We start from the raw sequence: 121,896 nt of genomic DNA, 5'->3' as shown, positions 1-121,896 counted from the left end.
TTGATTAAAATAATATGAAGCTCCAATAAAATGCAATTTTCATATTTTTTTCTTTTAACTGCCTTTATTTTGCCTTTTTGTTTCGTTCGTCATTATGATAGATCCGGGATATTTCGAATGGGCGCTCGTCTTAAGCTTTACATGGGGAATTTTGATTTCTGAATCAATCCTGAGGTGCTCGATGACAGAGCCGTAGCTCGGGGCAAACAGCATTTTGCCGCCCCCGTGCCTCAAAGTACTGGAAGTGCTCGAGCGTCCTCCGCCATTGTGTATTTATGGTTTTGCTGCCTGTAGGCGGTACAAATTTCGCCATCCTTCTTCCGTTCCACTCTCATATTCTTGAATACATGTTACTGAAATATATGCCGCCCATCCGAACCTTCCGCTATGTAGATGTAGTATTGAGAAAAAAAATATTAAAAATTTAGAACTTATTTTACGAGCCGCGATAAGTCAGCTCTCTGGCCTATAGTATTTAAGAAAATAATCGCTTGGGTTGATTTTTTCCTCTTCATTTTGTACTTATTACTTTGCTTTTAAAGTGGTATGTGTACGAAAATTTGACAAAAAACAGTTTCGAATTGAATTTGAAATCTAAAATTGTCTGTGTTCGAGTTTTTGTTCAACATGGACTGGAAATATTTCTACACTATTTTAATATAAACAGCTGAAAGGCATTATATATGCTAATGTTTTGCATATATAATGTTTTTCGCAAAAAAACAGTCATATTTTTTCAAATATTGCTTGTTCAAGTGTCTTTAAACATTGTCCCTCTCTCAGCAATGAAGTGTTACATGCTTTTGTAGAATTTTTCAAAAACTAAAATGCCGAGAAGAAATTTTGTGGCACAAGATATGGGTAAATTTGGTTATTTCTGCAAAAGGTTCCATGTTGTTGAAATTAATATTCGAAAACAAATAACAACTAAAATTGTAAAAGCTCTCGTTCAATTGTATAAATATATCCACAGAATTTGAGAAAAAAATCGAGTTCTTAAAGTGAAAAGAAAATTTTTAAATGATATTCAAAAACGAGGATGTTTTTCATTGGGAAGCATGGAAAGCCATGGTTTGTTTGGGCTTACTCGGTCCCTTTAATAGAGCGATCACTGACTTCATCTAGCAACCCAGATTTCCCATGCTTTCTCAACGGACTCGCTTGTAGCGTCACCTCCTGTTATTCTTTGCTCCATGGATTTTAATCGTTGATTTGAAGTATAAAATGTCAAATTGTCTTCGTAGAAAAAACGGGATCCGTCTAAAATAAATACGGGACGTATGGTCATCATTAAAGGGTCATAAGAAGTAAACTGAAGTACTAAACTACAAAGAGAAATCGTTTGTGGTCAGAGGCTGAGAGCTAAATCAAAACAAACATCATGTACGGCGCACGGCGTGCAATTTCTCGAAGCGTTAGTCCTTTCTCGCGGACTGCTTTGCCGACGCTGTTCAGGACCAGCAAGGCTTCGTATCACGAAAACGTGAGACATTTTTTTTTTCTAGCCAAATTACTTTCACGGGGGTCTCCGCCGCTTCTCAAATCAATTACGCAATCACCTCCACAATTTGCGTTCATTTCGACATTTGTCACTTGATAGCTCTTACTTCATTTTAAGCTTCCAGGGTAAAAAAGAAAATCGGTCATTGATATAAACTTCAATATTAATCTTTGTTCGATATCAATTTGTTGAGAAATGTGCTGAACTCCCGATAGCATGTTTTCCTAGAAGCAGGTTTTCTGCGCCGCGAGCAACGTGAATTGCCCTGCGCGACACTCCTTCCATTCACCAATAAGAAAAGCAGTATGACTGTTTTCCTACAGAGCGCGATACGTCGGGCGTGATTGCTCGACTGCTTCTGGAGTCATATGCGCCGTGCGTTTCGCCGACCTTCTCTTCCGTTCAAACCGGAGCATGCAGACGACAGAATAGTTGATGCCAGGGTTATCTACTATATAACAGCCCTGAGCTGATGCACCACACTAGGATAAAACAAACGCGTGGCGTGATTATGTAATATATTTCTGCCAATGCAAAATGATCCAGTTCTGTTCACGCGGCGCAAAAAAATTACTCTGAGTTAAACCTGACTTTAGGTGCACAAAAGCAAGCCGATTTGCCTGTCCCGCAAAACAATTTGTAGAACAGGAGCAGCTGTAGGATCCCTTTTTTGGCAATGCATTGGCGATTTTTTTCTTTGGCTAGAAAAATGTCCAAAAGCATGATGAGAAGTCGCCAAGAATAAAACAATAGTGCTTTCTTGCCAAAGAAAACAATTTGCCAGTAAATCACTGAAAAATTATACTGTGGCTGTTAACCAGTCATCTGGCCAATTAGCTGTCCCTTTTTGATGCTTCCAGTTCAAAATCAATGTAGGAAAAAAATTTTTTAATATTGATTCTTTTGACTCCCTCTACTGGTGAGATAATAAAGTAGAAGGATGCCTGTGCAGATAGCAGTTGTTTGGTAAATTATCCCATCATATCCATAGACTGAAAATTAGCATGGCATCCCATTCTTTCATAGGCACCACTATAATGTATGGCCGCAACGTCCAATTCCAGCATAGCCAGATAGCAGGTTAAAACGACAAACAAAGCATTTGTGGACTAAATAAGGGATTGAAATTAAAAATATAACATCTGTAAACCAGATACGAATTGAAAATAATAAATACTAGGACTATTTTAAATTACACAACTGTCCGTTCTGATATATGGGTCATTCCCAAAAAAAGTGTACAGACTTTTTCCAAGACTTTGTAATTTTTTACAACATTTCAGAGCACTCTGGTGGTAATTTTAATATTTTTCTAGTTTATTTAATTCTCTGTCATGCAGTGTTTCTTAATTTGTTTCAGATGGTGTCTAATTTTTTTTTAATCTTTAATCTAAGCGAAACGTCAAAATCTGGTTGTACCAGCTTCAAAAAAATTTTAAACAAAGAGACTTGGTGCCAGGGCCGTCATTTCAACTTTTTCCAGGGGTGGGGGAAAAGAGCATGTACTCAATGTACACATATATATATATTTAAAAAAAAAAAATTTCTTATGAAAAATTTTTTTGTTCATGTCCCAAAATTTTTCCCATTTTAAAATGTCCACTCTGTTACGGTCATTTGGGAAATATATTTTTACACCAGAGTAAATCTGATAACACTTTTGAGCTTATTGAAAAGTTTACTTTTAATGCTTAATCAACAATTTTTGATTTGACTTTTGCAAAATGACTTAATATTTATTCTATGTCTTTACTACTAGATTTTTCTTGGTCAGATGTCCACTCTGTTACGTCATTATCATAAATTAAGATTTTTTTTCCATCTATATCAGCATCTAGTGAAAGCACGTGGAGATATGCTTCAAAATATAATAAAAGTTTTCACAAATCATTTAAATTTATAATGAAAAAATAATAATTTAGGCTAATTTGTCCATTCTGTTATGTCTTCCAAAAACTCAACCAACGACACTGAATTGAAACCATGATTTAAAGTTTTCTTAGTTAAGAGGTTTTGAAGTTTTAAGTTAAATTTAATAAGTTATCTATTCAATTTAAACCCTTCACCACATTCTCCCCATCATGTTATTTTTTCAGTTAAATATGAAAGTTAAATAGTACAGATCGTCAAAATCACTGCCAGTGTTTGGATTAATTTCAGTTTATATCGTGCAATAAATTTATATTTCAAATTACTGTTCTGCCAACATATGCATAATTCTTTGCCCCACCATAGTCTCTATGGCAATATAATGTTAAAAAATATGGCAATATAATAAATATACACTGAAGAGCCAAAAAAACTGGTACACCTGCCTAATATCGTGTAGGGCTCCCCGCGAGCACGCAGAAGTGCCGCAACACAACGTGGCATGGACTCGACTAATGTCTGAAGTAGTGCTGGAGGTAATTGACACCATGAATCCTGCAGGGCTGTCCATAAATCCGTAGGAGTAAGAGGGAGTGGAGATCTCTTCTGAACAGCACGTTGCAAGGCATCCCAGATATGTTCAATAATGTTCATGTCTGGGGATTTAGGTGGTCAGCGGAAGTGTCTAAAGTCAGAAGAGTGTTCTTGGAGCCACTTTGTAGCAATTCTGGACGTGTGGGGTGTCATTGTCAGTGAGGTGCCTGCTGAAATTGTCCAAGTCCGTCGGAATGCACAATGGACATGAATGGGTGCAGGTGGTCAGACAGGATGCTTACGTACCTGTCAGAGTCATATCTAGACGTATCAGGGGTCTCATATCACGCCAACTGCACACTCCCCATACCATCACAGAGCCTCCACCAGCTTGAACAGTCCCCTGTTGACATGTAGGGTCCATGGATTCATGAGGTTGTCTCCATACCCGTACACGTCCATCAGCTCGAAGCAATTGGAACCGAGACTCGTCAGACCAGGCAACGTGTTTCCAGTCCTCAACAGTCCAATGTCGGTGTTGTCGGGCCCAGGCGAGGCGTAAAGCTTTGTGTCATGCAGTCATCAAGGGTACACGAGTGGGCCTTCGGCTCCGAAAGCCCATATTGATGATGTTTTGTTGAATGGTTCACACGCTGATACTTGTTAATAGCCCAGCATTGAAATCTGCAGCAATTAGCGGAAGGGTTGCACGTCTGTCACATTTAATGATTCTCGTCAGTCGTCGTTGGTCCCGTTCTTGCATGATCTTTTTCCTGCCGCAGCAATGTCGTAGATTTAATTTCTTACCGGATTCCCGATATTCACGGTACACTCGTGAAATGGTCGTACGTGAAAATCCAAATTTCACCACTACCTCAGAGATGCTATGTCCCATCTCTCGTGCACCGACTATAACACCACGTTCAAACTCACTTAAATCTCGATAACCTGCCATTGTAGCAGCAGTAACTGATCGAACAACTATGCCAGACACTTGTTGTGTTATATAGGCGTTGCCGACCGCAGCGCCGTACTCTGATTGGTTTCATATCTCTTTATTTGCATACGCATGCCTGCACCAGTTTTTTCGGCTATTTAGTTTATATACATAAACCTTGTAAATTGAATATCACTTATTGTGAAAGAATTTGTTAACCTGAAAAAATATGCTTTGTGGAAAAATTCTGAGAAGGTAAGGGCTGGGTGAATGTTGTTAATGAAATGTTTGATGTTGGCAATCAGGGGATCATTCAATATTTGAAGATGCACTACCGAAGAGGAATCATGCAGAAAAGGACTGTTCTGACAGAAAAACAAGCTTTTCAGTGATTTGTATTTTGATCGCTTGATATATTTCAATGTTATGCGCAATAAGAGTATCGTTTTAAGTATTAGTGGTTGTCTAGATAATTTAATAACAGAAATCAACATTACATACATGATGTAATAAACTTTTCAAACACTTATCTGTTGTAAAAAGAGGACAGCAGATGGTTTATATCAATGCAAGCATATATAAGCAGTTGAAGAAATTTTGGAAGGTCAAGAATCATCTTGAATCAAAGAATGTCAAATCGTTCCACTGTTTTCCCTTCAATGTTCATGTTACGCTTTATTCAAATTTTATAAGAAAAAAAAAAGATATACAGTTAGCCCCCCATATTCGCGAGGGTTTTAACAGTAAAACGTTCTGGGAGTGACCGCAAATGCGGAAATCTGCAAATAACAGAAACCATAAGGTTTTTCATTGTATATCTCGTTTATTGAACATCATGAGAAAAAGCAGGGTGACGCAGAGGTAGAAGGGAAAGTAAAACGGATCAGCGATTGTTGGCGATGATTTCTGAAAGAATGTTGTGATTTTTATGTTTTCCGTGTCTTCTTCATATTATCAAGTATGTTGGAGTATGCTGACAAGGCTTCCTCTCTACTAATTTTTCTACATGTAAAGAATGCAAAATAGAGGGATCTATGTTATGAAAATAGTCATGTTGATTTGAGCTTGCAATTCCCTTCCGCTATGTTACTTGTGATGAACTTCTACTTCTTTATCTCGATCTTCTTCATCTGGTGCTGCTTCAGTTTCAGGACCAGTCAACTGCATTAACTCCTCGGTCAACCCAATATCAAAAGAACTTTGAGAATAGCATGTATTCACTCTCACGGTACCTCCTGACTTCCGAAACGAAAAAATGTTTAAATCAATCCAGGAAAAGTGTTTTTATAGCCCAAGCCTTTTTATTGTTCGTCCAAAATACTGGGAGCTTTGGCTTATCCTTCCCTTCAACGCTCGCAGATTTGAAAATGATGGTGGGCTTTATCATGTACCCATTCGTATTTGCCCAAAACAACATAGTAAGTCTATCTCTACTTGCCTTAAAACCAGGAGTTCGCTTTTTTTCTCTTGCTTAACTTCTTTGTGGCATTTTCTTCCAAAATAGTGTAGTTTCATCAGCGTTAAACACCTGCTGAGGTGCATAACCCTTCTCTTCAATAATTTTCTACAAAGTCTTTGGAAATTTTCCAGCTGCCTCCTGATCAGCAGAGGCTTGATCACCAGTACTTTTTACATTGCGCAATCCGAATCGTTTCTTAAACCTATGAAACAACCTTTACTTGCATAAAATTCTGATGAAATAGACGTTTCACCAGCCCTTTCCTTATGGAAGAATAAAATTTTTCCCCCTTTTCTGTTACAATATTACAATCAATTGGAATACATTTTGTGTCAGTCTTGTACCTAAAAAAAAAAACATTTTCTGTACGTGAAACACATGGATCCCATAGGCACTGCAAACTTTTGACTGCCACGGGTGCAGCTACGGCTGAACGAATTTCAGATTCCTTTTTCCTGATATATCTCACTGTAGATTCGTTTATTCCGTAATGGTGGACCACAGCAGGTATTGAACCGCAGTTTAAACTGCGATTTAAACCGTCAAAAACTGCCATGTGTCAAAAGCCTGCCAACCCTGTTGTTAAAGCGCTGACATTGCTTAGAAGTGCACAGAATTTTGTCACTTCTGTGACAGTCAAGAGCTGCCTTCAACATGATGGATTCACCAATATGAAAGTAAATGCTAAACAAAACGTTCGCACAAGAACCACCTCTGATGGAAGAAGCTGAACATCTCGTGGAATTCTGACGGCAGATCAAGTTGAAGAATGCATCCAAGTCTATGAAAACATACTAACTGTTAATATTCAGACAGACGATGACATTATCGCCGTATGTAACCAAGATCTGAGTGAGTCAGAAGTCGACTTTTGACCCAATGTTTTGGGAAATTGATCTTCAGAAGCTGTGAAAACACTTAGGAACTTCTAATGGGCCAAAAATGAAATCTATAATTTCCCAGAATCAAATCACTGAATTTCTATTTCCCAACAAACATATATTCAACAAGAGTCAAAAAACGCTGAATTTCAATTCCCCCAAAAACAAAGTTCGTTTACAAGAAAATTAAATATTATCTAGACCCCCCCCCCCAAAAAAAACAAGAATGGCACTCCGTAACAATTGCTCACCCTTTTCCGGCTAACATATATGATGAATCTATCGCAAGAGATGTCGGCCACCAAGAAACAGCTTCGCCGAGTATTCATCCACCGCCGTCCCTCATTAGATCTTGACACTTCTTTACCAAAAGCTTGTACAATTGCCCACAGCCGCTTGGTTTTCCTGATCACTGCCATCCTAATTTCAATGTTAACAACCTCGGGCAGTGATCTTTTGACAACTTGCACGTTTCTAACTGAGAAGCTCGGCTCACCTGCCGAAAACTTCCCGACGAAGGATCCAGAATTTATCAACCATCAATTACCATGAAAAAAACTCATTTATTTTTAGAGAAAAAAATCATGACCTGCCTTATCGACAGCTAGAAAGAACATGATGCAGCTTCATGAAATTAACAGTTCAGCTACAAACCAGCAGGAAATCCCTATGACCCAGCGGTTAAAGAACACTGATCTTGAAAGTGCTTTATGTTAATTATTTCCAGATGTGCTTACGAATCTGAGTCAGAGTTTGTTAGCTATTGCTTCTACGCAGATTAAACTTCTTATTCAATGACAATTTATTGTTTCATGCAAATTTTTCTTCATAAGGTAATACAAATATAACATCTTATGATTATATAAATTTAAAAAAAAAGATTTCTCTGGTAACTTTATTATAAGAAAATATTTATTTTCATGTAGAGAATTGTATAAACGTTTGAATTTGAGTTCTTAGTTCATTGATGTTTAATCACAAAGATTTGTGTATATCAAAGGTCCTAGATCATTATGAAAATCCCAGGAATATTGGATCTCTGGATAAGAACAATAAGAATGTTGGAACTGGCTTGGTTGGAGCACCAGCCTGTGGTGATGTCATGAAGTTGCAGGTATTTCGTTTTTAATAAAAGTTTTTATTTATTTATTTTTTTTTCAAATTGAAAAACATGCAAATCTCTATACAAGAAATTTTCCAGGGGAATCGGTCAAAGCCGACCACAGGATCAAGGTCATCAAGGATACATAGTTTGTTTTCGAACGCGCTGATGAATGGCCACGCTTGTTGTTGAGAGAGAAAATTTTTTTACATTCGTTTACTATGTGTAGTCCTGCCGTATACATTTTAAATAAAATATATTTTTATAAAAGTATTGTTTTTTTCTCACAAATCTCACTATGGATCAGGAACCGAGTAATGTCAATCGAGTAGCTGTCAAACCTCCACAGTTCTGGCGTTCAAATGCATCTGTGTGGTTCCTGCAACTCGCGTTGCAACTCACTCTCGCTGGAGTGACAGCAGAGATCACAAAATTCCATCATGTCGTGGCGGCATTGGAACCAGAAGAATTGGCCGTGGTTGGCGACATGCTTGCTAGTCCTCCATGAACTGCGAGTGAGTGCAATGAAATGCAATGCGAAGTGACGATCGTGACTCCAGATATTTATACCTGAAAGGGAAGTGCAGTACAATCCAACTCCAGGACCGACCATCTCAAAAAATATACATCTAAGTACGACCAATAGGAAAATATAACATCAAATTTGCAATATATTGTTACATAAACTTTCACAAAACAAAATTGGCAATTACAACTATATAAACATGTTTCAAAATAAGAGATAGAGGCAGGTTTGGCAAATTCCCCAAGGGTTCCCAACTATTGTTACACAATGGAGATTGGAGACCATGCTGTGACTACAGGAGACTGAATGCTGCAACTATTCCTGACATATCCCATTCCGCACATCCAGGACTGTCTTCAGGTGCTACAGGGGAAACAAATATTTTCCACCCTAGATCTCGCAAAAGCTTTTCATCAAATCCCTGTGAGACAAGGATATTCCGAAAACAGCCGTAACAACATTATTCGGGCTGTTCAAATTTCTCTTCATGCCTTTCGGACGGTTGAATGCAGCTGCAACATTCCAGAGGTTCATATATATGGTGTCGCAGGGTTTTACTTTTTGTGTGCCGTATTTTGACGATGTTCTCGTGGCATCTACAAACACTGAAGAGTGCAAGGAACATTTGCGCCAAGTATTCAAACGCTTTTCCGAATTTGGAGTTCACCTCAATGCTGCCAAATGTGTTCTAGGGCAACCATCAGTTCAATTTTTGGGTCATTTGATCTCTGCAACTGGGGGTGCACGTCTTCCAGAGAAGGTGTCAGTCACTTCAAAATACCCAAAGCCAGACACAATGAAAGAGCTCTGACGATTTTTGGCCCTCCTCAATTTTTATCGTTGCTTCATTCCAAAAGCAGCAGAGACACTGGCACTCCTGCATAAATTTCTCGAGGGTGCCAAGAGAAACGATAAAAAGGGGATCGCTTGGACAAAAGAAGCCGATGAAGCATTCCTGAAGTCTAAGGGGGATCTGGCAGATGCAACAGTTTTGGCATTTCCAGTGGTAGGAGCATCTTTGGCTATTGTAGTAGATACTTCCGATGTTGCCATGAGCACAACTTTGCAACAACATGTGTCAGGATCTTGGCAGCCACTTGGGTTCTACTCCAACAAGTTATCTCCTGCACAAAGGAATTACAATGCCTATGATAGAGAGCTGTTGACAGCTTACTCTGCTATCAAATATTTCAGGCACATGGTTGAAGGCCATCCATTCATCTGTACACGGATCAGAAGCCTCTCACATATGCCTTCAGCCAGACTGCTGACAAGTGCTCACCTCGTCAGCTTCGACACCTTGATTTCAGTGGTCAGTTTACCACTGACATCCGACAGGGGTGCAGAAAATGTTGTGGCAGATGCATTGTCTCGGATATCCATATAGATATCCTACCATGGAGACACCATCTTCCACCGACTTCAAACGAATGGCATAGGAACAACTCAAAGATGAGGATATTCAGCAACTACTCGCCAATCCTTGCGTCTACTTCCTTGAAGATCCACTCTCTTCTAGTTGATGAATCAAAGCTTCAGCTCTACTGTGGCGCCTCTACAGATCCCATTCGACCTCTGGTTCCATCCTCGATGCGTAGGGACATCTTTTCTGCCTTGCATCGACTGTCACATCCTGGAGTGAAGGCCTCTGTGAAACTAGTTCAAGAGCAGTTAACTAGTTCTAGTTCAAGAGTTTCCTGTGGCCCGCACTGAAGGCTGACGTGACCACTTGGGCACGTACATGCATTAACTGTCAGTCTAAAGTGAGTCGGCATACAAAGAGCCCACATGGGGAATTTTCACCACCTGATGCCAGGTTTGAACATGTCCACATTGATATTGTAGGCCCTTTGCCTCCATCAGAAGGCTACAAATATTGCCTAACCTGTGTGGATCACTTCTCTAAATGGCCTGAAGGCTTCCCTATGCCGGATAGCTCTGGTGACACTGTGGCCAAGGTTTTCTATGCTGGATGGGTTGCTCGGTTCAGTTCACCTAACAGAATCACCTCAGATCAAGGTGTCCAGTTTGAGTCCTTTTTATTCACGGCGCTAACCAAGTTCTTGGGAACCAACCGCAAGAGGACCACATCATACCATCCAGAAGCAAATGGTCAAGTAGAACGCTTCCATCCTTAAGTCTGCTATTAAGGCTCATACAACTACCCGCTGGGTAACAGTACTTCCTACAATTTTATTGGGTTTTCGAGCAGCCTGGAAGGAGGACTTGCAAGCTACAACTGCAGAAATGGTGTATGGTGCACCTATACGACTTCCAGGAGAGTTTTTCATACCTAGTCGTCATCACCCAGATCCATCAAGCTTCGTTGATCAGTTAAAGACCATTATGGAAAATTCAATCCCAAGACAGACTGTTTGCCATGGAAAACTTGTCCTGCTGTCCTGCTCATGTTTTCCTCCACACAGACAGAGTGAAGAAAGGCTTAGAACCTCCATATGAGGGACCTTACCAGGTGCTGTCAAGATCGAAAAAGGTCTTCCGAATACTAATAAAAGGTCTACCAGTATCTGTAAGCATAGACAGAGTCAAACCGGCTTGCATCTGCTGTGATGACCTGGCCTTCAATGCCCACAAGCCTTCCAACGATCAGCAGGCAACAACACCAACAACTTCAAAGCATCAGGAAGCAACAACTTCAAAAGATCAACGGCCTGCCAGTGACAATAACCAACCTTTCATGACCACCCGCTCGGGTAGATGGATCAGGTTCAGGTTGCCCTGCAAGTAGTTCTCTCGCTATCGCTGGCGGGGGACTACCTGTGGGAATCGGTCAAAGCTGACCACAGGATCAAGGTCGTCAAGGATACATAGTTAGTTTGTTTTCAAACACGCCGCTGATGAATGGCCGCGCTTGTTGTTGAGAGAGGAAAGTTTTTATATTCATGTACTATATATAGTCCTGCCATATACATTTTAAAATAAAATATATTTTTATAAAAAGGTGTCTCGCTCCTGCCATCCACCACCTATAAAGCTATTGCTATAACAGATTAGCATTTATAACAGATTTATTGTTGTGAATGTGGAATCTAGTTCAAGTATCGCTATGGAAAGTTTCTTGGGCAAAATAGCAATATCCCTACACAGGATTATTTATCATGCACACAATCCTAGACAGCATGAATGCACTTACACTGATCATGGCAAAAACACTCACAAAGCATGTATTTCTCTCCAAGCACAAAATAAGACTTTTTTTACTCTGTCAAGTTGGGAGATTCTATTATTTTCTTTTATGTAAAGTGATTGTATATCAAGAATCTCTCATCAGCAACTCAGCTTTCACACGTTCTGCTTCACCTTCTAGAAAAAAAGTAAGGGTCATCGAACTTGACGTAGCCAAGTCTCATCTCGTACGTGGAGGACTATACCAATTCGTGTAAAGAGAAACAGCTACACATACAGTTTTATCATACAAAAAAATATATTGAAATGAGGAGGAAATATATATATAATGCTAAATTGAATAAGAATTTCAAAATGCTAGATAATTAAAAATGCTGAAAATGAAAAAAACAAAAAAATAGTTCAAAGTATTTAAATACATTGTAAATAATTATAAAAATAATTCAAATTTTCAAGTGTTACAAGGAAAGCACTTCATGTGCGGAGCCAAGTCAAAATCTTCTATCGCAGAATCAAAACCTGTGTATGTGGTATATACAGAGTGCATAGGCAAGTCCTGGAATAGAAGCATACTTCCAGTTGGAAAAAGTATCCAAGTAATGTCTGGACCTCAGATATACACCATTCATATTGCAAGGGGTTGTATACTTATTAAAATAAAACTAACTTTTTATTTGGTCGCCCTGTCATAACCCATTAACGATTACTTTGATTTTTTTTTTTTTTAACAAAAAATGAGTGGAACCAAAAAAAACTTAAAATTTAGAATGGCAAATTTTCTTACAAACTGGCATTCATGGGTTAAAAAACCTTAATTAGGGAAAGTTGTTGCCTGGTCGCTCCTGAGACAGACCAGAAAGTTCTATGTTTTTAAGTAATAATATTTACTGTTGTTTTTGAATTAAAATATCTCGGCAATATTGCACTAAAAGCATGGATTTTTTTGTCTGCCTCAGGAGAGGCAGGGCAGCAACTTTATAATTTGGTCTTTTAAAACGGCAACCAAAAAAAAGTTTTTATTTGGTTTTAATTTTAATAAACAAACCCATTAAATATGAATGATGCATCTAAGATCTACACATTGCTTGGATACTTTTTCCAATTGGAATTATGCTTCTATGATCAACAGTTCACAAGTTATTCCAGGATAAAGGGACTTTCCTATGCCTCCTGTATAGGGCTTAGTGGTAGGGTTTCATGCTCTTGCAGCACAACATCATTAGCTGTGAAAAGAAAACAAATCTGTACCTATTGGCATTCTTATTTGGAAGTGTGCCTATGTAGGGTGACTCATCTTCCTGCTACCCGTATTGTTGCTTAGTTGTCGTTATCACTGGAGGTGTTATTGTTGTATGACAGTTACACAGTAGCTCACGTGAAAACTGGCTTTTATTTTTTTATATGGAGTATCTCATAAAATTATTAACTCTGGTCTAAAATGCATTATATTTCTTTATGTACCATTCAAAAGATAAACTGTTATGCTCAGAAAGCGGAAACAAACCATGTATAGAGTTTTTAACTAATCGAGCTCATATATTACTGAAGGGAGTATGACGTCAGCGGTCTCTGCTGCAGTGTTGAGAAGGGTGTCACCAACATCATTCACCGGAAGATCATGTGACTTGGTGAAAACACACACAATCCCTTGTTATTTTCTAATGGCATGAATAGGAGTTTAAAACAATAAACGAGAAAGAAATAATTTCAGCATCGATGAGATAATTACAAAATCAATGAAAGAGAATTTCAGTATTAATGAAATATATTTCATTATATATTTCATTTCATTATATAAATATTATATTATGAAGATAATTTCATAATTAATGAAAGATAATTTCATAATTAATGAAAGCGATAATTCCAGCATCAATGAAAGAAATAATTTCCACAATAACGAAAGAAACAAATCCAGAATTAAAAGAAATTATTCCAGAAGTAATGAAAGAGAGAAATAATAACAGGAAATTTTCAGCATTAACAAAAGAAGTTATTCCAGCATTAAGGAAAGAAATTATTCCAACATTAATGAATGATTCTAGTATTAATGAAATAAATAATTAAATCTTTTTTTAATCATTAGATGAGTTCTCTATCCTTTTTTAATCTTTAAAACACAATATTTAGAGACTGAACTGTACATTTCAAATGGGATGGGTTCTCAGAGGAACTGTGTTTTCTCTGAGTCACATGATTTCCTTGCAATCGATATCGCTGCGGGTGGATGCTTTCTCCAGTAGTATAAGCTCGATGTTTTGACTATTAAAGTCAATATGTTTTTGTTTTTTTTTAAGTTTTTGGAATAAAAAAATAATAGAATAAAGGAATTGCTGTAGTACAATCTCCTTATTGACATTGGTGAGTTTTAAGAAAATATGATATTCTTAAATGAATAAAATGAAATATTCCAATTAAGTATTGTTTTATTTTTCTTCAAAAATATTTTGTTATTGTTATACAGATAGAAGTTGATGATGAAGGTAAAATTATTGATGCAAGATTCAAAACCTTTGGATGTTGTTCAGCTATTGCATCAAGTTCTCTGGCCACTGAATGGGTGAAAGGAAAATCTGTAGGTGGACTTTTGTTTTAACAGTTTTGTCTCTCATTTTTTGTGCACACTCTAATAGAAAAAATATATTAAATATCAAACTTTTGTCTCCTAGATATCCCTGGGAAAGAGGGATTCCATTTCAAATGGGAAACCAGTTCCCATTCGCAGCTCAAAGTTTGAAAACCTCAGAAGATTTTTGTTACCTGCATTAACACTTAAAATTAATTTTTTCTCCTGTCATTTTAAATTCTGTTTTGTATTTAACCCCTTCGCATACAAGCTTTTGACAACAAATTTGGATGATCTCTATTTGATGAATCAGCAATAAATCTAGTAACTTTGTCGTGACCTAACTGTATATTAGAAAAATGAAGAAGGGGAAGAAGAAAAAGAAGAAAAATAAACAGGAAAGGAAAAAACAGTATAATAGATAAGTAGACAGAATATAAAGTAGATTTCTCTTATCACCCTCACCCTACATGTTCTTTTTTTCTTTTACATGCATATAGTAGAAAGATGCATTACATATGGAGCAAATCGCTAATATGAGTATAGAAAAATGGAAAGGAAAAAAAAACAACTCTGATTCATAGGGTTTCAATGAAGCATCACGATAGTGAAGAGAGGAAAAAATCCAGAGAACTGGATTAAATTAATTCCACTGGTGTTTGGACAAAATATTTACTTTGTGACCATAAAGGAGTTAAATACTGGATCCCGTGACACAAACTACCAATTCAAGACATCTCACTCACAACTAAGCAATTTTGATGGTTGTGCATTTGCTGGCATCAGTCCCAGTATATGCGCCTACCATTCTCGTGGCACATTGTGAATGAACCTGTAGTGCGTTCTTATCTGTATAGATGGCGCGCCCTCCTCACGCTCCTGGTGATTGTAAAAAAAAAGAAAAATGCCAGTTGGAATTATACCACCGATTTGTATACACGTGTCATCCTCCTCGTTATGTTTCTTTCGTATATTAAATCGTTAAGTTTTCATTACGTTTTATGTCGTCACTACAAGCATCGGATCACTGGTGACCTATAGGACGCATCTGATTTTGGACATTGAAGTTAATTTCTCCATCGTTTAAATTTCGTTTTCGCGCCTTGTGCTTTCCGTTCGTACGCTCTTCAAAGATGAAACTTGTCTAATCTCCTAGTCTTTTGGATATACTATATATATATTTTTTTTTTTTCAAGCCAAGTCTACTCGTTTCTACCCAATATAGAGACGTTCCTGGAAATTCAAGGTGAGGAATAAACTTTCTACTCTTGATTTGCCGGTCTCCATACTTGCATTTGTCATGGCTCAACCTATTGCATCAGCTGAAGTTTCACGTGTTGCCTTTCGAGCCCCTCCGTTCTGGGAAGCAAATCCAGAGATTTGGTTTCTTCAAATTGAGTCACAATTCAAAACGGCAGGCATAACCGCCGATGAAACTAAATTTCACGCCGTTGTAGGAGCTCTTGATTGCAAAGTTTTGAACTATGTTTCTAATATCGTTCGCAATCCTCCCCAACAGCACATGTACGAGACTCTCAAAACTCGCGTGCTGGAGCAGTTTCAACAATCAGAATCTTCCAAATTGCGAATGTTACTCCAGGAGCTTCAACTAGGCGACAAACGCCCGTCCCAGCTTTTGCACGAAATGCAAACGTTAGCTGAGGGTAAAATGGAAAGTGACATTTTGAGAAATCTCTGGATGCAGAGATTACCTTTGCACTCCCAACAAATATTACAAGCTTCTAGTGAACCGTTAATTGGGTTAGCGAAAATAGCCGACAAAATATGTGAGGTTTCTAATGTGTCATCTAATACTTCAGCTGTGTCTCACACTTCAGAGTTTGATGATTTGAAAAACGAAATTGCTTCGCTACGGCAATCATTTGAAAGGCTTTCGCGATCTCCTAGACCATCTCGCGGTTATCGCAAACGATCTCAATCTCGTAGCCGAAATAAATTCGGCGATGCTTTGAAAAACGGAAGGCTTTGCTGGTACCATGAGCAGTTTGGAGAAAAAGCTCATAAATGTATTCCTCCATGTCAGTTTCAGGAAAACTAGTGGGCTCGTCTGTTTCGGCGACAGCTGACGAAAGCCTTCTCCATAGTCGCCTATTTGTCATCGACGTTAATACGGGTTTCCGATTTCTAATTGACACTGGCGCATCAATCAGTTGTTTTCCGAAACGCCTGACTAACTTGACAAAACCTCACAAACTCTCACTGTATGCTGCAAATGGATCCGAAATCCAAACGTTTGGCAACAAAAATCTAGTTCTGAATCTTGGACTAAGGAGGGACTTTCCTTTCGTTTTCACTGTGGCAGATGTTTCACATCCCATTATTGGAGCCGACTTTTTGGAAAGATTTGGTTTGCTTATAGATGTTAAAAATTCTCGTTTGATCGATAATGAAACATCGCTATCAGTGAATGGTTTAGAATCCCAAAACGGCTCTTTTGGTTTAACGCCGATCTCTGGTGATTCTCCATACCACCGCATATTAGCCAAATTTCCTCAGCTTACCAGCTCAGTTCTAAATGCAGTTCCAAAGAAACACTCTGTCATGCACTTCATCGAGACTACGGGACCACCGGTTTTCGCAAAAGCTAGAAGATTGTCTTCTGAAAAACTTGCAGCTGTTAAAAAACAATTCAATGAACTGTTGCAACAAGGTATAATTCGGCCCTCAAAAAGCCCTTGGTCGAGTCCCATCCATCTTGTACCCAAAAAAAGCAACGAATGGAGAATTTGTGGGGACTTCCGCGGACTCAATGCAATAACCATCCCAGATAGATACCCGCTTCCAAATATACAGGATTTTTCCATCAACTTGAGTGGTAAAAAGATTTTTTCAAAAATCGATTTAATAAAAGCATATCACCAAATACCAATCAATCCTAAAGACATTCCCAAAACCGCCATAATTACGCCCATTGGGCTATACGAATATGTTTATATGTGCTTCGGCCTGAAAAATGCAGCTCAAACGTTTCAGCGTTTTATTGACGAAGCATTTCGTGACTTAGATTGTTGTTACGCATATCTCGATGATTTGTTAATCGCTTCCATTGACGAAAAATCTCATGAAGCTGACTTAAAACGTGTTTTTCAAAGACTAAATGACTATGGTATCGTGATCAATCCATCTAAATGTGTATTCGGTCAACGTCAAATTAATTTTCTGGGTTTTCTTGTTTCTCCCGATGGGATTGCACCTTTACCAGATCGAGTACAAACATTGCTCGATTATCCATTGCCATCAACAGTGACTGAATTGAAGCGTTTTTTGGCAATTGTAAATTTCTATCACAGATTCCTTAAAGATGCCGCCAGGGTGCAAGCTCCTTTGCATGAATTAGCAAAAAGCAAGATAAAAAAAGATAAAACTGAAATAGTTTGGTCTGAGGAGGCCAAGTCTGCTTTTTTGTCATGCAAGCAATCAATTGCCAACGCTGCACTTCTCGCCCATCCTGTTCCGAATGCAAAATTGTTTTTGACTGCTGATGCTTCCGACACTTCATTGGGTGCAGTCCTTCAACAGCAAATAGGAAACAAAACCCAACCATTGTCATTTTTTTCACGCAAGCTCAGTTCGACTGAAAAAAAGTACAGTACATATGACAGAGAGCTCTTAGCAATATATTCGGCTGTTAAGCATTTCAAGCACATTTTGGAGGGACGCAACTTCATAATTTTCAGTGATCATCGTCCTCTCACGTATGCCTTCAAACAACGTAACGATAAATGTTCTCCCCGGCAACTTAGACATCTTGAATATATTAGTCAGTTTTCGACAGATTTACGATATTTGCCTGGGGATAGTAACGTCATAGCTGATGCTTTCTCAAGAATTTGTGAAATCCACACTCCTTGTACAATCGATTATGCAGAATTGGCACGGGCGCAGGCAGATGATGATGAATTGCATACCTTGCTTCAAAGTGAAACTGGGCTTCAGCTAAAATGCTTCGATATCTCCGGTGTTAATATCTGCTGCGATGTGTCTACTGACGATATACGCCCGTATGTACCCGTTTCAATGCGACGTCTAGCGTTCGACTCTGTGCATAATCTGTCCCATCCTGGGATAAAAGCCACTCTAGGTATGGTACGCAAACGATTTATTTGGAAATCGATTGCGAGAGACTGCAAAGATTGGTGTCGTACTTGCATCGCTTGCCAGAAGTCGAAGGTTATCAAACATACCAAGTCTCCTTTAGGCTCTTTCCAGGTTCCTGATTCTCGTTTTGCACACGTTCATCTGGACATTGTCGGACCCTTGCCTCCCTCTAAAGGATACACGTATCTCTTGACGTGCGTTGATCGGTACACACGGTGGCCCGAAGCGGTACCAATGTCTAACCAAACCGCTGAAACTACAGCTGAGACATTCTTTTCTACCTGGGTGTGTCGGTTTGGCGTTCCTGAAAAGTTGACCACAGATCAAGGTCGTCAGTTTGAGAGTGATCTATTTCGCTCTCTTGCACGGCTGTGCGGCATCGAAAAATCCCGCACCACTGCCTACAATCCAAAGTGTAACGGCCAGGTTGAGAGATTCCACCGCGATCTCAAAGCCTCTCTGATGTGTGTCCTCAAAGGTAACGAGCACTGGACAGAGGTTCTACCTACAGTCCTGTTGGGGTTACGTTCCAGCATCAAAGAAGACCTCCAAGTATCAACCGCTGAGTTGGTATACGGCACAGCCCTACGCCTTCCCGGTGAACTCTTTCGGCACTCGAATGAGCGAGACGTCCTACCTCGATATGACTTCTTGCAGAGACTGAGAGACCATTTCTCCCGTGTGAGACCAGTACCAACCTCTCATCACAATTCGTCTAAGCCCTTCGTCTCGACAGACTTGCTAACTTCTCCATCAGTATTCGTTCGACAAGACTGTGTACGCAAACCTCTACAACAACCATACACCGGACCATTTGAAGTTATTTCAAGAACTGATAAGTATTTTATGTTGAACATTAATGGCAATCATAAAAATGTATCCATAGATCGCCTTAAGCCATGTTTTATGTTAAATAATAATTTATGTGACACGTTCAAAAATCAGTACATTTCCAGGTCTGGCCGAAGAGTGCGATTTCGTATTGACCCTTCGAAATTAGCTATATGATTCGTAATTATGTATGGTGTATATATATATATATTGCAATTTTTTCTATTATTTGTATGATTATTATTCAAATTGTCTTCTCTTAAATGTTTCGTCTTCGACTGGAGGGGGAGTGCTGTAGTGCGTTCTTATCTGTATAGATGGCGCGCCCTCCTCACGCTCCTGGTGATTGTAAAAAAAAAGAAAAATGCCAGTTGGAATTATACCACCGATTTGTATACACGTGTCATCCTCCTCGTTATGTTTCTTTCGTATATTAAATCGTTAAGTTTTCATTACGTTTTATGTCGTCACTACAAGCATCGGATCAAACCTGATCCATGGAAACATAAGAGATTCTGACAAATTTTTACTCTGAATAAAATGTTAAGATGCTCTTCCATACTATCTTTTAATTAATCAGCTCTTCACACTCCAATTCAGTTTCAATAGATAAGAAAACCCTCTCATTACCAATTTCTAAGTAGGTGTGTTTCCTGACACGAAAGCGACAAAGACAACTCAATATCCTTCTGAAGGGATAAAACACTTGCACCTGTCCAAAAGTTCTTTGTGTTTTAACAAGTTTCCCCTTCAAAAAACATAATAAATATAGCCCTCATTTTGACATGAAGCAGTGATCTGAAAATGTTTCCTATAACTGAAAAAGTACTTACCGTGGACTAAACTATTTGTCTATTCTGTTCAGAAGAGGTTTCTGTTTCATAAACAGTCAATTTTGAATAGGTTTTGCTGTATTTCTCTTGTATGTACATTCATATAATATAGTTATAATCTTTTATGTAGGTGAATGAAGCTTTGAAGATAAAGAACACTGATATTGCAAAAGAATTACATCTGCCGCCTGTGAAACTGCACTGTTCAAGTAATTCTAAGTTTTACAAATTCAGTTTTGCTGTTTGTTTATTTTGGCATTGTTTCATGTGTATAGCAATACAAAAGACTCATTATTATCTAAGAGTAACAAGTTGAGTTATGTTATATAGTCAAAACGGGTTTAGGTCAATTTGTCACTTGACAATTCGTTGCGTTCAATTTGTCACAGCGTCAATTCCTCATGCTACAAACTCGTTGCAGTATAAATTTGTCATGGTACAATCGCAGGCTCATTTCGTCGTAACAAATTTGAATTGCTTTAAAATTTAAATGTTTGTTGTGATCTTATAAATATAGTAGTTGCTTTAGGTGTAAAAAATGGAACTAATTTTTTTTTCTCATTTATTGGAAATGTTCCCCCTTCCCATCTCTATTTTAATTTTTAACAAATGAAGTAAAGTATTCATGAAGTCATCAAGGGGCATAGAATGTGCACCAAGATAATAAATTGTGATTCAATAAATTTAATTTTAATTTTCACCATTTATAGGCCACATTTCTGTCTGGATTTCCATTTCTCGCAATGAGGGCCATTGGAGCACACCAAGATAATAAATTGGGATCAAATAAATTTCGAAAATTTAGTTTCCACCGCGTTTCCCGCTTTCTGTCGTGATTTCCATTTCTTGCCGTGAGGGGCATTGGGGGCGCACATTGAGGTAATAAATTTTGACCCCTCCCAGCACAATTTCTGTAATTCACTACTGAATATATCCATGCAGAGCATATATCTTTGAGGAATTTTTTATCGACAATGTATCTAAGTTTTATGTATAACAGCTGTGAAAAGTCTTTTTTTTTTTTTTTAATTATTTTTTTGCAACGCAATGTAAATTTCAAATCACTTTGTATTATTATACCAAAATAATATTCCAACGCTCCGACCATAGGTACCAGAACCTGGGGGCTGATGCCATTTGAGCTGCCCACTCCAATAACGCATGAATATACAATGCGATGTATCATTCCGCCTCCTTAGTACGGGTTTGAGTCCCTTATATGCGGAATGAATGGCAATTTTCAGCCCCCCCCCCCCCTCAATGTTTCCTTCATGTTGGTGCCTTTGACTGGCCAAGGGTGCCGGAAGTGTTTGGAACTTGTGGGTTCTTATCTTGATCTTTTAAGTAGGAAATTTTGATTTCTGAATCATTTCTCTGGGTGCTCATACCCATTCCATAAAGTACTGTGGGCACCCACAGCATCCCTGTCTCTGACACCACTGCAAATGTCAGTCGATTTTTGATGGGGGGTTTTTTTTTCAACTCTAAAGTAACAACTCTCAAGTAAAAAGAATGAAATCAGACTTTTAATTAGCCCATTGTATGTAACTTCATGTACATGACACTCATACAGCTGCCATCAACGATTAGTAAAAATTTCTTCTTACAACACAAGTGAATTAACATTAAAAGACAATATAGGATTGTACTCAGGAATATTTCCCGTGTGGGGAGGAGGTATGAGAGCTTTATCCGAAGATGACAAGTACAAGTGAAAGGGCGTGACCAAAATTGAGTAATTGGTGCTCAAGAACATGAATTAGAAAGGGAGAAGGGAGGTAAGGTTTGAATAGCCTACAGGTGGGAAAGCTATAAATCCGCCTCTGATTATAGCCTACATTTATCAGGATAATTTTAAATTCATATTGTACATATAAGCACTCCATAATATCTAAACCTTTATTTTCAGTGCCTTTGAGTAACATTTTATTTAAACACCTATCTAACATGAGTACCACAATAAAAAGTCTGATGATTAATAGAATAATAAGGGATGCTATTTTAAACTATCATAATTGTTTTTTAACGATATATAGAAGATTTAAATTTATTGCAAATTTAAATTGAATTCAAACAATTTAATTTAAAAAGTACATTATTTTTTGTCATCCATATAATCTGTATCTCTATTTTATGATACAACAATAAACTCAAATAAAGAATATTAATTATAGGCTAATTCATTCAATTGCATTAAAAGTTTTTCTAATTTCGGAACATGAATTATAGGGGGAAAACTTTTAAACACACACACACAAACCAACATATCATTTCCATGTTCGGTTTTTCAATATTCCATGTTTTTGCCAACAGAAAAATGTAGATAAAGTACACCAACCTTGTACCAAAAACTTAGATGCTAATGAAAACTATGTGAAAATATTCAAACAAGCTGGCCAAATATATGCGACTGACCATAGACATAAGATTAATGGTTGTATTATATCTATGCGACTGACCCATAGTCATCTTTCTTATTGGCGATTATATGGCCTTTGTTGGTGCTCATCCTGTGTAGAGATGTGAGGTGAGAATATTCTCTGGAAAATATTCTCAGACAACGAGAATATTCTCTTGGATGTAAAAATTGGTGAATAATCGAGAATATTAATTTTTCTTGTAAATAATTTAAATTTTTTTACTAATTTTGTTTATATTGTGAAACATTAATCAGTTTTCATTGCCTGAAACATTTACAACAAAACAATTTTTGGTATAATCACTACCCAATGACAAGTTTTAGTTTGAAAATATTCTCAGAATATTCTCCAGGGCATGATGAGAGGTTTTAAAAGTTTGGTTATAAAAGATTTTAGAAACCATTAAATTAAAACAAAAAAAAAATTTAAATTAGATGAATTTTCAGAAATAAGTTTACAACAAAAAAAATATTAAATCAAATTTGATTGATAAAGAAAGCAATTATTATATAATCTTCATTCGAAGAAGATACAGAACTGTTGTTTTCTTCAATGCAAATACACTTAAATTCTGTATCACTCACATTTCTTTAAAAGTTGTGCAAATCAGCCTTGTTGGTTTAATTAATTTTCTTGCTTTCAAACTTTAATATTGTGGTCTAAAAACTTCAATATACCCATCTTCTTGATGGGAAGAGAGACAAGGACATTCTTCGGAGAATATTCTCAAGAACTATTATTATAAATTACTAGAGAATATTCTTATCAAAAATAATTATTATTATACAAAAATAATATTCTTAATTCGGAATATTCTTATAGAAAATAATAAGAATTATTCTGAAGTTATTAATAATAGTCCATCCAGAGAATATTCTCCTCAATGAGAATATTCTTCAGTTACCGAAATCTTTCCAGAGAGTATTATCAAGAATATATGTTATTACATATATTCTTGATAATACTCTCTGGAAAGATTTCAGTACTCTGGAAGGACTATTATTAATAACTTCAGAATAATTCTTATTATTTTCTATAAGAATATTCCCCAGTAATTTATGAAAGTAGTCCTTCCAGAGAATATTCTCAAGGATATTATATGTAACTATATTATAAATAAGAGAATATTCTCATCAAGAACTTATAAGAATATTCTGAAGTTATTTATAATAGTAGTCTTAGCAGGGAATATTCTCAAATATTCGCCTCGATGAGAATGTTCTCCGAAAAATTATTCTCGAGAATTTTATATCTCTAATCTTGTGGGCATTATGAAAGCTTCATCGAATCGTCATTCATAAGCACTGTACATTTCTACCCTTGATCTGAGCCCAACTCCCTTCGCTGCAAGAAATATAAATCCCAACTGAAAGTGGAAGTGTGGCTTATATGGTGAAAATTACAATTTCAAAATTTACTTAATCCCAATTTATCATCTTGGTGTGCTCCCCAACATCTTTCGCTGCGAGAAATGGAAATCCTGACAGGGAGCGGGAAGTGCGGCTTATATGGTGAAAATTCAATATCACTTTAATTGAATTATTAATTAATTAAATATTTCAGGTTCTTATGGGGATACTTTTTTATTTTTTTTTTCAAACCGAGCACAACTCAGGTCTATTGCCATAGGTAATTTACTACCTAGTGAGTTGTGCTGGAAGTGTAAGTGCGTGTACCTAACAGTCTGAGTGCGTATCTAGTGTTGTGTATGATTTTTCAGTGCTGCCATCTATATCTCAGAAGTGAAGTGAGTGATGTGTGGTGACTGAATATTTGTAATGTTTGTAGGACTATTGCTCTCTGTGGTGATACTTATGGAGATACTGTAGTGGTAAATGTTGGTGACTCTTGAAAGTGGGAGGAGAAACTCTCGAGCCCATGGGGCAGATAGGAATTTACAGTTAAAGAGGCTCCACTGTAATTTGGGGAATATCATACAAACCAAAATTTTTCCACATTTTATTAAAGTTTTATCTCACCAAAAATCAATTATTTAACATTTCAAATTTTAAATAACTGAATTTTCAAATATAATTTTTATATGCAGTTAAATTTTTAAATATAATTTATATGTTAATTACAATAATAATATATTAATATCAATTGAAATTTTAACTTCGATGACCTTTCCCCGCAATGACAAAAAATAATTATTTTTATTAAACTGTGTGTACACTTTTGTTCATGTTTCTTATTTCACGTATGAGACAAAATACCTGCATACAAGCTCGCTCCCATTTGGGACATGGACAGTGAAGAATCAACAGTTCGAAGAATTGATTCTGCTATAAATTGACGTCACGACTAATTGACAGGGCGACAAACTTGTACAGCAACAGAATGGAGCTGCGACGAACTTGTACCGCGGCGAAGTGACACTGTGACAAACTTGTACAACTAAACCAGACATGCACCCTGTCCACATTCTTCTAACGTCCAACGAATTGTCACATGCCGGAATGTGCATGTACGTGTAGTGAAACCTGGCGTGAAGTTTTGTCTCAGTGCAATGCTTGTTATGTGTAGTGCTACCATTCGCCACCAGCCCTTCTAACTATGAGTGAAGTGTAATGATTGAATGATTTATCATTGTAAGCCTGTTGCTCTCTGTGGCGAGACTTTTTAATGGGGAGATCGGCTCGCATTCTCAAAAAATGTGAAAACATTTGTAAAAAGGTATGCCAATCACAGGTAATTATTGTATTTACAAACTGCTGATAATCAAACTTTGGGTACATGATAAATTGTGACAAAATCTTTTCAAATCTTCAGTTTGAATGGTTTCCTTCATGGTCTATGCTGCCCCAATGGAAAGTTACATAGCTGGTCAACCTTGGTCTGGCCCAGGCCACATGCCCTGATTGGTGGAGGCTCTATTTTTACAGTTTTCACTGTTTCTTTTTGTTGACTACCTTTCAGACCTTTTAGATATACCAGATTGTTAGGGAAAGCTAAGCAATGTGTTAGATGAATTGAGAATCTACTGTAATATCAGTATTATTCTCATGAATTCTTTTACTTATGCCTGAACAAAGGATTTGTTCCTTTGCGCTACAGGCCATATAACCAGTAATTGGCATAATTTTTTTTTTCTGGAAATGCTGTTCTTTTTTTTTTCTGTACAGAATTGTAATTTATTTCTTGCTAAAAATTATAACAATAATAATGTAAATTAATATTGCCCATGAGAGGCATGGAAGCATGGCTTCAAACATTAAATCTGTGCTTGCTTGATGTAAATTTGAAACACTACAAGCGCATTATGACTTTCACGTGTTCAGCATCTATGAAGCCAAGTGGTGCATCAACCTCTGCTTCAATGTGTTTCAGTACCCATGACAGGCATGGAAGCATAGCATTTTGCAAAAAATTTAAATTTACTTCAAACATTAGATCCTTGCCTGATAAGCTCTATGGCATTGATGATGAAAGTTGATCTAAACCAATGTTTCCTACAGTGGGCAATATTACCCTGGGGGGCAATGGAATGGTCCAAGGGGGCAGTAGAAGCTATGTGTTTAGTATAGAATCCTATTTGTTGGCTTGAGTTTGAGACGATGAGAACAAAAAAATGTTGAAGGGAACAATGGAACAAAAATGCCGAGAAACTGGTCTAAACCAGTGTTTCCCAAAGTGGGCAATATGGGTCCCCCTAGCGGGTGATGTCAGGGGGTTGATAGAAGCTGAGTATAATATAAGATCCTATGGGTGTTCACTTGAATCGGAGGGGGGGGCATGAGACAAAATTCTGAAGAAGGGGGCGATGGGATGGAATAAAAAGTTTGGGAAACTATGGTCTAAACTAAAATGATCTAATGACCATTTCTTAAATTTTGCCAAAATTTAATATAAAAAGTCCAATCCATCGTTAAAAAACCAATATGTTTAAGCTGACCATATTTCATTGTGGATAACCATGATTTATTGACCACATAAGAAATTTAAATTATAAATACGTGAAAATATTGGGTATCAGTAATTCTTGCCAAAAATAAATAACTGCCAATTATGAATGAACCTGAAGAACCAGATGCATTTAGGTTTCCATCACTTTTGCAATTTTGAACCTTTCCAAATGATGGATACATGTCCACAGTCTCAGAATCCTTCACGTAAAGCATCAACACCATCCTGCAGCAAAAGATAACATAAAATATGTAAAGAAATATTGATTCCTCATCTAGTCTTGCAATTGTGATAAGGCGCTGAGAAAGCATCTGTTGTATGTTGCTTCTTTGATGTACTGCTCGCAGTTTTAAAGTCACTGCCATAGATGATCGTGATAATTGGGGGGGGGGGAAATAACTATCATGCTGTTGTTTTCTTCTTGATCGTGTTGTAGAGCGTAAGTAGTCAGTGGTTCTCAACTCTGGGGCCCCTGGGATATTCCAGGGGGGGCCACAGAGGAAAATCTTGCTAAAGGGGAGCCACGGCTACTGATACAGGGGTCACAAAGAAATTTGTGACAAATTGTTAAATTTTTTTTAGTCACTCTGACTAAAAAAATTTAATTTCAAACAAAATACATAGAATTTATTTTTCGTAATTTTTTCCCATTCAAGTAACATTAACATGAGGAAGGAAATAAAAAAAAATGGTTCATGTAATCTCGGTGGTTTTACAACTTGGGGGTGATAGTAGGCCCTGACACAAACTATAGAAGAGGTTTAAGCAAAATGGAATAACTGTAAAGACAGAAAATTGTGTGTGTTCAGACTTTTCATTCAAAGAGAGCTGCCATAAAGGAAACAGACAAAGATTTGTTGACCATTCATTGACATTCTTTTGAGTGCTGGTAGCAAATGTAATCCAAGAAGTAGATGGGTGAAAAATGAAAGCTTGTAGCTTGAAAGCCCATCATTTTCATGCAATTACAGACGGATAGCCATCTAGTTTAGCACAAAGCTATCTTCAGCCAGCACTGAGTGGTCTGATGGGGAATATATTTATAAAAATCGAATAGAGCGAATGATTGCTCTGGTGTATTTTTTATGAATTTTGAAAGGGAGTGCCAATCCATTGCCTCTGCTGAAAAGAAATAAAGTCAAGTTCAGTTATAACGAACTCCAAGAGACCAAATCATACATGCGGAAAAATACCCGTGAAATTTAATTTTTTAAAACTACATTGCTGTGATAATGTATTGGGACAGGGGCGGCTTAAGCGATTGTGCAAGGGGTGCGGCACGTTGTAAGGGGCGGCAGCGTAGACTTTACTTAAGACAACAAAATTTAGCACAGTAAAAATTCACGACATCACGCTTTTGAGTCATACTATACCTCGACAACGGAAACGTTGAGAAATAGACAAGGCCTCTGATCGTAATACCAGAAACAAAATTGTAAGCTATCTGGGCGGCCCGAGACAAAATCTGTACCCATGTGGACTTATTTTTTGCGCCTCCTACCTATTGCTCCCTCCATTGTCCCTACCTCCTGCGTCAGGGAATCTTTTATGGGGCCCATGCCCAATTTTCCACGGGGCCCCCTTCTACAGTTAATTTATAGAGTGAAAAAAGAAAAGTTACAAGGATTTAGTCCCGGGTCTCAAGCTGGAGCCCTGTCAGCCCTACCCTTAGAAGGTCATGCCCCTCCCTCACAATTTATCCAAACAATTCCTAACAAAACATTTTTTTCGGCCCTTCATTTCGGATTTTGCGCCCCTCCAGAGCCGAAAGTTTGGTTTTTTTCGGCCAATGGAATTTTTTTTTACTCATTCACCCCGGATTTAGCATCCTCTTAAGCGGTGCCCCATGGGGGGCGCAATGGGTCGCATGGCCAAGTGCCACCCCTGTACTCTATTACCAGGGCCATGTGTAGATAGAGCCCGGGATAATTCTCATTTTTTGGCTTTTTCACGCTATAAATTAACTATAGAAGGGGCCATGAGAAATCTGACTGGGAGGGGGCCTGCAAAAGATCTCAGCCCAGGAGACCATACCCTCACTCATAATTTGATCCATAATAGTCAAATGAAGGCAAAGGAAAAATTCGGTTTTTCACTTGTCCGGCCCCTGGAATACCAGAAACAACTTTGAAAAAATTTTCTTAATAAAAATTACCCGTTAAATATCATCTTTACAGGATAAGTGATGATGGCTCACAAAAATAAGTGCTCTTTCAAGGATTAAGTTATCTGGCATTTATTAAGAATGGTAAAATAATTCTAGAACAAAAACAAAGAAAATTTTCTACTTCAAAAGCGGGACGTATGGTCACACACATTTTGCACAGTAAACAATGATGTGCTGCTTTCTTCTGAAAAAAAACCAGGTTTATCTCCAGGTGCCCTTCACCGAAGCCCTATCAGCCTCCTGGCAGGGTCGCCAGTAGGGGCAGCACATGAGGCTTCGCATCCAGGTAGCAGGTAAGCTTGAGTCGCCCCTGTATTGGGACTTCCTCTAAGATTGACACCACATTTTTAAAGTTTTTTTAATCAATACTGTAATATTTCCTTTTAACTTTCCTACTACTGGCCTGCAGCATCCTAAATAATTTCGATGCAATTTTCCTATCCAACAAGAACAATGTTGTGGACATTAGAAAAAAAATTCTAAAAAGGCGTATGACTACATTTAAAGCAATTTAAATCCGTTTATTAGAGACTCACTGCATCTGCTGATTTCTAAAAAAAGTGCAATAAATTCTCACCTAAGTCTTCACTTTGAAATGTCCATAACCCGCTCAATTCGTCTCTTTGTATTTGTCAACCTAAAATTTATGTTTTTTAATGTTGATAATACGCATGCAAAACCAATTTAGCGATGCGTTTTCACAATCTGCTTGGATTTCATAGTTTTTTGGGTTTTTTTTAAATAATGTGATCTTCACGTATTCCCAAGGGATCAGCATGATCCGTCCAGGGAATTTGTTAGTGTTGGTTAGTAAACATCCCTGCCCGAATTCAGACCTCACAGTGAGAAGCTAGTTCCCTAACCACTCGACTACCAGCTGGCGCAATGGAAATGATATCTAAATGCCAAAGATTTGGAGTTCGAATCAAAATTAAAACGTCAAATAATTGAAATTGTGCTTAGTATAAATGAAATTTTAATATTGAAAGCTATATATATGTATAGATTAATCGTAGTCAAACGTCTCATAAATGTGAAATTTTGTCATAAAACTAAGAGTGAGGCACGAATCCCCTTGCGCACAAGTGGAATTTCGAGGCATTTACGCACAACCTAGCCCGTCTTGGCCATTTTTTTTCTCCCCACCCTTTCTTCCTCTTGTTTCCTTCCTAAATTTATAAAAGTAAAAAGGACATAATCATTATAAAAAGGACTGTTTTCAGATCAAATTGCCAAAGTTCAATTACTTTACTGCAAAAATGTCCGATTTTTTTACAGTCAAACCCAAAGCGTATTAAAGACCCTTTATTAATACGCTTTCGTCAAACCCCATTAGACCGGAACTCCAAGAGACCTGAGAAATCACTTCGTAATAACGGAATTTCGTTACAAAGGAATTCTAGATTTTTATATTGTTCCTGTGTAAACCTATTTGAGGGATTAGAAAAGTTTTCGTTAAAACAATATTTTTCCCCGTTATAATGGTATTTGTTAAAATGAGAGTTGACTGTATTTCGTCTCAAACTATTTTTTTACGTGTATTTGGAGGCTGCATGGGTAACAGGGCGTATGGCACTTTACTGGTGAGCCATTAGTCTTAGAGACATACCCAACTAGAAAAAGTATCCAAATCACGTATCCAACTCAGATATGTCATTCATGTTGTAAGGAGTTGTATAGCTATAAAGTAAAAACAACTTTTTATACCGTCCCCGTGTGCCAAAGAACCAAATTAAGAAGGTGTTGCTCAGTCTTTCCTGATGACAACTAAAATAATTTCATGTTTCTAAGTGCAATATTCACCGAGACATGCAAATTCGAAAAATTGAGAAAATTTGGGAAAAAACAGCATTCAATACGGGTAAAATGGTTTCCCCTCATTTAATGCTGTTTTTTTCCAACTTTCTTCGAATATCTCAGTGAAAATTTGAACTTACACACATTGAATTTTTTTGTTGGAGACCAGGAAACAAAACTTTCCAATTGGGTTTTGGAGCACAGGGTGTCTGTATAAAAAGTTAACATTTTTATTTTAATAACTATGCACAATCCCTGGCAACATGAATCAAATATCTGAGTGCTACATAATTATTCGGGTACTTTTTCCAACTGGAAGTATGCCTCTAGGACCAATGGTTCACCAGTAAAATGCCATATGCTCCGTTACCTATGCGCCCTGTATATTAAATATAGTACGGGCTGTTATGAGAAATATTGTGTTGTGTTTAAGCCAACACGCACGTTGCTTCGTTCGCCTGCAAGAGAGCGGTCACATTATGAACCAAAAAGCCACTTGAAGGTAGCTTGTCATCCAATGAAATATCAGATTTTCACCGTATCGAAATTGAAGTCAACAAATTGATAATTTTCTTATTTGAAAATCTGATTACCGTATATACTCGTGTATAAGCCGAGTTTTTTTGTGGAAAAATTCATTCCTGAAGTGGGGGGGGGGGGTCGGCTTATACTCGGATCAGTTTTTGATGAGAAAATTTCGACCCCACAATCGGTGGTCATTTTTGTAGCAGTGTTCGAGAAACCGGCATTATTGGTATGGGATATGTTCAAACCCCACGGAACCGATAATGTCAAAGCCGAGGCAAAGAAACCGAAAACATCATTGGCTTTGATACCAGGTGGGCTAATGTCGATTGGAAAGCCTTATGTGAGCATCAACAAGTCTTTCAAAGATTATTTAAGGAATTTGTGGTTCGAATAGATGAGTTCCGATGATAAAGAAACTACAAAAAAAGTGGTGGTCTTGAAAAAACCTGACATTGGCTTAGTGTGCCAATGGGTACACGAGGCGTGGAATTCTGTTTCCACCGAAATTATCATCCGATCCTTCAAAACGTGTTGCATCAGCAATGCAATGGACGTAACTGAAGATGATATCCTCTTTAAAAGTGACAATGGCGATGACAGCCCAGATGAAGATGAAAACAAAGATGCCGCACCCCCTATGATGATCTGATGGATTACTGAGCTTGAAGAAACGGATTAAAAGGTTTTAATCGTTTTCTATTGTAAATTTCCGTATACTATTAATTTTTCATGAAAATATGAGAATTTTTTTTCTCTGAAATGTACGGATTTTTTGTGGTCGGCTTATACACAGGTTTTAAATTTATTGAGATTTTGGTGGTCCTGAAGTGGGGGGTCGGCTTATACATGAGTATATACGGTATTTATATTTGGGCTTGAAATCCTGATAATGAATCATTATGTTCACACGAACAGCTTTGTCACTGCGTATATGGTTTCTCTGGAATGAATGGTTCAAACAAATATTCAAAAAAATTTCACACGCATTTTATTTTTTTTTTAATTCATAGTAGGGCTACAACATGAACCTATATCCTTGATACGTGTATTATTGTTGAAAACGATGTGGAAGGTTGAACTTTTCAATTGTGATTCATTCGTATGTGTATGTACTCCGTCATTACTACTTTTATCCGCATGAAGAGAATAAAATTAATAAAACTGCTTGCTACCACTTTTTGCGATTTTTATCATTATAAGAATGCGTATTTTGGAAGCTACAACTGACATTTCTCAATGAAACCATAATCTTTTACACAAAAAAACTAATTTGGAAATAATAAAAATTTCATCCAGTGCAGTAACTTGATGACATTGTGCCGTCTTCAAGCGCAGAGTTTACATTAATTGAAATTTTTTTTTTTTTTTAATTGGACTGTGACACAACACATAAAACATACAAATCAAACTGAGAAAAACACAAAACAATAAACTTCACAAAAAGTAACCTTACGATGATACAGACACTTTGTGACCCCAAGGGATTTATTCTATTTTTACTGTATTCTATTATGTTTATTTTGCTTTTTCATTATTTTCATAAATTAAAAATTAATCAAATTAAATTCAAAAATATTTATACTTCAGACAATTTTTGAATAATTATCTTCTAATGGGAAAACGGGGGGGGGGGGGAGAAAGGAAGGGGGAGTAGAAAATTATTCATGTTCGCAAGGGGGCCACAGGAATGAGAAATGGTTGAAAGGGGACCATGAACAAAAGAAGGTTGAGAACCACTGGTCTAGATCACCTTGTGATGCTGCCATTGAAGAACCCGAATCATTAGGCATTTGATCCCTTTTGTCATGAAGTTGATGAAAATTTCTTTTCTAGGAATCTAAGTGGCACAAAAGGAACTGATTAATTAACTAAACAAATTAACTGACTCTGATGTGATATTTGAATTTGTAAATTTTGACTAAAATTGTGGATAAAGTTATTTTTTATTGGGTATAAATTACATTATATATGATCTATTTGCCTGGCATGTTTGTTATGTTCAATTTTTTTTCTTTTTTTGGTTTTTCTGTTTTAAATGTTAACTCAATTATTTTTACTCACTAAAATTTGCAGTATTTTTTTATTTTTCACCAATTGGCAGTTTTTTTTAAATTAATTTCTGCCATAATTGTATTTCACAAGAAAAGAACATTGAACACGACAAATATGTCAAATAAATAAATCGCAATGTAATTTATATCCAATCAAAACTAACTTTATCCACATTTTTTTATAATTTATCAGCCTAAGTTAACAAATTCAAATAAGCTTTGTCGAATTATGACAGTAATATAAAAATGTCTGCATGGCCAAAATTATAGTAAAATTACAGGTCATTTGGTCACACTGTATATTCTACAAGGTTCCAATAGTCTTAAGCTTTCAATAACTAGTTTCCAATAACTAGATTTTTAATTTTTTAATTGCCAGTGCTAAACACCACTTGCATGACAAGTGAGGAGCTTGTTTTCAAAAGGAAACATTTTCACTTTTGCTAAATTTACAGTAAACATTTCTTAACAAAAGTAAAAAATAGCCCAACAGATAGCATATAGGATTTTATATGTTCCCCTTAAACTTATAGTCCATATAAAGTATGTGGGAACACCCATGCAAAAGCACTTCTTTCAAACTTTGGTATTGTATCTTTACTTCAGTATCCTTCACTCGATTTATGAAATTATCATTAAAATTGTTAGCTGTTTTGATCCACAATTGGGTAATTTCACAATTTTTTTTGTTGTTTACAAATGGTTTATAAATTTTCACGGTTTTATTTTATTGTATCCCAAATTGATAAACTTTTTCCTAAAATAATCATTCTGTTTTTTGATTACTTTTCTTAAATTAATATAATATTGTTCATATTTGATTTCATAATCATGTCTGAGAATGGGTTTTTAGGATGCTTCATATATAGTTTTTCCTTAATATTTATCATTTTAATTAAGTCATCTGTATGCCATTCATTGAGCTTTGCTCTATTTCTATGTTTAACAATTTTTTTTATAAATAAGTTTTAATTCAATTTAAGGATGTCAATAAAACGTATATAGGCCTGATTTGTATCGATTTCATCGATAACCCGTGGGAAATCAACACCTCTAATAAATTGTTCAAATAATTCATAATTTATCCAACTTTTTTTCTATATAATTTGAATTGTTGTTATTATGTGGTGAACATTTTTTATGTAACCAATTAGTAGATGATGATCAATAATTCCACCATCATATGCGCCCATTTTACACTGAAAATTATTTTTTAGCGAACAGTAAAAAACATGGTGAACATCAGTTGAATCAGTAATTCCGATTCTTTTAACAAATTTTTTAAATGAAGAAAAACCATTTAAACACAATAAATTCAAATATTCATTAACATGTATGTCGTTATCATTGAATAGGTTCACATTTATGTCACCCATAATTACCATATCTGAGTTTTTAAATTTGTTCAAATCAGGGTTCGCGCTGCCGATCGCCATTGCGCCAAATCGCGACAAAATATTTCATTTGGCGAATAAGTCAAAGATCGAGTTCGCCAAATCGCGAGTGTCCATTCGGCCTCTTGATGGTCAAATCGGCCATTTGACGCATGTGCAAAAGTTCGGAAGTGAAATTTTTGTTGGCCAATTGCGAACAATGTTCAGCTACTTTCGGTACGGTTTCAGAGCAGGGTTGGGGGGGCTGACAGGGACGATGAACCTCATCTAGAAGCGTCAATAGTTGAGCGCACCCCCAAGAGACTATATGCAAAAAACAACTTGTTGTTTGAACCCTTTACTCGATAATCTTTCCCTCAGCAGAGATGCCGCCGACGCACTATTGCGCGTCAAATACCCGGAATTTCGGGAAAAGATGCATAAAAATTTTGTTCACGCTTCCCGTGGGACGCGTACTTCCCGAGTTTTAAGGAAAAAAAACACGGAGGGGTGAAAAAACCCGTGTACCAATTTATTTTATTTTTCCTCACCGTCTATCATGATCGCGATGACCTTAAAAACGAATGAGGCTGACGAAATATCAAGTTGCGTCCCGGAATGAGAGCGGCTATTATACCGAATTTTTCCATTTCTGAGGGTTTTCCTCCTGTTGGTTATATATCGGAAATTACGGCACGTTCGCGGATACCCACCCACGTCAGTGACAGCGTATTTACCGCGTAAATTTGCTTCGTTTTCACGAGATTCGAGAGAAAGAAAATCATTCCAGCTAGAAATTGCTCAAAAAGGATTTACATGAATCAAAAGATCATCGAATCATTTACTTTAAATTTATTATTGGAGCTAAGGTTTTCTGAAATGAAAACTCAGAGAAATTATAGACTGATTTATTAGTAAATACCGTATATAATTTGCTTAACTTAATTACATTTGTTTTAAATTAATTACACATGTTAATTCCTCAGTGTTGATGGGTTTCTTTGCAGATCTTTTCTGTACCAATAGAATATTTAGCAATGAATGTAAAAAAAAACAACCTAGTTTTATACTGTTTAATTAAACTTTTTTGTTAGTAAGGGAAAGTGCCCAAATACCGCCCCTCCAAGCAAAATTGTTGATTCTGAAAATTTAGAGTTAAAAATAATTTGAGAACTGATTTAAGTAACTCAACTCCGAACCTAATCATGCTTCAAGTGTGATTGTACGGAATGAATTTTTCCTAACCAAAAAAAATAAAAACAATGCAAATTTTGGGTTTTCATCAAAGGTATCCTAATTCCTTTCCCCCCCCCCCCAGTTATTATGTACCTATTTATTTTAGTTGCTTATATTTATTAGCTATATTATGTATAATAATTAGTTAATATATACATTATATATATAAATTAGTTGTACTTATATTGCTTATATTTTTTACTTTATTATACTTATATAATTAGCTTTTCTTCATGAATAAGACATAGTAATGTTGACAAGTGATATACATCAATCAAAATGAATTTAAATCAGGAAAAAAAAAAAAGTTCCCTCTGAAACATGAGTTTCCCTCTGATACTCAGAGGGGACGAATTCAGCTATAGCAAAAATTGTGACTGTTCCTGACTAAATGACTACAGCTACACGACTGTATTCGTACGCAATATTCAATTAGCGATCTATAAATATCAATCACTAATTTATGAAAAAAAACTTTCCGTAAGACATAAAAATATAACTGTTCAAATTTGATTTCGCACTGTAACAACTTATAACAAAAACCATTTTTGAAAAATTAAAGCATGAATGAAGAGAGCAAAGCAACTGCATCACTGCAAGTAGTCAACTGAATGGGATTGAAGAGCTTTCTAGCATTTCACAAGATAGCAGCTCTGTACATGCAAATTAGATGGGGACGAATCTGCAGCAGGGAATGGATTTCGGGCACTTTCCTCTAAATCTTTGGATTGAACTTGTTTTTAGAAATCAATTATTTGTTTGAATCACAGGGGTGCCCTGTAAATGATGGGGGTGGGGGGGGCAACTTTATTTTTTTTCTATAGGAACCCAGATTTTGCCAATAACCTGTGTCATGGGACTCAGGCGAATTAGAGTGGAGTGGCATCTCTGCCTTAGTATCATGAATCTTATTAAAACACAGTTGCCGAACAGCATAAATGTAAAAAAATATAAATAACAGTATTTCTGTTCCTGTTAATGGTCCCAGCAGGCAACAGTTGAATTTCGAAAATGCTTTTGAATTGTGGACAGCAAAAAATATCTCTGAAATTCTGGAAAACTAAAATATTTTTTTGTACTGTAAAAATTTTCATTTTATATCAAACAATTTTTATTTATACATGATTTGCATTTTGATTTATATTTTCATCTTGAACTTGATATGAGTTGTTTTTTAATCTGCATTTTATGACGCGTCAATTTGGCTAAGGTTCTCTCTCATTTGGCTACAACTTTTTTCATCTGATTAGCCAAATTGCTACAATTGATAAAAAGTCAGGGCGAACCCTGGTTCAAATATATTATAAGTTCATCATTAAATTGTTCAATGGTGTAATTATGAGATTTATAAAATAACGAAAAAATAATATTGAAATTACAAATTTTTAGTGTTAAAATTTCTGCTTTCTGAAATTGACTAGAAATTGAATTAGCTTTTATACCTTCTCTAATGTATATGTAAACCCCTCCTGATATGTTATATTCATGACAATTATAAACACCATAATAACCGGGGATTGTATACATAATCATTTCACATTCCTTAATCCAGATTTCAGTTAGACATATCACATCAAAATCTTCATTAGTATGTTTTAAAAATACCATAAAATTATCAAAGTTTTTCCTCATACTTCTCACATTACAAACAATATATTTCAGTGTCATATTACAAGCTGTTTCATCTGTATGTAGAAACTCTTTTATAGAATTAGGCGAATCCAAGACAGCCACTGTATTGTTGTTCATTTCTATATAGTTTTCAGTTACTAAGTCAAACATTGTTTACAAGTATTTTTTCCAATTCATTGGTGTTTCTTATCCTTAATACTGTGAATGTCTCCATCTGCCTTAAAAACACCTTCCCATTTTTGGTCCAGGCAAACTGGTAGTTTCGTTCATACTTGAATTTCCTCACAGCATGAAACAGTAGCTTGATGTGTGGAGTCAAATGTTCATTGATGTAAATTCTCTGAGTGAAATTCTTATTAATGATATCAGTATTTAAGGCTGGGTGCTTTTTAACAGCATCAATCTAAGTTGTCTGATGATTCCTCCTTGAATCTAACTTAATTATTTTAGGTATATCAATGTATTATGTACAGGGTGGTTATAATTAACCTAACATTATACTCAGACCTATGTATCACCTGTTCTAGTGGATATATTTCATTGAAACTTTGTATGTACTCTAAATGGACCTAGGGAAAGAGCAAACTGCAATAAAAAAGAATAGTTCAGTTTTCCACCACCAGGTGTAAAAGTGGAACTTGAAGAAACGCAAATTTGAAACTTAAAACCTTGTTTAACTACCAAATTTGTTCAATGTGCAATCCATTGTGTCAATCACATGCTCAAAATGCGTTATAGCATGTTCAACAGTAACATGAAACATTCCTTAAAGAATCCAACAACATGGCTTTTTAGTTTGCTTTCCATTCAGGCAGAGTTTATATGCTTCCTCCATAGACATGATCTTTCGGAAAGTCACGGATTGTAATCCAGAGAGTGTGTAGGCTAGGCTGTAGGAAAAAACTTCTCAAAATTACCCGAACATCTCCAAAGTGAGCACCAAGCAGTTCCTTCAATATTGACTTATTTGGGGGTGTTCACCATCTTGCATGAAGACGGTAGTCACCAAACATTCTCATTCTTGTAAGGCAGGAATGACACTTGTTGCTGTAAAAATTCACAGTAATGGGCACTCATGATCGAACACCTTTTATGCCCTTGAAAAGAGCACTCCTCGAGAGCGAGAGCATGTGATAGGTGCAAATGGAATGCATATTGAGCACATGCTATGACTAAATGAAGTTTTATGTTTCCATGGTTTTTATACACTTTCCCATCTGGTCATTGAAATTTCAACTATAATTTTTATTGCAGTTTTTCCCATGGTCCATATAACACACACACACACATATATATATATATACCAAGTTTCAATGCGGCCACTACATGGGTAGTGTGAGTTTAATTATAACTACACTGTATATTGTGGTGTGTATTATCAATTATGAAGCTAGAAAGTTATTAAATTTCCAAAAAGTTATTTTTCTTATTTATTTGATGGTTTAAATAAAGCTCTGTTTATTTCTTTCTAGTGCTGGCAGAAGATGCAATCAAAGCGGCTCTTAAGGATTATAAGACAAAGCAAGAAAAAGAAAACTGATTTTATATTGTAACTTGCTTATTATAGGTCTCGCATGTGTATTTCATTTTTTGAGTGAGCTTTTTAGTGTATATTTGATATTCTTTTCCCGTACATTAAATTAAGAAAAAAATCAGATAAACAAATAAATTTAAAACAAGCTAGTTAAAAAAAATGCTGTTTTCTACTTGTGTAACTTTCTGAGTTTTTCTTTTATACTTTCTGTAGGATAAAAAATGTGTTCAAGAGATTGTTGTTTCAGATAGCTTCTTGTCCATATCATATTTTTGGAGAAGTTTCTTTAGAGAATTCATTATGGTCATATTAGCATATTCTTTTAGTGCTCATTGCTATATTTTCCACAGCATAAATTCTGAGAAAGAAAAAATTCCAGTCGCAAGAAAAACTGTATCTGTGAAAACTCTGTGGCATTCCCTTGTTGCATGTACAGTGTATGTTTGTGAAAACACTATTGATCTCAAAGTGATCTAATTTGAAGAAAAAATATATTAGCATTTTGTGACAATCACCGTTTTGCCTTATTCAAAATGCCCAAGCTTTCATCCATTAAATTCCTTTTTTTTTTTAACCCTTTAAGTGACACAGCAGAAATCAATAAACTCGTTCAAAATGTCATGTCTTTTTCAGGTGGAATTACATAAAAGTTTGATAAAAGATATTTTACAAAACTTTAAAACAACCAATAAGCCTATTGGTTACATTCACTCAAATGTATCCGATACTCTTATTGCCTGCATTTTTGAAGTTTTATGAAACTTGTAATTTTAAACTAGTGTAATCTCTGCCTTAATGAAGTAGACTTTCTTCTGATTTTCAGCAGGTGGAAACTAAGAAGTATAGGGAAAATAGTTTCATTGAGAAATCAACTTTACAATATATCTGAACTTGTCAATGTTAAAATAAGTAGCTTTTAAGGAGGCGAGATGTTGCACCAATGCTGCTTAAAGGGTTCGCGGCTGTGGTGGTCGAGTGGTTATAGTGACGGACTCGCGATGCAAGGATCCGGGTTCGAACCCCACAGTGGTGGTCAGCTGAAGTTGGTTTTCTGTGATTCCCAACTTCAAGGCGCGAATGCGAGCCGATCTCCCCGTTAAAAAGTCTCGCCACAGAGAGCAACAGGCCTACAACGTTACAAATATCCAATCATTACAGTTCACTCACAATTTGAAGTATAGATGGCAGCACTGAAATATCATACACAACACTAGCTACACAGACTGTTAGGTGCACACACACACACTTTGTTCCAGACTCTGCCACGAAGCTGAGCTGGAAGAGATCTCGGCAACAGGATAAGTCCGGTGGTAGAGACCCTGGCATTCATTCATTCATTGCTTAAAGGGTTAAATAATACATTTCAAGCATTTACTTGCATGGCAAGAGATATTTTTGGAAATATTTTTCTAATTTTATTTTCCCTGTTATGAAACTTGGATTGCTCACAAATTGAGATGATTATAACTTGATGTAATGTGAGTACGTAGATAATTGGAATACTAGACTCTATAATACTTAGCAGACCTCTGGTTGCAGTACTAGGTAACATGCAATTGCCCACCATCTAATAATAGTCAAATCCCATTATGGTGAATCATCCGTGGACCCAATAAAAAGCTCGCTATAACGCAAGGTTCATTCATGAGCTGAAAAAGTTCATTATAGCTAGATTCAGCTGTATTAATCAGAAAATTAATAAAGTCATTCAAAATATAATTGTCATCTTTATTACTAAAACTTAAACTATGGAAAGAAAAGGAACACAAAGGAAATTTCTGTTTGCATGAATGCATTAGAACTGTTCCAGGGAGTCTTACCTTACATATTCCCAGGTTCCTATAATCTAGAAAGTCAGGGGAAAAAATTGTGGTCAGGGATCAGACAAGAAAGTCAAGGTAATTTCTAAACACACGAATATTTCTTCAAAGGGATTATAAAAAACTAATTGTGAAAAGAAATAGGATGGTTTTCTTTTTTAAATTCAATACCCACTCCCCCATATTTACAGTATTGTGTCTGTTTCTACTTAGTGATATCCCTCATTTTCTTTTTCTCTCTCTATTCATACTGTTATATTTTTATAGCTGTTTTTTTCATCTCCACGCTTGTTTACTTTCATAAAATTCGGACAAGATTTTTAAATATTGGATCCTGGTTGCGGAAAAATAGAGGTTTATTAGATTCAAGTCACCCACTTCAATCAATTCTTAGAGTTAAGATATATAATTGCTCTGAATCTAACTTATTTCCCAGCATGGTGGCTAATGCGGTAATCAAACAATTTTCACCTCAAAATTAAACAGTTTAATGTTTAAGAGAACTATCATTTGTTGTTTTGGATGAAAGAGATAATATTTGCTGTCCTAATCAAATGAAAATGTTTTTTTTTAGTTATTATTGTATAACATGCAACTTTTGAGAGGGATGATACTGTATCAATTTGATGTGTGAGAAAATATTATTTGGTCAGAAATAGGCATTCGATAGTCAAGGAAATCTATTCTGTTCAATAATGTATATGCGCCTTTAATTATTGAGGAAATTATCATGCCTCAAATTATTTAAACATTTTGATACACCTGACGCAACCAACATTTAGGGACCTGTCCCAATGTCTTCAGATATCATGTTTTATTGTTTATTCACACTACTGGGTCAAAATGAATGAATGCCAGAACTCTACCACCAGATTTATCATGATGCCAAATCTCTTCCAGCTCAGCTTCAGAAGACTTCTGCAGAGTCTGGAAAATGTGTGTACCTAACCATCTGAGTGGGTATATAGTGTTGTGTCTGATTTTTCAGTGCTGCCATTTATATTTCATAAGTGAAGTATGATGATTTTACTGGATCAGAGACATGCAGTGGTGGGGAAGGAGCTATATACGAAGCCTGTCCCTGCACATATTTGCTATTAGACCTGCAAATGTAAGACAATGAACATGAAAAATAACTGAAATGATTACATGAACTCTAGTAAAATTTTAAATAGATGTCTTTGATCAAACTATGCAAAAACTATGATGACATTGATATTAGCATTGCTAACGGAAATTACATAGAAATTTTTATCCAAAAAAAACATTTAGTTTAAATGAAAAAATGTTCTTGGTTTGATAAAATCACGACAAAAAAATTTGACAAATTTTTCTATTATGAAATCAGTCAGTCACAAATCTTCACTTCCTATGTTCAGTGATGATCTTATTTAACTTTTCTGTGAGTTTGATATGCTGTGCATAAATCATACAAAACACAAAAGGCCAATTAGAATTAAATTTAAAAGTTTTTGGGTTGTTTTGCCGACGTGAAGTACAGTTTGTCTTTCAGAAACTGTACTTCACGTCGGCAAAACAACTTACAGCAGACGAGGTACTAGGCTTCTTGAGTGGGCTCACAGTAGATGAGGTACTGGGCCTTGATGAGTCTCTTGAGATGTGAAGAAATTGCATTGTTGGAATCTACAGTGAATGCTGCGCTGTCGTCACTAGAAAGTGCAGCGTTGGGTTGAGGGGGTCTGCAATCTGTCTGAACAGAAGGAGTTTTCTCTTGACTTGGGCCTGTAACACCTGATGATCTTCAGCTGGTAGGCAGGTGACAGAGGGATCATAGATATCTGTGGTCGCAGCTGCAGTGAAATCCACTTCAGTAAATAAATCTCTATTGATTGGGACTATAGCACATCTTTGAAATTTTTTACGGCAATGGTCAGAGTAGCTGCATTCAAAAAAAGTCTCCCCAAGAAATCGTGACAACTAATATTGAGTTACAAGCCTACCAGGGTTATTTTGCAAGAATCTCTCAATTGCTTGAACATAATAAGTGTTGAATGGCCCCATGAAAGATACATCCAGGGGCTGCAGCTTGTGACCGCAATGAGGTGAAAGACAAACTACAGTGGCATGATTATTCCTAGCTTTTTCAATGAAGGGGAGGTTCCTCGTGTGCATAGTGTGTCCATCAAGTATTAGCAATACTGGGTCTTCTTTTGATGGTTTGGCATATTTCAAGAAGTGATCAAACCATTGGGGGAATATCTCAATTTGCATTCACCCTGAAGACGAACGATTCGACAAACGAAATCTGTCTCAGGTGGAGCACCATCTTCAAGTTCTTTCATCTGCTGCCTAGGAAATATGACGAAAGGAGGGATAAAAAATTCTCTCAGCTGACATACAAACTGCAAAAGTAAAGAGAACACCTCTTTCGACGGATGTGAGGGAACCAACTTTACATCTACCTTTAAGTGCAAAAACTATTTTTATTAATTATTAAATTTCTATGATTAAAATAATTTGATTAAATCTTCTACGATTAAAATAAATTCCAATAACTGGGAATCTTTTTGTTTCTGTTATCAAGTCTAGATTCTAGTTATCGAGATTTCTCTGTATATAAAGGCCTATATATATATATATTTATTTATTTACCGCTGTAAATGTATAAATATTTTTATTTAAATTTTGTATAAAAATGTAATGATAATATATTTATTTATTTTGTACAAGATTGTGTGTCGGTCAAAATGACCATGGTTAAAGGCAAAATGGCCACTGATGACCACTGCCGTGGCCATTTTGTCCTCTTCGGCGGTGTTATATAAATACGACTCCACAGCATAAACGACTAACTCTTACTTCGACATATATATTTATAGCTTAAATCGTCTAGTTTCAAGGGGTGAATGCTAATCGCATGTATTAGGAACTTGTATTTAGTTAAAAACATTAATGAAACATGCTTATCTTACATCAGCACAGTGAAAAACAAAAAAATGTTGAATGATTTTCAAACAAATGGTCTGAACAGCTTCCAACTTCCATATAACAATGATGGTGGACTAGCAGAGCAGTTAAAGCGTTTGGAGCTTTGTGGCAGCACCTTACAGGGAGGAAATAGCCAGTGGCAATTTTGCCTGCCATGGCCACCCTTCCCCTACTGGTCACAATGACTTGAAAATTTGCATGGATACTCCTGAAGCAATGGAAATTTCTTTCGCAGAAGGAAAAATGTGCAAGTAGATGATACTGTACTTGGCCCGCAGTATAATCTATTTTGTGCAACCACATCATTTCACCACTTCCACAGTATCAGTGTGTGGATAGAACAACTTCTATCCAGATGCACATTGCAATCCCAGCAAAGCAGCTGCTGAAGACCCATTTTGACAATAACAGGATGGCACGACACCTGGCTGGCCGTCAGTTCACTTGACCTTAACCCTTGCAACTTCTGGCTGTGGGGGTACCTCAAAATGTTATGAACAGTGATCGGATTGCGAACTTTGGTGAATTGCAATCTCCAACGCATCCCCTATATGTTAGAAGTTCCTCAGGAATATTAACGTGGGGACACGTTTGGTTTAATAAAGGTGAATTGCAAGCGTATCCATATCATGACCATGGCATACTCTGTTGTTGAACAAGAATTTTTGTGCTTTCACCTCATAGCCAGAACACAGTGGACGAGATATTTAACACTTCTTGAGTAAGTTATAGTTATTTGTTTGATTACTTTACACTTTTTTTGTGATGTTTTCGTGAATCGTGTAATGCTATAATCAAGTTGTCACTTTGCCATGACTGGCTATTGTTCCCATTCTGCGAGCAAATTTCCCATGTGTTAGATGATGTCATTAATTTTACATTTTAAAGTCTTTTTTCCCCCTTTACTTAATAAAATTATATTTCTTCAGGAATATTCACGTCAATTTTCAAGTCATTCTGACAATTGTTCTTTTTTTTACAGTTTTTTGAAATCAGAACCTTAGTTATAATCACCCTGTATATTGTTAATCATCACTAATTAATCTGCATTATTTATGCTTCATTAAATACATTATATTCACCTAATTTTTATTATAGTCTTTGCAAAATAGCTTCCTAATTAAGCATACTGAAAGGAACTGGAGAAAACATCTCTATATATATAATTAATAATAACAAAAGAATTTTCAAACACAAAGTAATCCATTGAGTTGAGCAAAAAATAATTAAATTGCAAAAGTTGGTTTTCGTTAAAATATAAGAAATATTTATTGATTAATTAATGTGGGAATAGTGTTAATTACATTAATAAACATTTTATTTTAGTTAGTTATTAGAAGTTTGAATGATTTTTCAGAAATTTCATTGTTTTTAATGTTACTTATTTAAAACAAAAAACCTGGTTTAAACCAAAAAAAAAAGTTTTTTTACCAACCCTGTCCACCCCTACTTTAGCAAAAATTGTTTCCATACTTGATGCTGTGATTTTTAATAACCATATGCAGTGAAGCAGTTGCTTCCTGAAATTGTTACAAAATCTTTCGGAAAGCAGGATTTTCCATGGAAGAAATCAGTGCAAAGGTTAAATTTCCAAATAATATATGCAAGATTTGAAAAATTGTATGCAAGCTGCTTTCCGTGATTGCAGTGCTAAAAATTACATAAACATAGAAGATATACAAGCTGACATGACAAATATATAGACTCTCATTCAAAATTGTAGAGAAAGTAAAAAAAAGAGGAAGATGAGACGAATGTCATCATTTTTTCAGAAGAAAAAAAACAGTGTGGGGTGAAGTTTTACACAGAGCTTGTCAACTTTCAAAGAACTGCAGAAATTTTGATTCCTAGCATAATTCTGGCATTTTTTGTATGATTTCTGAAACAACTGTTTACTGAAAGTCGGGCAGCAAATGGTGCGAACTGTATACAGAAAACTGTTATTGATCACTGGAAAAAAAATTTACAGAACCATTTTTCATTTTTTTACTCCCTATTTTTACTTTAATTTTCAATTAATTCATTTTAATTTTTTCGAGATCGTTACACATTATGTCAATTGAACCTTTATTAAGCAGAAACCTGTGTTCAACAGAAAAAAATCTCGGTCCCTTGCGATTCTGTTGAAGACAAGTTTTACTGTAATTTTAAAATTGAAAAAAAAAAATTAGGGATTTTTTATTATGCTATGGCTGTTGTCTAGGGGCGTGTCCTCCCCATCCTACTTTTTCTCATTTTTGGAGTGGGAGCTCCGAGAGGATCTTGGGGAAGGGCTGCATCAGTCCCATATAACCTCCCCAACGTGTTTTTCTATCCCTTCAAACTGGTTCAGAAATTTAAATGTCAAGGCCCTATTCATGCGGCATTTAAATTTTAAATAAAACTTTGTACAGCTCTGCTGAAAATAATTTCCATCTTAATTCAAAAAAACGGTTATAGTAAAATGTCTAATCTAGGCAATAAAACATTTACTGTGATTATTTCTTTTCTAAAAATCATACGGTAAATCATTTCACTGCCTGTGACGTACTGAAATCCAAATATACAGGATTATATTTGGATTTCTTGCAAAGCTTGAAAGATTTTGCATCCAAACACGGCTGCAAATTTTAAAGTGTTTCCTCATGTGAATGTGCCGGTAACTGGCATATTTCAGGAACAAATGACCTTAAACCATGTATGCTTCTGAAAAATGCCGAACGAATGTTCTGTAAAGGCATCTACACCTTCAAAATTTGAGAAAGTCTAGTCCTTTTTCCATGGAATCCTAAAACTGCTGTGTGAATTTGAAAAATTGCAATTGCTGATTTTTAAAAATGGTAGAAGAGTAAATGTGGAGATATGGCCATATTTTAATGCCACTTTGTTTTTATTTACTCTAGCGTTAACTTCAGAAATGATCTCAAGGTTTCTTTTTATTGAGGTGTTTCCTTTTGAGGCCACTCATTTTAAAACAAAAGCAATACGAGTGAAACTTCCTACCGCATAGCACTTGCTTATCACAGGTTTTATTTCTTTTTCATCCACCCTATTGGCTAAAATTTCTTCCCACAAGCTATAGAAGAACAACCCTTCTTCCCAACGGTTCAGCAAGTTAATTCTCTGAAACCGATTTTACAGGATCATTTTTGAAATGTTCTGTATTCTTTTGTTGATTTTCAGAAACTTGTTTTTAAATCCGTTTTAAAACCGATTTTTCATTTCGTATTGGAATCCGCAACATGTATTAGTCAAGTTTTTATTACAGCTAGATTTTTGCTGTGACGGTATTTCATTGAATTTTTTTTTAAATTTTCATTGGATAATAGTTTTTTTGATGAAAAAATGCAATGACAGTGATGAAATATAAAATTAACAGATCCACCCAGATTTTATATTCATTACAGCAGCATTTTCAATGAAGTTGTGACAATTATCATTTAATTGCATCATTCATTATTGCCATAAAGCAGCGTAACAGCCATGCATATCAACTGTTAATGGACCACCCCCAGCAAAAAAACGGGTTCCCGATTGGTCGTAACAATGTGTGTATATAGCAGTATGGGTTATTCCTTGGAGAAAAATCCATGGTATGCGTGCGAAAATACCGTGTCCCATTTGACCGGGAACATGCGTAACATTATATTCACGCTCCAAATACCTTCCAACCTTCAGGTCGAAAAAGTTTATTTGCCCCATACCAGTTCCGATGGTCAACAAATCATCTCTGAAAGTCATTGATCTAACGCTGCTTCCTCTACACTTTGTTTTGATATTTTTCACCATTCCGTAAGTCCTACTATCGATGAAAGTCACGTGGGCAGAAGATCCGACAGCAAATATATTTCTGTTCCTGTTGTATTCCAAGCACACATTCTCGCTGTTGTAGGGAAGTTTATGCGAGGACACCTGCTGGAAAGTAGTCATATCCCACTTGTGAAGAAAAGAATTGGAGCTTAAAGCCGTGAGATACCTGGACGGCCTGAATGATAAAGCCCTGACTTTGTTTGCATGTTGGCACTGTCGAACCACCAAGGGTTTCATGTAATAGTAATCACGTGGATGCACGTATTCAGGTTCGTCTACGTTCACGCACCACAACGCCACGGTGCCATCCCTGGCCCCAGAAATGAAGAAATTATCATCTAACCACTTGATGTCGAATATCCAGTCTTTGTGAGCTCGTTCGCCGACGCACACGGGCTGCGAGTCGTGCAAAGAATACACGGCCACGTCGTTGGAATGCGGCCCGCCGGTGACGAGCAACTTCCGCGACGGGTTGATGGCGAGAGCGTGTATCCCACTCTCGTACAGCGGCGGTATACTGCTGGGGCTGCTCTTGGGCTGCCTCAAGCGAGTGAAGAGTCCCCTCTTGATGTCGTAGATGAAAACGCCGTTGCATTTGGTGCCGCAGACGATCTGGTTGTCGGAAAGCCACTCCGAACAGAAAACCTTATTAGCGTTCAGCTGTAACAAGCGCTCCTTGAAAAGACTCTGTTCGACCATGCGCCTGCTGCCGAGCTCCCTCAGCTGCCTGCAGTAGGATAGTCTTCCGATTTCGGAGGACCTACGCAAATGAACTATGTTTTTCGTTTCGCCACCTCCGTGCAGCACATCCGTGACGGGTAAACTGCTGTCCTCTTCCGCGCCATCGGCACGGTCGTAGAAAATGTGTGAAGCGCTGCGCTGCCTTCTTGTGCGGATAATACGAGCTCGACGTTCTCCCACATTCATGTTTCGTCCTTAATATCAGTCTCATAGTTCCATCGCTCACTGGTGCTGTTTACAACAACAAAACTCATCACTCTTTTTTATTTTCTCATGTAGATGGTATGTGCTTTCCTTTTCTAGGTCCATGCACCCTTCTCGCGGAAGATCTGCATGACCATATAACTCGTATTTCCCGGGACTGTTTTCCAATGAGGTAGAACTCCTTAATGCATGCTTATATGAAGTCGTCTTAGCCAACACGCAAGGTATTCTGCTTTAGAAGGTATTGTCTTAGCTCAGTGTAAGGCGACTAGATATGTTCACATTTACACTATAATTCATTAATTTTTAGTTTCATTTTGAAAAAAAAAATTAACCCGATTGACAAGAAATATTTTGCATCTGATTTTTTTCATGATTGAATTAAATATTTTTTAAAGTCATGTTTGAAAATTCGACTTCAGGAATCATGACACCCCTTAAATGAATAAATCATCGCCAACAATTTTAAGATGGGATTTCTTTTCCAGTTCCAATTCAGAAGCTCTGGAAGATTTACATGTTGCATCACAGCTTTTGATTGAAATTCTGCAACACAATTAAAACTGAGTAACACAACAAACATGAATGAAATCGATCAAAGTTACAAATACTGTCACGATTACAGTTCAACAATTACAGTTTAAAATTTTTACGGCATCTCATTTATGTTATGAATGTGCGTTTGAAACAGTAGGCTCTACTTAACACCATATTTGGAGCAATAGACAGTAAAGACATGGCGATAAAAAATTCTCAAATTTCGAGAATTGAGAACCAGGAGAGAGGGTAATCGTGATTTTTCGGAAAAAATTAAGAAACGAAATACACATATAAGGCAGCGATTCTCAACCTGTGGGGCGCGATAGTACTGAAAGGGGGGCGCTAGCATATCGAAAGAAATATGTATTATTTAAAAAAATGATTATTTCATTCTGAAAGGAAAGCAAAACAAAATGCATTATAAGATAATAAAAAATAAAATTCGCATTTACACTGATATAATACACTTCAAATAGGACTTTTTCAGTACTGCACAATGTATTTAATAATTAGAATACATCCCATATTGTTCAGTATTTTCGTGACTTTCTCAGAGGAAAGATTGTTTTATTTTCATTTAAAATAAGTTGATAAAAGTAATTTTCAGCAAATTATTTGAATGTAATATTACATATGAAAGTTCCAAAAATTTCATGAAGGGGGGGGGGGGCGCGATGAAAATTATGATTGAAAATTGGGTCGCAAATACTGAAAGATTGAGAAACGCTGCATATAAGGGCAACGGAGATGCAAAATCCTGCAGTCTGCAGTCCGTCTCTGTTAAGAGGGGTCCCTGGGCAATTGTCTCCTTTCCTGACATGACAAGCACAATTATTTTCAATTGGTCATTTGTTTTGGCGCAGTTTGACCTAATTGGTCCTTGCGCTACAGAAATCGAAGTCCAATCGAATAAATGCGCCCTTGAATAAACCTTCATTTTAAAATGTAGGCTGGAATAAAAATTTCAAAGTGGTCCAAATCTTTCTTGTGAAAAGATAAAGTAAAAATTTATTAATATTTCATCGTGATAAAAATCAATTGCAATAATAATAAATAGAAAATATCCGAGAAACCACTAATTATTTTGAATATGACAATTCATAAAATGACTAGTTTGATTGAAAGTTTCTGATCGAAGCGTTGTTATTATTTCAGTGTTTTCACAAGTCACCTTCGTCAAGCTACCATTTTTGCAATCTTCTTTGAAGTTTATTACACATGACTGTTTCGATGAGATTTTAAAATAACTCAAAAAAATATTGTCCTGTTTCATTGATCAATATGTAATCTGATTAAAACGGCTGCGTATAAAAACGATCGCGTAGTAAACAGAACGCACTGTATGCACCTTCCCAAAAAATGTTGACTTGATAGCGAAAGAGAACAAATTACCACATTTTGGCAAAAAGTATTGATTTGGTTAAAAAAAATTTCAAGTAGATCTCATTTGGCTAAAACTTTAAAAATGTGGTGATAAATTTGCCAATTTAGTGGATGAAACTATTACATAATTACACGTAACAACAAGGTTATACTATCACACTGCATTGAGAGTAAAAGCGCCAATCGTGAAGGAAGAAGGCCGAACTTTGCTTCTAATGGGATAGAATATTTCAGTTCATTTTTAACAAGTGACAACCCGTTGCTGGCGGAGAAATGCACTTTGGTTTGGTGTTTGGCATATAACTGACCGTTAGAAAAATGGCACGCCACAAAATTTTAAAAGTTTATAAATCACTAAATATTCATCCGATCGAAAACACTTTTCTATATTAATTTTTCACAAGGAATCACGTGTGTAATTATTGGGCGGCCGATAGTTACCACCCTGTATATATTCTGGATTTCAATTTGGGTCCAAATTCGCATGACGAAAATATGAAGGAATGCTAGAGGCAGTTTCTTCAACAAAAGTTGGCGGTGATAATTCGTTGCCAATACGCCAATTTCCTCGTGTGAGGGCTTCTATAGCATTACACGTGTCGGTCTTCTGGAAACGGTTTCTCTTATCAGTTGCCGAACTTTAGTTTCTCCGTGTGAGGAAGGCCCTCCTCACACGGGGAAACTAAGTCTTTTTTGAAATAATCTAAATTTCTCTCCATGTCGAACTACGCCGACAAATGTATGCCATTTCTACATCGAACGGTATCGAAATCTCTACGTCGTTCTATATCGGCTTGCTACTGGGTAGGAATGCATGATCGGAAACCCCAACTTGATGTGCTGGAGGATAAATGAAGATGCAGAAATGACAAGCTAATAATGAGTGGAAAAACTATTTATTTAGCGACCTTTGACTCTGACACCAACCTCGTCGCAGCTTCAAACGTCCACGAAATGCCAACACCATTTATAGCAGAAAGTCTCCGCGCGAAGCTCGTGACATCACTGAAGTCACATATTTCACCTATAGTCATTGGATATAATGCAAAAAAAAAAGATTTCGCTTACGTCTCTGCCTGCTATATCAGCGCCTCCTAGAGATAGTCCATTTTCCCTCAGAATATTCAGGAAAAAAAATTCCCTGCTCGTGCTAGTATCATCGTTGTGCGGAAAAGAAATGACCAGCCTAAGAACTGGTGATTTCTATGCCCCACATCCAATCATTATATACGGTATTTGTGAGCCAATCAGAAAGATTCTATTCTAAAATAAGAAGAAACGAAATAGGATGCTGTGTTTCAAAATGTGGCAAACTTGCTAGGTAGTCTGAATGACGTTTATGGCAACCCGTGCGCAGGCGACCTATCTCTAGGAGGCGCTAGCTATATCCAATGGCTACAGGTATTATTTTATAGAAGGTATTGGAAATGCGGGTATTTTTGAAAGGATTCGACAATCAATGCGTCACCGTTGTGAAGCGTACATAACTGGATGGTAAAAACTTTGAGCACTTGTGAAACTTGTTGTGGAACGTGTACACGTACTGTGTAGCACATAGTCGCACAGGTTGGGGTTTCCAGTCATACACTCCTATGCATTGGCGTACACAAAGGGGGTTGGGGTTATAACCCTTCTCTCCCCCCCCCCCGTTGAGTCAAGATTACAGTGTTACTTTGCAGGAAAAACGTAAACTCCCCCCCCCCCCTCAGAAAGAAAAAAGAAATCTGAAAAAAACCCTCGAGAAAATCAGCGTGCTCCTATGTGATTCTGTTCCGTGGTTTTTGTGCTTTCTAATTCCCTTAAAAGTTTGTACGTTGAGTTTTGAATCGCCTTGCGTATACACCTTTGTCTCACGGGGATAAACGGGCCACAGTCCCCCTAAAATTGGCTGCATTATAAGCACGAGCCCAAAGCCGCCCATCCCACTTCCTGTCTCAAAAAGGGAGACGGGGGAGTCCCCTCAAAATTCATATTTGATCAGAGCCCGAACCAAAGTCGCCCTTAGGATGTGTAACAGGTGCGGTCGCACCTGGTCCCGCACTCACTAATACAATTGAAAAAAATATACGTATCTACTCTATAATATGAAATCACAAACTCGAAAAGGGCCCGTTTCTAGGTAACGGAAGTCGGTTACGATTTTGGGACAAGTTTTCATTTAACTCTTGCATATCGGGACCCATTTGATCCCTCGGGACTAAGTTATGTGTATGTACCGAGAGGCTCTCACATCTTATAGCAGGGCCCCTAGGATGAGAGAGATGGGGGGGGGGCCCTCTGTGACTAATTTACAGTGCGAAAAATCAAAAAGTGTTAAGAATCGTTCCGGCCGCTGTCAGCCATGCCCTTGTGGTCATGCCGAGAAGTATGTATAAGTATAATAATATACATACATCTGAATAATATACATATATCACCAGTGCTGTCAACACACAGGGTCGGGGTACCTGGGGGAGCATTGCACATATACTTTCACGGGGAAGTTAAAAGGTTTCGTTTCCAGGGGCCCTTGATGGACCTCATTGTTCACTTGCTGCTTTAAAATTGAAAAATTGCCGATAGCGGAAGCCCAAAATTTATCCAGTCTGGGGCCCACATAAAAATCTGCGAATTCGGTCCCGAGTAATTACGTGGGGGTGCTACATTTTATTCGTTGGTAAAATGAATACTAATGAATATTTGCCGGGGCCCTCACGGCTGGGGATGCCCGATAAGCTTACGAGTCACGGACCCAGTTTCATTATGGGAGGCCTGGATGAATCTTATATATTTTTTATTGTTTAAAATTTGCAACATCGATAGCCCGAGATAAAGCCAGTCTGGGGCCCCACTAAAAGTATGCGAATTGGGTCCCGGGTAGTTGGTTGGGGCCCTGAATTTTATTCATTGTAAAATTAATAAAAATGAAACATTTTCGTGGCCCTCACAGGGAGGATGTCCGACAAGCCTCATTTCGGGTTCCCCTGGTTGAATCTCATTGATTTTTGTTGTTCAGCATTGTAAAATTTGCAACATCGGTAGCCCGAGATTAATCCAGTCTATGGTCCCACTAAAATTCAGCGAATTGATCCTACCAATATGCGTTAGGATTCAGAGGGGCAGAGCTGATGACGAAATTTTGTTGACAAGGGAGGTGAGAGTTTTGCTAACAAGGGGGGGGGGGTCAAAAATGGCTAAAAATTTGCTCACGTAATACTTGAACGGCCCCAAAGCGTAAAATTCGCTTCTTCAGTAAGCTGGTACTTTCACGTCCCCACTCTGATGAAGTGGGACAAAATAAACAAGATATGTTGTGAAGAGAAAAAAGGTGGGAGTGGCCGTATTAGGAGACCCCTAGTACGTTATATAAAATTAATTTTTTTTTCCAGGAGTGTAAAATAAGGTGTCTGTATGAGCTTCAAGTAAGAAAATTACAAATTTATATTACGGGAAACTTTTTTGGCTGTGGAAGGGGACTCCGCCGTCACGACCTGGGTAAATAAATGCATTTTTGTTTCTGGTTGTGGGCCAAAGCAACCCAATAATTATTTCATATTTATTAATTTAATTATATCATCAATTCTAGAATTATTTCTTTCATTGATTCTGGAAGAATTTTTTCCTTAAATTCTGAATTTTCATAAGTTCCGATATATATTTTTTTTGAATTATTTTTATTATTTTCAATTCTTCAATCCTAAATTTTCATTACCTTTCGGAATTATTTCTTTCATTTTAAAATTTTCTTTCAATCTGAATTTCCTTCAAACTAAAAATATCTATAAAAACTTTTGTGTTAATTTTCATTCCTTTCTGTCCTCAATTATTTTCGCAAAAAGCCCCGTGACTGGTAAGGGCAGCCCTGGGGCTCGAACTCATGTCATACTGTGCCTAAAATACAAAAGGCAACCAAATTTAGGGCCGTGAAGATTTTTGGTCCTTTACGAGAAACACGCTCTGGCATTGATCAGAGGCGTCGACATGAAGAAAACATATTGAGGGGGCTGAAAGTTGCAGGCGTCCTGTGTAGGAGTGGTGCGTTGCATCGTACATGCATGAGTTATTGGGGGGGGGGAAAGCTAAGCCCCCCGCTACAAAACTTATTGATGGGGGTGCACAAACAGCCCCAGGTTTTAGCGCCTATGGCCATGATCGAAACTAAAATAACGTTTTTTTCGAAACTCCAACCGAATGTTTCGCCAAAAAAAAAAGCCAGCGGAGGCAGAGAAGGAGGGAATAGAAAAAAACCGAGAGAATGAAAATTGCAACCGGGAAAGACCAATACATTTTCGCGGGCATTTATGGTTTGTTTATTTTAGGGAAGTGTGATATTTAACTGAGGAGGAATCAGAAAGAAAGCCGCCATCTGAGCGCGTCATCACCAACAATAACAGCGAATAATTTAAAGGGTTGCCGCTAGCTTTTTGTTTTCATCGTGCGTTTGTTTGTTCCTTCGCTTGTTGTGAACCACTGTTATGATCTTGTGAAAAAGAAATTCACGCAACAACAAACAGTAAGTGGTGACGATTTCTCATTCTATTAATTGGACGAGATTCCATGTTTTAAGCGCGATCCGCTCTCGTCATACAGGTATATATTCCGAATTGGGAGACCCCAGATGCCCGTAATCCAACGGCCGTTAAGCCTAATATTTACTTTCTGCCGCCGCCATAATCAAAGCCAAGTCCGCGTAAAACAAAAGCTTCGCCATGTTGATAATGCGAATTTAAACGATTTTTGGTTGTGGTCATTTTTTTCGCTCGATTTTTCTCTATTCGTTTTCGATGAACTGCATTTTTCTTAAAAATGCTTTCGTCGTTTTTGGGAAAGAAATTCTTTCTGTTGGGAGTGAGTGCGTCGTTGAAGCAGCATATGTGGGGGGGAGGGGAAGTGAAGCTGGGGGAGGAGAGAGAAGAAGCACTAAGTCCTATGTGTGTATTATTCAAATTAAAACTTTGTTATTAACGTTATAAATTACCGTGTAAAAAATGAAACGGTGATTCCAGTTTCTTTGGAGTCTCTGTTCGAGTGCTTTCGGTTGTAATCGGAACCCATTTGGCGTCACATGTTTCCAAAGTGATTTTCCCGCCTAAATCTCCAATTTCTAGAAAAACCATTGTTCGTTCTTTTTGCGAATTACCATCGTTGTTTGTTGCCGTATCTTGGCCCTGTGGTGGAATCGGTTGTGATGAGGTCCGCAGTTCCCGTGGGGGATCCTTTCCAATTTCCGTACAAAAAAAAAAAAAGTGCCTTTTAGCGGTAAAACCCGAACTCGATCCTCCAACATGGAAATGGGAAATTGGGGTGAGAAATGAATAAATGCCGTCTAAATACCTGTGATTCGCAATGTACGGGGAAGGGGGGGGGGGTTGATTTGATTTTTTAATGAGAGCAGTCACGATTTATTTGATGGAAAAATAATTTCAGAATTAATAAAAATTAATTTTTCATAAATATTGATAAAGTAATTTAACAATAAAATTCATATTTGATGGAAAAATATTCATATGATGAAATATTCATATCCAAGTAATTTGCAAGTAAAAGGAAAATTAATATTTATTGAGGGAAAAATTAAGTATCAATGAAAGTTCAATGAAAAAAGTAACTTCATTTTAAATGAAAAAAATATCTCGGTATTCTCCAATAATGTGGGTTCACAATTTGACTCTGAGCCATGAGTCCCATTGGATCAATCCATTAAGATGCCACAGTATATTTGCCAGGTCTTCCGAATTTTTACTCTCCCAGACTCCCAAAAAAATTTTATATCTCCCGAATTTAGCCTGTGATTGTGAAAAATCCCTACATTTAGCATTTAGGGGAAAAAATTATTTCCTAAGAATTTACCTGAAAAAAAAACCAACAAAAAAACTGCTGCTTCATAAGCATTGTGTAAGTTGTTGCCATTTCGTCAAATCACAAAAAAAAAAAATTATTTTTGGGGAGAAAACACAAAATTAGTCAATCATCAAGCGTCAATCTGGCCTTTTGAAATCCAAAATTATCATGATTGTGTGTATCTATTTTATCCATATGTCCCGTTTTTGTTTGTTTAAGCAGATTTTTTGGTTTGTTAAATTTGAATTTTGAGAAGCAGGGCACCCCCCCCCCCCCCATCGGTACACAGAGTGTGAACTTAGTAGCAAAGTCATTTGCGTGGCATCCCCAAATGAAGTACAGCCTACTGGCATTTATTGATTAAATAACATTTTTATTAATATATTTAACATATAACTTTTTTATTTCCACATGTTTTTAATCGTTTTTGGGTAACCCTAGCGCTAAAGTCGGTTTGACGATAAAAAAGTTGCGAAATCGTGGTATATTGGGAATTTACCGGATCCCTTTTACATTTATTTTTGTACAGAATTTGGATCTGCACGAAAATCTCCCGAATTCTCCATAGTTGGCAGCAATGCCACAGTGCGAATCTATATACAGTCCACGATACTTAATGTGATTGCATTGGGATTCTAGGTTTCTGATAATAATTGCTGAATGATAACTATATCTACAAAAAAATCCCTTTTGGTCGAATGAGACGTATGGTAAACAGATATTAGTAAAAATGAACAGCTGTTTTTCTGAAAAATGTTCAATTGTTCTTTTTTTTTTTTAAAAAACAGGACTTCTTTTTTTTTTTCATTAAGCTAAAATCCTGTATTTTTTTTTATTTCGCCATTGTGAGGCATTGGAATGAAGCTGTTAAATGAAAATCATGATTAATTTTTTTTCAAATGTACATTACGTTTTATGGATCCATTGAGAAAACCTCTTCCCCACACATACATGGATCCCAGCCAACATTATGGACCGATTAAGACATTTTATACAGAAATGTTTGTCAACTAGGGAGGAGGGAACATTTTCTAGACTAAGTCTCCTACAGTTGCAGCCTGATAATAATAACTTACAGGGGAAAAAAATTGATTAAACCTTATCTTCAGAATGTGGAAGAAAAAAGAAATTGATAACTATAAACAATTTTTTCCCCCGTGTTATGGCGTTGGTATGTTCCATTCTTTGTGAAAGTGATAACAATACACAAATGATAATTATATCCATGATTTTAATAAGCAACGTTGTCTGTATCAGAATATAAATTGTTAACCATTGTGGGCTTCATGGATTTTTTTTTTGGCCCTCACGGTCTCAGAGGTTGATAACTCTTGCTTCAGGCCAGGATTGCACTATAAAAGTTTGATGAAAGATATATTACAAAACGTGGAGAAAAAAAACAATATGGATTGGTTACATTTACTCAAATGTAATGGATACGCCATTTCTGTCCAAGTAGATTTTGAGTTTTTAACCTTCAAAAAGCATTCCAAAAGCACAAAAATTGATTAATACAACATTTAAAGAATTTTTTAAAAATATTTCAAATTAATTTTTTTAATTTTCGATCACATTGGGGAGGAGTTGCATGTAAGCTCCATATCCCCCCCACCCAGGTGTCTTTTAAGAGTGGGAATCAGGATTTTACAAGCTGCTGAGGTGAAAAAAGGGTTGGGAACTGGAACTGGTCTAAACGCTCGAAACCAACGGGACAAAAAATTAAAGTTTTATGTAAGAAAAGAAAAATGTGGTAAAAATGTCAATTGACGAAAACTATAGTCAGAGATGCCACTGTACTCTAATTTACCTGGGTCACGGGACCCAGGGTATTCAAAAAATCTGGGTTCTTTTTTGAGTGAAAGTGGGCCCCTCTCGAAAAAAATATGCCTCCATGATTCACTGGTATCTATGAATTTTTTTCCAGCATGCTCCAGGTATTTGATCACCTGCTTATATCTCTTCATTGAGACGGAGCTGTGGACCATGTTCTGGGTAGGCGAAGCAGGTATCTCTGTGAATCAAATAGATAATTAATTTCTAAAAACATGTTCTATCCAAAAGTTCAATTACTTTCATAGTAGGAAAAGCCTCTGCGAATTGAACATGTGGAATTTAGCACATGTAACAGGCCATTTTATAAGAAACTTGGACTGGTGGGGCACTAGGAAAAAAGGGCACTCGAAGCGAAATAAGAGGCCATTCAAGTATTACGTAAGTAGATTTTCAGCCATTTTTGGCACCCCCCCCCCTTGTCAGAAAAAGTCAGCAAAGCACTGACCCCCCCCCCCCTTCCTGCCTGTCAGCAAAATTTCGTCAGCAGCTTAGAATATTTCATATCTTTCAAAAGGGGTGGTTGATGACGTAAGCAAACTTCAAACTCCCCTCTCCCCCTTGTCAACAAATCCGAACCCCCCCCGATGCTGACGTAATACTTGAATGACCCCTAAGTTCCGGTGTGTTCGTACAAATCATATAGCAGGCAAAAATTTTAATAAAATATTAGTTAATAAGTAATAATAACTAGTAAAGTTATTAATTATTAAACTCATTAATTGATTATAACTAAATTTTGCTAATGATTCAATTTTTTAAATTAATACTCTATTAATATTATTAATTAATCGAAATTATTACATTTATTTCATACTGATATCCAAAGGGAAAAAAAACTATTTTCATGATTCACATCGGTAGCAACAGAGCAAAAACTAGGTTCAGTCACCAATAAGCTTCATGCCACAAGGAGTGTGGCCAGTTGAGTTATAAGTCCCATTGACTTGAATATTAATGATATGATATACTAGAGAAGGAAACGGAGTAAACGTTGCATAACATGTGCAAAACAGGAAGGGCGGAGATGTAAAACTTAAAAAAAATCATAGCAAGGAATCCAGCAGAAGTTTGCAGGGCGTGCTGCAATCAAAAATTATGCATAATGGGGATAATGACACATTGTGCTGGCATTGATTCAAAACAATATTGAAAAAACATATGCGAGGTAGAAAATTATTGCATGTACAAAATGAAGCAAGGTGAAATTGTATATGCAGAACAGGGGAATATAACCATTTGCAAAAATATATACATGAAGGTACGCAAAAAATACATTAAACAGGTAAAAAACAAGAGGGTGCGTGGCCTGATCAGAGAGAAACCGTAAGAGTAAACTATCAGAATAAGCATCAAAAGCGAGCTTAATAAAAGACATCCTAATACTTCTGCCAAATGTTTTTGTAAATTGTTTTATCCATGGATGTTTTGTGGAACCTTTCTTCCATTCGTTCTCCAGTTCATGATGTTCTGTGACTCTTGTGGATCTGTGATTGAAGATGTTCAACTACCAGTTTCAGTTTTTCTTTAGAATCCACTCGAATTCCTTTAGCTACAGGTACCATACCATTTCGAGAGTGTTTTTTGGCTATATAATCGTATTCGTGGCATATGTTACACACAACATAAATACGATTTCGTTGCTTTCCCGTTTTTTTTTTCAATTTGGTCAAACATGTATTGCTTCAAATCTAGTTTCATTACTTGGCGCCACTCATCTCCATCTGATTTTTGCAGCTCCTGCGATACAGTTTACAGGCAACCAGAAGTAACAGGGGTCAATACAATTGAAACAATCGTGTTGGTTCTGTAGATTTTGTTCTGATGACATAGATACGTAGATTTATTTAAAAAAAAAAAGATGAAATTTTTCGGCATTTGGAAGCACAGTCTACAAAATCTGCAGATCACTTTTTTTGATATCGTTCGGATGATGGCACTGTTCTAAAGTCAGAGCTACCATTCTTTAATCCTGTGAAATGAAATTATGTGTTTTATTTCAAAAAGCCCGAAATATGTTGAGTGTATGGTGAGATTTATATTATCAAGAGAGGCTTATATGTTTACATAATCGTCTAGAATTGGTGTGTTAAGTAAGTTATGATAAACTGCAGTACCAGTAGTGACTTGTGGTCATGTTGCAGAGTTGTGAAACTACTTTTTTCAAGGAATGAAAAAAAATCAATAAAATGGGAGTAAAAAAATTCTCAAGCTGTTGATACTATGGTAACGGGTACTCTAAAGTCTAAACAATCTTAGTTTTTCGTTTACTTCTTTCTTTGTGGATATTATTAGATATACAGAGAAAAATCCTTTTTAATAACATTTTACTGAATGTGACAGTTGTAATTGTTAAAAAGAAGTGATTATTATACTATTTTAATTTATTCTGCCTCAACCTATGTCACAATTAAGGGGGAAACAAGCGAGTCTAGCATTCCGGTCACTAGACTTGAGAGGGCACGAAATTCACCCTTTAACTACTCTTTTTTTACAATACACGAGAGAAGTGCCAAAATGTGTGTTTTCCCCAGCTTACAAAGTATTTAGTTGCTGCCCGCTCTCAACCACTGCTCTTTATTTATGCACATCCCTGTTCTATGTATATGTTATTATAAATATGATAAATCCGCTAAATATGCATAATCACAAACCATTTTGTTAAGTTTGATAAATTTGTTTATATATTGCAAGTTTATTATAACATTCTGGGGACGTATGTTAATGTATAGACCTGCGTGTATATATATATATATATAGTATATGGAGTATATATACATATATATATACATATATATGTATATATACTCCATACGATGGGGATGGTATTGCGCCTTGTCGGGGAGAGAACAGTGGGACTTACTAAGAGAGCATTAGAAACTACGAATACAGTATATCAGGGGTTCAAAGTATGGGTTGCGATCCTCTGGGGTGGTGTGGGGGGGGGGGCATAAGATAATTTCCAGAATAAAAACACGTTTGACAAAATATTTATTTTAATCAGGGAAACTAGTGGCTGAGGTCATTTAAGGGCCCACCAACAATAGATATTGTTAGGGGGCATATATATATCATTAGGGGATATTGTTAGTTTATTTATTTCTGCCCCCTAATAATTTAAGGAAAAACAATGTAATGTATCCCCCTTTTTTGCATACGCGATTGAGTCTCGTATATATGAGACGACCAGCAACTTTCAACCCCCCACCCTCCCACTCTTTTCTTCACGTCAGTGCCTCTGCCCATGGCGAGTGGCACAGACAGCTCTGAAGAATTAAATCTTTCAAGTAAAATATGGGGGAGGGGAGAAATGTGACTATTTTCAAAATACAACACAGCCCCATATTAACCTATGGGCCCACGTGAGAATAACCCGGAGTTTCATATCCGTTAGTAGTGAGATCCGTACACAATGAGATCTGGGGGTACTATGATTTTTAAATGTGAGCATGTAAATATAAGTGAGCTGTAATTCCCAACTAAGTATCGGACCCCAAAACATCACTTTGCCCGATGTTGAGACAGTCATGCATAATACCCCCCCCCCCCCTAAAAAAAATAAAGCTTACTGAACTCTAACCCAGGCTAGGCGTCCGTGGACTCAGGGTGATGCATTGGGAAGATTGGTTTAGCTTGTAACTTTGCTTCATCGCCCAGTTTTGCTCAGACCTATTTTTCCGATACAATTTGGTTCTTGGGGAAGGGATGGCTACCCACCTTCTGGAACCATGCCTGGCCCAAAGTTCCAGAGATCGATCTTATCTATAAAATTTTTGTTGATTATTAATTTAGTTTTTATTAAATTTAATTCAATTAGTGCAAAGTGTCTAGCTCTCTCACTATTGGATGAGGGTTGGGAGGCCACGAGAAGGACGAGAGGAAAATATTGTCCAAAAGGGGCTAAAAGAAGGATGAAAGAGATATTTTTGCCGGAAAACTGGTAAAAACCAGGGCAAAACTGGAAAAAATTGGTTTCATGGGAAAAAAACAATTTTGACTCAATGTGTATTATATGTAAATGAGACATAGAAATCATTACAACAATCAATTTTATAATCTGGTGGAAAATACATACACAAATAAATAGAGATACAGTCGGTGCTCATTATAATGACCCAACACACAATATAGCGATCATTCCATTACAATGACCTAGGAAAAGTCCCCACACCCTAACTCTGGGGCCAGGCAATTCTCATAATTTTTTGGCTTTTTTACGCAATAAATAAATTATAGAAGGACCCGTCCGGGATGATCATGGTCGTTATAACAATATACAATTCTTTTGCATTGATTTTTTTTAATGATCCTAGACATGAATATATAAATGTGGGAAGTGTCGATTTGTTTTATGCATGGCAAAAACCTATTTTTATCTGGACTTTTTTACTCTAGTTTTTCTTGCTATAACAAAAACTTATCAACCCTAAAAATGATTGTTAAACCAAAATTTGAGTTCAAACTGTAATTTTCATAATAAATAGAAAAATAAATGCATAGCAATGCCTTGGATGCATACATGGGGAAAAGAATCTATTTTTCCTGACAGTTTTTACCGAAGTTTTTCCCATCTATGGTATAAACTTGCCAACCCTGATACAGTGAAATTTTGATATGATGTTCTGTGGATCAAGAAAAAATATTGTTGTAGAGCGATTTATTGTTATATCGGGCATCGTTACAATGAGGTTCCACTGTACAGTAATGCCCAGACTTACGCTACCGCTCAGGGGCGTAGCCAGAAATTTCGTTCGGGGGGACCACTTTCATTTCGGGGAGGGGCACCAAAGTTATAGAACAATAGATTTTGCCATCTTTTTCCCTTTTTTCGGTCATTTTGTCGGAACGAAGTCTTTTCTTGGAATGGCTGAAAGCCAACGCTTCCTCAACATGGTATTCTCTGGGAATGAAAATACTGATACTTTGGAACCTTTAACATAGTTTCCCCGACAATATGGTACACAGCATTTATATGGCATGATTGTTAAATTTTTTTAGATGTTGAAATCCGCAAAAATGAATAAAAAAGAACGATTTTAAGAGCTTCGTTTTCAAACGTGTCTGACAATAACAACGTGGAAGATACAAGGTAGAAGCCAAGCAACGTGCTTTGTTGGCGAGAAAACAGCATGCCTACATGCGTTGAAGAAAAATCGTTTTTTATTTTTTCCGAATAACTAATGGCTTATCGTAGGCTGATGGCAACCATTCCATTTAATTCTTCGGCCTAACTATGCTATGTCACAACTACTTTTGGGTTACCGTGTAGAGGCCTTGTTTTCAAGTGGGTGTTGACCAGACCTTCCCCCCCCCTTTCGCTACTCCCTTGCTACCACTAGTTGCACTGTTTTAAAGTTATGCGATTTTAAGTGAAAAATTTTCATTTCTGAAATTCAAGAATAATCACTGGATTATTGTTGAAATAGTGCAAATCATTAAATAATAAAATCAAATGATCTTCATCGAAAACAACTAGAAACCGGACTTAAGCAACCAGAATTAATTTTAATCATTATTTGGATGACCATACGTCCAGTTACGGATTAAAGTCGGCTCCAGGTGCAAAAGAAAATATTGGACCCCATTAAATTATAAAAGTGTAAAGTTTAGGTTTTTCGAGGTGCTTTAGAAGTCAGGGCCCCGGGTGCGCGCTCAGTGCGTCCGCCGTTAAATCCGCCTCTACATACGTCTCGTATTTCCCGGAACATTCCTGTATTTTCGCGTGATTTAAAACTAGAAACGATAGGCTACTAATGCACAGGAAATTTTTTTGAAAAGGACTAAGCAAGCAACTAGATGGGTTTTTACATCCAAATGGCCAAGAAAAAGGCCAGATCTAGTTGGAAAATTACCAAGTTGTCAACACTGTTCTAACTTGAGCTGGCACTAAAGAAACACATCAAACACACAAGAAAAGAAACACAAAAAGTTTAAGAAAAACAAAAAGTTTAAGAAACACACTTAAACTTTAGAATGGAAAATGAAAAAAAGAAAGTATTTTACCTTTTTTCCCCAATGTTAAAATGTAGATGTTGATTTCTATCCTTTTTCAATGATAACAACAGAGCAATACAAAAAGCACACAACAAGAAATGTAAAACAAATACTCAATTTAAAGAAAAAAAAAATCTGAACAAAAAGTAATTTTACACAAGTCCGCATTTGCAAATAATAAATTCTCAACATGAAATTCCCGGTTATAATCATTTCAAATTTCACCTTGCGTAACACAGATCCTTCTAGAAAGGCGTTGACATATGATACTCCAGGTCTTGATTGGTATTTTTTATGGTTTGTTATTACTGTATGGCCCGCTTGAGAGTGACCATTGGCTAGCCTCATCACAATGAGATACTGTCACCAACACAACCACCTTTGTGGAAATTCAATAGTAGCGGAATCATTCTTTAAGTATTGTATATTCACATAGTAGGGTTCAGTATACACAGAAACACTCATAAAACCACAGCACAGTGGAACACTCGTTTATATGACTCTCATTCATACGCGACTTCTACTCATTCATTTATACATGTTTGGCTTCAGTCGCAGTTCATTCCTATACATTTTAATGTTGAAATATTTAATTCATTAGACGCACAACATCAATTACACTATGTTTCGACTTGAACCCAGAAACTCCGTAAAAACTTCATTTTTGTCTATAGGATTAAAATTTTTTTGTAAGCAGCAAAAGACGTCACAAAATTAATATTTTTACAAATATTATCTCCAAAAAAAGCAATAACTTTTAGTATGATTGCAAACGGATACATAAAAATTCATCAAGCTGATGACCCCCTTTAAAGTGGGCTCTAAAATGGTTTGTTTATTTAAGTTTTTGAGAACTCTGGAAACGCGGCGAGCCATAAACAAAATAATTTACATTTTTTGAAATGCAACTATATTAGATGTGCAGACCATACTACTTCTTCGCATACTACATGTTCCTTCAGAGTTTTTTCCATTGTGTTAGTGCTTCGTTTCCCAGCGTTATTCCTGGAATATTTGCAACTGATCTGCTGGTGAGAAACGTGCAATATATCAGTTAGTTTTTTATAATTTCCAGTAGAATTTCCTTTGGTTGTGGTATCTTGTATGCTAGCTGGCTACGTGAAATCACCTGTTCCTAATTTCTAAAAAAAAAAAGAACCCCCCCCCCCTTCTCTTGAACATGAAATTAAAATTTCAACAAAAAAATCTGGATGAGTGAAGCTTGTGAAGAAATTAAATATGCCGAGTTACTTTTGGAGACGGTTGTAAAAAAGTATAATTAAAATAAATCTGTAAATATAAACAGTATTGTTCGCAGAAAATCTTACAAATTTGTTCTTACTTTTCTTCTTTTTTTTTGTCATTTGTAAAATAATCGTAAGAATCCTGAAGAGAGAGAGAAAGAGGAAATAAATAGGCAGTCATATTGGATTAAATTTATCAAAAAATCTCAATCTCATGACCTTTCTTTGTTTTCTTCACATTCAGGTAACTTTTAAGCATAATCCGAAAGTTAAATAAAAATTAATTTCGGAGAATTTGGGAGAGTTACGGCTAAATAAAAACTGCTGTGATTCAGTCTCTCGAAAGTCGTATAAGCGGGGTTCTCTCTCTCTCCACTGCCTTTATTTTCTTCATTCCCCCTCTCTTCAGATCTGGAGACCACCTAATGTCCGAATTTGAATGGTTTTGTGCTACTACACTGATGCTTATCTATCTATATTGCTCTAAAATAGAATGTTTTAACCCCGGCATCTGATGACAACCCGGTAACTTTAGATCCTTTCTACTTCCAGGGTTATATAACTAAATCATTTCACTTTAATGAGCGTCAAAAAAAAAAAATCAATAAATGGTCATATCCTTGGCCTCCGCCATCTGTTCTTTGTCTTTTTATGAGAGCAAAAGACCTATTCCAAAGAAGTCGGCCCCTGGAAAACTTATCTTTTCAGTTGAACTTTCCTTTTCCTTTTTGAAAAAAAAAAAGATCAGTCACATAAAACATCGATCTCACAAATGGGGGAATCTTTTTTGTGCAAATTTTTTCTTTGACTCCCTTCATATTTGTTTGAAGCTGAAGCTGCTTCAGGAAAACAAGAAAAGGGCTTTGCCCCCACCAGTGGTCATTTTTTATCTTCACTGGTGGGGCAAATAGAAAGGCTAATGTGGCAAAATCCCCCCCCCCCCCCAGTTAACATGTTAAAAAAATGGCCTGATGTGTAATAAATCTAAAACAAATATACAGTCGATCCTGCTTACAATGTTCCCATTTAGAACACTTTTCCCCCTGAGTACCAGGGTTTAAGCTGGATAAAAAATTCCTTTTGCACATGTTTGTGTTATAGGTCTGTGTGATCGCTTGGGAAGAAAATATTTGTTCCTCCTCCAAAGATCAATCATGCATATGACCCTGACCTGGAATGGAGTGCTTGCAGCATGGTCGTGAGTAGGATTTTTGCCATCGCCCCCACAACTTTAAATTTGGTAATTTTAGAACTTTGTTCTTTGTTAATATAACTCCCACCCCAAAATGCTACTGTCCAGGCAGTTCCCCCCCCCCCCAGTTCTGACACTGTGCTGCAGTGCCACCTTTTTTTTTGGAATTTTTTTTTTTTTTTAATTCAAGGTAAAATTTTTTGAATTCACATTTTTCACTTGCGCCATCACTTTCCCTTACCAAGAGCAGTTATATAAGCAAAGCATTTCTTTGAAATACCTTTGTCAAGACCACTGTGCCGCTGCACTCTTAACAAAGGTTGGCGGTGCATAGTTTGACAAACTTTGCTAACCCATCAACTTGTTGACAAATGCCTACAAATTTTTCGAAATTCTGAAAACATGTTCAGTATTGAGTAGAAAATTTGTGTCGACCAGCAATTCTCAACCTTTTCTGACTCGCAGAGCCCTTTTTAGTACATAAGTTTCTACGACGGAGCCTTTTTTTTTTTTCATTTGGTTATAAAATTTACTGATTCACTTTTTTTACTTTAATCGAGTGGACACAGAGTTCCTGGGAAGTGCAAATGGAGTACTGGTTGAGAGCCGCTGGTATAAACAGCATATAGATAAATTTTTCTTTCTAAAAGATTTCAAGTTTGTGGGGAAACATGATTTTTCCGTCCCGGCGACTGCATAATGATTTATAATGGTATATATCCTATGATTTTATAGAGGTTTTTCAGTTTCTGCCAGAAATTTGCTGCCTTCTATATTTTGCAGTCCAGGGCAAAGGCATGGGCATGAAAAAAAAAAAAACATTGAGAGGACTGAAAGTTGTCAGTTGTCCAGTAATGGGGCCTCGAGCCCGTATGTAGGAGGATGCATTGTGCCGCATTCTATATGCGGATGGTTGAAAATGTGTAATGTTTGGAAAGAGCTATAGACACAAAATGTTTGGAGCTTTGAAATGTTTTTAGAAATTACTTGCACTCTTTACTTTTTCTAATTTTTGGTCAGGGAAAATTTTTAGTTATGATCAGGGAAATGATAGAGCAGATTTTGTTGGGAACCCTGAAATATGAAAATAAAATTATATTCAGGCCACTTTTATTAGATTTCTTTGAAAAAACCACTTATGTCATCTTACACCATTTGAAGATATATCATCAGAATGTACCCCAAGGATAGAAAATGTGGTAAGAATAAAACATAGGCCCTATTGGCTAATAATGAACCAATGTGATATTTTTAAGGGGGAAAAATTATATTTAGGTCACTTCCTCATGTGATTTTTTGAAAAAAAACCGCTTGATTAAACCAACATGGTTTGAACCAAGCAACCCTGATCCCCCCCCCCCCAGGCCTCTAGTTAAGTACCGTATATACTTATGTGTATAAACAAAGTTTTTTTGTGGAAAAATTTGTTCCTCAAGTAGGGGGGTTGGCTCATACTTTGGTCATTTTTTGAGGAGAAAATATCGACCCCATGCAATCAGTAGTCATTTTTGTAGCAGTGTTTGAGAAACTGGCATTATTGGCATGGGATATGTTCAAATCCCACAGAACCAATAATGTCAAAGTCGAGGCAAAGAAATCGAAATCATAATTTTCTTTGATACTAGGTGGGCTAATGTTGATTGTACAGCCTTTAGATGTGAGCATCAACAAGCCTCTCAAAAACTATTTGAGGAATTTGCGGATCAAATAGATGAGTTCCGATGATAAAAAAACTGCAAAAAGTGGTGTCTTGGAGAAACCTGATATTGGCCTAGTGTGCCAATGGGTACATGAGGCATGGAATTTTGTTTCCGTCGAAATTATCATCCGATCCTTCAAAAAGTGTTGCATCAGCAATGTGATGGACGGAATTGAAGATGATATCCTCTTTGAGAGTGACAATGGCAATGACAGTCCAGATGAGGATAACAAAGATGCCACACCCCCTATGATGATCTGATGAATTATGATGAGCTTGGCGGCGACTCAGAAGAAATGGGTTAGAAAGTTTGAATCATTTTCTATTGTAAATTTCCACAAGCTATTCATTTCGCATGAAAATAATAAATTTTTTCCTCTAAAATGCACAAATTTTTTGGGTCGGCACTTATGTACACAGGTTTTCAATTTATTGCGGTTTTTTGGTGGTCCTGAAGTGGGGAGGTCTGCTTATATACAAGTCAACTTATACACGAGTATATATGGTAATTCAGATGATTGAATAAATCATCGAGTAATATTTTAATAACTGTTGTCTGACATGGTCTTATTGTGTCGTCGTTTTATTTCATTTGTAATGGATTTGTTAAATTCCCTTTACAGTGAACCTGGGCAGTTTTTGTGGTAACCCTTCCCTCTCATCACAGCTTACCCCTTAACTTTAACTTCTTAAGGTATCCGACTACCTTTCTTGTCACTTTTCTTTAAAATGGTTCTGGAGTGAACTTTAAATACATTTTTTGATAGAAAATGTCTCAATGGTGAAACAGTAACAAATTTTGGTCTATCTATTATATTTTCTATGAAAAAGTCGTTTTTATGTCAAATTTTAGGCAAAATTCATGTGATATTCGAAACACGATTGCAAGAAATTTTATTAATGAAAGGCTCTGTTATTTTCACAGTGCATTTAGCTAGTAATGTTGCAGGTTATGAACAAAAATTTAAAGGATTGCATGATATGTTCATAAGTTACAACAAAATATGTTTAAATACGTGTGAATTTTTTGAAATTTCATCCTACATTTTGTCTATAAAACACTGTAATTCAAAAAGTATATGTGATACACCTTATATGGTTGAGGTTATGAACCAAAACCTATAGCAAAATATCACATTAAAATTTCGTAAGGATGCAATGAATCAATTTTTACAAATCATGTCACAAAGTCAAGTAAAATGTCAAAAATAGCATTCTTCGTAAAACACGTTTAAAGTCTTTATTCGCGTATTACTTGTATGTAAAAACGCAACACTAAAGTGAACGTAACTTTGATTCCAAGCATCATATAAACAAAACAAGGCCAGTTTTGGAATCACAACAAATAGGGCTTTTATAAATGGTAAAAAAAAAAAAAAAAAAATGAAAATCCATATTTTCTTCCAAAATGACGTTTTCAACGTAGTCGGATACCTTAATTAATTAGAGAAAATGTTAATCTAAATAACAATAGAACAGTAGCTGATGTCTATGGCTTGGGACGAGCGATCAAAATATGTATAAAATACTTGGCACATAAATTATGGACATCATCCAGAATTTACTGGCCAACACTTGTAACTGACCTATTAGTAATGTTTTGTCACTTAAAAAATTGTTCAAGCCATTTATTGGATGCTTTGAAATTAATTTCATTCTAAAAGCCTTCGCCAGTGAAGAGTTTTCAATATTTCTTTGCCGCATAATTTTATTTGAAAACTTTTGAAATTAGCCTACTTTCTTTCCTTTCTTTATAATCCAATAAACTAAAACAATCTCTATTTCATGTTATTTTGCACGGTTTTTTTGTATGGTCAGACATTGGTGGAATTCGTTAACGTTTTCATATTTCAACATTAGGCTTTTTTGGTTCAACTCTCATCTTTTATGCTGTCTATTCCAATCTTGTACACATGATCAAGGAATACAAAAATATTTTGCTGTTCCACTTATATTTTCATTAAATTTTTTTATAATCTCCAGAGATGGCGCTGACATGCTATAGCGCGTCAAATACCCAGAATTTCAAAAGAGGACACATAAGAGAACAATCAGTGCTACTGCAGAACAATCTAAAAGAATTTTAAGAAAAATGGAGAATTTATACACTACTATGGAAGTTTTTACTGCAGAGCATTTTCAGTCAGCTGAGGGTTCGTTGCAAAACAATGCCAAACATTCTACTTTAGGAGTGGGGGGGGGGGGTATATTAATATATTTTAATTTTTTTTGAGAGGGATTCACTTTTACTGAAAAAGGACTCGTATTTGGCCAATGACCCAAACAAATTAGTGGCATCTCTAATCTAAAAACTATAGTGCATCTGCAGAAATGAATACACAGTCTGACCTGCTTATATTGAAGTCGAGAAAAACAGCGAAAGTCTTTGTTATACGCAGGGTTGGTAAAAAAACCGTTTTTTTTTAACAAAAACCAAAAAACCGGGTTTTTTTGGTTTAAACCAGGTTTTTTTGTTTTAAATAGTATTAACATTAAAAACAATGAAATTTCTGAAAAATCATTCAAACTTCTAATAATTAACTAAAATGAAATTGTTATTTATGTAATTAACACTATTCCCATGCTAATTAATCAATAAATATTTCTTACATTTTAACAAAAACCAACTTTTGCAATTTAATTATTTTTTGCTCAACTCAATGGATTACTGTGTGTTTGAAAATTATTTTAATGTTATTATTAATCATATAATATATAAAGGTTTTTCTCCAGCTACTTTCAGTAGGCCCTATACTTAATTAGGAAGCTATTTCGCAAAAAGTAATAAACATTAAGTGAATATAATGTATTTAATTAAGCATAAATAATGCAGATTAATTAGCAATGATTTACGATATACAGGGTGTTTATAACTAAGGTTCTGATTTCAAAACACTGTAAAAAAAGAACGATTGTCAAAATGACTTGAGAATTGACATGAATATTCCTGAAGAAATGTAATTTTATTTGGTAAAGGGGAAAAAATGCTTAAAAATGTAAAATTAATAACATCATCCAACATGTGGGAAATTTGCTCGCAGAATGGAAACGATAGCCAGTCATGGCAAAATGATACCTTAATTATAGCATTGCACGATTTCATAATTCATGGAAACATCACAAAAAACGAAGTAATTGAACAAATAACGACAACTTACTTAAGAAATGTTAAATATGTTGTCCAACCTGAGGTTGAAAGCACAAAAATTGTTGTTCAACAACAGAATCGGAGTATGCCATGGTCATGATGTGGATGTGCTTGCAATTCAGCTTCATTAAACCAAATGCGCCCCCATGTTAATATTCCTGAGGAACTTCTAACATATAGGGGATGTGCTGGAGATTGCAATTCACCAAATTTTGCAATCTGACCACTGTTTATGACATTTTGAGGTACCCCCCACAGCCAGAAGTTAAAAGAGTTAAGGTGCATCCTGTCAAAATGGGTTTTCAGCAGCTGCTTTGCTGGTATTGCAATGTGCATCTTGATAGAAGTTCTATCCACACACTGATGCTGTGGAAGTGCCAAAACGATGTGGTTGCACAAAATCGATTATACTGCTGGCCAAGTACAGCATCATCTACCTGCACATTTTGCACTACTTGCATTTTTTTTTCCTTTTGCGAAAGAAACTTCCATTGCTTCAGGAATATTCATGCAAATTTTCAAGTCATTCTGACCAGTAGTTCTTATTGAATAGTTATGGAATCAAAACTTCAAATTATAATCACCCTGTATATAGCTGATTATTTTTCATAAATCTGTTATTATTACTCAGTAGAACCCTGATTAACTGGGCTTAACAGTGTGAAAGTATAAAAAAAACTACTATTGAATATTAAGACTGGGAGATATACAGTAGGAGATGTGCTACTTCTTATGGGGAAGAAAATGAAAATGTATGTGAGGTAATGTAACCACTAGTACACTGGTCTTTGTCCTTTAAGGACAGCTGATGTCTTTATTGGATTATAGGACCACCTGCCCCTAGCATGATGGTGTCACTACTGTTGCTGCTTCTTTGTGAAGGGTAAAAGAAACCCTGTGAGATAATACACCACTACATTTAGATGTGTGATGCAATCCTTATTCAGGAATTTGCTAAAGATAGAGCATCAGAATGTAGCCAAAGGGTAGAAAATGTTGTAAGAATGAGAAATTTTGGCTTTTGTATATAACTTTAAATGACTAAGATACTTCATATGAAAAATAATATATATATTCTGGCCACTTTATGAGACTTTTTGAAAAAAAGCACTTATAAAATACAAATACAACGCCACAACAGGCAAATTGCCCAACGAGGTGGCTGACTTAAGAACATTATGGATCCCCGAGCCATTTTTTGGAGGCCCTACCTATTACTACTACACCACTCATGCACCCCACCCCCCCGCGGAACCCCCCAACGAATCGTTACATGCGGGAATGTGCGTGTATGTGTAGTGAAACCTGACGTGAAGTTTTTGTTGTTTTTCTGTAATGCTTGTTATGTGTAGTGCTGCCATCTGCCACAAGTTTATCTAACTATGAGTGAAGTGTTATGATTGAATGATTTATCGTTGTAGGACTGTTGCTCTCTGTGGCGAGACTTTTTAACGGGGAGATTGGCTCGCATTTGCGCCTTGAAGTTGGGAACCACAGAAAACCAACTTCAGCCGACCACCACTGTGGGGTTCGAACCCGGATCCTCACATCACGAGTCTGTCACTATAACCACTCGACCATCACAGCAGCAAAAAAAGAATTCGAGTGGGATTACATTGGTATTCGAACCTACAACATTCAACTCACAAACCCTGTACTCTAACCATTACACCGACTGACAAAAATCTTATGCCATTTAAAGATATACCATCAGAATGTACCCCAAGGATATAAAATGTGGTAAAAATGAAACATTTTGGCTAATAATGAACCAATATGATATTTTTTAAGGAAAAAAAATTATATTTAGGCAACTTTTATTTGATTTTTAGAAAAAACCCACTTGGTTAAAATCAAGGTTTAAACCAACGTGGTTTAAACCAAACAACCCTGGTTATACGTGAACTTCGTTATATCTATACTGACTTGGAAAATGATGTATTTTTAAGAAAAATAAAACATTTTACATGTACAATCTGTATTTTTCAGTAATCTGAGCAATCTTAAAATGAATGGATCATAATAATTTATTTTAGTAAAGATTAAAAAATTTAATTGAAATCTCCCATAATCGAATACATCAACAAAAGTATGTCAGTCACATTGCTTCTGTTTTTTTCTTTATTTTTTTTCTTTTATGTTTATGTTTTTTTCCTTTTGCCAAATGAGCATGGTTTTCTTGTATGGTAAGAGCACGTACACAAGAAAATTTTTTCAAACCAAGTCTAATTTTTTTAACTATTTGAAGAGAAAGTTATGAACTTTGAATAATCCCGAATTTTTTTCAATTTTTTGTCTTTTAATCAATTGCAGAGCTAAAATTTTTGAAGCAATGAGTAACGTTTTGCACTTGCACATTCTCAAAATTAATTTGCACATGATGAACCCATCACAACTAACGTCCGAATCTAGCTTGAGAATATCAAGTGTGCATTAAAGGTGGTTTGAAGGCTAGCTTCTCTTGGGAATAAATAACCTCAATCCTTTCTTTTTAATAAGACTTCCTGCAAACAAAATAAGATTTAACAGAGAAAAGTAGAAAAAAAAAAAAGCAAAATAGGATTTTACAATACCGTAAACAGCCCTACTAGAATGTCTTCAAAGTAAAGAAGTGAGACATTATCAGTTGCAGAAAGGTAAATTTACAGATAACAAGATTACAGATGTTTGAAATCGGTCGAAAATTCATTTTAGGCATACTTTGCTGAAACCAGTGTTTGTTATAAGCAATCAAAATAGCCTAGATAAGCAACATGAAATTCAATGGACACAGAAAAACTTCGTTATATGCTGAAATTTATAATATCCGTGTGATTGTTATGAATGAGTCTGACTGTACTGGGTATTTGATGCATCAAGATCACATTAACAAGAGCAAGTATTTAAACTCTGACTGAACTACATGGACGTAACTAAGAAAACTCCCTGATATGCTGAGAACAGAATGGTTCAAACCAGCTGATGCAATCATATCTCAGCCATATTTTGTGTTTATTATATTAGGTGGGTGGAACAGAAGCTAGTCAGAGTTTCACCCTATTTTGACCCTGGCACTTCAACGTGGAGGTCAAGCTACAAAGCACGTGGAAGCAGGAAAGCACGTTCGCGCTGCCGATTGCCATTGCATCAAATTGTGGCAAAACATTTCATTTGGTAAATAAATAAAAGATTGAATTTGTCAAATCATGAGTGTGTATTCGGCCGTTTGATGGTGGAATTGGCCATTTGACACAGTTGTTTTGGAATTCACATGTTATGACGCACCAATTTGGCTAAGATTTGCTCTCATTTAACTGCAACTTTTTACATCTGATTAACCAAATTGCTGCAATAGATAAAAGTCGGGGGAGGAGCGAACCCTGCATGGAAGCATCATTTCATTATTTTTGTATACACATCAGAAATATCAGTGACGGCTAATGGGGGGGGGGGGGTGTACTGTATTTAGAACTGTAAATGTTTTTGAATTTTATATATATGGAGTACATTATATTAATCTCTGCATATGGAAAAGTAGGTAAACTTTGCCTAATAATGCTCAGAAATTCACCAACAAATAAGGCAAATACAAAACTCATAAAAAACCTCCCTGGTCAAGACGTTTTGACTTGAAGTATATTGTATATACACTGAAGAGCCAAAAAAACTGGTACACCTGCCTAATATCGTGTAGGGCCCCTCCCCCCCCCCCCCCCCCCGCGAGCACGCAGAAGTGCCGCAACACGACGTGGCATGGACTCGACTAATGTCTGAAGTAGTGCTGGAGGTAATTGACAACATGAATCCTGCAGGGCTGTCCATAAATCCGTAGGAGTAAGAGGGGGTGGAGATCTCTTCTGAACAGCACGTTGCAAGGCATCCCAGATATGTTCAATAATGTTCATGTCTGGGGATTTAGGTGGCCAGCGGAAGTGTCTAAAGTCAGAAGAGTGTTCCTGGAGCCACTTTGTAGCAATTCTGGACGTTTGGGGTATCGCATTGTCCTGCTGTAATTGTCCAAGTCCGTCGGAATGCACAATGGACATGAATTGGTGCAGGTGATCAGACAGGATGCTTACGTACCTGTCACCTGTCAGAGTCGTATCTAGACGTATCAGGGGTCCCATATATCACGCCAACTGCACACGCCCCATACCATCACAGAGCCTTCATCAGCTTGAACAGTCCCCTGTTGACATGTAGGGTCCATGGATTCATGAGGTTGTCTCCATACCCGTACACGTCCATCAGCTCGAAGCAATTGGAACCGAGACTCGTCAGACCAGGCAACGTGTTTCCAGTCCTCAACAGTCCAATGTCGGTGTTGTCGAGCCCAGGCGAGGCGTAAAGCTTTGTGTCGTTCAGACACGAGTGGGCCTTCGGCTCCGAAAGCCCATATTGATGATGTTTCGTTGAATGGTTCGCACGCTGACACTCGTTGATGGCCCAGCATTGAAATCTGCAGCAATTTGCGGAAGGGTTGCACGTCTGTCACGTTTAATGATTCTCGTCAGTCATCGTTGGTCTTGTTCTTGCATGATCTTTTTCCGGTCGCAGCGATGTCGTAGATTTAATTTTTTACCGGATTCCCGATATTCACGGTACACTCGTGAAATGGTCGTACGTGAAAATCCAAATTTCATTACCTCGGAGATGCTATGTCCCATCTCTCGTGCGCAGACTATAACACCACGTTCAAACTCGCTTAAATCTCGATAACCTGCCATTGTAGCAGCAGTAACCGATCAAACAACTATGCCAGACACTTGTTGTGTTATATAGGCGTTGCCGACCGCAGCGCCGTACTCTGATTGGTTCCATATCTCTTTATTTGCATACGCATGCCAGACCAGTTTTTTTGGCTCTTCAGTTTACTTGAAATATAGAATGAATATTTTTCTTTTTGCTGAGCAACCACGATTTGGTAACCTATCCAAGGGGGATCCTTGGTCATCGTGATATTTTTATCCTCTCAAGACGACACCTATAGAATGTCAAAATGCATTAGGAGTTTTACATTTTCTTCATATTTACCTTATTCGTTGATGATTTTCTGAAACATCTCTGCATGATAAAAAGTAATACTTCGGCTGACGAATTGGCTTAAGAATTTTTTTCCTTCAAATTTTACTCTGTCTTGGCTAACAAATACAGATTCTGCTAACAACCGTTTTAGTTGATATGGATGCATGAGCTAATGTAAAAGAGCTATTTCCTGATCTAAATTTTCATCCCTTTTGAGTGAAAAAATGGGAAAAAAAATTATTTTGAAAAAAAGTATGCTCTCACCCCTTACCCATAATTCACTGGTACCTCTATGAATTTTTTTCCAAGATGCCCCAGGTCTTTAATCACCTGCTTATATCATTTCCTTGAGACAGAATAGTGGGCCATGTTCTGGGTAGGAGGAGGAGGTATCTCTGTGAATCAAATGAATAATTCATTTATAAAAACATGTTCTATCGAAAGGTTCATTTACTTTCATTGTCTAGTAGTAGGAAAAGCTTGCAAAGAAGTCGATTAACAGTGAGAATTTAACATGGAATATAGCACATATAACAAATACACAGTTGATCTCACTTATAACACTCTAATTTAGAACATTTTTTCACTTAGAGTTGGGACCATAAAAATCATTTGTACTAAGTAATTCTTGTTAAGATTTCCCGTTTGAAGTGTTTTCCTGCTTACATCGTTTTTATGACAGTTTTTGAAAAACGTTATAAGCAGGATCCACTTTAATTAATAGTTGAAAGCACACATTTATATATTTCCTAATAAATCAATCTATAAATTCCCTTCTGATTGATTTTTCATTTCTTTCCGTAATTTCTGATATGTAACGGAGGGGAGAAAATCCGCAGGGGAATTAAAACTCTGAAGTTCTCTTTGAAAATTCTGTGCACAGCCCCTCATTAAAGGAAACAACTAAATATCTTCAACGTGCGTATATCAATACAATACAGTACAGTATACAAAGCAGTAAAACCACTTTTTCAAGGTCGTGCGATCGTGACAGACTGTGAAAAGAAAGAAAGGGGGAGAAAAAAGTTGGGAAAGTTTTTTTCTCTCTACTTTTTCATCTTGGAACTATGAACAAAATTTTTTATGCATCCTTTTCCGAAATTTCAGGTATTTGATGTGTTATAGCACATCAATGGCATTTCTGAATTAAAATGAATTCAATGAGTTATTGCCTGTCACTCTCGGGACATTAATTTATTTGTACCTCAGAATAGCTTTCCAGATACACCTCTCTTTCAGAAAGATTATAAGCCACTTATATTTAAAATGAATGACAAACTAAGAGAAAATGTTTTAAAAAATACCTTGGACGCTTGAATGGTTTCAATGCATTCAGTAAGATTTAATATCAAAGTAAACAGTCTTGACGTTCTAGGACAGAGCCTGACAAATCAAAAAGAAATTTAGGTGCCAGCAAAATTTCATAGACACCAAACATTTTTTTTTCGTTGACAAGATCAGTCCAAAATAGTATATTCTTTGACTTTTACATGGCTTAAGTCATTTAAGGATCCCTTAAACATACTAGCACATTGACATAATTTTGTGCTGTCCCCCAAACTTCAATTCAGTTATCGTGCATGAGGAGAAATCATGCTTCCATTTCAATTCTCTAGTTGCCACAGTGACCTCCACCTGGGATTTGTCAAGTCATGTTCTAAGAACTTATCTTTTCCATCCGTGCGTGTGTCAGAGCGAAAAATTAACTGACTGTATGTTCAGTTTTTCATCATTCTTTAATTTCCCCTTCACCCAAAGTTGTTTATATCTCAGCCTTGGTCATTTTCTATTTTTTCATAGTGCTTTTTATGAATGTTACTTTGAAATTTTGTTAGTTCCTAGAACGAATTGAATGATTTTCCATACAAACCTATAGAAAGCGTGTTCCGGTTAATGAATGTGTTTCCGGACCAAATTGTCTTCGTTAGTTGAGGTATTACATCACAAAGGTGATATATACTGTTTTTGATTTGCATGCTTTTGAATATATTTGTTTTAATAGTGTGTGTGTTCTTCCCCCCCCCCCCCCCGCATAATTTCAGTACAATGATAAAATTTAATTTTCATTGATGTGTTTATAGGATTTGTTTTTATTTTGTTCCTGAAATCTAATAGTCATTAGTCATGCCTCGCAAAGGTGCTTCTCGAAGAAAAGATGCTTCTGGAGGTGGTAGTGTAAAAAGTGCAAAGGTATTATTATAAAATTGTCATTTTTGGTTTATACTGCTACACAGACAAAAAATTGTTCTTGTTCTTTGCCATTAAAACTTGCATAGGTAATAGGATGGCTCAAAAGGCAGTTTGGGAAATGGCTTGTGAAATTATAATTGAAATAGAAAATTTTTATAATTATATACATAAACCAGGGTTTGGCCAATGCCAGGTATCGGGTCACCATGGTGACTAAAAAATTGTTATTGGTGTCTAATTTTTTGTATGTGTGGTAACTGCATTGAAGTCTGAAGATAGCACAAAATTAGTGGAAATTATGTTGGCATGTTTGCTAGTATGGAAAAGTGTCCCTAAGCAGGGTGGAGAAAAAAATCTACCCGTGCAAGACATTTTTGACACTCTGACCATATTGTAAAACAGGGCTGGACAAATCCTACGTCACCAATGATGACTAAAAAACTTGTCTCAGCCCTGGTGTAAAATATATGTTCAGTTTTTTCTTCTTCCTTCAAATTTCTCCTTCATTGAATTGCGAAGTTGTTTATCTCAGCTTTTGATGAATTTAGGCCTGTATAGTTTTTATAGTGATTCGTAGTACTTTACGAAGGTTACTTTGAAATTTTTGGAAGTTCCTAAAATGAATTAAACGACTTTACATAGAAGCTATGGAAAATCATGTTTTGGCTAACTAAGATTCTGGTTAACAAACATAGTTCATTCCAAAATTATCCTTGTTAGCTACAGGGTAGTAAAAAACCCGGGATTTTTGGGCAAAATGAGGAAAATTTATTTTCTTTTTCCACAACCACAAAATAAATTTCCTTTGTCCACAACTTCAAAATATGTAACTTAAACATGTATGTACATTAGGGTGGGTTGAAAAAAATGAAGTTTTTATTTTCAAATTGCTATAGTGCGGAAAAGTTGCCTCTTTTAATAAAAAAAAACAACATAAAAAATTTTAAGATCGGTTGATATCTTCCAGTCACGCATAGTACTTGAAGATTATGAAAATTGACAAAATTGAACATTTTTCTTAATTTTTTTTTAATGTTACTTAAAATTTGACGATCGATGTGCAAAAATTTGTTATGCTTATTTTATGGTTCAATAAAGTAAAATAAATTAAAACATCATTGATATTTGAATGTTTATTGGTCGCGCAATGTGTTCAAAAAACTGGAATTGACCAAATTTTTGAAGGTTTCATTGTGCAAAAGTTAGACTTTAAACGTGACCACTTGGAAAAGAAACAATGGAAGAAACTGTAAACCAATAAATCTCCTAGTCAATTTTGGTAACTATAATGTAAATTACACACACCCTCCTACTTTGGATGGTTGATTGGATAGGGTTAGGTGGAACTCGATGCGCAGCCAACTTCTTCATGATAAATTCTGGGTCATTTTGCTCTGATAAAGCATGCGAAGAGCTGCACAATGAAACTTGCAAAACTTAGGTCAATTCCAGTTTTTCGAACACATTGTGCGACCAATAAACATTGAAATATAAATGATGTTTTAATTTATTCTACTTTATTGAACCATAAAATAAGTATAACAAACTTTTGCACGTCGATCATCAAATTTTAAATAATATTAAAAAAATTAAGAAAAATGTTCAATTTTGATAAACTTATTAACTTTAAAGTACTATAGCGCGTCCGGAGGACATCAACAGATTTAAAAATTTTTTACGTCATTTTTCTTTTTATTAAAGGAGGCTACTTTTCCGAACTATATATAGCGATTTGAAAATTTTTTTTTTCCGACCCACCCTAATGTACATCCTTTATGTGTATATCTTATATTATGTCTAAATATACATTTTTGGTGAATGTTAAACTATGTATTTGATCAATAAAATTGACCGTACTATAAGTAAGGGAATAATTGTTCACACACAAACACACCAACTTTTGTGTTTTTGTATCTGAACCTTGAGTTATATGCAGAACCGTAGCAAGAAGAAGTGTGGTAAAATAAATGAATTTGGATAATGAAAATTCTGAGAAATCAGGATGTTCCCTGAATTTTTTTTTCTCCAAATTTTTCAAACCCTGCAGAAAATGTATCCAAAAGTGTCCCGATACGTCAAAAAAATAAAACCTTTAGCTATGTAACCAGAACCATAGTTTTTTTCTTAAATTGAACCCAAACTTTCAGGAGCTAAAGTCTCTTGCTTCTCTTTTTCTTAAATTCCTCACTGTTAAAGAATATCTCTACTTCATTAAATTAAAGTCTGAAATATTTTTAAAGGAGCAGTGATAATTAAAAAATTATCTGGCTAGAAGGAGGAGATAGCAGTCATTCTGAGGATTCATTACTCTGGAGGTGTTTTCCACTTGTCCAAATTAGCAGAATGCCTTCATCTGGCTGACGATTTTAACACTCAAATTTTTGGGGTCTGACTTATATTATGAGCATCTCTCTCTTGAAAATTCAAGCTAAGGCTTATTTTCTGGTTAGGTGCTATTTTCATAAGAGAAACTATACTTTTTGTTCTGTTTTAATTGAAAGTGTTCATTGCCAATGTTCAATTCAAGAATCCCACAGTTATTTTCTTTTCATTATGAGATAATGTCTCTTGATATTTCAGTTATGAAAGTCTGATGTACCTGTATGGGGCGTGTAGCCCGGTCGATAAGATACATCCTGAAGTACCAAAGGATGTTTAGAGGTGTCACAAGTTCGATACCCAGTTCGTCCTTGTCAGAAAACTTTCCTGACACAGGGGTACAACAAAAAACAACGATTTGACCGCAGCAAAAAATTGCTACCACAGGGAGTCCTCCATCAAGGAGTTAGCGCACCAGCCCCTCGACGAGTGTAAAAAAAACAAGCTTGGCATTCGGAATTGGCAATAAATTGTAGGTCCCGGTCTAATTAGCCCTCATGTGCAGAAATTGACAGTGGTGTGACAAAAATGATGTACCTGTATAAAACTTATAAAAAAGTAATGCAAACATGTAAATATTTTTTGAATGAAAGTTCAGTTTACATACATTGGTTTACTACTTCACGTATGCTTCAATTTATTTATACAAGGATTTGTGTGAAAAATTATTGTGTATTATAAATAAATTTCTGTAGGTATGCTTATCATATATATCAGGTATATTTGATAAACCTGTCCATGGTTACACAATTTTGTGTTTGCAATTTCGTGTAACATATTTTAATGTGTGAATCTCATACCTAAATGTATGAAGAGATGGGTTTTTTTTTCTTCGATTCCCGGAGGAGTCAAATCACTTTTCTTTCCAAATATCAGTTTCAGCATTAACATCTAGAAAATTCAATTTCTCTCATACCTAAATGCTTACATAAAAAAGGTAGAAGAATTATAAAAAAGCGTGTTTGTGATTCCAAGAAATTATTTATTATCACATTTTTGTTCCTAAAAAATCATTTAAAAATATTTCAAAAAATACATATTCTAAAGATTGTACTATGCAGCAATTTTTGGAATATACAGGGTGATCAGCAAATAAGCCCTTATTTCAAAATTGAATATCTCTACAACAAAGATCAATAGAATTATGCGGTAAATGGTACGTTTATTAGCAAAACTGTAAGAATGTTGTACAGAAATTTTGAAAATTTAGTTTTTAATTTATTTTTATTTTTAATTTTTTAAAATTAAAAAAAAAACTGGAGAGTTTGAGTTTCCGAAAATCCTCATTTGTGTGAAGAAAAACCACTGCATTCGCCTAAAGTTATTGCATGGGCTGCGGTATGCGCCATGTGTGCTGACAAATTGTTCCAAAATTGTAACGTAACGTTCAGTAGTAATCGTTTCTCGCACGAAGAAGGGGCCTATAATGCCTCTGGCACATATCGCAGCCCATGCAGTAACTTTAGGCGAATGCAGTGGTTTCTCTTCACACAAATGAGGATTTTCGGAACCCCAAAATCTCCAGTTTTTTTTTTTTTAAATTTTAAAAAATTAAAAAAAAAACTAAATTTCCGAAATTTCTGTACAACATTCTTACAGTTTTGCTAATAAACGTACTGTTTATTGCATAATTCTATTGATCTTTGTTGTAGAGATATTTAATTTTGAAATAAGGGCTTGTTCGCTGATCACCCTGTATAAACTAAGGTCAAACTAAAATTTTAACCTGAAAGCAATACATTTTCTTTGAAAACAAACAATATTCCCTAAAAAAAACCCAGCCTGGGGGGAAAATAGGTATCTACCCGGAGAGCAAATTTGACAACCCTGGTTAGCTGAGGGATATTACTATATATTTATAAATATATATAAAAGTGTTTGTGAGTTTTAAATTGTTTTTTTCTGCAGGGTGTGTCATCTCGTAAGGTAGCACGTACAGTTGTCAAGGATGAAGATGACACAAGTCAGGATGCTGAAAGATCCCGTAGAAGTTCTACTGCTGCACAAACAGCTGCTTCGGTAGCAGAATCTCGAGTGACACGAAGCAGAAATCCCAAAAGGGAAATTTCATCACCCGCAAGAGAAAGTAAAGCTGTTGAAACTTCGGCTTCTAGAGCAAGGTCTTCAAGAAGAAGTACTCAGAATGTTAATTACAAGGAAAGTGATGGAGAGGAAGAAGTTCCAACTTCCAAAAATGAAGATGATTTTGAAAGCAATGAGGAATTTGATGATTCTGATTCTGATGAGAAAAGCAAGAAAAAGGCTAGAAAGGTCAGATCTCAAAAAGGTCGCAGTGCTAAACCAAGAACTAAGGCTGCTCCCAAGACTAGTAGGCGAAGCCGTTCTTCAAGAAAGAAGAAAGATTCAGAAGAGGAGGAGGAGGAAGAAGAAGAAACAGTTGAGCTGTCTGATGAAAGTGATGATGAGAAAGACCAGTCAAAGTCTAATAAAGAAGCTGAATCAAAAAAGGGTATTTCCTCTACTCCTGATCGCCGAAAATCTAGAAATGCAGCACAACCCCCAGTTGTTGATGTTGAAGATTCAGAAGAGAATTCTGGCCGGAGAAGCCGCAGAATGTCAGCTAAGTCAATCACTGCTGAACCTGCTAGCAAACGTCCTTCACGAAATAAGCAAGTAAAAAAATATACCGAGGTAGATGAAGAAGATTTCATTGAACCAAAAAGTGAGGGGGAGTATGAACCTGAGGAAAAGAAAGAATCTAGTAGAAAAAGGAAGCGAGATTCTGAAATAGAGTCAAATAAACGAGCTAAACCAGATCCCTCTGTAGCTGATACAGAAATAAAACATACTGATGATGATGTGGAAAAGAGTTCAAAAAAGGAAGTTAAAGGAAATAAAGCAGCAGATGAGGTTGATGACCAGTCTTCAGATGAGCCAATGGAAATAGATGAAAGTGTTCCAGATGATGTTAAATCTCAAAATGAAGAGAGCAAACAGGCTTTTAGTGCAGAGGAAAACATGAAAACAGATGACCCCAATAATAAAGAAAGCACAAAACCAGAAATTACATCTAGCGAGTCATCTCAATCAAAGAAACCTGTCTCTGTTGAAATTGAACCAAAAGAACAAGATGAAAAAGAAGCCTCAGAGAAGAAGGAAATTAGAGAGGCTCTGCCATCAGTCCCAGAAACCTCAAAATCAGATGATGCTAAAAAAGATGCATGTGGAGAGAAAAGTCATTTAGATGCTAACATAGCCACTGGAGGTGAAGAGGCTGAGCTAACAGCTTGTCCAATTACTGCTGAGCCATGTCAACAGGATCCAAAAAAAAATGATCAGAAGTCAGAAAATGTTATTCCCCCCAAGTTGCATGATGACACATTCCTTTCAAAAGAACTCTTGCCACCAGCTACTCCAGTAAATGGTGAAGACAACAGAAATATAGTTGATGCTGCTGCACCCAAGGATGCAGTCCCCCATAAACCAGAACCCCTTGGTTTTGAGAATCAAAATGATACAGTCCCTAAGACAAATGGAGCCCAAGATGAACTTGACAATAAAAGAACATTGGCTAAAGATGCTTTCTGTGTATTACCAAATCGAAAACACGTGTTTAATCGGTATATCAGTGAGGATTTGAGGTTGTCCTTGAAGGAAGGAACATTTGGAATAATGTCGTATAATTTGTCCTCTAGTTTTACAAATGCCGATAAATTAGTTCGAGAACTAGACAAACTACAAGCCAGCATCATTTGTTTACAGGAAGTCTCACAATCATTTTTCACAGAAACGCTGCAGTCCAAGCTCGATATACTAGGATACAAAGCTGTCACCAACAGTCCTTGGTCTGACAGTGGCCTGGTCACATTTTACAAAGCATCATTGTTCAGATTGTGCAATGTTGTTGATATTCCGACACAGAGTCTGATTTCTCAGGTGAATTTTCTTTTCACACTTTTAATCTTTTCTCACTTGTTTCCTTATGGTTTACATAAATACATGGTGCTTGTAATTTTGAAAAATTGGAGATGTGACAGTATTCATCAAGATGAACTCAGACCTGCCAACTCTCCCGATTTAGGCAGGAGACTCCGGATTTTTTCAGAAAATTAGATTTTACGCGAGCTTTCACGTTACCGTGGCGTCAATGATTACCGTCGTCGTTAGGGAAAACATCTTAAAAAAAGTCTCTGTGACCGCATTTAAGCAATTGGCAAAGACGCGACTTCGTTTTCGTAGCATTTATCGGCAATCATTTATCAGGGGCATGACCTTGGTTGCCGAAATTCCTGTATAATCGTTATTCTATTCCATTAACAGCCGTGCGGTAAACACATGTTCAGAAATAAAATATAAAATTTTAAGCTATAAAAAAGCTAAAATATAAAGCTTATAAGAGTTCATATACCCAAGATAGAATCACTGATAGTATCCACGAAAGGAAACACTTCTGTTTTATGAACAGTATGTAGATGGGATTTCTCTATTCTGCACGGAAAGACTGACATGGAATAATATTCTGCTCAGGGGCAATGCAGAACCTCTCTTGGGGGGGGGGGGAATGTAACTTTTTCTTAATTGATAATTTTTTTTTGTGAATTTTTTTTTTTGAGTCTGAGTGCCGAGGGGGGGGGGGTTCCCCTCGGGAGAATCTCCGGATTTCTGGATTTCAAAAGTTAGCACGTCTGTGAACTATATTTACAATGGAGTCTATGGTAGCAATCCACATTTTTTTCCCCACAAATTTGACATGTTCTTGTACCAGGAGTCTACGAGACGGGGTATGCCAGTGTTTCATTTGCCGATGCGAACTATGCAACTACACCCTTAGATATCTCACTTTGATAATCTTCTTTGAGGCTTTCACTGAGCTTCATGGGATTGTTGCACTTATGATTTCTGTCTCTTCTTTTTTTTTCACTGTTCAAACTTTAATGTGGAAACTGTTCACAATTTATTTTACACTTTTCTGACTCTCTGAGTGGATTGTGACCATAAATTCCATTGTAGTTATTGTTTGTCTTGATGGGTGTGTGTATCACCCCTCCAATATTTTTCTAAACAGTTCATGAAAATCCTGCATATGCACTTCTTCCAATCAGTTGTCTTTATAAGATATTTTCTCTGAAGTCCTTTCAAGATTTTTTATTTTTTTTAAAAATAATATTTTTAGTCTAAAATCAGCAAAACAGATTTTTATCCAATTTAAGTATGTTATATTCATACCAGCATGAAATGGGATTCACTGATCTAAAATCAGGCATTTTTTTATTTGCATACGAGATACACTATTTTATTTATGTGATATTAGCTGTTACCCGTGGCTTCACTCGTGTGGATTTGGTAATCTAAAAATTGCTTGGCAATGCTTCTTTCCAATAACATTTGAATCCCTCATGATCCCAATGGGTGTTGCATTTCCAGAAATCTCGTCCGAATTTCATATTTATAGCTTCCAATGGTTTGGGCTCAGCGATGATTGCCCCACATAACTTTTGAACCCCTCCCCCATGTCCCTCTTACAGTATGAATTTTGAAAAATCCATTGTTAGTGAGTTTTCACATTACAAAATAACACTGACCAAATTTCGTATTGCTTTGGCGATTATTACTCAGCGATGATTTGTCCCATACAACATTCGAGCCCCCCCCCCCATGACCACTTTAGGGGCCGAATTTTGAAAAATCCCATCTTGGTGAGTCTTTACATCATGAAATAAAACTACTGACCAAAATTCATAAATATTGCTTCAGCGGTTTTGGCTCGGCATGATTTCTCTGTATAACCTTTCAACCCTCTTATGACCCCCCCCCCCCCCGAAGGGTTGAATTCTTCAGAAAAACCTTTCTTAGTCAGTCTTTACTTCATGAAATGAAATTACCAACCAAATTTCATATTCATAACTTCAGTGGTTTCGGCTCGGCAATGATGAATCGCAGTCAGGACATGTCATTATATATATAGATTTAAAAATGGAAAAAATAAAAATTCATTAAAAGAAGGTTCCAGGCTATAAAGTCATGGTCCAGGCAAAATTAAACAAATCAATTTAATCTGCCCGGAAACTTCTAATGACACTGTACTTCCATTCCTTGAATAAAATTTAATTAAAATCTTAAATTACCCTGAAAATATGTGTTTTGTATAACCTTTTTTTTTTGAGGGGAAACCCCCCCATCTTTTTTTTTTCTTTGTACCAGGTTCTGTGCTAGTAAAATAGGATTTAAAAGAGAAAAGTAAAAAAAAATTATAAATTCTATGATAGCTTAAAAATGATTCAAATGACCGTTTTAATATGCAAAGTGCCCAAGTGGCAAGATTCTAGTCTTCCACTATGAAGGTTACCGCCAAGGTCCACGGGTTTGAATCTGGCCAAAGAACATCAGAAACAAGTTCTTTACCTACTGAGCATGGATTAACCACCAATAGATGGCTTCATCATTTCCCACCCAACTTCACTGGTTGGAAATTGCCATATGGTAATATATGACCAGAGTTGGTGTGCGGTAAAGTAGTTCAGTATGCATATCGAATAGGTAATTAATTTTCCAGAAAGACTATCAATTTGAAAATATTAAAGTATAATGTTAAAATTGAAATAAGAGTTGCCCTGTTAGTCTTGGCTCAATGAATTAAAATCAAAATTTTTGATTTCAATTCAAGTTTGTGTGTTGAAAATAGGGATGGGACAAATAGTGATCTGGCTGAATACCAAATATTTGGCTAATGTTTCAGCCGAATACTGAATATTCAGTGACCAAGTATCAATCTTCTTAAAATTTGTCATAATTATAAATGAAATTGGTGTTTTTAATCAAAAATAAAATTATTGGTAATTTAAAATTTTAATTATGCAATTTATTTAAATATATGTTAGAAAAACTGATAATTGAAAGATTTTGGCCATGATACTGACAATCAAATTTAACGATATATTGTATTTTAATATTACTTGAATCAATTTATTTTTCAACACTTGTCACAATTTTACATCTTATCAAGAAAACATCAACCATTTTTACTCTGAACTAACTAGTAATGTATCAAAATTTACTACTTATTTTCTTATTTTTCCCCTTTAGATGTTCTTTGATCTCTTCTTTCATTAGCTCAGTATGTTTCTTGTCGATAGGTGCACCCTTCAGTTAGTGAACTTGTGTAATTGCAGTAGGATTTTCTATTTTCAGTTTCATGTTTTATTTATCCAAGAAATTTATCCTGGCATAACCCCTCCTTTCACAGAAAGGTATATACACCACACAATAAAATATAATCAGTAAATTTTTAATTTATGCAAAAAATTGCAATTAATATAATTTTTTAAAATTAGTTTTTTGTGCTTAGATTTGGACAAATATTCTGTCAAATACCTAAGCATTATTCAGCCTAACCAAATATCTGGAAAAAGGATTGATACAAAATACCTGCCAAATATTCATCCTTTCTCTAGTTGAAAACCACTAATTTTGAATAATAAAATTTTGTTAATGTGACTTTTACAGGCTCTTGAAGGCTCTGATCTAGAAGAGAATGAGAAGCAAGCAGTTTCAGGATGCTATGATAAATGTGGCAATGTACTTATTACACAGCTGGCATCTGTCTTAGGTAGTCATGCTGTTACTGTTGCTAATGTCAAGATTCCTCAGTGCAGCTTGAGCTTGAATGCTTTGCAGGTAAATATTTTATAAATTAGAACTAAATTTAAAAGTTTTTTTGGGTTTTTTGCCAACGCGAAGTACAGTTTTGTCTTTCAACGTTTTGTTTGCCGAGTAGCGAACATTTTCAAGAATTACATAACGGCGAGCAAAAGGCTACTATTTACGCCTTACGGATTGGTCTGTTGAGCCAGATTTTCCCCATCGGCCGAAGTTGTTCCTAATTTTTATAAATATTTTATAGTAGGGCTGGAAATCCTATTAAAATTTTTAACTGGTTAACCAAAATTTTTTAATTTGACTGATTAACTACATTTTAATCGGATATTTTTTAATGCTAACCATTCATAACAAACATAGTATTATATGTATACTATTATAACTATATAGTGTTAATTTATGCTAAAAAATATATTTTATTCATTGCGTCCACCTATTTTCTGGTTGTGAAATATAGCAATAGATTAAGAAATTCTAGCTATCCGCATGAAGCAGTTTAATATAATATGCTGAACATACTTGTCATATCCTGGAATTTCTTGACTCTGATCTTATCTTTTTTTTAGACTATCAATTATGTTAGGTTAGTTACTGACAAGGTTGGTGAGTTTTTGCTATAATAAAAAAAACCATGGAAAAAACTGCCCCACCAAAAATTAAAAGAATTCAAAATTTGAACTTTTAAGATACTCAGAACTTGCGTTATGAAAGTAAGTTCTGAATATCTTGACTTTCTTCACAAAGGTGAAATATTTAAAACTATTTTTTTTTACTTCTGGAATCAGTTGTTTCCCTTTCAATTAGACCAAGGGGGGTTAGAGATAAATATGAATAAAAACTATTTTTGCCAAGGAAATTGCTTGTAAACAGGTTCTTAATAAAACACATCTTTTCTTACTGAAACCTAACAACATGAATTGATATTAGTTGTATCACAGTGAGAGTAAAAAATTCCTTTGCTAGTTTTGATTAGGGTCAGTGAAGTTAGTGCCACAAAGTTGCATTCCAAAAGTATTAGATAATATGCAGCATTCGCCAATACGTATTTCACCCCCCGAAATATCCTTTGGGGGTGAAAATGCTCCTCAAAATTTAGGGGTTTTTTTAAAAAAAAATATGTGCACATGACAATAAACATAAAGTGAATAGTGTACCAAGGGTTCAGAGGTTAGCCATGTAGAAACTCCAACTTGATTATACAGGCTTATTTGTAACTTAGCTCTGATCCCTGTACAATGATCGTTACCTCCCTTTATTTTTCGTTTTTGATTCTACAATGTTAGCTGTTATGAAGGCTCCCTTCACTTTTATATGAACAATCGTGTATGATGAAAATCACTGTTTTTTTACTCAGTTAATGGTTGCTCTTGTTAAAAATGGTATAAATGCCCCACATATTTTTTATTTATTTATTTTTTTTGGTGATCTATTGGAAAAACAATTTCATGACCGCTGTGACAAAAAAATAAAAAATGCCTCAAAAATTAATTAGTTCAAGTTCTTTCTTTGAAAAATGTGTCGTGTCGACAAAGCCATCCATGTGCATTGAAGGTTCTATAGTTGAATCCTTGGCAAGTACATTGACAAGTGGAAGACCTTCTAGAGTGAGGAAGACAATCCCAATTTTCCAATCAATATGACTTCAGATAATTTTGAAAGCAGTGATTGTGTACTTTCTAGTGATGGCCACAAACATGAGAGAAAAAAATTAGTGATGTGGATAGCTCTAACAAAACTCCTAAAGGGAGTCACGCCAAATTTTTGCCAAGATGGTATAGAGAATTTCCTTGGATCATATTTATGAAAAAAGAAATCATGCATTGTGCAAAGTTTGTGGAAAAAGCAAGTTAACTGTTGTAATTGCTACCATAGGTTCAGAAAATTTTCAACATTCTTCATTTTTGTGGCATCAATTGTCATCGAATCATAGAGCAGCTCTTGTTGCTCCCCACCAAGCAGTTGTGCTTGAACCCTGCATAAAAGCCGCAAAAGAATCCAGAGTAAACTAGATATTTAATTATTTTCAAAACTTTATACATGATGGCAAAGGCAGAGATGGCTCAAAAAGGAAATATAAGCAAAATATAAGTGATGTAACAATTAATATGCATAATAGAAAGTTAACTAATACTGAAACAGTTATGTCAAGTTATGTCAAACATGTTGGTAGATTGTCTTACTAAATACATACAAGACAGCCCTTTTATTTCATTGCTAATTGATGAGAGCACTGACATATCGGTAACAAAAAAGATGATTTTTGTGAACATTTTTTGAAGATGGGGTTTCAGAAGTTCATTTTTTTTAGTTAATACAACGATTCCAGATGCAAACTGCACTGCAAATAGCATAACACAAATAATATTGAACTTTCTCGAGTCTAGAAAGGTCCCTATAGACAAAGTTTTAGGATTTGGTTCAATAATGATTAGGCAATTAGCTTTACTAGCTGAAGAACTTCGTGCGCACCAGCAGTCGGATTGCAAAGGCAGGTAGGAAGTATGCCTTCTTATACCTATTGAAATGTTTGAATGCCATCTATTCTAATTTTGCATACTAGGAAGAATTTCCCCCCAACATGCAGCGCTAGCATAGCTACATAATGTGAAAGCTGACGCAAAGGAAGATGACATCATTGCAACACTTTACAAGAGATGTGTGATCTAGAATTAGAGATTGTCACAAACTCAGTTTAGAACCTCACTTGGTTTTCGCTGAATCGACTTGTATTTTCCAATGTCAGAAAATTTGATAAAATTATTGATTCAAAAACATGGTCATTTATCTGAAATTTTATGTATAGGAATGTATAGTTTAGACACCTAATCAGTTTTGTCAAATAAATCAAGTTAATTTACAAACTTTTAATGAAAATTTTAATTAGATTGATTGAGTAGAATAACTCAATTAAAATTTTTAACCTGTGATTAACAATTGATCAATTAATCAGACCAGCTGTAATTTATAGTTATTCTTTGTCAAAAAAGGGAATTACCAAATTTCAGCATGTATAAAGAACCCTTTTTGCTGAAAATTTAGTCCCAAAATTAGGCGAGGTTTCTCGTACATGGATAATATTACAGGTATATTTTTTCAACTTTTTCCCAAATTTTTGGTCCAAAAAATCAGGGGTGGGGTACAGTTCTCTGTACACGTTAAAGTACTGTACTTCCAATTATTCATTCTTATTCTGAATAAAATTTACACTTCTATACATGATAGAAGTTGATACTTTATTAAAATTCTTTCTTCAAATTCAAAGAAAAAAACTATTGAAATAGTGAGGGCTATTGGAAGATGTGAAGCACTAGTATTTTTGCATTCTGGCAAACAGCCTATATGAGAGGTGCACAACCTCTGGTGCTGCAGGCATGATTATTCATCCTGCAAAAGGGTTCCATCTGGTCCATGAAAGATGTTCCTAAAAAGTATATCAATGCAAATAGCTATTGTGAATGGCAGTTTCTGCCAAAGAATGTTTCAATCATTAGCAATTGTGTAGGAAAATGTAATTCTTAATTTAGCCTGAGAAAAACGCTCTTCCCCCTACACACTTGGATATATGGGCATCAATTTTTTTCTTATTCATTTTTGCCTTCATTTAAGGCAGGACTTGACAAATCCTGTGTGGCCATGGCAACTGAAAGTCTTTAGGTCTGAAATTTGCTACATTTGATGGCTATGTTCGAATCTGAGGACAGCATAAAATTTTCAGAATTTGTTTGACCGTTTACACCATAATTTCCCAAACTTTTTGTTCCATCGCCCTTTTTGAAATTTTTCTTCTTTTCATTGTCACAGGCGTGAAAAGTCTCTTGTGACACTCATTGATTTCGTTGAATCCATGCCAAATCATATTTTCGCTTTGATTAGCAACAGAGGTGGTTATACAAAATATTGATTTTGGTAAATTTATGTGATTTGTTTGAATTTTAGTTTACTTTTCCCTCAAAAATCCATAGGGGTCATGATTCTGTCGTACTACATTTTCTGTTTTTCCATAAAATAACGTAAAAATATTTTTTTAAGTTTCGAATATTTGGTATATAGTTATTTTTTGCCATCATAAAACAGCTTGAAAGTTTTTATATTTTTTACTTTGCTCCTTCTTGTGATTTCACTAAAATTTAAGAGTCTTATAATTATGTTCCACGCTGTATGTATCCTGCTGTAAGTGCTGATTTCAAAAACACTGCTGTAATAATTGGATTACAGTTTTTCACAATCGTGAAATTTTTTAGTTTGGATAAAAAGTAAGGGCAGGAACATCTTTTTATGTATTAATCTACAAAATAAATTGAAATAAGTTTTTAGGCTAACGAAAGCACAAACTCGATACCATATGCTTGTGGCTTCTAGAAGCTCAATGTTTTACAGTTTCTGGATTGAATTTGGTTTCAGTCAGAATATTTTGTTCAGCTTACAGTATCTCTTTTTTTTTTTAAATATAAATATCTTTATTTTACTCATGATTTATTTTAGGTCTGTTGTGTTGTTCGCAAAATTTCTACACTGCGAGAACATATCAAGCCTGTCTTAATTTGTGGGGAATTCAATTCCTGTGAAAGTGAAGTTCCATATCAGCTTGTGAGAAATGGGTACTTGTCAGAACGGATGATAGAAGAACTGAAATGCCGAAAAGATGGTGCTGAGGTAAATATTAAATGTGCCAAATAAGACGAATGTAGTAAATTGCAATTAATGATTCTGCCAAAGCAGAAATTGTATTGTTTTTCAGGTTATTTGTGGAAGAGGTGTATGTGGATCATTCTGTTTATTAATTGTTCTATTGCTTAGTTTGAGGGTTCAACAAGTACTGTGGTCATTAGAAACTTCTGTCTGAATGGGAAAAATAATTTTGTATTTACTACTTCACAGTCGTGCACAGTAACATTCATAATTTAAAATTATGGTGCAAATAGTTGAAACAATAGTTTGCATAAAAAAGCAGTTGGATACATAGACCTATTCTAGGTTTGATGTAAAAAATAATTTGGTATCTACTACTTCATGGTCTTTTATAATAACTACCATTCATCATTTAAAATTATGGTGCACATTTTTTGTATAGGTGAAACAACAGTTTCCATAACAAAGCAGTCCTGTATTTTTAGGGCATTCAGAGGCATAAACAATATTTACAAAGAGTTAGAAATGAAAGTGCTTCATTTGTCAAAAACAATTACACTGGCATTGAACAGTAAAATGCAAACATCACTTTGAAAAAAAAAAAAAATAATAAACAATGCAGTAAAACCATCTGGTTCGCCTTTATTTATTTACATCGGACCTTGTGATTTATACATTTTGCATTGTTCTTTTGGAAGTGGTCTTGAAAAGCCATTATTCTTAAAAAAAACTTACATGTCTTCATAATTTGCTATGTGCATTGTTGAAAAGAATTGAGACTGGCTGTAAAAGACACCAAAACAGAATGTAATTTTTAATGTGAGGAGAGACAGAAAAAATTTTGTGTGGTTACTATATAGTGCACTGTTTTGGCCAAAAATTGTTTTTGTAACCAAGTCATTTCTGTCATGTTGCTTTGGCACGAGTCAATCTTATAGGACAGTGATTTTCATCCTTTTTTGCCCATGCCCCCCTTTCAATTATTTATCATTTCTGTGGCCTCCCTTGCGACCATAATTAATTTCCTCCCCTTCCGTTTCCCTGTTAAAAGGCAGCTATTCAAATATTGTTTGAAGTAATAAATATTTTGAATTAAATTAAATTAATTTTTAATTTATGAAAATATGGGAAAAGCAAAATAAACATAATACAATACATTAAAAAAAATAGATGAAATTATTTTCAGTCAATGTAAACCTTGTGCTTGAAGACGGCACAATGTCATCAAGTTATGCAAACAAATCACTTAGAAAAAAAAGATGAACAACACAGTAAAACCATATACACTGCTCAAAACAATTAGGGGAGCAAGCAAAAAAGTTAAGAAAACCGTGCGAGACAGCCACGTATTGGCATACAATGGATAGTACACGCGTATCAATGCGCAACACAGAAAAAAGACGTAAAAAAATTTGGAATTAAGCTTTAATTCTTTGAAAATATGGAAAAAAACATGAAAAGATGATTTAGGGCAACAATTTGGTTACATGTTACAAAAAAAAGTACCGTTTAGACATGATGCATGAGTTTTAATAGGGCGTGTGGTCTCCTCGAACAGCTAAGACTGCTGCACACCTGTTTGCCATGGATGCGATGAGGTTATTGATCAGACTTTGGGGAATACTGTTCCACTCCTCAGGAAGTGCAATCTGCAAGTCTCGGACAGTAACAGGCGGCCTTGGTCGCGCAGCAATGCGTCGTCCCAAGTGCCATGCTCGAGTGAGCCGTCAAGTGCCATGCTCGATTGAATTCAGGTCAGGAGAGTACGCTGGCCATTCCATACGCTGTATTGTTTCAGCTTCAAGCATGTTCTCCACCAGACGAGCTCTATGCGGTCGGGCATTATCATCCTGGAAAACAAAGGAATCTCCAATGGCTCCATTGTAAGGGATGACATGAGGTCGCAGTATCTCGTCTGCATACCTTCGGGCCGTCAAAGTGCCATTCCGAATGATATGCAGGTCCGTACGTCCGCCTATGCTGATTCCACCCCATACCATCCAACCAGCTCGTCTGTATTGTGACCTTTCACGAACGAATGCAGGGTTATTTCGAGTGCCCCTGTCCCTCCATACCAGAACACGTCGGGTGTCACACTCCAGATTGAATCGGGACTCGTCTGTAAACAGCACTTGTCTCCAATCATGTTGCTCCCAATCTCGATGTTCAGCAGCCCATCTTCTTCGGGCCGCACGGTGGCGTGGGGTCAACGGAATGCAGACCATTGGCCTACGTGCATAGAGCCCTCCCTCATGAAGCCGATTACGTACTGTTTGGCTGGACACCCTTCGTCCTGTTGCCAAGAGCAACTGTCTTTGCAGCTGCGTAGCATTCTCTGTTCTGTTTCGACGGGCTGTTAACCGTATATACCGGTCATCAGTTGCTGTAGTGGCGTGTGGTCGACCTTGCCCTGGTCGACGTCTAACATTTCCTGTTTCTTGGAATCGATTCCACAGCCTTGCAACAACACTTCTGGCGACTCCAACAGCATCCGCGACACTACGCTGTGTTTGCCCGGATTCCAGTCTGCCTATAACACGCCATGCCATGGATTCCGGTAAATCACTTTGTTGAGACATCCTCAAGTCACCTTGTCTCAAAAAAAAAAATACTGCACAATCGAATTTCACAGTTACGGCAGTAAAACAGACGTTTCTGCAACATCCCGATTTCTCCCCTTATCTCCTTTTTCTGGTTTTTGACGTCATGAACTTTGATTTGCATATGAAGTTTTCTTCTTCCGTTCCTTGCTAGGCTTTAAATTATGGATGATTCATTTTATGTTACTTATCGGTATACATCTTTGCGTAATTTTGTTAAAACCATGTTCTCCACTAATTGTTTTGAGCAGGGTAGTTTACCTATACTTATTTACATCAGACCTTATGATTTATACATTTTGCACTGTTCTTTTGGAAGTGGTCTTGAAAGGCTGTTATTCTTAAAAATATGTAAAGATAGAAATTGTATTATTTACACAAATTAGTTTTTCCTTGGGTAAATGGTTATAGTTTTATTCAGAATTATCAGCTGTAGGTTTCAAGATACGCATTCTTATAATATATAATGATAAAAACCACAAAAAGTGGTAACATGCAGTTTTATTACTTTTATTCTCTTCATGCAGATAAAAATAGTAGTAATAGTAATGGGGAAACTGTATTAATATTTATAAAAATACACATTTATAAAAATACTGTTTTTCCCCAACTTTCCTCTGTTTTTCAAATTTGAATATCTCAGTGAATATTGCACTTAGAAATGTGGAACTTTTTGCTGGCATCAGGAGAGATAGGGCAACAACTTTCTAATTGATTTCTTGATTACAGGGTGTCTGTATAAAAAGTTTATTTTTTATTTTGATAATTGTACAACCCCTTGCAACATGAATGACATATCTGAATTGGACACATGATTTGGATACTTTTTCTAATTGGAAGTATGTCCCTAGGACCAATGGTTAGCCCGTAAAATGCCATATGCCCTGTAACCTATGCACCCTGTATATGCACGTAAAAAAATAGTTCAAGGTGAAGTATTCCAAAAAAAATCTGACATTTTAGCGTTAAAGTAGTTGAACTTCAACAATTTCATCTAAAAACAGTCCCTTTTATAACTTTAGAAAGGAAATAAAAGAAAGAAAAGGTAGGGAAAAAATCGCCAAGACGGGCTCGGTTGTGCTTAAATGCCTTCAAATTCCACTTGTGTGCAAGGGGATCCACGTCTCAGTGATTAAGTCCCTCAGTTTTATGAGACTTTCACGTTTATGAGATGTTTGACTATGGTCACGATTCATCCCTATATATTGGGTTATTCGGAAAGTTATTTTATTTTTTTCTTAAAAAATGGAAGACAATTTTCTTATATAGTGAATAAATATTTTATTGAATTATATATTGTCTATTCTGGTCCAATACCTTTTGCCATCTTTCTGGCAGTAGCATGATTCCACGCTCATAAAATTTTTTTTGTTTGCTGGCAAAAAACTGATCCAGGTGATTTTTGATCTCATTTGAAGTAAAGGTTTTACTGTCTAAAAAATTTTGTAGAGACCGGAACAAATAATAATCAGAAGGTGCCAGATCTGGAGAATATGGTGGGTGTGGCAGTATATCCCATCCAAGCTGTAAAAGCTTTTGGCAAGTTACCAAACTTGTATGAGGTTTCTCATTATCTTGGTGGAACACTACACCTTTTCTATTGATCAATTCTGGCCTTTTCTGTTTAAGTGAATTCAATTTGTCCAGCTGATGACAGTACACACACTACACTTCAGAATTGATCGTTGTGTTGTCTGGTAGAAGCTCAAAAAAAAACTTGTTTTACTCCATGATCTCTTGTGTTTAACATTGTTGTTGACAACCCATTTCTCTTCCCCAGTGATGATGCGCTTCAAAAATGGATAATTTTCTTGACGTTTGAGAAGCAAATCATAAATGTCAACGCGGCGGCACAAATTTCTTTCTGTAAGAACACGAGAAACCCATATCTCGAGCTTTGAGATTAAACCTAGGCGTTTCAAATGATCATGAACGGTCGAATTTGATAAATTTAATCTCTCAGCGATCTCACGAGTTGTTATTTGCCGGTTTGCATCAATTAATGCCTTTAGTGTGTCTTCATCAGCTTCAAGTGGCCTTCCAGAACTTGGTGCATCTTCAACATCAAAATTGCCGGATTGAAATTTTGCAAACCAGTTTTGGCACTGGCGTTCTGTCAATACATCTCCATACAAATCGGATAATTTATTTCTTGCTTGAACAGCATTTTTACCTTTTCTATAGTATTATAAAAAAGTAAAATATGCCGAAAATGCTGCTTTTCACTTTCCATATTTGAAAGGGCACCAACTAAAAACTACTGCATAGAATCAATCGAACTCTTTCACAAGCAAGCCTTGCTATATCAGCTGTCAAAATAAATAATGATTATGCGGCTTAAGTGTGAAGTTGGCTGTGAAAAAATACAATTAAGTCCTCTGTTGGAAAAAACTAAATTACTTTCTGAACAACCCAATAACTTCCAACATTATTAAGATGTTTCATTCATTTGACACAGTTTCAATTATCTGACATTTTCACTTTCACTCAAACTACAAATCTTTGGAATCCATGAACATACTATCCAACTATCAAATCCATGAACATACTATCCAACTATCAAATCCATGCAATTTTTACGGATTGTGAAAATGTATCGCTGAAATTATTTTATGTGTGTATTGTCAATGCAAAAACCATAAACTTTTGGTTGACAGGTTACGAAGAAACACATTGACAGTTATAGACATTTCAAAGTCAAACTTATGTGAGAATTTATTGCACTTTTCTGAGAAATCAGCAAACCAGCGATTCTCAAATAACTGATTTAAATTGTTTGAAATGTGATCATTCACAATTTTTTTCCACAGCATTGTTCTTGCAGGATAGGAAAAGTGCATTGAAATTATTTGGGATGTTTCAGGTCTTTTAATAGGAAATGTATGCAATATCGGTTGAAAAACCTTCAAAGACTTGCTGGTGGTGTCAATCTTAGAGGAAGTCTCAATACATTATCTGCTTCGATTACATATAGAAACCAATCAGCGAACCAATTAACGATAAAACCTTAAATATGTTTAAAATTACGTTTTTCGTTTTGCATTGAAAGGAATAGCATACGAACACTTGAGATTGGAAAAAATAAACGTTTTAAGAGGGAAATTGTTTCAAATAGGAAATCTTAATGAGAATTGAAGTTTACCATGAAAATAAGTCTCACTATGCTGGAAAATGTTCTAAGTGGGAAGTTATAAGCAGTATCGACTGCATATGTGGAGGGGACTAATTTTTAAAAAAGCTTCAGTTGTGCAACTTTTGTGCTTATACTCAGTTTTGACACAACCTTTTGAATGGCATATAAGTTAAGTTACATTGTATTGAGTAATAGTTTACTTACAAGCAAATACCAAGTGTGTTTAAATATTGAATGATACATACTTATAATGAAATGAAGATTGTGCTACGGCAAAAGCCATCCAGTATTTCAGTGCATCAACATTTATATTTGATTTTCACGTACAACATACATGTAATGATATACAGAGGGTTCTGTTAATGGACTGACAAACTCAGATGGTTGTTAGTAGGCATCAAGAGGAACAAAAATTGCAATGGAGTCACAAACCACATTGAGAGGGTGAAAATTGTGAATGAGTATAGAGATGAATAGTGTCACCGAATTATTATCAAGCTCTACATTCTACACTAACTTGTTCAGGCCCTGAACAAACACATAGTGCTAATTTAGCATTACGATTAAAAAAAAAAACAAAGCTTGCAACTTTATTAAAAAATTTCCCTATAGTAACTAAGTTTTTGATTTATTTAACAGTTAAAGTCCTTATTTGATTATTTTAAATTAAAATTGAGAAAAAAAGCAATACAAAAAAGTCTTACGTTCTCTTAGACTGCAAAAAATGTCAGATTTAATAGTGACACTATATATACAGGGTGCATATGGTATTTTACTGATGAATCATTGATTTTAAAGGTATACTTCCAATCATAAAAGGTATCCAAATAACGTGAACTACTCAGATGTAATAGTATAATTGTTGATGTAGATGATAAAATAGATGTAGTAGTATACTTGTTGTATAGTTATTAAAATAAAGATGTTAACATTTTATACAGACACCCTGTGATAAAAAACGCAATTAGAAAGTTGTTGCCCTGTCTTTCCTGATGTCAACTAAAAAATTTTCACGCTTCTAATAGCAGAGCGTTAAATGCAGGCAAAACAGTTTATCCATATTTAAAGCTGTTTTTTTTCCAACTTTCCTCCAGTATTTGATTCAAATATCTCATTGCACTTAGAAGCGGCGAAATTTTTTAGTTGGTATCGGGAGAAACTTTCTGATTGGTTTTTGAGCACAGTGTGTCCGTATAAAAAGTTACCATCTTTATTTTAATGACTGCACAAAACCCCTTGTAACGTGAATGACATATCTGAGTACTGCATTTTATTCGGATACTTTTTCTAATGGGAAGCATGCCTCTAAAATCAGTGCCTCTCCAGTAAAATACCACACATCCTGTTACCTACCTATGCACCCTGTATATACATTTGTCTTGAAAGCGTATACACAAGCTTATGACAAATTGGACAGACATACAAGAAAAAAAATCATTACATGCTTGTTTTCACATGAAACTTAAAATTTCTGACATTTCAAGTGCTAAATTTCATCTTCTAACTACTCAGATCCTATTGTAGGCATTGAAATATCCTGCTAGCCACAATCAAAGAGGTCTAAATTATATTTTTTTTGTTTATTTGTATTTATGATGCTGCTTTTAAGAACCATATTGGTTAGCCTCTGCATGGTGTGGTGGTGGGGGGGGGGGAAGATTAACAAACATTCCTAAAAAACTGGTGGTGATAATCCTCTTATTTTTCAGCAGCACAACACTATTTCTTTTCAGCAGAGGTGATGGATTATTGGCACAGAAATCATTCTTTATTGGATATTCTGACCCCGAACAGACCCCCCCCCCTTCCACTCCTTGTTTAGCTGATGATAGTTTTGTGCTAAGCTAGACGGCTATCTGCCTGTAATTGCTTGAAAATGTGCGTGCGATGGGCTTGTTTTTTGGCAAACTTTCATTTTCACCCCATACTTCTTGGATTACGTTTACTACCAGCTTTCAAAAGATTGTCAATGAATAGTCAGCAAATCTTTGTCTGCCTTCTTAATGGCATCTCTCTCTGAATGAAAAGTCTTGGAACACACACACACAATTTCCTGTTTTTACATTTACTCCATTTTGCTGAAGCCTCTTCTATAGTATGTGTCAGGACCTGCTGTCACCTCAAGTCGTAAAACCACGGAGATTCACATGCAACACTTTTTATTTCCTTCCTCATGTTAATGTTACTTAAATAGGGGAAAAAATTTCAAAAAATATATTCTATGCACTTTGTCTGAAATTAAATTTCTCTTTAAAAACTAAAACAATTCTTCGTGCCCCCCTCCCCCTTTATCAGCAGCTGTGGCTCCGCTTTTGCAAGATTTTCATCTGTGGATCCCCTGGAATATCCTAGGGCCCCCTTGGGGCCATATGACCCCCCGGTTGAAAACCACTGTTATAAGATACTGAAATGGTGCTATGAAAAAAATTAAATTTTTAAATTAAAAAAAAAATTGTAGGAATTTTTTTAAAATTATGCTATGATTTTTTATGTTGTCTAGGGTGGGTGCCCCGTCTTACTTTTTAGTTTTACTTTTTCCTACATTTTCTAATTTTTTGAGTGGGAACCCTGCAATGACAAACTGCATGTCAATTTGACAACTAACCGGCTTTTCCAGTCAGATGAAATGTCTTCCCTCGAACTCTTCTGTTCTGTCTGGCATATGCCTGTGAAAACTTTTTGTTTTCTAGTAAGTAAACATCTGAAAAGAAATTCCCCAAAAAAAAATCAAAAGATTACTGTGTGTGTGAAAGACCCAAAGAATCTCTGATTTAAAAGAAGAGTCTTGGGGAAAAAATTATTTCCATAGTATTGTGTGTGGGAGTATCTCCCATAAGCAAATGTGGCAGCCATAGTAATCACTAGCAATCCATAGCAGTCGGCAAGTCTATCTAGCATAATTGGCATTCCATTATCAATTTTTCAAGAACAATAGATATGGGAGGAATAGAATGAAGAAAGAGTGAAATGTTGATGGGGGGAGTGGCCCACATTTAGGGTAGTATTCACTGACATTGTTTAAACCATAGTTCCCAAACTTTTTGTTCCATCGCTCCCTTCTTCAGAGAAACCTTTTCTTTTTGTTCTCTCCCCCCCCCCACCCACCTCAAGCGAAAGCATAGGATACTATGTTATACTGGTAGCTTCTATCGCCCCCCTTGGATCTTTCCATCACTCACTTTGGAAAACACTGATTTAAACTGTAGTCACAATTTTTTTGGATAGGAGATCAATATTTATTGGTTGAAAACCTGAAGATTATCCAAAATTAAAGTGTTTTAATGATAGGGATTTTGTTGATAAAAAGATCACTGAATCTTGACATCTATTGTAACCCTGTGCTATGAGAGCAAAGAAAACAAAAAGGTTTGAACATACTACTCCCCTCATCTATTCAACCCAGTGTCATTGTTGCTTTGCTCTCTGCCCTAGTGGCCTACGAAAAACTGGGAGAAAATATTATTTAAGAACCATGGTAACCAAACTATATATTCAGAAAATGATTGTAGAAGAAGGGAAATACTTTTATTGTGTATTGAGCTATCTCCGGATGATTTCAAATAGTTTTTATCTTAAAGCAAGTTTTATGCTGGGTCTTGTTTGGTATATGGACAAAATTTGATACAAATTGGTGAAGCAGTTCCCAAGATATTAGAGTATTGCATAAAATAGTTGCACGAAAATTTTGCATTTAAACGTGACACTTCCGAGCTAATCTTTTTATATCTAAAGAGTCGATTTAAATTTGTGTCCCCATTCAGCTAATTTGCTTGTTTTTTGTGTATAAGAGTTCCTTAGGCATTTTTTCTGTATTTCTAATCTGTAAATTTTTTTTATTTTAGTGTGTACCTCTCATAAAGCTGCTCCAAGCTAAGTGTGGCATTCTGTGCTGTGCTATGTGCAGTTGTTACAACACTGTTCTGGTAAGGGTTTTTTTTGCAGAATTTCTGTACTTGATAGATAATATTAAATTTTTTTTTGTATTTATAAAGTAGATTCTGTTTAATAGAATCACTTTTGGTTTCTAATGTAAGGGATATTTTCAATGAAATTTTCGACTAACAAAGATTTAGTCTAATTAATTTGGCTAAATTAATTTAGTTCACCCTGGAATCTCTCTTTTTTGGTGTGCCTTTTCTTTCACAAAGCTTTTTAGCCATTTCAAATGTATAGTTGCAATTAATTAAATACATTTTTTACTGATAGAAAATGCATTTAGACTTGGATGGTTTTAGTGCACATGGTAAGATTCTTAGTCTCAAACTGAATGGTCAGGATATTGTAGAAGCTTATCTTCCTGCACATATGAAATATAGAAATGAACTAAATTGAACCTACAAATCTCACTGGGTTGTGTAGGCCTACATAGCGTGAAATAGAACAATTTTTCAGTTTGTTTGCCTCCATTAAATACTCTTTTATATCCAGTTAATTTTTTTTCTTCATAAATTGCTTCTTAGTGTTTTGTACAGCTTGTCTTTTTTAATTTCAAGCATTACGAATATGAAATGATGGTAATAAATTTTTCTTTATTCTGGAATGAATAAATAAAAAACACCCTAAAAATAAAGATCATCTCGAAATTTTGCACGCAGATTTCTTCCACACTAAGTATGCAAATGCTTAAATTTTCACTTCCCTTGAGTGTTAATTTGGACTATTCTCTTTCGCAATTGGAATTGCATAGGGGGAGTGTATTTTTTCATTTTTGGCATTGAATTTCCTTGGGGACAAAACAATATTATGATGATGTCTAGAACCTTATCACCCATTCCCCGCCTTCGAATGTAGCGGCATAGTTGGGATAAGTGAAGCTAGTTGGTTGATTGGACCTAGCAGTAGGCCACTATCTGCACCATACGAACCCATGGCGAGTGGAGAGGGACGACCTCATTTAAAATAAATTTTGTTAATTCGTTCTCTCACCAAATATCGTAAGGCAGGTCATTGGTGCCGGTCCAAGGTCGTCGTTGATCTGGAGCAGTCGATAAACATCGCTCCAAAGTCTCTCAACTGACTAGTAAAATGATGTCATTCCTACTGCTGCTGCATCTCAATTCCACTGATGGGGAAAATCTGGAATGTATGCAAATCGGTGATGTGGTCGATGGTGATTGGTCGCAGCTTCAGTACAAAAGGCAGTGATAGTGTCGTCTCTACACACCTTTATTCTCACTTAACTCATATCCAGCTGTATTTTGCTATTCGTTTATTAACTCCACCTGGGGAGTTAGGGTGCCATAGCTTGGAATGCCTCTGCAAATCCTCTAAAAATGTTCCTGAACTCTTACTAGGCTGCTTCTCATCGTGTAGGGCCTGCCGAGGTATAAGAACAGATGAGTCGACTTCAGTATCCAGCTACAAGATGGAAGTGATATTAACTTTTGTCAAAATTTGTAAATTATTCCGAATCAAATCCTTAAACATTTTATCTGAATTAAATTTAAATTGAAGTTCTAATTCTTGACTCTAGTTATGTTTGCTCGTGATGTTCATTATTTTTTATCCCGGTTGTGACAACTTAAACATCCTTGCTATGCAAAGGTGCTGAAAGCAATGGTTGCTCAGGGTGTCTAAAGTCACAAAGTCCTGGAAAAGTCACAGAATGAGAAAAAAGGTCAAGGAAGTCCAGAAAAAAAGTCTCCAAAATTTGACTGAAGTTCACAGATTTTTTTTATGATTCGCCAAAGATCTTTTTTTATTTTCTCCCCCTCTAAAATCTGGGCTTTTGAAAATCTCAGCATTCAATATTTTTTCTTCTTTCTCTGGTTTCTTTTCTTCCCCCTCCTCCGGAGGGATGGATGGGTGAGTAACAACAGAAAAGAACAATGTCAATGAGTAGCCACCCTGCATTGGGGCAGACATTATGTGGGTATGGCAAAAAAGCTATTTAGCCTGGATGAACGAAAATACCTTTCTTTGGTCCTTTCAACATCTGTTAATGTTCCTCCTAAGGCCAGAACCTGACTGCAGCACGGTTGCAGGCGGTTGAGGTTGGGGGAAAGGCATCATCTATAGTTTTATTCTGTCAACGCATAGATGCAACCGCTGACGGCGGTTTTTTAAACACAAACCACATTTTTTCCAAAAATCTTCCGAAAATTCACATTTTTTTTGGACGGTTGGGGTAACCGGAAAGCTGCCATCATCTATTGAAAAGACTTGAATACCCTGATGATGGTTTAGCTGGACTCTCAGTTGTTGTCTTCCATTGTCTATTAAGTAGTTTGACAAGAAGGGTGATGGGATTTCGGATGCACTGGACAAAGGAATTGCTCTTCTCAGGTTGCCATAAAAAATGAGGGGAAAAGACAAATTCGAGGAACTGAATGGTGAAGTTCCATTCAACAGAAACTAATTCTTTGTTTGGCACTCTTGCACTGATAACAATATAAAAAAACTGATGAAGAAAAAATTAAATTTTTCTAAGCAATGAAATTTTTTTTTTTTTTTTGGTTTTTCTACATGAGCATATATTAAAACTCGGTTATAATGACATTGATAAAGTAACGTGATTACCGCCATTAAAACTGAGATATATATTTTAAAAATTTGAATGCATTGAAATGCATTGATTCCCTATTATAACGTTTTAGCGAAAAAACCAATTAATACCTCATCCAAAAAAGTACTAATTGCCAGGAGGCCCAACCATTTCTAATAAATTCATAAAAAATTATCAAAAGTAAAAACAATTAGACATCTGAAGGAAGAAGTTTTAATATTTGCAAATTCCATATCAAACTTTTGAAACATTTATTAAAAGCATAAGTATGAACCGGGGAGGAAATACGTCCCTAAGAGCTGCATTGTGTGTGTTTTGCTTTCATTATTCTGTCTTTTTGGTATTTAATTTTCTATCGTATATGAATGAGCGTGTTTGTTGTTTTTGCAATGAAAGAAGAAACCATCTAGACAAAACGTTGCATGCGGGTAATATCAGAGTGCTCTAAGACAATTTTCGCACATATCGTTCTTTTCAAGTACTTTTTGATTTATATATACACACACAAAGCTGCAACTAGGGAGAATGGGTTCATTGTACAGGGTGCTGAACTAGAGGGGGCGCCGAAGTACCCCTTTAACCACTCCTAAACTTTCTTTACACTGGGACGCCAAAAGCTTGCTAGCTCTAGTTAAAAAAGTATCCAGATGCAGCCCTATATGTACCTTAAACCTTGCAACATAAATACTGATGTACAGGGCCACAACGACATGGTCAGCCGGGGCAAGCACGCATTTTGAAGCGCACTGGCTGCTCCAGGAAGCACCATGGTGCTCGTGAGCAACGGATTGAAGATGCCTGATGTAGACGTACACCTAAGCATGACGATAGAGCAAGTAACAAGTGCCTAATATTGGACTTCTTAAAAATGTGAATAGGAAAAGTAATATGTGAAGTCTCTCCGTGCTCCGAAAGGACCCTTGGTTGGTCTAGTGCAGTGTTCTTCAACCGCTGGGCAATGGCATCTGCCAAACTGGGCTGTGAGTGGTTTATTGCTTCATTTTTACCCATTTATTTCCCATTAATCTTGTGTAGGCCCAGGCCTTCCAATCAAGAAAAAGAAATCAACCGTGCCACGGGATTCCAAAGGTTGAGAAACACTGGTCTAGTGGCCCCATATCTTGCAGTAGGGCCCCTAAGCTGAGATCTTTGACAGGCTCAGGCCAAATTCTTCACAGACCCTGTTTAGTGGATTTAGTGTGAAAAACAAAAATGAGAATTATCTCAGTGTCCCTTGGCTGGATCAGCCCTCTACTGTCCTTCCCTCTAAATTGGAAAAATTGGCTGGACTATCTATGCTTAAACAATGGTTTCGGCTTTCGTATATAAGAAACGTTTCTTCTATATATTTTTTTTTTTACCTGCGCGCGCCAATTCAATCAGTAGTGAAATGAGCTCATTCGTTCACATTCTATTAAAACTGCGTTTTCTTCGGATGCACATCCCTGTCTGGCGATGCGCGTCGATTCCGTCGGCGGAACTGCCAATTTCGACAGTTGGCGCCGATCGTTGAACCAACTGAACAAACTGCTCGATTAATCTCACCTTGCACCATTCAACGTCGTTCGGTTCTTTTGCTCTGTTTTGATCCCACTATTGCTATGCGTGGCAGCGCAACGCTGCTTAATATTGATCATTTGTTGTATTCGGTAGTTTTGCATTCGCAGGATACGATACGTTTTCAACGAGCTTGGGTGCTCCCACGGAGCTTGCTTTGGAAAGTTTTGATTTTGTCGTAGGTGACAAAGAGAAACTCCGATATAACAAAAACATTGATGAGGGGGGTCTAGGGTTGCCAGATGTCTGTATTTACGACTCGCAAGGGCGTACACAGGAATGGATTGCATTGAATATTCATGATAACCTGAGAGCTTAGGCGATTTCACAAAGTTAGTTGAAGCCACGTGGGGGGAAGGGCAATGAAGATGATTCCCCCCCCCCCCCACAATTAAAAAAAAGTATTGGCGTAGGCAGAAGAGCAAAAGGTGGACATTAATTAGTGTCCCCACCTTGTTAGGGGAAACAACCTGTATCCACTTATGCTTTTGGGGGACACTTGTGTTGTTTGAGCCCTTAGGGTCTAGTTTCTATGGGGCATTGTATTTAAATCAACTTTAAATTCAAAAGTTTTTAAAAAGTTGAAACCAAAATTCAGGTTTTTTTTTGTTAATTTACTTGTGTTCCCCCTTTCATTAAGACCCTATATTTTATTAACCCCCCCCCCCCAGGTGGTCGCTACTCACAGTTTGGGAACAACTGATGTAAGAAAACAGTCCAGCATGGCTCATTTTGTCGAATGCAGGGCTCCCACTTGTCCTACTTTTCCAACAAAATCCATATAATTAACTTTAATTGAGAAGGGAATCGTGGACATAATAATACAAATAATACAAGTGTAGTAGATTGAAATTAATGATTCTGCCAAAGCAGAAATTGTATTGTTGTTGAGGTTATTTGGGGGGGTGTATGTGGACCATTTGGTAATTTAGTAATTTTTCATTTGCTTAGTTTGAGGGAGGGTTCTAAAAATAAGAGTAATCATTAAAAACTTTTGCCTGGTTGAAAAAAAAAATTGTATTTACTATACTTGATGATCTTGGACAGTAACTAACATTCATCGTTCAAAGTTATGGTGCACATTTTGTGTATTAAGTGAAACAACAGTTTGCATAACAAAGTAGTTGGGTGCATAGACCTATTCTAGGTTTTGCGAGTTTGATGATACCTAATAGCATTTAGTTTTCTTTATTTTTTGGTCATGCAGAGGTACAAACAATATTTACAATGCTCAAGTAAAGAGCTAGAAACGAAAGTGCTTCATTTGTCAAAAATGATTACACTGGCATTGACCACTAAAATTTAAATAAATTCTTTTTAAAAGCAGGGGCCAATTGCACTGAAACGGTTCTCTTTCTACATGGTGCTCCGAATCCCTGTGCATTTGCGGCAATTCTTGTTTGTGGTTAACGAAGGTGCCACTAGCTAATTTCGCAAATGCACAGCTATTCTGCGATTACACGATTTCAGCCAATCACGTCTCTTCTTGATTTACGATAATTTTGGTTTACGATAATTCCCACTACCTTAATATCGTAAGATCTGTTGTTCTTTCGGTCACAAGGTGGCTTCCTTATATTATGAAATCACGAATGTATTCTAAAATATTAACACACTGTTATGCCAAACAAACATTATTTTAATTCACGTAAGGGAAGGATTAAAATTCCGTGATTAATGGTAACCAGTGGTGAAAGTGGTAATAAATTTCGAAGAAAAAAATTTCACTAAAAGTATATTTTTTTGGTGATAAACAGTTTTAGGACCCTTTTCGACAGCCGAATTAGTGCAGGTGATATTCTATCGGACTGCGAACCTGAAGACCAAGGTTCGAATCCAGTTCGTGAAAGTTATTTCTTTTTTAACTCCTCGTCAGAAAATGATTTAAAAGTTTAATTCTTTTTGCTGATGCAATACATTTTACACTATATTTTGTGGACTCTTAAAATACAAAGTACTGTAAATCAGTTAAATATTATAACAAAAGCATGCAGAAAAAATTAAGACAAATAATGTTAGTGTCTTTAGTGTCTTTATGTCTTTTAGTGTCATTTCTTTTCCTAAGTTCCGATTTTTAAATATTTTATAGCTGTTTACGACTAATTAACGTGCATAATATATATATTTTTATACAATAATTTTTGTTTATTTTTAGTCGATTTGCTATCAAAAAATACATTGATAAATTGGAGAAATATTTTACTAAAATTTGAAAAGATTTTCGTGATCTGTGCCTTTAGCTGTTCGAATATTTCAGTTTTTACCGAATTTATAATGTATTCATATTTTGCAGAATCTTAAAACTTTTTGGTGTATAATAAATCAATTAAATATTATAATAAAAAATATGTAGAAAAAACTATTAAGACCAATAATAATGCTGTAGAAAATGTAATTCTTTTTAGCATATCTTTACTCTTCTGAAGTTCTGATAGTTAAATAGATGTTTAAATATTTCATAGTTGTTTACGATTATTAACATGCACAATATATTTTTTCATACTATAATTTATCAGTTTATTTTTAGTCGATTTACTATCGAAAAATGCATTGATTAAATTGGAGAAATGTTTTATTAAAATTTACAAGGATTTTCTATCATATTTTCAGAAATTTGAAGTCGTTACCCTCCTTTAACTGTTTGAATATTTAAGTTTGCTTTTAATGCATAAATTTGTTGGTTTAGAAAATAAAATTCTTTTTATTGAAAATGGCACGATTGCACATTTGAAATGCCTCGCGGAACATTAATGGAAATGTCTACCTTGTTTGCACCACTATTGCGCGATCAGATACGAAAATGAAGATAATGTAGAGCTACGCAAATTATCGTAGAGGCTGAAGCAACGTGATTGACTGTGTGGAAAAAAATCGTGTAATCGTGGAATAGCTGTGTGGAAAAAAAATCATGTAATCGTGGAATAGCTGTGCATTTGTGAAATATGCGTATCGCTAATGCACTGTAGTACGTCAAATACCCGAAATTCAGGAAAAAGAAGCATGAAAATTTTTTTCACAGGACGCGTTCTTTTTGAGACAAGGGAAAAGATACGAAGGGGGAAAACTTCAATTTTTTTTCACTTCCCACCATCTGCCACAATCGCGTTATCTCATTACGTTGGAAAGTAGTTCTACTACCTTGAAGTACAAAGTCCTATGTTGTTATTGGTATAACCTGCGAGCTGTCAAAGTCCTTGAATGAATATGCCGAATTTTCAGATTTTGGAGAATATTTTTTCTCCTGCGGGTTACATACTTCTCTCTCTCTCTCAATTTGCATTCAAAGACAGCATATCTACGGCGTAAATTTGCTTTATTTCCCATAATATTGCAAACGTGCCTTTGCAAAGAATCAAAAAGGGGATTGGTTCACTCATTTAAATTACTAAAAATTTTTGGAGATCGTTGGGAAAAAACAGGATCTGTGAAAACTCAAGTTAAAATATCCAATTTTGTCATCTAGCCATTATGCGGTCGTGTGGTTATCATCGGCGGTTGCAGATCGTTACAATTACACATTGCAAAAATCCGGATTTGGCAAACAGGGGCACCTCGAGAAAAAACATCTCTACCCATGCGGAGTATGGGTAGATCTAAAAATCTCTACCCATATTTTTGGCGGTACTGACGTTTGTTGTTTTTTTTTCCGTTCGACAAAGCTTTTTTCTCCCTTTCAACTCCATTTAACGTAGAGCGGTGCCCAATATGGCCGCACGGTCCGTCCCGGCATTGGTAGGGGAGGGGCATGCTCTTAACAACAGTCAAAGGAAGTTTGTACTAGGAGTCATTATACATAACTTCTGTGAGATACCTATTATCTATGAATGCCCTACCTTTCCAAAACATGTTGTCGAAGAGAATGAAATGTTTGTTTGCACCCTCACTCTGGGCGAAGCGCACTCATCACCCCCGTGCGTCAGCGCGAGCCATCATAACGAAATAAGTTTTACGTTTAAATACTTATTACTATTAACTCATTAATAAGTGTCATTCACACTAGTAATAGTAACTATTGAACAATTATTAATTAATCAAGATGGGTGGGGGAACTGTTAAGTTAATGTTAAATTAATTAATTTAAAATGGGCGTTAACTGGTAGGAGTAAATTAATTATGAGCATCAATTACTTAAATAGCGTCATAATCTAATCATGGTGGTTATTTCGTTTGTTAATTCATTATTTGTTTATAATTATTAAATTATTCATAAACCAATAAGCTCATGGTGATTAATTGATTCATTTGAAACAGACTTTGACTTGTTTAAAATCCGAAATGAAAACATTTATAAGCGTTTTTTGAACTTTCACCAACTTGATAAAACCTGAGTCTCTGGGATTTTACTGTGACATATGAGCTGCAATAAGTAATATGATGAAACATGGACAATTTAGTCGCTAAACTTTCACTCTGGGCGTTGTATTCCTCAACTTCATAAACTGGCTTATTTATTATTCATTAAGTTGCTTTCCCAGCTAGATGTAATGCATCAAAATAATTAGCTTCTTCCACAAATTATTTCATCCAATACAATCATCCACACAGTGGCGTTGGAGCCAGAGGTGCTGTGGGTGCTCAAGAATTCACAGTAATTTGTGGCATGGATCCGAGAACTCCCAGAATTGATTCAGAAATTAAAATTTCTCATATAAAACTAAAGACGAGCACCCACAGTTTAGAAACGCTTCCGATGCCCCTGCATCCGCATAAGCTTCATGTATTTTAAAACCGAAGCCATTACACACCAAGGTTGCAAATGATAAATTTCCTATAGTAAAATGCTAAAAAAAATTTCTTCATCCATAACTACTACCAGTAACAACACAGCACTAACGAAGACTGACAAAATAACAAACTAATGAAAACTTTTGCAAAAGCAATTTTATATAAATCTTTTATAATGTAATGTGGCCCCTTTCCTTTATAAAATAAATTTTATAAAAAAAAATTGAATATAAAATTTATAAAAGAAATTTTATCAAACTTTTATAGTGTAATACCAGCTTGAGGAATATTTGTAAAAAAAGTATTAAAGTTATTGGCAAGTGAAATCAAGTTGGTATTAGATGGCAATTTCGATTGTTTATCATGGGTACCTGTTAGTTTGGTCTAAACACTGGCAGTTCATTAACATAGTTTCCCAACCTTTTTTGCCTCATTGCTCCTTTCTTCAGAAAATTTTTTCTCCCATCGCCCCCCAACACAATCTAACCCATAGGATCCAATGTTATACCCGTAGCTTCTACCCCCCCCCCCCCCCGGATCATTCCATTGCCTCCAAAGGGGCTTTAACGCCCACGTTGGGAATCACTGGTTTAGACGGAGTATTACATTTGCAGGGCTCCCACTCGTCTTACTATTTCTTCTTTTTGGTAAAATGTCCTACTTTTACCAAATCCTATTGGCTGGCAAAATTTGTGTAATTGATTTTAATTGAGCAATCATTGATATATTGCCAAGTATTACAAATGTTAAAGAATGCAATTAATGATTCTGCCAAAGCAGAAATTATATTGTTTTTAAGGTTATTTGGGGGATGTATGTGGACCATTTGGTTGATTAATTTTTCATTTGTTTAGTTTGAGGGTTCAACAAGTATAGTCATGAAAAACTTCCGTCTGGATGGAAAAAATAATTTTGTATTTAGTACTTCATGGTCTTGGACAGTAACTAACATTCATCATTTAAAATTATGGTGCAAATAGGGGAAACATCAGTTTGCATTACAAACCAGTTAGATACATAGGCCTATCCTAGGTTTGGTGATTCTGATGCTACCCAATAGCATTCAGTTGTCTTCTGTATTTTTAAGTATTTTTAATGTTTTTCTGTATTTTTAGAAACAATATTCACAATGCTCAGCAAAGAGCTAGAAATGGAAGTGTTCAAAATGATTACACTAGCATTGAACAGTAAAATGTGAACAAATCCCTTTTAAAAAATGATGGTCAGTGCAGTAAAACTACCTGGTTTACCTTGTCTTATTTACATCAGATCTTGTAATTTACACATTTTGCATTGTACTTTTGAAAGTGGTCTCGAAGGAGCCTCATTCTTAAAAAATGTACGTCTTCAAAATTTGCTGTGCATTGTCGAAGAGAGTTGACAAGCTCTGCACCTTCAAAAAATTTAATATATTATGATAGACAGACAGAAAAGAATTGGGGGCCGTTCAAGTATTACGTAAGCTATTTTTGACCCCCATTGATTATCCATTTGATTGATTACAAACGTTGTCTAAACTGTGGATGCAGCACTTTTACTGTACTGTTAAATCAGCCTATCTAGTAATTTATTCATTTTAAAAATGTACTTAAAAGCACATTGGCGTATGTGGAGGGGTACCCTTGAGCTGAGATTATAGTGTTTTGCCAGAGAAAAACGTGAAACCCCCCCCCCCCAAAAGAAAAAGCATTTTAGAGGAAGTCTCCTCTAAAGAAATCCTACGTATACCTATCAACAAGAGTGTGATGAAGTGTGGTGTGACGTTGGATTGTAGTACTTGAAATGTGAAAAGAGTTCTTGTTATGATATTGTTGTATGGCCAGCTCTGTTAAAATAATAAATTCAGACCAATTTGAATTTTACTAGAATTTTGGCATTAAATTGAGAGAGGGAAAAAGTTTACTTAGAACTTTCTGGAGTGACATAATTTTGATGTTATACAACTCTGACTCAAAAAATTAGAATAACGCATAAAGTCGTTGTTTTCTTTTCTTCAACTGAGGATTACTGGAAAAATAAACAACGAAAGTGAATGAAAAAAATAGTTTAGAATAAATTGAACTTACCTGGGACATGTTTGTTACATGTTCAAAATTGCAATAACATATTTTTTTAAATATTTAAGATACTCAAAAAATTTGAATAATTAGATGAGATGGATCAAAATATTAGAATAATAGGGGAATTTTCGATTGGATAAGAGTCAGTGGCAAAATTTGCAAGAATCACTATTGCGATGTCGTTAGCTATATAAAGGCTAGCTTGCTAACCAGTTTTATTCAGTTGTGTGTTGAAAATGGGTCGAAAGAAAGATTTAACAGGTCTAAAATCTCTGGTAGTGAATCTTCACAAAGAAGGATTTACTCAGCAAATGATCACCTAGAAAGCAAAGTGCTCTCAAGCAAGTGCAAGTAAACTTTCAAGACATTCAAATGATATCAATTTTCAGGGAAAACATGCAAATAGTGGCCAATTACTATTGTGAGGCCAGACAGACTCTTAAAAAATGTCGTGAGATTTCACCTCTTTTGTAGTGTCAGGTTCATACATAAAAAGTGGAAAGGACTTGGTGTCAATGTGTCGTTCGCCAACACACTGAGACGACTGTCATGGATATAAATGGCATGTGCTCAAGAGGAAGCCACTTCGTACACGCAAACAAATGAATGCTAGAGTTGAACTGAACCATGTTGCAGTGCATAAAGTGGTCAGTGAAACTTTCGTTATGGTATGGGGTTGTATAAGTGCTGATGGTGCAGGAGGCTTTGAATTTTGGCCGGAAGAGTGAAGTGATGTACATCGAGAAATTCTAGAATACGGCATGATACCATCGGCTGAAGATTTATTGGATGCTGATTTCATCTTCCAACAAGACTGCATCTTCTCACACTTCAAAATCGGCCACTGCTCGGCTTGAAGAAACAAATTAAATTTCTTCCTTTTCCATCAAATTCACCAGATTAGAGTCCTTGGAGAATTTATAAGGTGTCATGAAGAAAGGCCTTCAAAAGTTTGCTCCAAAAGACAAAAAGGAATGTTTAATGAGTTCGAAGACCACATGGGTAAGTATCAGTAAAAACTATTGCAAAAATCTAGTGGATTTTTACAAAATATTTTGCAAGAGGTTATTAAAGCTAAGGGAAATGCCACGAAATATTCAACATTTACCGTATATACTCGTGTATAAGCCGAGTTTTTTTGTGGAAAAATTTCGTTCCTCAAGTGGGGGGGGGGGGGTTGGCTTATACTCGGGTAAGTTTTTGATGAGAAAATATCGACCCCCCGCAATCAGTAGTCATTTTTGTAGCAGTGTTCAAGAATCCAGCATAATTGGTATGGGATATGTTCAAAGCCGAGGCAAAGAAATCGAAACATCATTGACTTTGATACCAGGTGGGCTAACGTCGATTGTACAGCCTTTAGATGTGAGCATCAAAAAGCCTCTCAAAGACTATTTGAGGAATTTGTGGATCGAATGGATGAGTTCCGATGATAAAGAAACTACTACTATGCCTTGAAGAAACCTGTCTGGCTTAGTGTGCCAATGGGTACATGAGGCGTGGAATTCTGTTTCCGCCGAAATTATCATTCGATCCTTCAAAAAAATATTGCATCAGCATTGCGATGGATGAAACTGAATATGATATCCTCTTTGAAAGTGACAATGGCTATGACAGCCCAAATGAAGATAAAAACGAAAATGCCACACCCCCATGATCTGATGGATTATCATGACCTTGGAGATTGGAGACTCAGAAGAAACGGATAAAAATGAATGTATGAATCATTTTCTATTGTAAATTTCTGCAAGCTATTCATTTTGTATGAAAAAATAAGACTTTTTTTCTCTAAAATGCACGGATTTTTTTGGGGTTGGCTTATACACAGGTTTGCAATTTATTGTTGTTTTGGTGGTTCTGAAGTAGTGGGGGGTCAGCTTATATACGAGTCGGCTTATACACGCGTTTGCAATTTATTGTGGTTTTGGTGGTTCTGAAGTAGGGGGGGGGGTCAGCTTATATACGAGTCGGCTTATACACGAGTATATACGGTAATTAAATTCATTTCTCATAAGTTTTATAACATTATCGTAATTTTTTTAAATCAAGTTAAAAATTTTTGTAATTTTGTGAATTTTCCGAAATGCTAATTTTTTTTTTTCTAAATGTGTAAAGTTTCAGTTTTTATTTATATGTTACATTTTTCTGCAAAGTGTGTAGAATCAGTCGATATAGTTTGGAAATTGTGGACATTCCAGTTCATTCCGGTGAAATAAAATCAGTTTGTAAATCATGCAATTCATTTTTCAAGTCATTTAAATTTTTTGAATTGGAGTTGTAAACTACATGTAAAGTAACTCTTTACCCCATATTTTCTTAGGGTAGAGATGTAGAACTGCAGAAACAGAACATGCCACGTGATATTTTATGGGCTTCTGCTGATAATCTCCATATCATTGGAGTTTTGGATGTGTCATCAGATTCTGTTGACTTGAAGAATGATCACCGTATCTCATTGAAAGCTGATGTGGCATTTTTTGTTTGAAGTCATTTTTCCCATGCTAGAAACTTTTACATAATGACAACACACACCATCATGCTTTGTTCAGTTTTAAATAGGAAGGCCAGAATCATAATTTATGGTCCAACCACATAATTTTTGTTGTTTTTTTTTTCACTTTTGAGTAACTGTTTCATTGTTTGCCATGTTTCAAATGTCACATTCATTGCATTGACGTGACCTTTTTTTTTGGCTCTACAGTTTCAAAAAAAATCTTTTTAATGTGTTTTCCTTGTTCGTCATTTCTTTAAGATGAAGGAATGAATATATATATATATATATGTGACACTCGACTTTTCTGAGCTTGAAATTTCAGAAACAGTGTCACCATGTATTTTGTATGAAATGTTAAGATTATGAATTATATATATTAAGCAGAAATTGGAGAGGGAATAATTGCTCTAAGGATCTGTGCATTCTTTTAATTCCAATTTAGCATTTTAGTAAATGATTTTTGTCTGTGACATACACCATCGTATGAGTATGTATATATTTATATATATATGAGTGACTTTATATTTGTCAAAAACATTTTCTGCTGAATGTTATATGTTTGAAGATATATATATATTTTTTCGCCAGTTGTTATTAGTTTGAGTTGCATATGGTTTGATAGTTTTTCAAATGTTTGTGTAATAGTCAACTTTATATTCTTCTTTGGTATGAATGGAGTAATTTTAGAGTTAAAAAAAAGGCAAATTTTATGATTATTTTTGATTTCCTTATTATTTTCTCTTTACCCAAGTTTATTGGTTGCATTTTTCAGGTTTTTGTTTTCCTTTTATTTGCTTGATAGTGATCGTAGTTGCAATAAAATGAGTACAAATGATGTGAAATTGCTTGACTTTGTGTTTTTTCTTAACTATGTGTTCTGTATTTTCATATACTTTTTGGGGTTTTTTTCTTGATGTTATCAGTTGAAATAGAGAAATGTAAATGATAACATAACCTGTATCATAATGGTTACATGATGTTTCTGCGAACATATTATGCTATATTCAAAAGAGAGGTTTATTCATGATGAAATAGTGTTGTTTTCACACCTCTGAACTATACCATAATATTTCAAAAGAAATATCAGTTGATTTTAAACTGACTATATAAATATTAGATCTGTCTCATAGATGCAGTAGATGATACTGTATAAAATCAATAAGAGTACTAGAGTTGGATATATGAACGTATAATTTCTGTGGATTGTGGTCTTTGACATTAAACTTCAGATCTTTAAAATAAAGATTTGGAAAAAAATAAATATTGAGAAAACTTCACGTTTCATTTATTTACTTCATGAAAGTTTATGGGGTAAATTAACAAAGCAGTTCTTGAGAAAGATAACATGTTAAATGTCTTTGAGTGTGAATTATCACTTTAGTGTATTTGTTGGTGCATAAGACAGTTGTGAGGTGCTTTTCTTTTAATCAAGTTTTTTTGTTTCATTAACCCGTACAATTATTTGGTCATTGAAAATTTATCATGTATAAAGGATTATAATCTATAACTTTGCCATCTTCTGGTACCCGAATCCTTCTTTCCATTAGTACATTTAAAAAAAAGTTGAAATACACTAAAAATATATGAATGCCATCATGCCATTTCTTTGTTTTAAGTGAAACTCAGACCTCATAATGTATTTTTTGTAGGCAAATTCGAAAACCAGCTTATTGCAAAGGACCTGGCTTATTGGAAAATTATCTAACACTAATCGGTCTAGTATTTTTATGATTGTAGTTACATATTATTTTATGATTGTTGTAATGAGCCCATACACTTACTTACCTTTAAACAAGTTAGAAATTTTGCAATTGTTTTCTCAAACAAATACAAAAGCCACAACAGTCAAAAATGCCCAATGAGGTAGCTGAAAAAAGATTCCCATAAAAAATATGGATGCTGAATACCTATCTAAACTACATAAAAAATACAGCAACCCAATAAGGGCAATAAAAAACCAATAATTATAATAAAATATACTGCCCCTACCAAAATTATGGTTGTTATCTAGGTATGGATAGCTTCTCGATTTAAGCAATATGTTTATCGTATTTCTTTTTAAATGTGTCAATCCTGTTGAATTCATGACCACCAGAGGTAAGATATTGCATTTATTCACAAACCTGTTAAGAGAAGAACTCCATGCGATACCGCAACCTAAAATTATCCCTTACTAATCTATACTGGTAACTACAAACAGCCTGGTTTCGTCCAGTATTTTTCCAATAAGTTGGATTTTTCAATTTGCCGATGACAAAAATAACAATGTTAATCTACTACTATAACCTTACCTAAATATTTTATTTGAGAATTGTTTTTCTCCTGTACCATTAATGCCATCACTATTCCATTTATTAATGTGAATGGGAATAAAATGATCATGAGAGTGGTCATAATAACCGATTTATCATATTTCCTTTACATACACGTAGCCAAATATCACATTTTATCGAATTTTTAGAGAAAGTACCTGAGGAATTGCTCATTTGAGCATTATCTTGTTGCAAAGCCGTCTCAATGATATGACAGGGATCCCTGGCAAAGTGACGCTTCTCCCACTCTTAACACGTCGGCAAATTCTTTTGCGGGGATGTGACAAGACGAAACTTTTCTCGCGTTATCACCTCCGTGCAGTTTATGCTATCTACCGCTACCGAAAATATTCTCTACAGTGGTGATTCCCAACAATTTGGATTTGGCCATTTGATTTTCTGGGGAGCAATATGAGACTGTATCTTTAAGACTTGAAACTTGGCAGAACACCTATAAGTTTTAATTTATACTTTCAAAACAATTTCTTTTAATATTCCTTCTTTCTTTTTTTAATTTTTCTCGCAGTGATTTCTTTGGAAGTGATTTAACCACAGAGTTAGAATAATATAGAGAGCGCGCGAGTGACTCCGATCAAAAGGCTGGTCAGGGAATCTTGCTGGCAATGCTTTCCTTATGGATGTTCATACGACGATCTCCACATACTGTCTTACTTTTGATTAGAATGATCAACACTTGCGCAGCTTTCGGATGTTCTGAATGGTTTTGGAAAGGGGGACCAGTATCCTTTCTCTGCCGCTGTGGTGGCCGAGTGGTCATGATGACGGACTCGCATCGCGAGGATCCGGGTTCGAACCCCACCGTCGCCATAGTGGTGGTCGGCTGAAGTTGGTTTCCTGTGGTTTCCAACTTCGAGGCGCAAATGCGAGCCGATCTCCCCATTGAAAAAGTCTCGCCACAGAGAGCAACAGGCCTACAACAATTACTAGGTAGGTTATATATATATATATACTATTGGCATACAATGGATAGTACACGCGTATCAATGCGCAATACAGAAAAAAGACGTAAAAAAATTTGGAATTAAGCTTTAATTCTTTGAAAATATGGAAAAAACATGAAAAGATGATTTAGGGCAACAATTTGGTTACATGTAAACGATAAAAAAAAAGTACTGTTTAGACATGATGCATGAGTTTTAATAGGGCGTGTGGTCTCCTCGAACAGCTAAGACTGCTGCACACCAGTGGCGGATCATGATTTTGGGAGGCCCCAGGCGCAACCTGATCTGGAGGCCCCCTATCAGGGGCGGATTAAAGGTAGGGGCTGTCACCCCCCCCCCCTCCCCGAGAGCAGAAAAATTAAATGGAAAAATGTTCTCTACGTTTTTGACAGAATAACAAACCAAGAAAATAAATTTGCTTAAAAAAGGGGGAAAATTCAGAATTTTTTCCAAAAAAAATCAGAACCGTCCTGAAAAATTGAACACATGGTCACAACCACCGCCCCCACCCACAAATTTGCGTTTATCCACCACTGCACCCTTTTGGCCCTAATAAGAACGAGATGGTTCACTAAAATGAACAATATTATGAAAATCATAACTTTTTTTTTATTTTTGCATCACCAAAAACATAAACACAATAATAAGATAAGGAAATATAATGATATTCTCTGGTACTAGATGAAAAATAATCACACTCCCATTAAAAAAAAAAATCACAGTAAAATTCTGCATCATATTTTTAGTAATCTAAGATGTCCGTCCTGGTGCCTTCAGCCACACGGCAAAAATGGAGATCCGTCATAGTTTTAGTAATTTAATATTACTGATTAATAAAGATTTGATAATATCTCAAATATAATATATTTGATTTGATATAAAGATACTGATAATATTTAATAGAAAAACATTTCTTCAATAGAGGGAATAGAGGGAAGAAATTATATCAGAGTAAATATAAGAATTATATTTTTAATGGAAGAAATTAGTTCAGAATGAATTAAATTTAATGAAAGAAATTATTTCAGAATGAGTTTATTCTATTTTATTTTTACTATTATTATATTAATTATTATTATTTTCTCTTTCAGCCACCTCGTTGGGCACTCTGCCTGTTGTGGCCTTTGCCTTTGTATTATTTGTATTCAGAGTGAATAAAAATCTTCTATATTATGCTCCAAGGGCGTAGCCAGGGGGGGGGGACTTGGGGGTCTGGTCCCCCCCCCCGAAATGTGAGAAAATGACCGAAAAAAGGGAAAAAGATGGCCAAATCCATTGTTCTGTCACTTTGGTCCCCCCCCCCCCCCGAAATGAAAGTGGTCGCCCCCCCCGAACGAAATTTCTGGCTACGCCCCTGTTATGCTTCCCCCCCCCCCCCCGTTTCGTTTAATAACGAAAAATGCCACAGTATAACATTGTGGCCCGCGTACTTTATAAAATGTTTCAATATGGCCTGCTATGCCTCAAAGGTTGAAGACCCCTGCAGTAGACTCTCGCTAATCCGGTACGTATTAGACCACGGTGTGCCAGATTTTACCGAAATTGCTGGATTAACTTTGAAGAAACCCATTGAAATAATATATGAAATTTCGTGCAAAGACATAGTCAGGACTTGATCAGCAATTAAGAAATATTAGAACGTGTTAAGGAGTTAGGGCATCAGGAGAAAAGTGACACCACACCACATAAATATCCTGGACTACTGGACGTGCTGGATTAGAGCACGACCGAATTCTCGAGAGACTACTGTAGTTGAATTGAAATGCTCAAATAAAAATTTATCAGATAATTTATATATTTTTAGTTTTGCTTACCGTTATTTTTGGAGATTCTGCAATCTAAATCCTAAAGGAAATCTTGAGGATCGGCATGAAAATTTTTTTCATTACAATAACACACATTACAATTACATTAACAATAAACACTTTTCGGTCTGACACAAAGATGTTGTCTACCCAAGCCTCCTTGACCAATCCAAAAATGTAGCTCTTTTTTTAGAAAGAAGGAAAAGAAACCCCCTTGATTTTTTTCAGCTGGGGAGGGAGTGTTTAAAAGAGAAACAGAAAAATCACGTGATTCAGAATGCATGTCATTCAGCATTCATTTCAAACCCCAAATTTTTTTTTATTCATATGGTCGTATGGTTCCAGTCATAGATTGCAAATGTATATGTTGTTTGAACCAGCTTATAGTATTTCATTCAAACAAGTGGGAGACAAAATCACAATAAGAGCTCTACTACATTCATTTTAAATAGTACGAGTGTCTCTTCCTGTCGATGTCGCCGCTTGCCGATAGCCATCTTGCCATCCATTATACTGTATACAAAAGCTTACACCAAAGCTGTCGTATTATCGGCGCCCATAAAAACATTTAATATCACATTAGCACATCTGTTTATGCCTTCACTCCAATTTTCATTTCGGA

General features: G+C 35.9%; 3 protein-coding genes across 4 annotated transcripts; 2 read left to right on the top strand and 1 right to left on the bottom strand.

Annotated features, from left to right (window-relative positions):
* Positions 1 to 1,328: 1,328 nt before the first annotated feature.
* On the top strand, positions 1,329 to 39,460 carry IscU (Iron-sulfur cluster assembly enzyme). The gene is made up of 5 exons (XM_089244319.1): positions 1,329 to 1,483; positions 8,182 to 8,295; positions 14,421 to 14,531; positions 20,436 to 20,514; positions 38,888 to 39,460. The coding sequence occupies exons 1-5, from the start codon at positions 1,382 to 1,384 to the stop codon at positions 38,953 to 38,955; spliced, it is 474 nt and encodes a 157-aa protein (XP_089100445.1). The 5' UTR covers positions 1,329 to 1,381; the 3' UTR covers positions 38,956 to 39,460.
* Positions 39,461 to 45,692: 6,232 nt separating this feature from the next.
* DCAF12 (DDB1 and CUL4 associated factor 12-like protein) lies at positions 45,693 to 48,533 on the bottom strand. Its single transcript, XM_089244318.1, has one exon. It carries the CDS (start codon positions 48,432 to 48,434, stop codon positions 47,154 to 47,156), a length of 1,281 nt encoding a protein of 426 aa, XP_089100444.1. The 5' UTR covers positions 48,435 to 48,533; the 3' UTR covers positions 45,693 to 47,153.
* Positions 48,534 to 54,655: 6,122 nt separating this feature from the next.
* On the top strand, positions 54,656 to 117,472 carry LOC149076695 (uncharacterized). 2 transcript variants are annotated; one of them, XM_089244316.1, is made up of 7 exons: positions 54,656 to 54,867; positions 78,388 to 78,496; positions 82,784 to 84,772; positions 88,340 to 88,510; positions 92,975 to 93,145; positions 102,697 to 102,777; positions 116,022 to 117,472. In XM_089244316.1, exons 2-7 carry the CDS (start codon positions 78,431 to 78,433, stop codon positions 116,184 to 116,186), a joined length of 2,643 nt encoding a protein of 880 aa, XP_089100442.1. In that variant the 5' UTR covers positions 54,656 to 54,867; positions 78,388 to 78,430; the 3' UTR covers positions 116,187 to 117,472. The 2 variants fall into 2 exon arrangements, with proteins under 2 accessions (XP_089100442.1, XP_089100443.1); XM_089244317.1 differs by having other exon boundaries at positions 54,732 to 54,867; positions 78,422 to 78,496.
* Positions 117,473 to 121,896: the final 4,424 nt, after the last annotated feature.

This window comes from Pholcus phalangioides, unplaced genomic scaffold (genome assembly GCF_987345545.1).
Source record: "Pholcus phalangioides strain wild (caught in Gottingen) unplaced genomic scaffold, Ppha-v1.0 ptg000015l_1, whole genome shotgun sequence".
NCBI lineage: Eukaryota > Metazoa > Arthropoda > Arachnida > Araneae > Pholcidae > Pholcus > Pholcus phalangioides.
This window is presented reverse-complemented; position numbering and strand designations above follow the sequence as displayed.

Excerpts from the sequence above, each read along its gene's own strand:
- IscU (XM_089244319.1), top strand. The coding sequence starts at position 1,382 with ATGTACGGCGCACGGCGTGCAATTTCTCGAAGCGTTAGTCCTTTCTCG. Across the intron at positions 1,484-8,181 it reads AGGCTTCGTATCACGAAAAC|GTCCTAGATCATTATGAAAA; the intron begins GTGAGACATTTT and ends TGTATATCAAAG. Across the intron at positions 20,515-38,887 it reads TGTGAAACTGCACTGTTCAA|TGCTGGCAGAAGATGCAATC; the intron begins GTAATTCTAAGT and ends ATTTCTTTCTAG.
- LOC149076695 (XM_089244316.1), top strand. The coding sequence starts at position 78,431 with ATGCCTCGCAAAGGTGCTTCTCGAAGAAAAGATGCTTCTGGAGGTGGT. Across the intron at positions 84,773-88,339 it reads CACAGAGTCTGATTTCTCAG|GCTCTTGAAGGCTCTGATCT; the intron begins GTGAATTTTCTT and ends TGACTTTTACAG. Across the intron at positions 102,778-116,021 it reads GTTGTTACAACACTGTTCTG|GGTAGAGATGTAGAACTGCA; the intron begins GTAAGGGTTTTT and ends ATATTTTCTTAG.
- DCAF12 (XM_089244318.1), bottom strand. The coding sequence starts at position 48,434 with ATGAATGTGGGAGAACGTCGAGCTCGTATTATCCGCACAAGAAGGCAG.